The 131043-nt window shown below is 35.5% G+C and overlaps 7 protein-coding genes and 1 long non-coding RNA gene across 13 annotated transcripts; 2 read left to right on the top strand and 6 right to left on the bottom strand.

The window, feature by feature from the left end:
- Positions 1-4555: 4555 nt before the first annotated feature.
- Positions 4556-14105, bottom strand: LOC133860835 (protein STRUBBELIG-RECEPTOR FAMILY 3-like). Of its 4 annotated transcripts, none has more exons than XM_062296460.1 (17): positions 13920-14100; positions 13022-13205; positions 12214-12343; positions 12050-12121; positions 10804-10869; positions 10603-10674; positions 10426-10497; positions 10259-10330; positions 10113-10178; positions 9911-9976; positions 8591-8988; positions 8043-8476; positions 6735-7006; positions 5974-6112; positions 5665-5801; positions 5428-5584; positions 4556-5120 (listed from the first exon to the last, which is right to left on the bottom strand). In XM_062296460.1, the coding sequence occupies exons 2-17, from the start codon at positions 13161-13163 to the stop codon at positions 5022-5024; spliced, it is 2394 nt and encodes a 797-aa protein (XP_062152444.1). In that variant the 5' UTR covers positions 13164-13205; positions 13920-14100; the 3' UTR covers positions 4556-5021. The 4 variants fall into 4 exon arrangements, with proteins under 4 accessions (XP_062152444.1, XP_062152447.1, XP_062152446.1 ...); XM_062296463.1 differs by lacking the exon at positions 13920-14100 and adding an exon at positions 13707-13859; XM_062296462.1 differs by lacking the exon at positions 13920-14100 and adding an exon at positions 13483-13617.
- A 21537-nt stretch (positions 14106-35642) lies between these two features.
- LOC133861106 (lipoyl synthase, mitochondrial) lies at positions 35643-40537 on the top strand. Its single transcript, XM_062296815.1, has 4 exons — positions 35643-36204; positions 36335-36546; positions 37086-37465; positions 40154-40537. The coding sequence occupies exons 1-4, from the start codon at positions 35822-35824 to the stop codon at positions 40271-40273; spliced, it is 1095 nt and encodes a 364-aa protein (XP_062152799.1). The 5' UTR covers positions 35643-35821; the 3' UTR covers positions 40274-40537.
- A 1833-nt stretch (positions 40538-42370) lies between these two features.
- Positions 42371-43174, top strand: LOC133860244 (uncharacterized). Its single transcript, XM_062295884.1, has one exon. It carries the CDS (start codon positions 42371-42373, stop codon positions 43172-43174), a length of 804 nt encoding a protein of 267 aa, XP_062151868.1.
- A 4827-nt stretch (positions 43175-48001) lies between these two features.
- LOC133861954 (uncharacterized) lies at positions 48002-60049 on the bottom strand. 2 transcript variants are annotated; one of them, XM_062297785.1, is made up of 3 exons: positions 59901-60049; positions 48450-48549; positions 48002-48360 (listed from the first exon to the last, which is right to left on the bottom strand). In XM_062297785.1, exons 2-3 carry the CDS (start codon positions 48541-48543, stop codon positions 48215-48217), a joined length of 240 nt encoding a protein of 79 aa, XP_062153769.1. In that variant the 5' UTR covers positions 48544-48549; positions 59901-60049; the 3' UTR covers positions 48002-48214. The 2 variants fall into 2 exon arrangements, with proteins under 2 accessions (XP_062153769.1, XP_062153770.1); XM_062297786.1 differs by lacking the exon at positions 59901-60049 and adding an exon at positions 59844-59862.
- Positions 60050-68586: 8537 nt separating this feature from the next.
- Positions 68587-73649, bottom strand: LOC133861241 (uncharacterized). Its single transcript, XM_062296979.1, has 2 exons — positions 73084-73649; positions 68587-69034 (listed from the first exon to the last, which is right to left on the bottom strand). The coding sequence occupies exons 1-2, from the start codon at positions 73357-73359 to the stop codon at positions 68891-68893; spliced, it is 420 nt and encodes a 139-aa protein (XP_062152963.1). The 5' UTR covers positions 73360-73649; the 3' UTR covers positions 68587-68890.
- Positions 73650-85372: 11723 nt separating this feature from the next.
- Positions 85373-86417, bottom strand: LOC133860245 (F-box/kelch-repeat protein At1g16250-like). Its single transcript, XM_062295885.1, has 2 exons — positions 85775-86417; positions 85373-85689 (listed from the first exon to the last, which is right to left on the bottom strand). Exons 1-2 carry the CDS (start codon positions 86415-86417, stop codon positions 85373-85375), a joined length of 960 nt encoding a protein of 319 aa, XP_062151869.1.
- Positions 86418-112911: 26494 nt separating this feature from the next.
- Positions 112912-118243, bottom strand: LOC133859616 (indole-3-acetic acid-amido synthetase GH3.10). Of its 2 annotated transcripts, XR_009898782.1 has the most exons (5): positions 117396-118243; positions 116956-117057; positions 116033-116853; positions 113890-114478; positions 112912-113266 (listed from the first exon to the last, which is right to left on the bottom strand). XR_009898782.1 is itself a non-coding variant. In XM_062295081.1 (4 exons), the coding sequence occupies exons 1-4, from the start codon at positions 117686-117688 to the stop codon at positions 113943-113945; spliced, it is 1752 nt and encodes a 583-aa protein (XP_062151065.1). In that variant the 5' UTR covers positions 117689-118243; the 3' UTR covers positions 113828-113942. The 2 variants fall into 2 exon arrangements, 1 of the variants encoding a protein (XP_062151065.1); XM_062295081.1 differs by lacking the exon at positions 112912-113266 and having other exon boundaries at positions 113828-114478.
- Positions 118244-122966: 4723 nt separating this feature from the next.
- Positions 122967-125895, bottom strand: LOC133860799 (uncharacterized). Its single transcript, XR_009898933.1, has 4 exons — positions 123810-125895; positions 123632-123701; positions 123425-123539; positions 122967-123263 (listed from the first exon to the last, which is right to left on the bottom strand). It is a non-coding gene; the product is annotated as an uncharacterized LOC133860799 (long non-coding RNA).
- Positions 125896-131043: the final 5148 nt, after the last annotated feature.

Raw genomic sequence — 131043 nt, forward strand, 5'->3', positions numbered from 1 at the left:
GATGTACCAAGTTTACTAAATAATACGTGAAAATACAATTTACTCCTTCAAAGTTTGATTACTTTTTCACTTTTGCTTCTCATGTTTAAAAACTTGCAATGTGCCTTAACATAGTTTTCAAAATTCACAATGAAACCAATCTTTTAGTGATATTCGTCTTTTTTTAACAGGAAGTATTGAAAAGACATAAATGCCCTAAAAAAAAGAAATAAGAAAAGAATGAATGATTAAAAAAAAAATTTGTGGTTGTAGCCACCCTCATAAGTGAAAAGGGGTGGTTCGGCCACTTCCATTTGACCGGAATAAGGGTAGTCGAGTATTTTGGAGGTGGCTCAATCACCCCCATTTGGCCAAGGGGGTAGTCAATCCACCCCCATTTGGCAGGAATGGGGGTGGTGCATAGCCTATGGGGGTAATTCGGCCACCCCAAGAGGCCAAATGGGGTTGGCCATTTTTCTTTTTCTTTTTCTTATTCTTTTTTTTTTTTTTTTTTTTTGTTAAAAAAAATGACATTTTGGAAATTAACACGTATGTATGAGACAATTTTGAAATTTTTGTACCAAAAATGCATGTGCGGCGCACGTGAGCCATTTTCAGTCAAAGAAGACAGAAATGGCTAACTGCATGCATTAAGAATTTTGAAAACTTTGTGAGGGCACATTGCAACTTTTTAAACATTAGAAACAAAAGTAAAAAAGTAGTCAAACTTTAAGGGGAATAAATTGTATTTTTCCCATAAAAAATTTTACTCTTAGGGTCCGTTTGGGTTTGCGATTTAAAATCACGATTTTAAAATGTGCAATTTGAAAAAAAAAATAGATTTTTAAAAACGCAGTTAAGCATTTGGCAAAATAGTTTAGTATTTAAAATCGCAAATTAGCCTTTAAAATTATGCGTTTTCAAAAAAGCACAATCTTACTTGCGATTTGAAAAAGCAGATTTTCTGCGTTTTCAAATCTCAATTTTTAAAAACGCAATTTTCAAACGATTTATGTTCTGCGATTTAGTTTAAAATCGCACTTATTGTCTACGAAATCGCAACCTCAAATGCATCCTTAAACGTGATATCAAGGTGAAAATTGCTACTTCTTTCTTTTCTTTTTAAGATGTATATTTGAAAATATTTTATATTTTGAAAGGTATTTTTAAAAAAGAAAAAAAAAAAAAAAAGAAAAAAAAGAAATTAACATTAAAAGAGTATTTTGTGTTTTAAATTATGGTCATATTGTCAATAAAGAAATATTATTTAGTAGAATACTATACGACTACTATATAACTGAAATGGCGTAGTATTAAAAATCAACCTTTGATTTTTTTTTCTTTACTATCCCTTTGCTAATTCAAAGATTAATTTTCAATGACACATCATTCTAGTGGTATAAAAGTCATATAACAGCATATTAAATAGCATTAATGCTTTTAATTATTTTAACATTTATGTCACATTAAAATAAATTTTTTTCAAATCAAAAACAAAAAATACTCCCCAAAAGCATTAACAAACATATTTTATTTTTAAAATTGTCGTCAAACATGCCATTGTACATTTTTCTGTAGTTTCGAAAAGTCGCGCCAGTCACAATTCATCCTGGAGGGAAGGCTACGCATATAAATTATATTGTAATTTAAATTATATAAAAAAAAATAGGGGATAAATAAATAATTGTAATTCTATAATTCTAGAAAGGAAGTTTGCATGGCACGCTAAGTCATTATAAATTCTTAAAATATGATGACTGATGCCTGATGGGATATTGTAGGTGCTACTGGTGTAGATGTTATCCAAATTTTTATTATTCTAACTAAAACAAAAAAAAAAAAAAAAAGGAACAAATTCAACGGTGATGAGAGCGTGCACAAGTCCACGAGAGTTGTTAAAGAGCACTTGCTAGGACTCAAAGAATGGGGTAACTCATGAGGGTTGTCAGCGGGACGCTGGGTTCCAAGAGGAGGTGATTATGACAATATTATATCATTTGGGGTGGGTCGTTACAATACGACTCTTTATGTTTCTAAAATAATGAAAAAATGTCATTAAGAATGTAAATTATATTTGTATTATAAATTTATAAGGGTGTTTTAGGAAATTTGATTATAATATGATTCTATTCACCAGCGTATTGCATTGTACCAAACAAAGAAATACATATTCAGTGTTATATTCCAGTATTATAACCAAACAAAAGAATAGGAATAACTATTCCATTTCACATTCTTCTATTTTCAGGAATAGCTATTCCTTTTCCAAGCAGAATAGACATTTCGCAAACAAAATGAGGCCTATATCTAACTATGGGTTAGGGATATCCAATTAACTGTCACAATAATAGTTGGTAAATGATAACACTAAGAACAGATTTGTCTTCTTTCCACTACTTCTTCACGAAATGAAGGGTGCTATGTTCTCCTTTCCTTATTTTCCTTTGGTCTCTTTTGGACATAGCAACTAGCAAGTGCTTTTTTCATGGTTGGAGAAGGGTTAGCGGATGGGCAAATGAAACAAATGGGGGTGCATGTGTTTGGATCGAAATTCCTTATAATTGGGGATCCAGTCCAATCCTCCTACCCTTTGTAATTGGGCAAGGGAATGTGAGGGGGCATGGTAGTGGTTGGGCTACTTGCTCGGGTAGAGGGCTTTTTGTTCGAGCAGGGAGTCCTATCTCGTATATTTTCTACAATATTCCTACCCCAATTTTCTTTGGACAGTGAATTGCAGGAAATTTCCATTTATGTGTGTTTAGTTTACCTTTTTTTTCTCTCTTTTGTTTAGCTCCTTTACTTTTTTATTATTATATACGTATTTTACTCTTCTGCGTACGTTTTATTTTTAATGATGTGACATTTTTAACATTTATGGTCTTTTTTAATGATGTGTCATTGACGTGACAATCCACCGTGATATGAGTCTAACGTAGTGAAGTTTATTTGAGTTGTTTTGTGCAATGTATGCACATGTCGCAAAACTAATGAATATGATAAGACATTCAGCTTATATGTCCGATAATGTATTATACCCTAAGGATCAATTTGATTGGTTTTGAACCCTAGAAAATAATTTGGAAAATTATGTTTGGATGATTTAGAGAATATAAAACAAAATTGAAAAAAAAATGTTTAGAAAGATGAATTTAACTTAATATAGTTGTAAAAAGTAAATGACTTTTTTTTTTTTACAAAAAAAAAACAAAAAAACTAAATATATTGACCACCCCAAAAACCGCTCAGGAGTGGCTTAGCCACCCCCAAAGACCTAGGGGTGGTCCGACCATCCTTGGATAATTTTTTTTATTACTTTTTATTTTTTTTGTTTAAGAAAGTTGAGTTGGGACAAAATAACACCCAAACGGGCCAGTTATAAACTCAAAAAATAGTAAAAAAATAAATTGACACCCAAACATGCCCTTAGTATTTCAATTGTGGAAATTTGTGTAGGCTTGAAAAATGAAATTCTGGACAGTTCAAATCCTTTTTGTTCATCTAGGCAATGGCCCATATATTGTTCAAATCCTGTGGTTCATAATCATTTGTTGTTACAATCTTAGTATCCCACATGAGTTAAATCTAATCTTAACAATGTCTATATAAGCTCTTTAACACCCTTTCATTGCAAGCTAGTTTCCAAGAATGAGTTTTATTCAAAATTTGTATCATTTGGTTTCAAAGCTAGCCACTACTTCGAGTATGAGATCAAACCCAGATCGTCAAGTATGAGATCGAATGGATTGCGGCTAGCTTTGTGGTCGAATCACAAAAGAGACGACTTATAAGCCGAATTAAAATGTTTTTGGTACCATATATGAGCATAGTATTAAATCATTAAATACTGTAGATAAGTGGAGAGCAAAAAGAGAAAGGGCTACCATAGTGTCAGTGTCGATAGAGTGAGCCACCGTGAATATCGGCTGCATAACGTGATGATATGTTACGATGATAGTGTCCCACACGGTTACCCACATAGGTTAAGTGTAATCTTAACCATGTGTGTATAAGCTCTTTGATACCCTCCCCTTATAAGTCGATTTTCAAGGATGAGTTCTACTTAAAATTTGTATCATTTGCATCAACCTAATATAAACTTTACCATATGTTCGGAATTGGCCACATGACAAAATTCATAAGCAAAGCCACAAAATCGATCCATACGTTCAAAACCAATCCAAGGCCCAATTCCATCATGTCATGCGTAGCAAGAAATCCATCCCAACAATAGTGAATTGCACCCCAAGACAGACAACCATGCTCAACCCCACTATGCCAGATACACTCCTGATTGAGGGGACGTGGGATGCTTAAACCTAGGCCATCGTGGGGAATAACCTTCCATTAGGCTGAAACGTAACGCTATAAAAGGTAAATCTCAGCAAGGTAAACTTAGTACACTAGATCTCTCTCAAACAATACTGACTTAAGCATAGTAGCTATCTATCGCCAGCACCCACCTACCTAAAGGCTCTAGTGCTCACATTCTTTCTTTTTTGCAGGTGTGAATTGATTCAGCAGTTGACACTAGAAACTGTTCTAACACCTAAAACCTAATATGCAGTGTATGCCACGGTTCACCAGTAATACCATCCAGATCCTTTAGCATATAAAGTCCAGGTCTTGGGGAATTTCTAAATATGCATATCTGACAAAAAAAAAAAAAAAGAATTGAACTCACATCAATCAGCAGAGTCCAGATCCATACAGTAAAAAAAAATACAACACCAATTTTTTTTTTTTTTTTCCCATTATCAATAGTTATGAATCAATTGGTTAGCAAATGTGCCAGGTGCATACATCCTTGTAGTTTAATGGACAATAGAGTGATCACGAATAACGAACCATAAGAATTTCTGAAGCTGATGGGAAGACCCTCTTTGGTAAGAGTTTTGGTTGTGAATGCTGGGTGTGTTAGTAGGGGCATTCGTCGGCAGCTTGTTCAGAATAGATTTCTCTTCTTCGGTTGTTATCCTGCAGATTAATATTCATCACCTTCATCATTCATAAGCCGAAATCACTGATCCATTTCCTAATCTCAGTCAGTCTTCATTGGATCCGCTGCCGTTGGGCTCCCTCCTTATCATGTCTATTAAGTCTTGGACAACTTCAGACATTGATGGCCTAAATTCCGGCTCAGACTGCAAATTATGCTTGAGGTTAGGAAATCAATTGGATTGGAGAGCATATCAATTTTACTAGGAGAGAAAAAATGTCACATATAATATAAGTTTAGCACTACAAGCTTATTCTATTTGAGCTTTTGAAGCATTCTATCTTGACCTGAGTGCACCTATAAATTATACTCAGGACCAGTGGTACCCCACTAGTAGAATATTCCATAACAGGTCTTAATAAGCATCTTATAGAAGTCAACATCGACTCAATAAGACTAAATTTACTTATTTAAAAAAAAAAGAGGAAGAAGTTAACATCAACTGTGCTCACCAAAACACACCGAGCAATAACGTCTGCAAAGTGTGACAAAGATTTGGTTGGGTATTTTCCATTGAGAGCAGGATCAACCATCCTTGACAATGCATCGATGTCATGAAGTTGGGTGATTGCCCATCTCGCTAGATATTGCTCCCCACGAATCCGTCTCCTGTACAAAAAGTTCAGGCCGTTGTAATTTACCGCAAAAAAGAAAGGTATCTTAAATACAATTTGGTTTTGCATATTTACCCGTCATAGGACATTCGACCTGTTAAAAGTTCTAACATAACCACTCCAAAGCTGTAAACATCACTCTTTTGAGTATAAATTCCTGACTCAAATTCTGGAGCTCCATAACTATAAGTAGCTAACAGACTTCCTGACAGCTGAAAATAAAGTAATTTAGACAGTTGTAGCGGCAATGACGATAATAATCCAGTAACTGTACCAAAATCAAACCAGAAGATAAGTTCCTAACAATATTTAAAACTAATGTTGGTTACTGTCCAATATATATACGTAGAAGCAACAAACTTCATACATCAGCATATGACTTACCTGACTTACAGAGCCTGATGCTATCAATGGAGCCAGACCAGAATCAGAGACACGAACCAAACGATCATCGTCAAGGAGAATATTGGAAGACTTAAAATTCCTGTGTATGACTGGTGGCTGGCAGACCTCATGCAAATACCTTCTCAAACAAAACGACAAAATCAGTACTAGAAATGGTGCATGCTTCCTTTAAAATATTCGTGCCAGAATAGAAATAGGATAACTCTCCCCCTCTCACCTCCTCTTATTCATTTCTATGCAGAATATAAATCAGTGTGCAATCTGAGAACAGCACTATCGAAGTTCCTTATTCTGTCAAATGTAAGACCAATATATCGCATCACACTTAATCCTACCTCTTTGACAAGAGGTGAACTGAATTTCTTACAGCTTATAATAAAGTGATTGGGTCACACATCTCAAATGGCCTTTTGTCCTTGATGATACCTCATATTCATTTATCATATTATATTTTTTATTTACCAAAATATTTTTGTTCAACCTTCTAGAAAAATTAGCTATAATTTTTTTAACTAATATAGAGTGTTTAAGGTTAATTTCTTAACTCATCTCCCAGTTGAGAGTATCATGTTTCAACATGTATGGAAGGCACTACCTGGATCCAATCTTGAAGGTGGACAAATTCCTAAATTATGGTACACAGTGACCACAGTTTTAAGATGCATATTGTAAACCCATTATAAGCTGCAAAGTTAACAAGTTGGACCGAAAATTTCCATCTGAATGGTTGCTTGACTTACTCTAAGGCCCTTGCAGCTCCAAGAGCCATCCGAATGCGGGCATTCCATGAAAGATTCCTTTTAAGCTCATCATTTGAGTGCAGTGCATCATGCAGCGTCCCATTACTGCAATACTCATATATCAGAAGCCTTTGACCATGCTCTGCACAGTAACCGTTAAGCTCAACAATATTGGCATGTCGGATTCCATCGATGTTGTTTACCAGTTCAAGAAACTCATCATCTTTCTGCCGACTGGAAGTTCTCTCGTGTAGTTTCTTGACTGCAAGTAGCTATAACAGCATCCAAAAGATCAAACGTCAATATCTGAAGCCATTCTATGCATAAAGCAACTGAAGAGAGAGAGAGAGAGAGAGAGAGGATCACTTATGCATAACTTAAGTTCATAACAATTTCATAGTTAATCTTTGCACAATCAATTTTACAGAGTTCCATAGAACTATGAACAGCAGAATTCACACTAACACGGAATAACACTCTTTGAAGAGGATGTCAAATTAGGCATCAGCCATGGTGAGGAATTTAGTTTTGATGACAATAAACATCGCAAACCTAATAAAAAAAAAAGGACTCAACAATCTTTCATCACCTTTGCCCTATATTGATAGCTGTTTTTACACAATTTAGAAAAGATGTAAGCAACTTTGTTGCTCACAGAATGTGAATGTTACTCAAAGAGTGAAATCCTTTTATTATAAGAAAAGGAATGCATCCTGAAATAAGACCAGTAAAAGCATCAAAGTTACCAAGAAAAACACACCCCCAACATCATTATGCAACTACAAGTCTACAATGCCAGAGGCAACTAAAAATTTATGTTTCCAAATGAGTTTCAAACTTTTTATACTGTCTATAATCTCAACAAGTACAGAAATCATCAAAGAGAAAAACTGATGAGATGGTAAGTTGAGTGAATCAAATGATTTTCTCACTGCTCCAGGGAAAGCTTATTTGAGATGATGACTAAAGAAGAGAAGTAACACAGATATTACCAAATAAATGCACCCATGCCTCCTATATTTTTGCCATTCTGATACAAGCTCAGTCATATCTTTCATTTATTATTTGGTTGATAGTAAGATTAATTGAAGGCTTAAAAGATTAAATTCTATATTCTGCCTAGTAAACTTATAAAAGGAAAAGTGCATACAAGAAGAATGCCAAAAACAATAAAATAGTTGAGAGAAACATAAACAAAGAAGATGAACACGGCACAACAATACTCCAAGGTAATGAGAACCCAAGAAAGGTTAATCCACCACAAAGTAGTTGCTATACATGGATTAAGTTCATAGTCATGAATGGTACCTTCCCATCAGGAAGCTGTGCCTTATACACATTCCCCAACATGCCTTCTCCTATAAGGTTTTCTGGAGAGAAGCTGTTTGTATATTGCTGAAGGGATGCAATGGTGAAAGACTTTGCATTAGTTGGGGGGTATAGAGTTCTGGTGGAAGGCTTCACTGTAGTTACTTCAGCAGGCAACTTTGGCTCTACAATGACCTTCTCAACAGGAGGTGGAGGAGGAGGTGGAGGAGGAGGGGGAGGGGGAGGGGGAGGGGGAGGAGGAATTGTATACGTATTAAATGTACTCATATCAATCTCATGATCCTCCCTCTTTGGTATTGTGCCCAGTTTTTGCACATTTCTCTCTTTCTCATCTTGTAGTTTTCGAACTGCTCCTACTCTTCTAGTCTCCATCTGATGATCCTCCTTTGGCCTCACAATTGCCCCTTTTTGTACTGCTCAAAGAACCTCAAGTCATTGATAAAAAGATTGAAATAAAATAAACAATATTGTAAGACATCATATGACTTGTAGTGAATTGATTTATAAACTAATAATAATATTTGTACCTTTCTCATTGTTTGGTTGAAATAAGGATCCATTGTCCCTAGGATTCTGTCTGTCGCCTTCATATGCACCTATTTGATACCGCTTGGAAAATCTGTCCTCATTTTCCCTTCGTCTGCTAAACTTTGGAATCAGGAGTACAAGTCCCAGTGCCAGAACAATAACTACAAAAAAACCTGCAACTGATATTCCAACCACCTGTTTAGTGGATAAAGATTTTTTCGATTTTCCAGAGTTTGATTCCTCTGTTGAAGATGGACCATCAGCCTGTTTTCCAGGTGTCTTTTGAGAATCTGGTGTCTTAAAAAATGGTGGTGCTGGACCCGCTGGTGGTGGTTTTAATGGGAATGTAGGCGGAGGAAGTGGGGCAGTGGTAGTATTGAATGGGTTTCCATCTTTTCTGCACAGCAAATTATCAATATTAGGAAACAGATGTGCAAACTGACAAATATAAACTACTTTGAATGCATTTCCTTTTTTGATAAGTACTTCAAATGTCTTTCCTCTTTTGTTAATAACAAAATATTGCAGAATTCAATCAACAATGAAGCCAGACATGATAAACTGCTAGCAAATATAATGCTCCAATGAAGGTAGCTATTTAATCTTTACACTCTTGATTGTCCTGAATGCTGCTCAGAAACCTGAATAGGAGATATGTTGGCATTGCTGACTTGCTGCATGGAAACCCATGCAAAATGCAAATTCGCAAGTCACTAGGAAATGACAGTTTGTGTCATTATCACCGACTCTCATACCTAGAAAAAATTCCTGCAGTCTACTGGCAGGCTCTGCCACTGTGATCTATGATATCAACATCAGGTATAGTTTTAAGCGGCATGAAAGAAATTAGTTCAGCTTTCATTTTGAGATGTCAAAAACTAAATAATGCTAACCCAATGTATTCATCACCTCATGACTTAACATGTATATTTTTTTAGGTTATTCGAGATTTACAGGCCATCTTTTTTAAAGGAAGCTCACACTGGTTGGTTTCTTTGCCAGTGACCGCACAATTCAGAAAAACATAGTATGCCCTACATCATTTTTCTCTTTTTCTTTTCCACTATCCTTACCTATTCCCCAGTGGTTGAGTCTCAAGGAACTTTGTCTATAAAGATAAGATAAAATTTTAAAGAGTTTCTGAAAATTCCTAAATTGGTGGAATGAGAAACATTCTTTGACATAAATCTTCTTTCCAACACAGGTCATATTTGATACCATAACCTCCATGAGAAGTGCATCATTTCAAATTTAAAATGAGAAAAGTAATCTATTTCAAATGGAAACAAACCAAATCATTCAAGGTTTCAGCCTCTTACCGGAAGTTTGCAATGCTTAGCAACTTCTCAGGTATTGGTCCAGAGAACTGGTTATTCTCTATATTCCTGTTAAACAAGAGGGGAAATAGACACAAGAAAATAAAAACATATAAGCCAATGAAATTCCACATGATTCTCAAATTATAAAACAGGAGAAAATAAGTTTTTCTTCTAAAAATTAAAACATGGTTGAGAACAGTACAAATCTCTGAGAGGCAGATCTTGTAAAACATCAAGGGTCCCGGACAGCTGATTGTTCTGCAAGCGTCTGACAACTATGAAGTTAGCATTCAATGCAAAGATAAAGGAAGCAAATGAATAACGGCATTACCAAGACAAAATACTCACAGGGTGGTCAGAGAAGACAAATTTTCTACAGAAGGAGGTAGTTTCCCACTCAAATTGTTACTGGACAAATCTCTGCACAAAGGTAAGTGGCAGTCAAAATGAGATGTGTAGTCTATAAAAGTTAATCTGGACATGAAGGATTGCAAAATACAAAAATGAGATCCTACAGATTGATCAACCCAATCAGGGATTGAAAGGCATCCGGTATTTCTCCAGATAAATGATTTTCATTGAGAGACCTGAAAGGCAAAAACAAATAGACCTTACAGGATAGTTACATGAAAATTGGGATGGCTCCAAGGAGGAACCAGTCAAACATAAAATTCGAGAAGGGAAAAGCTTACATGGCTGACAGTTGAGTTAAAGAGGATAAAGATGTCGGGATACTTCCAGTGAACTGGTTAGCTGAAAGGAAACTACCAAAGGTAAAGACTATTATATCCTTTGCACAAAATGACAGAACAGGTATATACACTCAAGTTTCATAGGCTAATATTATATAGGCAGAGTATAATACTGTAAATCTGATAAAGAGTAATACATACAAGTTTTGCATGGTAGCAGGCAAATTGGATGGAATACTCCCTCCAATGCGGTTGTTGCTTAGATCTCTGCCAACAAAACAATTGGACCAACGTTAATGACATTACCCCCACAAATGCAAGAGAAAGATGACTACCTAATGTCTATAACATCCCATATAATATGAACATAAAGTAAGAATTCTTTCCTTCCCTGTTTATGTCTAATATCCTGTGCATGGTGTTAGAATATTACATAAATGAGTAAATTCACCATTTTCATATCAGCTTAAACTTTAGGGATATGTGGTGATTTAACATGGTATCAAAGCTCTTGAGTTTGAACCCGGACTCCACAATTTTTAAGCCTCATTTCAATTAAATATTCTACATGTTGGACTTTACTTGTTGAGGAGGACATTGAGTCGAGAAGCAGCATTGGAAATATTGATTAAATTTATTATTTCCTATTAGCTTAAGTTTTTACAATAAGTGGTGATTTAACATATGGAACGAATCAACAAGTTTGTTGATTGCAAATGATGGAAAATTCAAAATCAGACATCATGATGTTCCAACAGTTCAATGAAGAATAGGAAACAAGAACACATGACATCCCAACATAGCAATTATAGATGATATGTTACAAGTTAATTATCTTTGGCAAGATGTCTAAACTATCTATTTATGTCAAACTATTTAGAGACTTCAAAGATTGGATTCATTTTCTTTTACTTCCCAAAAACCCTATGTATCCAACCCAATCCCTCATGTAGTCCCCCTGTTGTCTCTTGTTGTCGGTAAGCTCCCAATCACAAGCATTATGTGGTCGCTCTGCTTGTTATCACCTAAAACAAGACATGGCAAGGGACTCTAATGATGAGAAGAAGAAATGAAATCTAGCACATATTGAGACAACTTCTGATCAGTCCAACCAACATAACATTTCAAAGAAGGAAGACGTTGCAGATAAGAGATCAACAACTCAAACACAAGATAACGATTGCAGAGTTTTAGATAAAGATAAGATTATGTAAATCTACATTTGAATCTTGTAAATGATGTCATACTGTACAGCTTCAGTTATATATACGAGTAGCAGCTCCCATTGATGAGTATGGGAAGCATATTCAACAATCCTAATCTTAAACTCTTTAGCACGCATCCACAAGTATAATACATTATTAACAGAACGTGTGTGCTTGTCTGGGGACACACGAACAGAGAGAGAGAGAGAGAGAGAGAGAGAAAGAGAGAGAGTACCACTTACATTACTTCTATAGAAGCAAACATTCGCAAGGTATCACCAAGTTCTCCTCCCAAATTGCCGGCATTAAGAACACTGTAAACCCACATATCCATATGAGAGCCTGACATTTAACCATGTTTAGAGGACCTATGGATGTACATAGTCAGGAAAAAGGGTTACCGTACATTCTTATTATCTCTGTATTGTTACACACCACACCTTGCCATGCTTCACCACACGGGTCTCCTCCAGCAGCAACCCAACCAGGAAGAACAGGGTTGCCCAGTGCAACATATAGGTTATTAATTGCAGCAACTGGTTCAACAGAATAAACACATAATAATGTTGGTTCGCATTGACAGACACAATTATAAAGTATAAACACAAAACACAGAGTCGCAGACAATTCTTCTTCATCATCTTTCTTTTTCTTTTCTTTTTTTGGTCCAGAAGCTGGGCTACACATTTTGGGTGGCCCCCCCACCCTAAACGTCCCAACACTAATGAAGGCGGGATTTGACCTTCTGACACCAAGAAAAAATACCAGCAGCTGAAAACTTCGACTGCCAAACACTTGAGCATTACTATTATTGAAAATAGACAACAAAAAGAAAGATTTCCTACTGAAGGGTTTTCCAGATAGGTAGATCATCTCCAGAAAACAGAAATAAAAATGAAATAAATTAATGGGTATTGTTTGGTTGTCATTTAAGTATGGGAAAGAGATAAGTAAAATATAATTCTAAATCATAGACTCAATAATTGCCATCCCAGAAAACAAAAACCTTGACTCAGGTGAGCTAAATAGAGGTATTTGCAAAACTCTCGGTGAACTTATACAATCAAAGAACTTAAAAGTCAGCATAAAACATAATATTTATGACTTTGGTTTCTATTTAATTTCCCACATTTTCTCAGCAACCAAACAGACAAAAGAATCATAATGCTGAAGCATACCCAGAAAACACAAGCTAAAGAGCCCTTAGTCCTTACCATCACTTGGATTAGTCACTGCACGCGAAACCCGCACGGCACAGATCAACAAGAACCACAACAAAAACTGTGCATAGATCTTCAAATTCTTGGACTTCATAGCAGATCTCTTCCCACCCATTGATCCCACACTGAACCTCATTCCTCAATTCACTCGTTTCCCACAAAACATATATCCTCCAATCTGCAAACCAACCGACAAGCAAAAATAAAACTCCAGTCACTATTAATCTTAAAAAAAGAAAGAAAGAAAAAAAAAAAAAAAAAAAAAAAAGAAGAAGAAAAAAACTCCACAGTCACTGATCTTATCACAGCCCAGCAACCCAGAACAGCCACAACCCAAATTGCAAAAACCGAAAACAAAAAACACCCATAATTCTGTAGAAACACACCCACATGCCACATACAAACATAAATTCACGTACACACAGAACCCAAAAATACAAACGAACCAAACTTACAAAAAAGCAGGAATTTTGGCAAATGCTGAAGAAAATGAAGTGAGTGAAGCGACAAAAGTGGAACAAAACTCACAAACCAAAAAGAGTGAAGAATTTTTAATGTGACTTGGGAAAGACTTCGTTGCTAAGATTCAGTGACTATGATGACAAAGTGGGCTACGTAAGCAAACATTACGTTACCAATCAGAAAACATGAAAATTGTATTAATTCGGAGAAACCTAACCTTTGGAAAGAGCTGAACCAAAAAAAAAAAAAAAAAAAAAGGGAAAAGGAGACGTAGAAAGGTACAGCGGGAGGTTTCTGTGAAACTCTCTCTCACTCTTTTCTCTTTGTTTCTTTGCTTCTTTATCTCTCTCTCTCTCTCTCTGAACTGTTTCTCTCTCTACTAAACTAAGTTAAGAACAGTGTGTGTGTGCGCGCGTGTAATAAGTCTTACATGGATCCGGCTACTATGCTCTGCGGTACTTTTTTTCTACCGCTGAGATTGATATGGGAAAGTAAGAGTCTAACTATGGTAGAAAATGCCACGGCTACTCTTTAATCCTCCTTTATTCATGGCGATCTCCGGCCGAGCGGTCAGGCGAAGGACTTTGGGGTTTGGTTCGAGCTTGGGAAAGATGTGGGTCGAGGGCATTTTGGTCTTTTTTCTACCGCATAGTTGCCGAATCGGTCTTACATATCCTCTCCTTGGACATCCTGTCAGAAAACTGAAATGCCTGTTACGCGCTCTGTTTAGGCGCGTGTAATAGAATCCTGTCTTATCCTTCTATTTTTAATTATCTTTTCTACGACATAAAAAGTCTTCATCTTTAATTATGTTGGGTAGAGAAGGGGTAATTTTTTTTCAGAAATGGTTCATTGTATTCTCTTATGAATCTTCACTTGACCTAAAAATGAGAAGGATTATATTCGATGAATATGTTGCCACGTCATTATACGAAACAAAACAAATTACGGACCATATACTTCCTCTCAATTTCACTGTTTTAAGGCATATCAAATCAGATCAATAAATATAGATCTCTGCATACATTGGTTGACATTACGTGTTTTAAATGATTTTTTATGTCAGTCATCTAAAAAAAAATATAAAAAAAAATCACTTAAAACACTACAGATGCAAAATAAGGTGCAGAGTAACATTATTATGTACGGAAACAAGGATATTTTTTTAAAAAAAAATGAGATATGCTACACTTCATTATCTTATACATCTCTTGTTTATGTACAAGAAAATGTAACCAAGCCCTTCTCTAATTATTTTTTTTAATTAGAAAATTTTTGTACATTCAGGCATGGGTATTTTTGTAAATTTTGTTAAATTCTGACTAATACCTAAATCTTGACAATTTTTTTCTCAAAAAAAAAAAAAAAAAAAGGTATTTATGAATTTTTTGACAGGATTTAAAGGAAAATTTGAACGGATGATTGAAATTGAAAAAAATTGAAACATCAAGGGTCATAAAGTTTGAGTACCTTTTTACAAAAGTTATGAAAAATCAATAGTTATAAATGAAATTCTCTCTTAAAATTTTAATTGACATGCCATCATATACACCTCTAATTAATAGATGCAATAAAATAAAATCTAGACCGTAAAAAGGAGAAGATCTTAATCTCATAGTTGCCATAAAGCAAAATATATATCATTAAATCTGTAAAATTTAGTACAAACCATTAAGTGAATACTTTTTATTTCATTTGAAATTGAAAGAATATAATAAGATTTGTTTCTATGAATAGTATTACTCTTTTATTTTATAATTAGTAAACAAGATTTATCTTGGTTACTATCAAATTTAATCAATTAGTATACAGTTAGGACTGATGCTATTTAAATGGTGAAGCATACATTTATAAGAAGGTAAAAATTCATAAATACTTTTTATTTTTATAAATTTTAATTTATTTCTAAACAGTCCAAAAATTTAATCACATTATCTATTATGGTACATAGGGAATATACCATATTAAATCAAGTACTTATCCTATATTGAGTTTTACTACAAATTACAAATATATCTCATATTTATTATGGGAAATTGGGAATCTCACTTTTACGAGTGGGGGACACCAATTGAGATTACTTATAAATAAAAATGACATAAATTTTTTATAAATTGATTTGTATGAAATTTCATACAATTCATCTATGAGATTGATATGCGTTCTTTTGACATAAATTTCCTATAAACAGGTTTGTAGGAAATTTCATACAAATAATATTAATAAAAAAAAATGTGTTTCTCACATGTTTAAAGAACACATATCATTCTTATATGTAGGTTGTATGGAATTTCCTCCAAACCAGTTTGTAATAAATTTATGTCCGTGTCCCTTAGCAAGTGAGAAGCACATGTTGTTTTAATAGCTTCCGCTTTTTGCATGCTTTTTTAATAGCATTAATAAAAAAAAAATGTGATTCTCACATGTTTAAATGACGCATGTCACTTTTATATGTGGGTTGTATGAAATTTCCTACAAATCGGTTTGTTGAAAATTTCTGTCCAAATAAAAATTAAGAAGAAATTCAATTAAGGGTATCGAACTTTCACCATTTTTTAAAGAAGGTACTTGAACTTCAAAACATTCCAATTTATGGTATCTATTTTTCGAAAAGTTTTAGTTAGAGGTTATCCGTTAGGATTTTCCGTTAAATCCTATTAAAATTTTCAAAATACCCTTGTATTTTTTTTTTTTTTTAAAAAAGAAAATTATATTTTTAAAGATTCAGATATGGGTATTTTTACAAATTCTATTAAATTCTCCAACACCTAAATCCTATAAAAAAATTTTCCTAAAAAAAAATAAGGGTATTTTGGAAATTTTAATAAGATTTAACGAAAAATCCTAATTAATGACCCCTAATTGAGATTTTTCAAAAAATTAAGATATTTTGAAATTCAAGTATCTTCTTTTCAAAATAGGGAAAATTCGATACCTTTAAGTGGAGTTCTCTCTAAAAATTATAATTTTGGCCTTTTAAAGTTACAGTAAAAATTAGTATTATTTAGTAGATTGCTATACGACTGTCATATAATTAGAATGAGTAATGAAAATCAGTCAATTTAGATTTCAAATTTACTCCATTTATATTATCATGTAATGTAATATAGTAGCATAATAGCATTGTTTTGTCAAGAAAAAAAAAAAGAAAAAAGAAAAAAGAAAGAGGATATTTGGGTGGAAAGTGTTGTCCACGTGCGTCTAATGCGCCTAATAATGTAACTGCATAAAAAAGAAATTCAATTTATTGTAAGTTGTAACCAACTGTAACTCCGTCAATAATAGCCGCCAGTTTGTCTATGGGCTTCACGTGGTCAGTCGAATTGTCGTTAACGTATTGCCGGGTTTTTTTTTCTTTTTTTTTTTTTTTGTCTCAGCCCTTTTTTTCTTCACGAATGCTAGAACATCTTTGTGTTGTCTTAATATTATTTTTAGAATGGCATAAATGTAATTAAAAAATTATATCTATATTCTTTTGGATGGTATAATTATAATTTTTTAATTAAAAAAATTACATTTATGCCATTCTAGGAGAACACCATAAGAACACAAGAAGATACTCTAGTATTCATTTTTTTTTTTCTTTTTGATAATAAGTCTGAGCTTAATGAAATGCAAAGAAATTATTTATTTTGTTTACTTATTTATTTATTTATTTTTAACCGGATTAATATGCTTTATGTTTTTCTATTAAATAAAAACCATACTATGTCATTAATTAATTGTTATTTGTGAGATAAATAGTTTTTTTTTTTCTTTTTTTTTTCTTTTTTTCTCTAGCGTAGTTCTTTGTTATTAGATAGTCTATAGTAGATATCTATAGACTATCTAATAATCACTGTTGAGCTCTTATCTTACCACCTCCAGGTTCCCTCATCATCGTTTCATTATGCGGGTGGCCAAAAAAGGTGGTTCGCCCACCCTTAAAGGTAGTTCACCCACCGTACATGAGAAGACAATGATGAAGGAGGTTACGGGATGGGAGCTCAATGGTAGTAGGGGAGGTAGCAAAGGAGCGAAGAGAGGGGCAGTGGTGGGAGGAGAGGTGACTCAAAAGCATATTTTTTCTTTTTTACATGATAGATGATGTGATAATTTTTTTGCCATTTATTTTAAATAAACAACCATATTAGAGTTATTGCATCTCTTACAATAACATAGGGGTATTGCATCTTGTGAATTTGAGGGGATGTTATAATATAAGATTTTTTTAAATTAATTTGATATATTTTTCGTGAATTTGAGGGGATGTTAGAATATAATATTTTCTATATTAATTTGACATATTCTCTTTAATTGAACATTTTACCCTTTAGGTTTGATATTATAATTGTATTTTCTTCGCTTACTACAGTTTTCTTTTAAATAAAGATTTTTGTATAATAAACAAACCAATGAATAAGAGTGAAAGAGTAATATATAACCCCAAAGGCTCTTACTCCTTCCCTAATGGTGGGATATTAATTTCCTATGGATTGGGTTATATGAATTTTTTGTTTTTTCAATTTAGTCTCTAAAAATAACACGTGTCTTTTGAGCATATATATGAGAAACACATTTATTATTATTATTATTATTATTAATGCTATTAAAAAGCATGTGAAAAACACACACTACTAAAAAAAAAGATGTATTTCGACTACTTATAAGATCTACCTGACTGGATAAGTGGTCGGACAGCCAAATTTTTATTTATTCAAATGAGTTCTATAAATAGTCTCTCAAAATCATCTGTTTGATTTCTTTTAAATTCTAACAAATAATTGTAAATTTATAAAATTTTGGAATTATAAAAGAAATTAAAAATTCAAAAAAAAAAGGCGAAAAATAAGTGGAGCCTGATTTTTAAGGTGAGAAAGAATGGATAAGAATAAACCCTCCAAGTGCTCGTTTGGGTAAGGACCGCCGAGCGAATTTTGTCACCAGGTGGAGATGGAGACCGAGGAAAAATATCCGGGAGAGAAAAAGCTGCTTTTGAAAAAGCTAGAAATTTATTTCTCTCTTTCAACGGACAGGAAGAAAGTCATTTTCTTTTTTCTAAGCAAAGAAGAAAGTCATATAAAAATACGAAAAATTGTCTTGAAAGGGTAGCGGTCTTTATCGGTCATTCCCATCCATCAGGGAATCTATCTGATGGTTACCGACCAAATCTACCCCTAGTTACTACTTTTTTTTCTTTTTTTTTTTGTTTTTTTAAGTAGAATTTCATTAAAAGAACAAAGCAAAAATACAACCAAAGTTCAAATAAAAAAAAAAGGAATGTTGATCTTTGCCACTACAAATGGGAAAAGAGGGAGAGGGTGAGAAATAAGTGGAAATGCAGCCAGAGTGAACATTAGCCGCGGCCCAATAAGCCACATTATGGGCGCAGAAGTTTGCACTTCTGTGAACTTTCCGAACTTTCCAAATTGAAGAGGACGGAATGATTGAAAATGAGTCAGAAATTAAATCAGCAATTTTCCAATCAAGGATCTGTGAGGGGTCTTGTAAAGCTAAGATTACTGTAATAGAATCATCTTCCAAAGAAAAATTTCGAAGATCGAGAGAGACCGCCAAGGAGGCTGCAAGTCTAGCAGCAAGGGCTTCACCATAAACTGGATCACATAGAGGGCTGATCTGAGATAAAGCCTTAACAATACGTCCATGGGAGTTACGACAAACTGCTGCTTGAGCAGAAAATGTTCTCCTAATCGCTGTATCAAAATTTACATATAATCATGCTATTTTAATTACATATAATCATGCTATTTTTATTTTTATTTTTTTCTTTTTTCTTTGGGCTGAATTTATTAAAGTTCAACCCATCTGTCTTAAAATGAATCCAATTTTTTTTTTTTTTTTTTAAAAAAAAGTCTTAAAATAGTTTCGACATGAAAAACTGTTTCCGAGTAGGTAAATGATGTTTTAGGGTGCGTTTGTGATTACGATCTCATAAAGAAAAAGTATAATTTTAAATCAAATTGCAAAAAATGAACCGTTTGAAAACTGCGTTTTTAAAAAATTGCTATTTGAAAAACGCAGAAAAATGTTTATTCAAATCACAGTCAATGTGGTGCTTTTTGAAAACGCAATATTTTAAAAGGCTAACCTGCAATTTTAAAGGTCAAACTGCGATTTTTAAAAACGCAGTTAGATTTTGCCAAACGCTTAACTGCGTTTTTAAAAATCACTTTTTTTAAATCGCACATTTTAAAATCGCAAACTCAAACAGACCCTTAACATGACGGCCAGTGGCCCACAATTTGCTTTTGTAATAATAATACGTACTACTTACAAATAATAATAATAATAGTAGGTACTATTCTAAGTCTATGAATTCTAATATTTTAAAAAACTAAGACGTGCCAAAACGAAAAGCTTAAAAGTGGCACAAAAAAGTTTGAAAAACACTAAAAGAGACCCATTACTTAAAAAGCGGTTAGTGATTTATAACTGGCATCCAATACGGTATAATAGCCGGTTCCTGTTACTTAAAAAAAATAATTATCTAAAGCAGGTGCGGTTAAGAAAAAATAACCGCAACAACAACTGCTTATATATCTCTAATCATGGGTACACACTCAGCAAAAAGCCACTAGTGATAGCTCACACCCTCACATTTGCTCTCTTGATATGGGTAGCTGTCGCGAGATGGACTCTATCAATTCCACTAGAAAATTGAAATGAAGAGGGTAGTTGTAGGCATGATCCACCATTTATAGCCAAAAATATATATATATATATATATATAATAATAATAAATTATTGAGGGATCAAAGTATAAGTGGAAATATAATTAATTTGAGAGGGTATTTGTGGCAATGAAAGAAAACACAGACAGCAACCTCCTAATTAAGCTTAGTCATGATATCGTAGGTTATGTCACTCTCATGAAAAACTTTGGACATTTAAATAACAAGCCTAAACTAAATAAATCTTCTTTCATTTTCTCAAAACGTGACCCAACCGAAAATCAAACTGGTTTTCTCCAAATCATGTTTTAAGGGATATATATATATATAAATGGTGGAGTCCCACACTACCTTGGATTCTTAATTTCTTTTTGTTGGCTGTGACGCAGAAGCTAAGTTGCTTCGCCTGTAAAAAGAAACCGAGAAAGACCCAATAATCAAGTGCCACGTACTAACGTATAGCTTTGCCAAAGAAAGGGTTACTGATAAAACACTCACTTTTCCTTTTCTAAAGGCAGGCTATAAGGCGAAAGATATAAAGTTATGCATATAAGGGCATGTTAATCTTCGAGTCGTAGCTCAATCGGTTGGGACTACGTCTTATGAAACAGAGGTCACTAGTTTCAATCCCCCTCTTGTGTGGACATGTCAAAAAAAAAAAAGCCATGTTAACTGATGTTTTATTTATTTATTATTATATTTTATTATTTTTGAAAAATATGTTTGAGTTGATTTTTGAAATTAAAATTCTATTCAAGTTTTATAAAAAAAAAAAAATTCAATTTTGTCTCAAGTTTTTTAAACTATTCAAACATAATTTTAAAAAACAAATTTTATCGGTATTCGAAATTATGAATATAGTAAAAAATAATACAGTACAAAAAAAATTGCACACCCAAACCAGCCATAAGTTTCTTTTCATTCCGTTTTTAAAAGTGTTTTTTTTTTTTTTTTTTTTTTCATTTGCAAAGTGTTATTGGTTATGTATCTTTTAAGCAAGTAAAAATATATATTTTTTTTATTAATACCGTTAAAAAATGACAAAAATTTCTTAGAAATTGGGTTGTAAGAACATTTTTTCAATTCAATTTCTAAAAGTATCATGTGTCCCTTACTATGTGAGAAGAACATATTTTTTTAATAACATTAATAAAAAACTTCACTAAAATATATATATATATATATATATATATACACATATGACACTTTTAGAGTTTGGGTTTGAAGAATTTCTACAACCCAATTCATAATAAATTTATATCGTTAAAAGAATATGCGAGTAGCAAGTGTTATTAAAAAAAATGTGTTAAGAAACACATTATACTTTTATAGACAGTAACTTCAAATCAATTCGAGATAAATTTTTATCCTTAAGTTATAAAAAAAAAAAAAAAAAAAAAAAAAAAAAAAAATGATAAACCCAATGAACTCTAGGATTCTCTCCCCTAGAATATGGATAGGAACTCCTTGATGTCACGTCAAATATAAAGAATTCATATTGCTTAGCCAATCGATTGGGATGGAGTCCAAGTAAATATAAGGTTCTGACGTAAAGTAAAGCTCAGGGGAAAGTACATAGATGTTGATCAAACTATTATTCAGATGTTAACGTGTCTTTCAAATTATTGGTTGTGTAAATGCCTTTTTTTAATTATTAAACAATATCAATATTTTTTTTTAATGATAAAAATATCATTCTTAAAATTATATAAAAATAAAACAAAAAACAAGAATTATTTAAAAAATAAATAAAATTTAGAAGAAAAAAACTAAAAACTAAAAATAAACAAGCAAATTTAAAAAAAGAAAAAAGAAAAAAAAACCAAGGTTTTTCATTTTTTTTTTTAAAGATTTTGTTTTATATAATTTTCGGTTTGGATAGCCCCTTCAATTTTTATTTTTCTCGTTTTTTTTTTTTTAAGTGCTAAGATATGTGAATATTTCATTATATTGGACTCGTTTGACAATGTTTTTTAAATAATATTTTTTATTGAAAAAGCGTTCTCATGTGACATAAATGTGAAATTAATTTTGAATGTTTTTGTGAGTATTTTGTGATTGAAATTGTTTGTTAATATTTTTATTTATTTTTTGCTTAAAAGCAAAAAAGCTCCCCAAAATACGTTGTCAAACGAGGCAGCAACTATCTCAAATCGATGCGTATTCAAATAAGTCTAAAGGCCCGAAGCCCAAAACCTAATCAAATTATAGGCCCACTATCATAATAGCCCAAAAAAGGGTTGTAGAGCCTCAAATACCTTCCTCTCCAAACTAAGGTAGGTATCCCTTATATCTTCTCGAAGCAACAAAATTACTGATTTAACCGTTGAAGGCTCTCTCGCTCGCCTCATGCCAGCGCCACTTAAGTGATTCTCTCTTTATTTTGTAGGTGACCAGCATGCCAATTCAGGCGTGCAAAATTTGATATCATTGTTAATAAAATATAGGAGTTATTTTAATATTTATATTTATATTTTATTTTTATAGGATTTTTTAAGAGACACTGTATTTCTAGAGAGAGAATCTAAGACAGGTTTAGATTTTAGAGCAAAGGAAGAGGCACATGAAAAGGCTGTTTGGTATTTAATATTAGAGAGCCACATATATGAATCCGGTTGGTGTAATCCTGAGGAATCCATGCTTTTTGTCTCCAACTATAAAAATCCTGAGTTCTGGACCAAACATGCCGGGACCGCAGTGTTCCATTGACTTATAGATATTGGTCAGTAGGTATAGCCATTGGTTTTTTTCATTCATATCAAACCTAACCAACTCTTAATTAGTCTCTGTCATATTTTTCAAGGTTATATAAATGGGATCCAAGTAACTCCGGTCCGAACAGAATGTCTCACAGAACTCGACTCGTTAGAATTGGAACACGTGTCTCTCGTGTCATGTTATAATACATGTATTTCAATCAAACTAAACCTGAATCCAAGCCAATTCTAGGCTATGGCTCAAGAGCTCTCGTGGTTTTTCGCCGTCTAGGCTTCTCTTGTAATTGGTAATCAGCGGGTAGGTGTTATTACGGAGCACAAAGAGAGCTACCTTTGAGTGTGAACTCAAATGGGTTTTTCCGCTTTGCAAATTGAATCAAAACACCAATGAGGGGAGGGTAGAGCCATTCTTTTTAGACGGATACAATGGAGTGGTTGATTTTTGGTCTTTCCAAGAGAGTCCCACATCGTGTAAAACAGTAAAAAGGAAAGCTTTTGTTTGAGCTTTCCCTCAACAAATTTTTGAAATTGAGAAAGTGCTGTTCAATATTCACATGTAGCGGCCGATGGTGGCTGGTCTTGGTGGACTTATAATTATTATTCTTCTCTTTTACATAAGATATTAGTATATGTGTATCCTTTGGAGAAACATGAATTGTATAATTAAGTCTGATATTTGATGAAAGGGGTTTCCCTATGATGTTAATGTGTTATATCCCAATCAAATCAACAGTATGCATCATTATTGGCACATCAGATTCTTCCTCCTTTTGGGGTGGGGTGTGGGGGTTGATTATGACATACCAAAATGCATCCAATTGATGCATATGTAGTCAATTCTAATTGCCGACCCGGGTTTTTGCATGGTCGAACTGGACTACAGGTGTATACAAAACAAGCAGAAAACTATCGGAATGACGGCGATCAAAAGCCAACATGAGAAAATCTGGTGCTTAACTCAGTAAAAAATTCTATATAAGGTTGAATGGAGAGAAAGGTTATGAATACCATGTGAATAATTTTAAATAATCAACTCTCATCCCACTTTCATTTTACTATTGATGTGGTAATATTTATAAATCTTTGATTTTTTTTTTTTTTTTAATAAAGATTGATCCAATGGCTGATAGATACTGTCATATCATTCCAATAAAATTGGAGTTGACTATGTAACATTACTCATTTTCGTGTACACCACATTTTCTTAGGCAAGGCTCCTTATGAGATGACCCTTAGACTTTTATGGGCCCTTTTATGAAGTGGGCCTCTTTGTAGATTAGGCTTTAGACTTTGGGCCTTAGGCATACAAAATCGCTAATAATATTCAAACTTGAAAAGCCCTTCTAGGCCCAAAAGGAGTGAACGTGGAAACCAATATTTCTCATCCCGAGTTCCGGGTAGAATTCACCATATACACGTTTACCAGTATAAATAAACAAAGTTTTTTATTTTTATTTTTATTCAAGTCATTTTATTAAATAAATGAAAAAAATATCAAAAAGCTTTCTAAACTAACAACCGATTTTAGAATAGTCTCTTGAATTTTTAAGTGCACTAATGTGACCATCAAACTACCAAAGTGTACCAAAAAGAGTACTTTCGTCGAAATATTCTTATAATATCTTTATTATCTTAAAAACTAAAATAATAAAATAATAAAAAACTATTTCTTAAAAAAAAAATTTAAAAATGTTATTAATATAAAACTAAAAAGTTAAAGAAATTAAAAATTAAAAAAAAAAATTTACTTAAAAAAAAAAAAAAAGAGAAAACAAGAAGAAAATGGGTGGCCCCGGTAGCCGCCCCAATTAAAAAAATTTAATTTTTTAAAATTTTAATTTCTTAAACTTTTTAGTTATATATATATATAACAGTAACATATGTCGTCATTTAATTGATGCTAATGTGGCACACTAATGGAATCCGTCAAGTGTTTTGATGAAATTTGACTAGTGGGAATAATTTAGTTTTATAAATGTATATTTATAATATATTGATATTTTTTTTAGTCAGAGTGACACATGTTATAATTTTATTGATATTGACGTTGACACTAAATGAATCTGTCAAATATTTTGATGGAATTTGACTACAATAATTATATTGTTATTTTTTGACTACCTTGAAGACCTTTGAATTGTTTCTTATCCCGCAATGAGCAATTTGTAATTTTGGCCAATCATATGGATTGATTTTACATGTATATTTTTTTGTTAGCTTTTAAGAGAATATGGATATTATAGGAATATTTCAACAAATGCGGTCTTTTTGGCATACTTTGGTAGTTTGATGGTTACTTATAAAATCGGTTGTTAGTTCAGTGGGCTTTTTTATATTTTTTCCTTAAATTAATATATTTTTTAGAGGTTGTAATTTTGACCAATCATATGGATTGATTTTACATGTATCTTTTTTTTTTTTCTTTTTTTTTTTCTTTTTTTTTTAGCTTTTAAGAGAATATGGGTACTATAGGAATATTTCAACAAATGCAGTCTTTTTGGCATACTTTGGTAGTTTGATGGTTACTTATAAAATCGGTTGTTAGTTCAGTGGGCTTTTTTATATTTTTTCCTTAAATTAATATATGTTTTTAGAGTATGTGATTGTCATATGTATTTTTAACATAATCAATAGAGAATGTGATTCTCACATGCATTGTTCACGTGCTTTAAAAACATATGTCAATTTCATATATTGCATTTGAAGAATTTTCTTATGCCTGAAAGAAAATAAATTTATTAGTCGAAAAACATGGAATGACCAAAAAGTGTGTTCAACTTTGAGACCATGATTATTTTTATTTATTGCATTCTATAACTATAAATTCCAACAAGTAATAAAAATTTCACACAAAATTTTAAGGCAAAAACAAAAAAAAAAACAAAATGTTGACCGTCAACTACATATTTCGAGTTAAGAGTATGAAATTAAACCATCAGAAAATTTTAAAAAATTCACATTACCCATTTTGATATAAAAAAAAGGTTACTATAAAATGGAATAAATATTACATCTAATTTTTTGGTTCTAAAAAGTGATTTTTATTTTATTTTATTACCAAACATCAGTAACACTTAAAAAGCACTCAATACATGTAATTACCAATTACCAAACATTTAAACAGCTTTTTAGTACTTGAATTTTTGACAAAGCTTATTTTTCAATGCAATTCCATGCTGGCTTTAAAGAGTGAATTGATCAATGCAATTCAGGAAAGTACACTTTACCCCCCTGATGTATCCACCCATTGGCAATTTGACGCCCAATGTTTAATTTTTGGTAGATGACCCCCCTGAAGTTGTGTCTGTGTGCCACCGTGGACCTTCCGTCCACATGCCCGTCATTGTAAACGGAAACCGTGTCACGTGCAGTGCATGGTCACGTTTAACACAGTTTCCATCCCCAAATTACCCCCGACATCATCTAACCCACTCAACCCAAATATCACTTATATTGTCGGACCATTGTGGGGACCTGTTGGCTTATTTCTTGTCTTCTCCCACACCAAAACAGACCGTAGGAGCTGGAGAATTTAGGTTTCGAAGTCCTGCTATTGCCGATAATGCAACCGTCTGGACCGTCGGGGACTGCTACCTCAGAGTCGGATTCTTCAATGAGTTGGGCAACATCTGCAGTGAAGCCACTCTGTTATTGCGAGTGTCCGACTTGTGTGTTAAACCTTGTACACCGAAAAAAAAAATCGGTAGAAGGTTTCGAAAATGCGAGAATTACAAGGTATAAGTCTAACTAAAATTCTCATTAACTGTAAATTTATATGATGGGGATGTTGCAGATTTTCATTATTTTGAAAATTAGGGTTTAGGTTGTGCCCATTGTTAAAGTGGGAAGTGTTCATGACTTTTGGATTTGGAAAATTAATTCGCATTTATGAGTTTGCTTGATTTTGGAACAATGAAAAGCAATTCTTTCATGAGTTTTTGTTTAAAGGAAACAAAAATTAAAATACGCACACAACCAATCTGCCGAATTATGGGAGACTTGATGGAGATTCTTGGGAAATACTGAGTTGTTAATGAACTGTCCGAATCCACTGTTTTGTTAATGTAGGTATGAGTTTTTGCATGAAATTGTGATCGTTAATGCATAAGAATAGAGATGATTGAAAATGTAGTTTATTAAAATGGTCCTAACATTTTAAGTGCAGTTTTGTTTAACATTTTAAGTGCAATTTTATTCTAATTTATAGATACATTTGGTGTTGTGGTTTGTTTTTAGGGTTGAAGGAATGTTCATTTTATTTTATTTTATTTTTTTGTGGGGAGTTTTGTAGATAAATCGGGCATGTGGTTTTTGGGAATGGATTGATCCTAAAATGTGTCAATATGGAGAGAGGGTAGTAGGCCGTTTGCGGGAATGACATGTAAGTTTGATTCAAGAAGCCAACCGCTGTGGTACAATGGTTGAAACCGAAGTTGCAAAGTTTAAGGAGAAGATGGAGGGTGAAGCAGTTGAACAATGTCGTATAATGGTTGAAACTGAAGTTGCAAAGGCGGAGGCAAAGATGGAGATTGAAAATGCCGCCCTTTGTAAAGAAATCGAGATTGGGCAGATCAAGTATCAAGCAATGAAGAAAAATTATAGGACAATAATTCTATGTACATGGATATTGATCGTGGTGTATCTTTTAATGGCAGGATCAACTTCAAAGGGTGCGTTTGAAGTTGGACGTGATCGTATATTGTTACCTTAAAGACAATGGCCTTTTGTTTTGTAATGTAGACCTTTTCGATGTAATGTATGCCATGTTATGTTGTAATGTAGGCCCCATTTTTATGTTGTAATGTAGGCCATTTTTTGTATGTGTATAGGTTTGATCTTTTGGACACAAATTTGTAACCTAAACATGAAGGGATGTATGTGATTTGGTAGTTGGTTATTTTTTGTATGTACCCTAGAATTGTTGATCTTTTGGACACAAGTTTGTAACCTAAACATGAAGGGATGTATGTGATTTGGTAGTGGGTTATTTTTTGTATGTGGAAATAGATAGATAGATTGGACTTGAAAAGCTTTAAAAAATGGGCTTCACTTGTTACTATTTTACACATCACTTACCAAATGACAACGTTTATTAGCTATGGTTTGTTATCAACTTATCATACTTTTCCATTCTCAGGACACAAGCCAGGTTTAGTCTCATGCCCAATGGCCATTGCATAAATATGTGTGTTACAAGTAGGGCAGCGTTAAGGAGCCAGGCCATAGTCCCTTTTCATTTTTCTTGAACAAAATAAATCCTGCATTATTGCAAGCAGTCACATGGAGGTAAATCATAGAATTAAGTAGAAGAATATCCGTCTCCTAGTCTCAACATAGAGTTTCTTAGCCTCATCTAATCTTCCATATTTGTCATACCAGTCTGATAACAAAACTGTTGGTATCAAACGCAATTGCATCACGCTTTTCACACAAATCAACAATGCACTACTCAAAAACAAATTGTACCTCTAAACACATAATTACATCGCACATAGAAATGATAAAAAGATGCAACCCTACCTCCAAACATATAATTACATTGCACATTTCATTGTCTAAAAAACCCTGCAGTTTTTACCATGCAACCCTACCTCCAAACACATATTTCATTGTCTAAAATAAAACATTACACAAAAAAAGAAAAATAAATAGAGATAATCAATGCTTCCACTATGGCCTTTTCTTCTTCATCTTTGAGTCTATGATCTGTGTCCCTTTCTCAATCGAATGCACCATTCTTTTACTGTTCCCTTTCTCCTTGGCAACCGTTGACGATATCACAGCAGGGGTTGCTGGGTTTTTACCATACACTTTCCTTCCGCATCCATCTGTTGTTCTTTTAGTAAGGTCAATCCAAACTAGTGGTTTGGGATATATTGGAACTTTCAGTTTGCCTGACATCCTCCTGGGTGGTGGAGGTGGTCTAGGTGCAGGTGCAGAAGGTTGCCTATTCCAGCTTGGCAGTGTTAATTCCATAGTATTTTCCTGCCATCAGTTTAATGCCAGTTAGAATGTTAAATAAATAGTCAAAAGACTGATACATGTGAAGTTATAGAAAAACAAAAATAAAATAAAGTAGCAGATAAATACCACATCTCTTTGCACAGATGAAGAAGGTGGTGCAGTGGGTTGTTGTGTATTCCTACTACAACCAGGTGTTGAAACACCTTTACTTACACCTTTCCTTGCACTTGTCTAATAAACACAAACAAATAGGATTAATCAATATCATGCAAGCGTGCAATATATTACTCAAAAGTGGGACCCTATGCTTACTCTTTTGTTATGTGGCTGTGCACCTCCCCTTTTACTGTTCTTCGCTGGATTTGTGCATACTACTGCTGCATCCTTCACTCTGGATCTGAGCCCCACCATGATGAAGAAAAAAAAATGCCAAAGGTAAGTAATCCAAACCATGTAAGCATCAACAACAACAACAATACAATTGGGTAGTAAACTCACACTGGCTGGGGGTGGAGTAGGCAACTCAACCTCTGTCTCGGGCTGCTTCTTCATTGGACAAGTCCTGCTATTGTGGCCCAACATTTTGTAATAACCACATTTACCCCTCAATCCAAACTTCCTCATCCTGTGAGGATTCTTGGGATCTCTTGACTCATCAGGAGCTCTTGTCCTAGCCTTTTGAGGTCTGCCTGGGGTCACTCGTAATCTAGGCGGTTCCAAAACACCGTGGTTGGTCCAAATCCACTGTTCCTCACTAGGAACTGTATATATAATGGGAACATACGCCTTCTTGTACATCTCAATGCTATAGCAGTGATCCACATAATCCTCTGGTTTGTGTCCATGGAAGGTAATTGCAGAATGTGCATGTGCACATGGGATCCCAGCCATCTCCCACTTCCTGCACCCACATGTCTTCTTTCCCAAATCCACGACATACGTTCTACGTTCCTGCTCTACTTCAACGAGGTCATCACCAGCATAACGGGAAAGACAGTTTGCTGCCTTTTCCCTAATCGCCTCAAGCTTGTCAACAATTCTAGGGCACAACTTACCCTTCAAAGTTTTAATGCCATCTCTTTTTAGTTGGTACCTTATTTGAAGTTGCTTCCTAATCATCTCCAACATTGTCAAAATCGGCTTCTCATGAGCCTTGAGGATATATGAGTTGAAACACTCAGAGATGTTGTTGAAAAGAAGGTCGCACTTTGGATAGTCATTGAACCATGATCTTGACCATCTACTGGGGTCAATCTTCTCTAGATACTCGAAGGCCACAAGATTCAACTTCTTAATCTCTTCCATGTGATATCTAAACTCAATATCAGTGTAAGCCGATGCTGCAGCCCACAATAATTCCTTCAGTGCCACCCTTCTAAACCCTTTATCCCGAAAATTGGCATATAAATGCCTTACACATATCCGGTGGTTTGCCGTAGGTATAACAACATCAAAGCTTGGAATAAGACCCTGCATCATTCCAATGTAAAATTATGTAAAATTATTTAAAATTCTAAAAAAAAAAGTTATGTAAGTAATAAAGCTAACCTTCTGCCGATCAGAAATGAAAGTAGGCTTAACGTGCCTCGCATGGGACCCAAGGTCTGAAACAATGCACTCCAAGAACCAAGTCCAGCTCTTTTTTATCTCAGCTTTCACAACAGCAATTGCAATAGGGTACATGTTGTTGTTGGCATCTCTGCTAACTGCAGCTAGTAGTGTTCCCTTGTAGGGACCCTTCAGAAAGCACCCGTCTAGGCCGATAACAAGCCTACAACCCTCTAGGAACCCTTGCTTCATGGCTGCAAGGGACATATAAAGTCTTTGGAACATAGGTTCCGAGGTAGAGGTAGGTCTCTCAACCTTCATCATAACACAACTGCCCTTGTTTGTTTGCCTCAAAGTTTCACAGTAATTCCACAACATGCCGTACTGTTCACCCAGATTACCAAAAATCTGCTTTCCTGCCCTTCATCGACCCCTATACATTTGGCTCTTGGTCACTTCTACATTCCATTTTCTCTTCACTTCATCTTGTATCACCTCAAGTGGCATGTCTGGTTGAGTCTTAAACTTGTCAAACAACTTATCTGATATCCATTTAGAATTTACAATTGAGCTCTTGTATACACGAGTACAAGAGTGTTTAGGTCTTAATGACCTTACTTCGAAAGACTGCTCATCACTCATCTGTCTACCATAGACTCTGTAGTCATAAGATGGATCTCTACAAACCGCAACACATCTAGCTCTTTCATTTTTTACAAACTGTATGTCTTTGCCCCTTTGTACATTGTATTGCTTAACAGCTTCTCTGAACAGCTGTAAACTAGAAAATTTCATCTTCAGCTTTAAGGTTGGATTGACAAGGTCCATCGCATGGAACTCTGAACCAAGATTAGATGAAATCCCACCAGAATCTTCATCACTAATAGGTGGTGACAACATGATGTCACTTCTACCCATTTCAGAAACATTGTCAACCACCTTAACATCTTCAAATGACTGCATGCCGTGGTCAGATGTAGATGGCCCACTCCTACCCTCAACTCTAGCACCACCCTCAAACCCATCCCCATCCCCACTCCCATTCCCATTCCCATTCTCCCCATCACCCTCCACACACTCATAAGTTGAGGGGCCAGCCCTATTGACATCATAATTAACTTCAAAAACATCTTCATCATCGTTAATTTTATCATCCCACCATGGATCATTAAGAGCAACCCTACCTCGAACATCTTCCTCTTCATCATCTCCCCTACCTTCCCCACTTTCCCCATCCCCATCATCTTGGAAAGAAACAATATACAGTTCAACAACATTGTTCTCCACATGTACCGATGACATATAATGCACATCATAATCCGAGGATACTAGATGTAAACCCACAACTAGATCTTTATTGGGGTCTCTAAAGTAAATTAAGTCACCCGGATTGTACCCATATTGTTCCACAATAGACTCAAGCATAGAAAAAGTAAAACTATCCGGATCAACACTTTGAGGATGAACAATCATTTCACCCCCCGAATAGATGACTCCATATGCTCTGTCGAACCTACCCCCATAATTTATCTCAAACACCAATTACATTATCAATTTGACTAGGGGACCACTAGTATTCAATTTTAATTTTACATTACATTACATTTACAATATAATTCATCCAAGGAAAAATAATCTATGAACCCACTGCCCTCAATATGCCCCTAGGGAATTAATATGTTATGCACCAAGAGAGAACATGGGGCCACTATATGCTTTGGATGCTTGGACTACGTCATTGGTTAGTTTTAGAATGTTTTGAGTTATTTCTTCCTTGGTTAGTTTATGATTGGACTGACTTTAACCTACTACTGAAAGTTAGCTAATTAGTTTGTTAATTAGTTGGATTTGGATGAGAGTTATACCTACTATTTACTGCTAGCTTTCCATAATCTTTTCTTTTTATATAAATTGTGCCTTTTTTTTTTTTTTTTTGGCTTGTGTGTGCTGTGATTTATTTATTTGTGAAAAGGTAAATGACTTATTTGATAAATTTTTTATTGAAGTGACTGAGTTGTCTATGTATCTTCATGCATATAGGTATGTCTCAAGTGTTTGCAAAGGTTAAATTTTGTTGTGATTTTTGAATTATAGAAACTGGAGAGGAGGTTTATGGACTTTGAGCTTTTAGATCCTATAACCAATTGATGCTTTCCTTTTTGATGTTGAAGTAAATTTTACTCTCAAACAAAGACAGGAAATACTTACTATGATTTAAAACAACTGTTGTTGTAAATTTGGTATATGTAGTCATATTTTCCTCGCGGTACGGCTTGAATGTTTCTCAATATGCTTGAAAGATATGCTAGATTGTGTTGCTATTTTTGCAGATGAAAAAACTCTGGGTTACCTATTTTGGCTTAGTTCCTCACATTAGATTTCAGTTTCTACTCAGACTTCCATTGCCATTCTGCCAAATTGTTGTCGTCTTAATATGCTATTTTGATATCATAAAGACGTAATAACTATGGAAGTACTATGTGATTGGTGTTCCTTCTTAATCCGTTTTCTCAATTTGCTTAACATATCAAAGATGTAATTAATTACTTTTCAAGCTCTACAGTGGCAATGTTTAATTATTTTTCACCTTGTCTGAGAGGGATTTTAGATTGTATATTTACCCAATTGGGGAGAACAGGTTTGATATTTTATATATCTAATTTCTTAAGTTTTTGTGCATTTTTCAGGCTGAAGAAGCATTCCAGCTATTTAGTGAGAAAAATGGTCTGAAGTATGAATTAAATTTTATTGTTCTTATTTATCTATTTTTGTATTCCATTCCTTCTTTGTTAATGGATGTTTATATTAACAAAGTCCACTGTATTTTCTATTTGACCTATGTCATTAAAACATAATTAAACTAAGCAAACAAAATACAAACTCTCAACTCAAATCAGTGTCAACCGAAACCCCCAAATTCCCGACAGTTGTAATGATTTTATCCCAAATCCCCAACAACCCCAAAACCCTATAAATTGGTAAACAGTTTTATTATAATCACAATTAAACTAAGCAAACAAAATACAAACCCTCAACTTAAATCAGTGTCAACCGAAACCTCCAAATTCCTGACAGTTGTAATGTTTTTATCCCAAATCCCCAACAACCCCAAAACCCTAGAAATTAGTAAACAAATCTCATACAATCGAAACCCCCAAAAACTCGACAGTTACTGTGCACCCACCCACTCTTCAAAACCCAAATGCCGACAAACCCTAAACTATATAGAAATCACAAAAAAATGAATGAAAAAGACTTGCACCTGCTTTTTCGGTTTGGTTGAGAGAATATCGGTGTTGAGTGGGGACCAAAATTGGGAAATTGATGTCCCCTTCTTCGTCGCCTTCTTCCTTTTGAGTGGAGAGTGAAGTCGAGTGGGGAATAAATTTTGAAAGTGATGTTTTGGAGGGGCACGAGACAGTGATATTTGTGGGTTAGATGATGTCGGGGGTAATTTGGGGATGAAAACTGTGTTAAACGTGACCGTGCACTGCACGTGACACGGTTTCCGTCTAAAATGACGGGCATGTGGACGGAAGGTCCATGGTGGCACACAGATACAACTTCAGGGGGGTCATCTACCAAAAATTAAACATTGGGCGTCAAATTGCCAATGAGTGGATACATCAGGGGGTAAAGTGTACTTTCCCCTTTATTTTATTACCAAACATCAGTAACACTTAAAAAACACTTAATACATACCAATTACCAAACATTTAAACAGCTTTTTAGTACATGAATTTTTGACAAAGCTTATTTTTCAATGCAATTCCATGCAGGCTTTAAAGAGTGAATTGATCAATTTTAATCCTTTCAAGTGATTAAACTTATGGCCTGTTTGAATTTGTGATTTCAAAAAGTGTGATTTGAAAAATGATTTTTATAAACGCAGTTTTTGAACAAAATAGCATGTGCTATCATTAATAATGCAAACAGCCCATAGGCTTACAACTTGAAAGTAAGAGACATGACCCCAAACTCTCTAAGCCAGAAGGATCTGGCTTAATAAAACAGCTGCATAAGCAGAAATACAAACTTTACAAGAACTACACTTAAGCCTCTTTGACAATAACGCTCATTCTCTAAAGAAAGAGGGCAGATCTAGCACTTTGCCAACAAATAATCCCATAAAATTTGAACCAACCACTAGCAGGCTGAGACTGGAGAAACAAAAGAAAAAACACCAAAACACAAAGGCAAAAAACGCCCAAAACAAACTGCTGCCAGTGGGGGAAGAGCCGACATACCGGACGGCGGCGCGTGAAGGACACGCACCGTCACCGGGGCCACCCAGGCAGAGATCCGATGCCGTAAAACCCGATGCCCCCGAGAAATGGCCAGAAAAAGGCGGAGCGTGGCCCTCACGCGCACCACAGAGCAGAGAGCGTCCAGGCGCGTGGGAGCCACGCGCCGATCACCAACGACTGAAACGATCGGATCTTGCAGCGTCAGGGGCGGAAGACGCCGGGGAACGTGGCTGGGGGGCGCGTGGTAGACAGAAGGCGACGGAGAAGTGTAGATTTGGCTTTCAAAATCAAAGAAAAAAATGAAAAAAAAAAAAACCGGCCAAAAAAAAAACTCCCCGCCGACAACACAATCGCACGGCCACTCCTCCAAAGAAGACATATTGATATGAAAATTCTTGCCAAAACGAAAGAAATAACAAAAAAACAAAAAACAAGCTACCATAGTCCAAAAAGGCTAGGGGAAAAACAGCCACCACTGGATCTAGCCGAGTGGAACAAAGCTCCATAACCTTAGAGGTTAGGAGAAAAAACTAACCCCACTGGACCAACCTAGGGGAACAAAAAACACCCTAACTCACGAGGAGCTAGAGAGAAAAACACCACCGGGAGGGGGAGGCATGAAACCACTCCCTCCTGGTGAAAACTATGCTCACAGGGGAGGGGCTCTAGAGAGAAAAGCAGTTTTTTTCTCTCACAGGGGAGGCGTCCCCTTATAAACGTAGTTTAATATTTGGTAAAATCGTATGTTAGTCTTTAAAATTTAACGTTTTAAAAAAATCATTCATTGCATGCGCTTTGAAAAAGCAGTTTTCTGCGTTTTCATATTGTAATTTTTTAAAAACGCAATTTTCAAACGATTTATATTTTACAATTTAGTTTAAAATTAATTTTTTATTTACAAAATCGCAATGTCAAACGCAATCTCAAAATACTCGTATAGGAATATTTTGTTTTTGGTTAATGATATTTTGGATTTTATATAACAGAAAACTGTCGCACTTAACAGAACCAAACAGGGCCCAAAGAACAGCCACCAACAATCGGAGAATCGGAGATGACCCGAATCCATCTACAACCACCCAAACCAAATCTACCAACCCCATCTCCATATCTCTCTCTCTAGCCTTCCATTCTTACGCATACACTGAAAGAGAGAGAGAGACACACACAGAGCACGAGGAAAGCATGCAGTCCCGGCTGAAATCGCTGGCGGCAATCGTCAGGCCCTTCTCCACCTCCACCGCCACCTCGGCCGCCGAGTTCCCAAAAACCCTAGAGGGCCTCCGGGCGCGCCTGGCGCTCGAGTCTCCGAGCCTCTCGGACTTCAACTACTCCGTGGAGGTGGGCACCAAGAAGAAGCCCCTCCCCAAGCCCAAGTGGATGAGGGAGTCCGTCCCTGGCGGCGAGAAGTACGTGCAGATCAAGAAGAAGCTCCGCGATCTCAAACTCCACACAGTCTGTGAGGAGGCCCGATGCCCCAATCTCGGCGAGTGCTGGTCTGGCGGCGAAACCGGCACCGCCACGGCCACCATTATGATCCTCGGCGATACCTGCACTCGCGGTTGCCGGTGATAAATAAAATTCATTTTTTTTAGTAAATTGAAAAAACGAAGGAAAAGAAAATGTTATGTATTTAATATTAGAATTGATTTAGATGGATTGGGTGAAGTCCTTGTTGATTTTTTTTTCTCTTTCAAGGTTTTGCAATGTGAAGACGTCACGTACGCCTCCTCCGCCGGACCCGGAGGAACCGGGCAATGTGGCGGAGGCGATTGCGTCATGGGGTTTGGATTATGTGGTGATTACAAGTGTGGACCGGGACGATATGGCCGATCAAGGGAGTGGGCATTTTGCTGAGACGGTGCAGAAGTTGAAGACACTCAAGCCGAACATACTGATAGAGGCTTTGGGTATGAGCTATTGAATTTTTCATAGTGCGAGAATTACTGAATGTGTGAAAGGTTGTGAAAGTATAGCTAATTGTTATTAAGAAAAGCTATGGCTGTTCTGAATTTAATCATATATATATATATATATAGGGTATTAGACATCACGGGCAATTGTCTGTACGTGAATGAAAATGTGGGTCCCAAGCCGGGGCAAACCATTTAATTGGCTGTTTTTGCCATCACTTTTTGTGGTTCTGGAGCTTCTACTAGTTTAGCTGCCGGATTTTTATGTTAGAATTTGTATATAGAGCAGCTCATTTACTCTACTGGCAGTTTTAGAGAGAGACGATTGAATACTTGTTGTGGAACTTACTACAAACTTATATTTCGCTGTGGAATGCAACGTTGAGTTTGGATGTCTTCATGATTCGATTCTGCTTATTTAGAGAAAGTTGGATTATTTTATCAAGGACTCCTTAGCCTTATTTTATGTCTCTACCTGTTTTAAATGGGGCTTTATTTTTTCTGTAATGTTGCTTGAACTAATTTTGATCGTGCAGTTCCTGATTTTCGAGGAGACCCTGGCTGTGTAGAGAAAGTTGCAAAATCTGGTCTAGATGTCTTTGCTCATAACATTGAGACAGTTGAAGAGCTTCAGAGTGTTGTGCGGGATCACCGTGCTAATTTTAAACAATCTTTGGATGTCCTGGTTATGGCCAAGGACCATGCTCCTGCTGGAACACTCACCAAGACCTCAATAATGTTAGGCTGTGGAGAGACACCCGATCAAGTTGTGAGAACTATGGAGAAGGTGAGAGCAGCAGGTGTTGATGTCATGACATTTGGTCAATATATGAGACCGTCAAAGCGGCATATGCCAGTGGCTGAATACATTACACCTGAGGCTTTTGATAAGTATCAAACTCTAGGCATGGAAATGGTATGCTTCCATTATTTATTTATTTTTTTCTCTAGAAAAATCTGAGTATGGTAAATTTATTTATTCCATTTTTATATGCATGACTTGTTTGGTCAACTTCATTGTAGTTTGGGCAGATAATCTGTTTCAGGATTTTGGTAATCAGCATATATCGTTTTGTAATACTCTCCGTGCTAGTGGCTATGATTAGTAGAATTGGTATCTGCACCCCCTCCCTTCCTCTCACAGCTCCCTTCCTTCAACATGATGGTAATAATAGTAGTTTGTTAGGACTTTTTGAATCTTTCCAATTTCAACTTTTGTGATCTTCACTAAGAATGGGGGGCGGAAATAGAATTTTAGGTTTTTTTTTTGGTGGGGGGGGGGGGGGGGGGGGTTGGAGGGGAACTATTGGGGTACAGAGCTGAAGCCCTCAAGCCTCAACATAGTTCCGCCCCTGCTAAGGATTACTTGATTGTAATGCTCTTCGTTGTGATGGTGTGTTCTCCTCTTTATTATTATTTCTTTTTCTTAATGATGTGGAACCTCACCACTTTCCCATGGGGAGTAAACCCTGGATACACGACCCTTGAGGAACTATTTGGAACTGTAAACCATTCTATCCTGGAATATATATGATTTAGAGGAAAATACAATTTACCCCCCCCCAAAAAAAGTTTGACCACTTTTTTATTTTTGCCTCCGATGTTTAAAAAGTTTCAATGTGCCCAACAAAGTTTCCAAAATTCTCAATGAAAGCACTCCGTTAGCCATTTCCGTCTTCTTTGACAGAAAATGACCCACGTGCGTCGCACATGGATTTTTTGGTACAAAATTTCAAAATTGCCCCATATATACTTGTTAATTCCCAAAATGCCCTTGTTTTAAATAAAAAAAGAAAAGAAAAAGAAAAACAGGAAAAAATGAGGTGGCCGTCGGTAACCCCCTTGGGCCAGATGGGGGTGGCTACCCCCCCCCCCCCTTTTTTTTTTCCTTTCCTTTTTTTTAAAGGGCATTTAGGTCTTTTCAATCATTTCAGTTAAAAAAGAAGAAAATCACTAATGGTTTGGTCATATTGAGAATTTTGGAAACTTTGTTGGGGCACATTGCAACTTTTTAAACATTGGAGGCAAAAATGAAAAAGTGGCCAAACTTTGGGGGGCAAATTGTATTTTCCCCTATGACTTATATTATCTGTGGTCCCTCTTACGGAGAATAGTGATTGTAGTGGACCAATCTTTTCTTCTTCCCAACTTTTTTGGTTCTTGTTTATGCTTGTGGATTAATAAGAAATCTGGAATTTAGGGTACAAGTTTAACTATGCAGCAGGTTGTTGCTCTAATCCTCTCTCTAATTGGGTTAGTTTAATTGAAAATAAATGGTTTTAGGTTCTTAGTCAGTGTGTTTTATTGAGAATATCATGTTGTGACTTTGCTATCTATCTTATACTCTGATTGATGGATCACGTCACATGTACAAATGGAAAAAATCTACAAATGGGGGATGGATACCAATCATCAAGGAACTTTTCATTTACATCTTAGATGCTGACTCTAAACGCAACCTAGTTTCCTTGAAGATTGCTTTAAGCCTCCATGTGATTCTAGTGATTGAATGGCAGAATGATGTTTGAAACACTACAATTTTCAAAGCATTGCTTCATGTTTGTTGAACTTTATTTCGTATACCTCATTCTAGATATTAGTTTTGCCAATATGTCTTAAAAAATTGTATAGAAGGGTTACTTTCTCCATCCTAACTATAATTTGGGTTGGCTGCAGAATTCGTACCACCCATTTCTTCGTCACCATTGGCTTTTCGTTGTAATGAGCCAATGAGCTCTCTTATGTCTTTTTCTTCACTACTTCCAAGAGTTTTTCTTACTCTTAGCTGATTCTCTGTCAACTTGTTGCATAATTTTGCTAGCTTCAGCTTCACATAGAAGTGCTATGTTTTCAACATAGTCAACTGTTTGGGAAAATCTTTTGTTTTGACTTGGTAAATGACCACCTCCCGTGTGTCTGTGCGCTCGCCAATTTTAATCAGATCCAAATTCACCCCTGCACATTGGGAATCACCTTATGCCACCATAGTGTCTTTGCACCAACCCAAATAAAACCTTTTGTTACCATGCAATGGAGCAGGCAATATAGGAACTTCTGTGGTGGCCATAACTATTATCTGCAGCTTTTTCTAGATAGTTTCACTGTGTTTGTGCAATCCCAATAATTTATTTACTGTTCAGTAGTTGCTCCAAATGAGCAGGATGTAAAACATTTGATGTCTTGCTGGAACCTGATTAAAGTAATCCATTGTTTCTACTTTCATGTTGGCTTGTCTGCCTTTTACAGTGTCATGGGAACTTGCATCATTGTTTAATGTGATTTGACAACATTATTTACGCATAAGTAATGACTATGGGTATTACTTTAGGACATGCATCCTTTTATCTCTCTAACTATCCTTTTTAATATGCTCATGGAACTATTAGGCCATGTTACACCATATTGATCTAGGAACATATAGAAAAACTGTAATGATACCATTTGATAGTATTAAACATGTTGATTGTTGCTTGATTATGTCATATGTTTATCAATCATTATCTTTCTCTCAACATGCCTAAAAGTTGAGACTGAGTATTTCTTTTACCTTTTATAATGCAATTGCTTGTGTAATTATTATCCATTGTGTGCTTTGGATGGACAGGGATTTCGATATGTTGCGTCTGGTCCGATGGTCAGATCTTCATACAAAGCAGGGGAATTCTACATCAAATCCATGATTGAATCCGATCGTTCTGCTTCTTCACAGCTTTCTGTTTCTTGATAAGTGTTTTCCCCCATAAATATAATTTCATAAATTCATCACTTCCTATATTTACTTGGGCTTAAAGCTCAATCAGCTTTAGTACTGGTCTAAAGCAAAATGGTTAGGATTAAATTAGAATAGAAGGCTGGGTGCCAAATTCTTTGTGGTATAAGCTTTGGGATTGTGTGGACACCTATCTCATTGTAACCCTAACCTGTTCTTGTTGTACATCCATTCGCTGTAATTAATAAATTTTTCTGTGTTGCTGCTTTGATGATTTCATTTTTTTGTAGTTGAGCTGTATCTAGTTAGTACTAGCACCAACTATTCACCTACTAAATAAATGTGTCAGTAGATAATTTTCCCTTTCCCATCTTTTCTGCATACTCTCTCAACTTAAATTATTTGGGTATACTTGATGGTAGTGGCATGCCAAAAGCGCAAAGCTCTGCTGGCAAGATGTACTTGAAGCTATATCTAATTTTTCTGTTGAGGTGATGACTGTGTTATTGGTAGCTCTAAGGTCTTGCCAGACTGGTTGGGGTGCTTCTTCCCTCAACCACCAATGAGTCTGTGGGGGCAAATATGCCTTGAGCATTTAATCGTGAAAATCAGGTGGTCCATGTCCAGGCAGACATGTGGGACGATGATAGATAGTCCATGAATATCCAGGATTTCCCTGCTTTTGCAGTGGGTTTGCTTGAATGTCTGAGTTCGTTTTTAATTTTGAGTTGTTTGCTTGAATGGGTCCCCTTCCCACCTCTTTTCATGAGTTGTGTTGGCTGTACTTTCAGGTTGCTCTAAAAAAGAGAAAAAGAAAAAGAGCATGCTCAAAGTCTAGTTCACTGTCCCCCCACAATGCATATTTCCAATGCTTTTCTTAGGCTTCGCGTGCCTGCCATTTTGCTGTAGCCCAATCTCAACACCGGGAATATCACCAACATCCCAACTTTTACTTTGGTAAAACAGTAATCCATTCGACTTGGGATAGCATTCAAAATGTGTTATTTTGGTTAGTTTTGGAGCAAAAAATAGTAAAAAACCTTCCTATCTGCCTAGCCACTTCGGCCAAGGAATTGGCTAGCTTTACCGTGCTCAACAAAAAATTTGCTGAGCACTAAAGAAATTAAAAAAAAGAAGAAAAGAAAGCAATATGATTCACTCTTCTCTCTAGAAATAGTGGAAGTAGATAAATAAATAATATTTAAAATGGAATGGTAAAAGTGAATTGATAAATACTGAGCTGGATGTAAGTGTTTTGAAAAAGTTTGTAGCTAAAACAGAAAAAGACGTTCTTTAGCTAAATTTTAGCTAAACATTTGTCAAGTCGAATGTGAACGCCGAGTGCAAACTAAAATATGATTTTCCCATTACTTTAGAACATTTAACAAGTCCAAGATGTCTAATTTATTAAACTAAAACCAGTCTTTAGAACTTGTGAAGACTCCGTATATTTTTAAAAGAAGATAAAAACTATATTTATCATCCTCGAACTACTACTCTATTTATAATGGTAGATTGAGTGACAATGCAAAAGTTGAAACATTAAGGAATATTGCAAATATGATGGTAATTAGAGAGAGTAAATGTAGTTTTTTCTGTTTAAAAATACATGTAAAAATTGCGTTCATTTTAAACCGATAGTGTGTTTAATAAATTGAATTAGAGAAATTTTGTTCGATCCAAATTAAAATGAAAAACTTTTTGTTATCCAAACGGTAAATCTAGAAGGTTTGGCCGATCACATTAACACCAAAGGTACAATTGCTATATAAAATTTGAGGCAACAATTAAAGTTTATTTGGCACCAAAAAAAAAAAAAAAAGAAAGAAAAAGAAAAAGTGACCAATATCATATGTAGAAACTCCCACTATATAAGCAGCCGCGGCTCAGTGGTTGTCGCCGGCCAATCCGCTCCAAACTTCTCTCTCGCTATCATCCACCCACCCTTTCAACCCTATCACATCCCCCGTCCGAGCCAACGTACAGTTTTATTACCGTTGAGAATTCAAAAATTGTGCACAAATGTTAAGAGTAACTTATTTTAGTACGTAATTCCCTCCCAAGCACAAGCACTCTATCCAAAGTTCAAACCTTTCATCCACTCACAAACAAATGGGATGCTGTGTGAGCACCACCGAGAGCCGCCCGGAACACAGGACGGGGTCGACCCACCAGCAATTTCCGACCAAGTCTCCGTTTGAGAAACCCGACCCGACTCATGTCAGAGACCACAGAGCTCCACCACCGGTACCGGTAGAAGAAGAATCCGTGAAAGAGGTACTCTCTGAAACACCCATTGTTCCCAAACCACAAAACCCAATTCCAGCAGACGAAAAGAAGACCGTCGAAACGAAGGGTTTGAATCTGGTTCACAAGACAGAAAAGGAGCTCTCCGAAGCTTCTCAGCTAGCGGAGAGCTTCTCATATTCAACAGCAACTACGACTACCACTACTATTACAGAGAAGAAAGACGAAGAAGACGAAGCAATGAGTAAGCGAAGCAGAGAAGCGGGTCACAGCGCGCTTAACAGAACTGAGGCAAGAAGACCCAGAAAGCGTCCCTACACCGGCGAGCTCTCCGCCCGGAGAAATATCCCAGCGAGGGGACCGAGTGAGGCGAGGGCCCGGAGGCTTAACGCTGGCACCCCCGGAGCCCGGAGAGATTCCGGGGAGGGCTCCGGCCGGCGGTCGAGATCACCGGCTACCAGGATAGCCGGTGGAGCGAGTAGGGCTGGAGTGGGGAGGAGCCCCGGGAAGGCCACGGGAACAGCCGGAAGCCGGTCACTGGATTCGGGGGTGCAGAGCAAGCAGCACGCTGGGGTTGAAGAGGAGAAGTCCAACGACGACGTTGTGCAGCAGGGAAATGAGTCCCTTGAAAACCCACTTGTTTCGTTAGAGTGCTTCATCTTTCTGTAGCTTGTCTGGTTTTGATTTTGGTATTACTTTTCTTGCTTCCTTCATAAAACTTGTTATGATTTTGGTCTCTCATCTCATCCTTGCTCCCAAAAAATTGTCTCTGTAAATTATAATGTAAATTCTGTTTCCTTGAGAGTTCAAAAAAAGAAGAAGGGAGCTGAATAGGAACTATTTTTACCTCCCTTTTTTTTTTTTTTTTTACCAAATCTTGAGATTGTAAAAATTGTCATGGGGATATGGAATTGCCTATTGACATGGTCCTCCAAATTGGATATCTTTCTTTTACTTTTGTTTTTGGGGATGGGGATCTCAGAGACTTCTTTCCATTTTCTTGGTCTTGGTGTGAATTGTGTATGCATACAAGACTCTTGTCTTGTTGGTGGGGGACTAGGATTTAGAAAAATGGGTTAAAATTAGACAATGTGATTGTACATATTTTTGTAATAAGCTTTCTTTCTTCCTATAGTCCTTTTGTTCTTTTACTTTTCAAAATACCTTTCAAAATATTATTGGATCTTTGAGTTATCTGTATTCCACACATAACTTCACAATTTTAAAAATGGGAAGATGAGAGAAAGACCATAAGAGACTATTAAATATATATAACATGTTTCTTAAAAAATAGGTTGAAGCCTTGAAATAACCATAAATAGTAGCAAATAACTTTTCACATTGGCTTGCTGTTCAAAAAATAAGGGAGCTAATTGTAAATGAGTGCAACAACATTGAATGATTTTGCATTTTTTTGAAAAATAAAAACTGAGCCGAATGCATTTACTTCAATCTAATATATCAAATTGACATATATTTGATATGTATGTGATTCTTACATTCATTTTTTTCATCCGCATTCCATTAATTTTTTTTTTTTTTAACAGTTTTGTCATTTCATACCCAATTAAAAGAGGACACGTGGTTGGTTTAATAAAAAATTTAAACAAAAATTAAAGGAAAAAACCAATTTTTCTGGGTCCCATAAAATCTCTTACTCCTGGTGAATTTTTTGTTTTTGGCAAAATGCATTGTTTTAGCTTTGTTAAAGAGTTTGCAATCGCGTCGTTTCACTTATTTGCTGGATGCCTCGACGTTTGTTTATTCTTAAGAGAATAAAGGCTAAAGCGACGAGACTGAGAGTCGTGAGAGGCCAATTGACATTTGACACCCACTTTAATGAGCTATTAATAGGGGCTTGTTTGACAAGTGAGGGAAAATTCTCACTTTTTTAAAAAATAATCAACTTTAAAACATTCTAACTTTATATCACATCAATAATTTTTTATCACTATTTAAATAAAAAAAATTCAGCACAATATAAAACTTTTTTGTTTTTCCATACAAATTATTTTTACGTTATATCACATTTATCACTTCTTATTACTATCCTAAAAAAATCCAACTTACATGCGCTTGCCAAACATATCCAGAGAATTTTTATTGTGCAACAAGCCAACTTTGCCTTTTGCCCACTCACCATTTCTTCTTCTTCTTCTTCTTCTTCCTTATTATTATTTATTTAAATATTCAGCAAAAACGCCCAGTTTAATGAAATTGAAAGAGGCCTTTACTTCTTTTTTAAGGAACAACCAACTTTAAACAAAGAGTCAGAGACCTTCAAAAGAAGAAAACATATTTGGATAAAAAGTCAAGACGATGGCAATAAATAATAATGTAGTGATTTCAAGGTATGAAGACTCATATAGATAAAACATAACTTCATTACAAAGCACCTGTAACCAAATCTTGCTCAAACTCTTCGTTCTCTCTCCTGGCCTCCTGAATAAGCCTTTCCTTATACCGCCATGGGAGGGAAGCTCCAAGCTTCCCTTCCCTCCTTTTTGCATCCTTTTTTCTTCTATCCTTCTTCCTTTTTCTTTTATTTTTGCCTCTATTGAGGTAATTATCCCGCTAGATTTTCTTCTAGCTTCCTCTTTGGAGGACTATCCACTTCTGGGTTTTCAACTTATGAAGATATGTTTCCTGCTTTCTTCCTACGAATTATGGCCATCTGCTCTCCTCTCTGTGCTGTTAGCCGGAGTTGTGAAGGTTTGTAGATCTACTTTTTTGAAGTTAGATTTGCTCTCCTTTGCCAGTTTTTGCTCAACACGGACATTCCAGCCAAGCTCCCCGGTGTCTTCCGCCTCCGCCATCGTCACTGGTGTCTCCATCTGCCGCCTGCTCACTGGCGCGTGGCTTGCACGTGCCAGTGAGTGGATCTCTCTCACTGGCGCGTGTGGCTCATGCCCCGCCGCTACCTGTGTTCCTCCTCCACCTCGGCAATTTCCATTGTTTTGCAGTGTTTTTTTTCTGTATTTTTGTGTCTGTTTTGTTGTTATTATTTTCTGTTTTGGGCTTTAGACTCTCAGTTCTTGTTAAGTTAGATCTAGTTGTTGAGTCTTTTGCTGTTGGGTTTCCTGCTGTAACTGTTCTACTCCGGCATCTGGCAGTCTTTGTGAAACAACAACCATCTTCTGGTGGTTGTTGTTTTTACTGGTTGGGGCTCTTTGAGCTCTTTTGCCATTTGAAACCGCTTCGTGCGACCCCTGGAGAGGCCCGGCTCATTTGTGATTTTTCTGGAGTCATAGATGATAACCATTGTCTACTGTTACTTTGTGCTTATGATTTGTGTTATGTTTGTTGTGGTTTAGTTGGTGTGGGGAGCCCACCCTCTTTTTATTTTTAGGATCAGTCACTTCCTTTTCCTTTCGGATCAGAAGTGGTAAAGATCCCCCTATGTAACATTTTCCTTAATCAATTAAAAAAAAGAAAAGAAAAAGGTATGAAGACTCGTTGAGCACGATTGAATAAATTAACATTAGGTGTGACAAAATATATTGTAAGTTAAATTTATATGTTTTGAGCGATTATAAAATTTTATTGCATTATTTATATTTTTTTAATATTTTTAACTAACTTTTTATGAAATGTTATGTTTGGTACGCAAAATTAATGAGGATTCCATTAAATGAAGATTTTTTATTTTTATTTTTTATTATTGAAAAATAGAAAAATGTTGAATACAAGTATATAATGTTATAGTGCAAATTAAATGATTAAATTAACAATTTCTTATCAGTTTAAGCTTTTGTGATAAATGATGACTTAACATAATATTAAAACCAAACTAAAGATCTTGAGTTCGAACATTATTTTCGTCATTCATCTCCTATTTTCAATTAAATATTTTACTTGTTAGACCTTACTAATTAATGGAGAGTTCGGTCCCGCGTGTAAGAGGGATTGTTAGAATATAAATTAAATGATTAAATTATCAATTTTTTTATTAGTTTAACCTTTTAAGATATGTGGTGATGTAACATGGAACATGCTTTTTTGAAAGATAAATTTTGTAAATAAATAGACGCATGTTTATATATTACTACTGTTTTACAAATGTGTTACAAAGCCCATACATTTCAGCAGGGGTAGGCGTGTTGACTGAGAACTCTAGACATTCAGCTAGAGATAATAAAATAATTAAATATTATAAACTTAATTTGTTCTCTAGGACTCCACTGGTTTTTCAGCCCTGGGAGGAAAAGCTTCCAGCTTCCCTCCCCCATCTTTTTGTACCAACAGCCTCTTTGGAGGCTCCTCTTCCCTTCCCAACAATGAGCTCTCCGGTAGTCCCTTTTTTCCATCGTGTTTTTGTGCGATTTTTGAGAGGGTTGTTAAGTCAAAATCTTTGGATCTAGATCTACGCTTCCTTCTCCATTATCTCACAACACGGGCCTCACCATTGGGTTCACCAGACTCCTCCGAGCGGAAGAGTCTTCCGCTGGCCAGCGTGCCCCCAACCGACCCCGGCTCACTAGCGCGTGGCTTGCACGCGCCAGAATCTGTTCTGGCGCGTGACGGTCACGTGCCACCTTCCCGTCTTCCCCCCACCTCGGCTGATGGCTTCTTTTGGTGGATCCGACGTTTTCTTGATGGCGGCACCCCCTCCCTTCCCCTGACCGGACCTCTGTTGTTGGGTTTTATTATTATCTTGTTTTTTGTTTTTTTAGGTTAGATCTTGCAGTTTGCCTATTGCAATGTTCAAGGATTGCTAGTTTTTATGGCTTTTTAGCTTAGATCTCCCCTGTCTTAGATTTTTAGGGAGCTTCATTGTAAAGAGAGGTTCTTTATTGTTGTACTTGTTTTGGTAGCTGCTTCCAAGTCAGTTTTCTGCTTTGTGTGTAGGGAGTCTTTTTAGGAAGTCTTTCTGTTCACCATAAGGTTTCTGTATGAATGAAAGATAGAATTTATGTTAAAAAAAAAAATAAAAAAAATTTATTAATATCTTGCATCTATAGAAGCTTTCTGTATATCATTATTCTTACTCGTCATAAAGTGTCAACTGTAAAGTATTTAACGATTTTAGTTTTTATTTTTTTATTTTTTTTTTGTTTCTAATTTTTGTTAACATCAGACATACATACAAACAATATGGAGAAAAGAAAAGGAACGATACCATCATGCTAGAAGGCTATTAGATCTGACAAGCAGGTTAAAAATACATAAACGCCATTATTGGGTTTAAGAAGTCACTAGTGTTCTACAAAGGAAAACCTCCAAACGGTTATAAGACCAATTGGATTATGCAAGAATATAGGATCAACTATCCTCCTCCTTTAAGCAGAAGGGCTGAAAATGACATGAGAGTATGCACTTTTCTTTATTTATCCAAAAAAATATTTTCTTTAAGCTTTGTAACTTCTTTTTCTAACAGTATTGTATTAATCTTTTGGTTTGATGTTCTTTTCATTCTCAAACTGACCATCACTAAAATTTGTATTATTCATTTAGATGACTGGGTCCTTATGCAGAATTTATAAGAAAGGATACATATAAACCTAAAATCCATATCATATGGTAAAAACCCATTGTATGCAAGAACAATATATCCTCATTCTGAAGCCCAAAGACAAGATTTGAAACAGTGTCCACCTTGCTAGATTCAAGGGTGCATCATCTAATGGAATACAGAAGAATTTATGAGCATGTCTTTGCAAGGCAAGAAAAACAAAATCAGCAAGTGATGTGCCAAAGATGTAAGCTTCACTATTCCGGCCGGGCCTTGACGATGAAATTCTGGCGCCTGATAGGGTTCATCACGACAGGAGGCCCTGCAGTGCGAGGCCAAGCCTGAAACTTCTTATCAGTTTCTTCAGACCATTCCTTTCTTGAAACAGTTGAAGGGGTGGTACCTGGTTACCAAAGTAATAACTCTGTCAAACTCCACAAAGATTGATTATTATAAAATAATTAATCAAAAAGTTCTGTCACCCAAACGGACCACCAAATATCTTCTTGTCAGAGATAATATGGTCACAAGTATAAGCAACTGCAAAGGATCCCAAAATAGCTCCTATGATGTACTTCCCTGCCATTTTAACCTGTAACAATTAAGAATAAAAATCGTCACACAATGCAAAAAGAAAGACAATCCCCAAAATAAATAACCAGCAGGCCATTACAGCCCAGCATAAAAAGTGCATGCTTCTAATCATACACAAGATTGAAATTCTTAAATGACTGAACACAATAGAACATCAGCATGAAGATAGAAATTAATGCATACAGAGATAAAGAAAATGCTAATGCAAATGTGGGGGGTTTTCTTTTTCATCTCTTTTAATATCATAACCCATATTTCAAGAGAAATAAAACATGTGTATTGTATTTATTGTACTGGAAAAAAATGATTTTTGAAGTAAAACAATTGAAAACTACAAATATTAACTCAACCAACTTCAAAGCCAATATTTTTGTACAAGTCAAGAGAAAAATATTGAACAGCCGAAATACCAAAATATAGGAGTACAGTGGTTCAAGTTCAAGTAGGTAGATGAGAAAGTCAGATAAAAGAAACATATGTCATAGTAATGGCAAACGATGTTGTACCTTTAACTAAAGAAGAAAGTGTTCCACAAAGATGAAACCGCAAATGATTGGATAAAATTATGGTTATGAGAAGTGCAAAATGGGATTTAAATAACCAAGTAACCAGATAGTCAACATAATGCCTTGTATACCTAGGTCTCTATCACCATCCATAATCAAAAGCAGTACTGAACAAGTCCGTTATATACAAGAATTAAGATCTACCTTAACAAAGAAAGAAAAACAAATCTCTTTTTGATAAGTAATAAACCGGTCTTATTCTTATAGAATGTGAAAAGACAACTACACCCTCACTTCTACACTAAATGGAGAGGATCCAAATTCCCCTTCTACAACACGTGAACCTTGCCTTTCCTATGCTAAGAGGACGCGCTTGTATCACCATAATTAATGGAGCTTACCAAATTCAAAATCTCCCTCCTACCTTTGGTCTTCGGCCGCGCAACCTTAACTTTCCGAAGAGAATCCTCTTCAAAGGCATCCATAATCGCCAAGGACGGATCCTCGTCCTCAACACGATCCATCTCCCAATCCAAAGGCAAGTTGGGAGGAAGAACACCCAAAGGGTAAGGGGACTCTCCATCCTCCCCATCCCATATCTTATCACCTTGTTCCCACATAACCACCTCCACAGAAGGACCAAAACCTATTGGCCACATTTGGGATTGGGACAAACCATTCACCTTGGAATCATCACCCTTTCCAACAAATCTCTTTCGCTCCCGAACGTGATATAGTTCAAATATATTTATGAGCTCGAAGATTTTGAATAGGGTCAATTGAAAACTAACTAATCCAACATGATGGCCACAATTCGATTAGATAACCATACGTAGGTTATGAATATAATATTTATAATCAATCTAATGTCAATTAAACCAGGGGCTGACATATTCATGAGTTGCCCCAAATTTATTTACATCTACCACTAACCCTGAATTCATGACATAGAAACAAATAAAAAATATTGATCCCCATAGACCATCTTATAAATCAAATTTTCAGCCTCATTTTAGTAGCTCACGGGGTCTTCGACAAGGGGATCCTTTGTCTCTGCTTTTGTATGTGTTGGTGATAGAGGCCTTCAGCCGGATGATATTTGCAACGGTGGATAGTGGGCAACTATCTGGGTTCTCAGTGGGATCGAGTACGCAAGATGCTATGATGATATCTCATCTATTATATGCAGATGATACATTGATCTTTTGTGATCCTTTTGTTGACTAGTTTTGAGAATTGAGATGTTTGCTGCTATGTTTTGAAGCAATCTCGGGTCTTAGAATTAATTTGTCTAAATCTGAAATTGTTCCAATTGGTGAGGTAAGGTATGTGGAGGAGTTGGCTAGCATTCTTGGGTGTAGTGTGGCCTCACTTCCTTTAAAGTATTTGGGTTTTCCGTTGGGTGCTAAGTATAAAGACTCTCATATGTGGAATAGCATTATTGAGAAGATGAAAAATAGATTATCGGGGTGGAAGAGATTGTATTTATCTAAGGGTGGGAGGTTAACTTTAATTAATAGTACCCTTTCTAGTTTACCTACATATTTTCTGTCTCTCTTCCCTATTCCAGTGGGCGTGGCTAATCGTTTGGAAAAACTTCAGAGAGACTTCCTTTGAGGTGGTATTGGAGATGAATTTAAATTTTATTTGGTTAATTGGCATATGATTTGTTTGTCGAAGGTTTCGGGGGGATTAGGAGTGAGAAATATGATTAAGTTTAATAGAGCTTTGATGGGTAAATGGTTATGGAGGTTTGCTTTGAAAATGGATGCTCTTTGGAGAAAGGTGGTGGATATCAAATATAGAAGTATGAGAGGTGGTTGGTGCACTAAGGAGGTTGGGGGTTCTTTTGGAGTAGGAGTTTGGAAGTGTATTAGGAGGGGATGTGGCGCTTTTGCAGCTCATGTGAGATATGAGGTCGGCAATGGTTCGAAAGTCTTGTTTTGGCATAATGTGTGGTGTGGGGAGGTACCTCTGAAGACTCTTTTTCCAAATCTGTTTTTTATTGCTAGTGGCAAGGATGAATGGGTGGAGGGAGAGCATGCAGAAACAAAATGGTACAATTCTGTGGAGTATTTTGTTTACTTGGCCTGTTCATGATTGGGAGGTGAAAGATGTTAGTAGATTTTTTGAGATGTTGTACTCTCTTAAAGTTAGAAGTGAGGGAGAGAATAAAATGTGTTGGATTCTAGCACGAAAGAAATCCTTTGAGGTAAAATCTTACTATAAGGTTTTACTTAGTCCTATACAGTCTTCATTTCCATGGAAAAGTATTTGGAAAGTTAAGGTTCCCCCAAGAGTGGCTTTCTTTGTGTGGACGACGACTTTATAGGAAATCCTAACTTTGAACAATTTACGAAAGAGAAACATTATTGTGATGGAGTGGTGCTATATGTGTAAGACTTCTGGAGAGTCTATTGATCATTTGTTTCTGCATTGTATGGTTGCTACAGAGTTATGGAGTATGATCTTGCAATTGTTTGGGGGTGGTGTGGGTAATGCCGGGATCGGTAAAAGATATGTTGGGGGAGTTGGAGAGGGCAAAAGGGCAATTGGATGTTGATACCGATTTGGCGAATGATTCCATTGTGTTTGATGTGGTGTGTATGGAGGGAACAGAATGCATGCTGTTTTGAAGATTGTGAGACGGGTTTGATGAACTTGAAGAAGTTAGTGGCGCAAACGTTGTTTTTGTGGAGAGAGAAACTACAATCTATGTCTGAGTGTTCTTATTTTGAATTTCTTGATAGGTGTTCTCTTTTTTCTTTAAATTAGGGGTTTCATTTATACTTCCTGTGTATTGTGGGTGGCGCCCCTCTGCGCTTTTTTAATATACATTACTTAAAAAAAAAAAAGACTAATGCAGGAAAGAAAAGCAGAGGATTCTAAAAAGGGAAGGACATATTCTAAAACTATTGACCAAAGCAAAAACATGGGGAAAAAAAAAAAAACCCTCAAAAAGGTCTGCAAACTGTCACGTGTCTAGTAGGAGGAATTTTAGGATTAGAATTGAATGACTTAGAAGTAATAAGTTACCATTACTAATAATATTAAAATTAGGATTTGAATGTTAGAGATAATGTGTTATCGTTATTGATAACATTAGAAGTGGTTTATTCTAGTTAGTATTTTATTTCCACTATGCATTGTAATCAAGGAGTTAATTGTTATTAAATATTTATGCTTCTTGTTGGAAGGCTCAGGGTTCTTCGAGCTACCTTAAAACAAGGAGGCTTAAGATTCTTCAAATTATCCTACCAAAATTCTATTCACGTTACGTAGGCAAGTAATAATTGGTATCAAAGCCAAGTTTGCCCATCACCACAAAGCCAACCATGTCTGCTAGAATCTCCTTGAATGCATAGCAACAAGCTTTATTAGAAGAGTTTTTGGCAGAGTTCCACACGTTGAAGGATCAATTAATCAAGCAAATGAGGGAAAGCATTTCAGAACATCACAAGCAGGTAATAACAGTGTCATCTTCACCAAACACCCCCAACGACCACAACCACTCCATCAAACCACATGGTCCAACCCACTACAGATCAGCCCACACCACCACCACGGCGAAGTACAACCACCATGTTTGGGCGAGTCTGCACGTGATGTCACACCAATGAAGTAGCGAGCGGCACCACCAGTAACCCAAAACCAGATCCCTCGCCCAGCCACCACCTTTTACCATCGAGCACAGGGAAGCCTAGTGCACGAAGATGATGGCTGTTGAGCGGGCTGAAGGTTCACCGGGTGTGGAACATGGCTGGTGCACAGTGGAGGCTCGTTGAGGAGGAAGAGTACCCACTTTCAGATCGGCCACCACAAAAGCGATAGAAAAGCACAGAAACGATTTTCGCTGGTGTCTATGAAGAAAGAGTCAAATCTGGCATCTAAGAACATTTTTCTTGCCTGGTGTCTACAAAGAATGAGTTTTCACTTTCTGTCTTTGTTTCTCTTTCTCTAAAAACAACGTCGTGGAAGATGTGCAAATAAGGAGCTATTAGGAAAAAAAAAAAAACTAAAAAACGAGAAGGTAAACTTTGAAAGCTTGATCAATTTGACACTCCATATACTGTTGATCTGCGTGATCATTGTTCTTCCCAATGGTGCTGCAACTTTACTTTGTCTCTCATGCTAGCCTTGGAACATAAGTTAGCTTCTCTATGGCTTATTTTGAAAAAGGAGCTGACGTGTGAAAGAGCAGAGACGTGAAGACCCAAAAAATAAAAAAGAAGAACAATAACGTATTCAAGACATCAAGTTTAAGTCAAGTATCCAAGTTCAAGTCCACTTCCAAAGAGTCACCAAGATACTAGTTTTCTTTATCATCCGTTATCAATTGTTCTTTGAATGGTTAGTTCTAGGATTTTTTGGACCTTGAGGACAAGGTCCATTTAAAGAGGGGTGGAGTGTTATTTGTCTGGTGGGAGAAATTTTAGGATTAGAATTAAATGACTTAGAAATAATAAGTTACCATTATTGATAACATTGATTTGAATGTTAGAGAAGTTATCATTATTGATAACATTAGAAGTGGTTTATTCCAGTTAGTCTTTTATTTCTACTGTACATTGTGATTGTCTATTTAAAGACACCAGAAACTAATAAAAGAATCAAGGAGTTAATTGATATCAAATATTTATGTTTGTTGTTGGGAGGCTTAGGGTTATTTGAACTACCCTAAAACGAGGAGGCATAAGATACCTCAAATTATCCTACCAAAATTATATTCACATTACGTAGGCATGTAACAAAAACATTCTAGAAACAAATATGGTTGATCATAAGTTGAGACATCAACAATCAAAACTAGGGTTAATTCATTAACAATTATAAACAAATGACCTTATTTATTTCTTTCTAGTATCCTGCGACTGAAACTTATATAGATGGCACATCCAAGAAAGAACTACCACAAGATAAACATTTAGTACTAATCATCAAAATAAAGAGGCTGCTCATTTCTTCTAACCATCTACCAGTCACAATCACAGTAATGTTACCTCCAATATATATTAGATTGGTAATATAACTGAATATCAGATGATAAACCACGAACCAACATGACAGATTAAAAAAGAAAAGAAAAGAAAAAGAAGATAACTATAAACATGAAAATAAAAGTAAACAATCAAAAGTCAAAACCAATGAATCAGAATGAAAGGAACCACATCTTCAAGCATATAGTTGGCCAAACAAAACATAGACTACGAACTGTATATTCTTATATGTGCACCATGGTGGTCATTAAATCGTGTTTAATATGGAAAGCAATATAATTTTCATTCTTGTTTCACACACACATACATATTTGAGTGAATGAATTATTTATATTAACCAAGCAAAGAATACTACACACTCCAGCAATCTAGCTGGAACTCTACAAGCCAACAGGCTACGAACTGGCAATAAGTCAAGAACAAAATATGAACGACCAAGAGTAAAGCAACAGAGGAGCACCTATCTATACAATTATTGCCTCTAGTTAAACAACTATGCAATTCACAATGAAAACCAACAACAACAGACAAGATGCAGCATCAGCAGAAACCACCAAAACCTCCATCAAACAAGCAAAACAGCAACAGCAAGCACCCAGAACAGCTCCACAGACCAGCAACACAAAAACTGGACCAGCAACCATTTTTTTTTTTTGGATAAGTAATAAAACTTTTATTAAAACTAAGCATAAGACGCCCCTAAGTACACAAGAACTACCAAACCAGCCCCCCCCAAAAAAAAGAAAAAAGAAACCCACAAACCAACTAGACCCTAAAACCTCAAGACCCACAAAAGGCGCACAACACTACGTCATGTGAGCCTTGCCTTTCCAACGCCTAGAGGGTGAGCTTGCATCGCCATAGTTAATGGAGCTTTTCAAGTTCAACAGCTCCCTCTTGCCTTTGGTCTTTTGGCGCGCTATCATTTTTTCCTGATGAAACTCATCATCAATGGCATTCAGGATTGCCAAGGACGGATCCTCGCCATGAACACTATCCATCACCCAATCCAAGGGCATGTCGGGATATAAAATACCCAAAGGGAAAGGGGATTCTCCATCCTCCCTATTCCAAATCTTGTCACCATGATCCCACACTATGATCTCACTATCCGGGCCGACGCCTACCGGCCACTTCTAAGACAGTATCAAGTCATTAATCTTGGAATCATCACCCTTTTCATTGTTTGGAGTGCTGCAACCACCCAAAAGGGTTGGAATCCCTTCCACCCCAAACTTCCTTAGGAACAAGAGAAGATGACAACGAGGCCGACACTTTAGGCGAGAGAAGGGGTTGCACAGACAGACTTGAATTAAGGAACCCCCTCTAAAGGATATGATTGCTTAACAATCTTCAAGGAAGCTGCCACTCCACTAGAATCCCGCAATGGCTGCTCGACAAGAAGAGGATCCACCCCCTTCGAGCATTGCAGAGATTTAGTCTCACCGTCAATATCTATCTTCATTGCCGCCACAAACTCTGCAACTAAACTCTCATCCAAACACACTGCTATGCCTTCTCCAGCCTTCCTATAATAACTCTGGAAAGGCTTAGATACTGACGACGCTGGAATAGAGAGACGCATCCTTTCTCCCAACTCTGTCACCCTTGAGTATGAGTCACCGAATAAAAGCAAGTTCTGCCTGGTGGAGGGGCTGAATTCGGAGCTCAACAAACCCAACACCATTGCTAACCAATGCCGGAGATGGCCCCTCAGACTTGAGAGTACCTTCCAGTGACCCCTTTTCCGTAGCAAAGAACCCAGTAGCAGCTAACAAAGGATTAGGAGAGGATGTCGGCAAGGGAGGAAAGACAAACCCTAGAGCAGCAGGGTTCTTGAACACCTGAGAAGATTGAGCTACGTCCTCCATCACCGAGACCATGAAGGTATCTTTTGCGACCACTGGAGTAGAATCACACCTATCAGCGAAAGCATACCTCACCTGAGAAGACCCACTTTGGCGGACTTCCAGATCCCCGGTTGCAAGTGAAGTCAATGCCATTACCATCGATGACGAAGAAACAACAACTTCAGGCAACGGTGCGGACCCAGGATCTAAAGAGAGCCTAGGACCCGCAACAAGTCTCGAACCCACACCAACATTCGTACTCGTATCGCCCTCAACAAAGCCAGCGCCCATCGTCTCACAAACTAGTTTGGGCTTAGATAAGAACCGGCCTAAACGAACACCTCTAAAATCTGTAGAGGGTAATTGGTCCAGCCCAAAACCAACCACCCACTTCGGCCTTTATCTGATCGCACATCTTTCTCCACGCATACCCTAGAATCTTCTACTGCGAGCGATTGATTCTTCTTTTTCGCCTTCTTCACTGACCCAACAATCCCCACTAGCCTATGCCCTCTTCAGATTCTACTCCAACTCAAAGCAATCCACCGCCAATCTTGGATTCTCACCTCCATTAGTCCACTCAAAACAATCCGTTACTTGAAACAAAACAAGATGACCCAAAGGCAGCGTCTTTAGCTCACCAGAGACTGCGGCAGAACTGGCTGTTGCACGCACCACTTCTGCGAAGGAGCACCTAGACGAAGAAGCCTTTGCGCCTACTCCCATTTGCTTTCCCTCAGTTGAAATCTCAACAGAACCTGGCAACCGAGATTTGCTTCAAAAGGCACCAATAACTGACACGGCTCTCCCACAAACCGTCGCCATCCCCACCCTCCACGACCCTCGGGAAGCCAGATGATACATTTTCGACCAACCTTTGCATAAATGACAACCTCCAGATAATGGCAGGCCTTATTACCACGCCCAAAGACCATCATCACCTTCTCATCCTCACTGTAAGACTTGATGAAATCTTCTTTACTCGGAGACTTCAGCACCTTGTATCCACCAGCCAAATGGAGCATTGGACACCCACAAAAACATACCCTACAAAATCCTTCCTCCTTTCCTCCAAATGAAAGTCTGCCTTATCAACTCACTGAAAGGTAGATTTTTTTTGATTCCGCGTAGAAATGCTTCTCCATATCAACACCGCATGTTATCTCCGTGCGCAACCCCGCTCCACCACCAAACGGAGACTAGCACCAGCCTAGCTCAGAACTGATGAGCCAAAACCAAACCAAAACACAACCAAAAATAGAGCGCTATGTGAAAACGCACCACCCAAGAAACTATCCCGATCTAATACGTTGCCAGAGATTCAAAGTGGCGAGAGAGAACGGAACCCTAGTGGGACACGCCTACACGTGCCACTACTGGGGTGAAAGAGTCAAGAAAGATAGAGAGAGGCGAGAGCGTTTTTTCAACCCCCTATTAATTATGTTATAGGGTTTGCATGTTGACCCTAGTGGGACGCGCCTACATGCGCCACCGCTGGACCAGCAACCATTCTGACAACAACATGCAAGCAGCCAACAATCCTGCAACTAGCTGAACAGCAAGCAACAAAAACAAACTGAAGTGTAGCATATCAGCAGCAGCCACACAAACAGAGAACCAGCAATCATTTCTACAATAGATTTGCTACAACCAAGCAAACCATAGAACTGTAGAAACAGCAAAACCAGAAAAAACAGCAACCCAACCAGCCAGCCACCGTCAACAAACCAACCAACCAACAAACTAGTTTTTTGATAAGTAATTAGAGTAATTTTATAAAAAGCGTAGGTGCCCCTGAGCATACATGAAGTATATAAAAGGACACAAAAACAAAAGAGGCAAAGAAACTAGAAAAAAAAAACCCGTTAACACCCAACCACAACAGAAATCCCAAAACACCCCAACAAAAACCAGCCCCAAAACCCTCAGCAACAATACATCACATCAAAGCCCTCTTGCTTTTGCCCCGAGTAGAACCAAGACTCCTAGCATCATAATTGATATCGCACTCAAGGTTATGTAGTTCTCTATTCCCTTTAATCGTAGGAGTGGAAACTTGGACCTCCAGACGTTGCCCCTCAACCACTTGAGCCATAATATCCAAAAAAACCCTTCTCGTTCCCCTCAAAGGAAATCACCACAGCTTGGAAGGCACAACGTAGCGTCGAACACTGCCCCGGGAGATCCAACAACCTCTTCAGAATCACCTCCCCTTGAAACCAGAAGATTGCATCCAGCATAGAGAGCTTCATTTTCTCTACTATCCTTGAAATTCCCCTTCCAAACCACTCGGGATCTAACCTCCCAGCATATCTGCCGAAGCATTCTATCCTCAGAAATCAGCTGAGTGCCACATTTGATATCATTCCTCATCTTCCACAAGTAATAAACAGCAGCACCCAAGCTAATTTGCAAAGCACAACTCTAAGACTATTACCTTTCCATTCCTTCACTACCTTATACAAAATATCATCCCACTCAAAAGGAATATGAGACTGATTACACTTGTCCATAATAGTTTTGCAAAGATTTTACTATGCCCAAAACCAAAGAATAGGTGATTCCAGCTGTCAATACAACTTCTGCGAAAGAGACTATCCCTTATAGCTAAACAAAGAAAAAAAGAGTGCTTTGGAATAGCCAAAGTGAACCAAGTCAAGTTCCACCAATCAACTTCAGATTTTTTCACTCTAATTGTTTCCCAACTGTCCTTAGTAGAAAATTTATTTGAATTAGAGGCCAACCAGATTGGGGTATCCCTACCCCCCAAATTCAGCAAGCTCAACTTACTTTGAATATCCACCAAGGCATCCGACCTTGCAGGATGTCAAAACCAGTCTTGATCTCGGATGACACTTGACAATTTAGCTTCAATTTTACTTCTATAACTCTACATCCATATTTCGTATTTATTTCGTTAAAAAAAGTGTAGTAATACAAACAAATGTAACAAGATTTATGGTTCAAGTAAATATAAGTTGCATGAATTGCAGGTTAATTGCTTGATTTACTAAAGCCAAAGAGAAATGCTACATACACTCCTACTCCCATACTCCAAAGTGCACACTCTCTGATGTGACGGTGAAAATCACCATTGGATCTGAAATTCACTAGTGATCCATCCAAAATCTAATGGTGATTTTTACTGCCACGCCAGAGAGTGCATTTGGGAGTAGAAGTGTGTGTAGCATTTCTCAAAGCCAAAACTAATTTTTCTGAACTAACGTAACTAAGATGGGAAACATCCCCTCCCCTTGGAGCCAATTACTTTTTTTTAAAAAAAGAAAAGAAAAGAAAAGAAATGGTTGGAAACATAAGCAAATTGGAAAGTCAAAGATGACACTTTAGAAACCTTTTCATATTCAACAAAAAAAGTAACAAAAAAAAAAAAATGCTTGATTATAAACGAGAAAAGTGAAATTAATTTTAAACAGAAAGCGTAACTAGGCTTCGAAAATCCTTAAGTAAACAAAATTGAAAACAAATTTTAAGTATCAAGGATTCAAGCTTAAATTGATGGTGCGAATGCAATGTCGAAAAAGAAGCCTCATTCTGAGCCTCTGAGGTTATATTAGTGATGCGTTGTATATTTAAGAACAAAATAGTTTCTAATGGCAACGTGAGAGATGATGAATTACAAGGCACAATGAAAATTTCAAAAGAAAGGCTCAAAGAGGAAACTGGAATATACATGCACAAAGATTCAATAACAGACAACAAAAAACGTAAAACCCAGTATTCCATTTCCTCTATTTTCCCAATTTTTCTCAGCAACCAAGCAGATAATTGGTTACCCAAATAAAAGAACAAGACAAGAAATTCGAATAAACCCATTTCAGATCATACAAGAAGCACTTGAATGCACCGAGCAATCAAACAAGAAGTGATGGCAAGCTATAAAATTAATAAGTCCAATGAATACTGAAGCGCAAATCAAACCTAGACCAAATTTACATCCACCCGCATAGATTTAGAGAGAGATGAAAAGGAACTCACCAGTCACCGAGAGTTTTTGTTCCGAAACCGTGAAGAAAAATGTCGAAGATGCGCTTGAATTTGGGCTCCGTCTCGTAGGTTTTTAAGCGGAGGACCAACCCTGATCGTCCACGTTTTAGAATTTGATTGGATGATCCGTTTATATTGACCGCCTATAAATGGGTTTCTGAATCCGGTTAAGTGCATTTTTTTTTTTTAAAAGAAATTTATTTTAAGGAAAATGATAAATTTACAATACCACCACAATAACTGCATAACACCCCCTCACATGGGGGTGGGGCCCAGTGTATGGGGCCCACCTCCATGTGAGAGAGTGTTGTGCAATTATTGTGGTGATGTTGTATAGGAATCAAATCCTTTATTTTAAGTGCCATTAATAAAAGAGAAAGAGAAATGATCCCTACACTCATTTCTCGCAACAACCCCACAACAAGCTGATGTGGCTGGTAATATTTTATTATTTTTTTACAAAAAGAAAAGAAAAGAAAACAAAAAAATAATAAAATATTACCAGCCACGTCAGCTTGTTGTGGGGCTGTTGTGAGAAATGAGTGTAGGGATTATTTCTCAAAGAGAAATGATTAAAACACTCACACTACACAACAATGACACAACACCAAGGCACAATGGAGTGGGGTCCACACATGGACCCCACTCCATTGTGCCTTCGTGTTGTGCCATTGTTGTGTAGTGTAAGTATAATGATCACTTCTCTAAATAAAACAAGTCCTTTCACTTTTATATCATATTCATAAATTTTTTTTTTATTAAAAAAAAAAAAAAAAAACAACAACTTTTTTCGCTTTCCTTTTACAAAAAAATTCAAAACTCTTTTACCACTATACTACATTAATAAATTTTTATTACTATTCCAAAAATGAGAATAGTTTGACAAACACACCCTCATTATTGATTCTTCTTTGTTACTATTTTTTATTTCTTTCTATTTAATGAGTAAAATTAGAATTACAACAGTAAAGTAAAGCAAAGTAAAATTACAAATAACCAAAATAAAGACAAATAATAATAATAATAACATTAACATGATCTATTGCAGCAATTCATTCCATATCCACCAAGAGAAACTTCAAGATGGAAGAAGTAAGAATGAAAGCTGCAAGCAATGTTGGTGATAGCTGCCCATCTTCTCCTCACTACACAATTTTTTGTAATGTCAATTTGGTTCGAACTGCTATTTTTCTTGCAACCAATCATGTAAAGACAAAAGATTAATCTGCATTACCAAATTTTTAAACATAATAATGCTAGGAGTGTAGCTACAACAACGAAAGTAAATTAGAGACTTTCCAAACTTTTGACTATAGTATTGTTTTTCGTAATACTCACAACATTGATGTAGTGTTGAGTGTATCGATAATAAAATAATCACTCACAATAGGATAGGTCTATGTAAGGGTGTCAAATCTCAATGACTGTTGGTTTGGTTTTTAAGTTACTGAAATTAATTCTAATATAATTTATAAAATATTCTTGATTTGCAATTGGAACTAAATAAAAACGTAAAAGTAAAAATAAGATAGTATGAAAAAGTTATAGGGAATTGATTTCACTGCTAACTGCATAATAATGGTAAATTGCATTTAACATGAGAATTTCACTTACATGAATGATATGACTCGTATGTGTTTGTCAAGCACCCAACGATGTCGTCAAGAAATTTTTTTTATTAAGAGATAAGAATAACCTATTATTGGTTAGTATGAATCGTCCACCTAACCACTAAAATGTGGTACATCCGTATTCCTTAGGTATGAACTATCAAATCTCTTAATTAGCATACACATAATCAAGGGATAAACATAACTTATCTTTCGGCAATGCATGAATTGTTTTACCTAAATTAAACTAACTAGGATGTAGAACAATTCATCATTCATAGGGATGTCCTATCAAATCCTCTTGATTTTGTGTCCATTAAAACCATTGTAAAACCATTATTCACACAATCACAGAAAATACGAAGGTTGAGTTTATAGAAATAAACAACTTTTTAAGACAATATAAGAGGTTTATTAAAATTGAATATAAACTTTAAAGCATAATTTGAAGATTAAACAACCATCATTCATATTCATAGAATTCTCAAAGAAAAACATAATTACACCATTATTACTTGGAAATGGCTATATCAATACCCTATGGATGAATTAACTGCTCATGGAGATGCTGAAAATCATCTTCGTCGAGGAGAACTCCATCCCAAAAAGCTGCTGGAATTTCTACACTTTTTTCCCAAAACTTAGCCACTAATCCTATTAATTTCTATTTTGTAATGTGTCATGCCTCTAATGCACGAATTTAAGGTGTATTTATAGAATACAAGAGAAACCCTAGTTGATTTCGTGGCCTTCTAGGACTTTTAGTCCAGGTGGGAGAAGTAAAACTTATTTCATTTTCTGATTTTGCTTTACTGTTAGTTTCTGCTGCATGATTACGCTTGAACTCAGCATGCCAGTGGGCTCGAGCTCACCATGTTGTGGGTTCCTGTTGGTGGCTTAATGGTGTGCTGAGCTCAAGCTCATCATGCTAGTGGGCTTGAGCTTACAATTTCGTGACAGAATTTCAGAATTTTGCTTTGAAGCTTTAAACTGGCAAATTTAATCATGTTTTTCCTTAGGTACCTAAAAATGCTAAAAATACAAAAATCACACAAAATATTATATTACAATGAAACTAAGTAACTAAGATATGTGAGTTAAGGGACTCGAATATGCAATATTCGACGTTTCTCAAACATTACAACCCAACACATTGTTGATATAAAAAAACATAGCCATCATTACTGTGACACAAGCAAATAACAAATTTGTTGCAATCCATTCCTCTACTTTGTAACCACAAAATGTATGCTTTAATATTTTTGCCATTCCAGCTTCTTCCTCTTTTTCTTATTAGACTCCATTACTTCAATTGCCCTTTTCACTGTTGGTACAATATTTCTGCTTCCAGTAACAGGCTTTGATGAACACACATCTATACCTCATTTTCCTAGATCTAGATCAACAAAAGCTGTTTGATTATTCCACCCCTTAAATTGTTTTATTCATGGGTATACATGAGGCTCTTGCTGAGAAGATCCATGTGAATGAAAAATAGTTTATGGGGTACGATGGTGAGTTAAGATCTAACTAAGCAGATTTGAACCATTAGTAACACTTTCAAATTGCAAAATGTTGCAGAGTTTGAAAATTAGTATTTGGAATAAGTTAAGTGTGAGACTATTGACAAATTGAAAAATGCAGAATTTGAATGAAAATGAAAATCAATTTCAATGGAAGAATTTGAAACTTACTATTTCAACATCAGTTGTAGGCTGGAGAGTTGATGTATGACCATGACCACCACCACCTTGTACCTATAACGGTAAAATTGTCAATATAAGGCAGTTGAGCTACTTTTAAGCACTTGTCAATTCATGTGGCTATTTTAAAATCAACTGTACCCTGTGGTGTATATATATATATATATATATATATATATATATATATATATATATATATATATATGGAGGTTTTATCTATATCGGAATAAAATATAGCGAAAAGTGAAATATTGAGATGAGTTGAAAGGCTAAATACCTCAGTGTCATTTCTATTGGATCGAGCCTTTGACCATCTCATTTGACAATTGATAAGCGTCGAATGTTGCACATTCAAGCCCCATAACTTATATATGTTAATTCCTTAGCATTTTTATTTGTTTGATTTTGTGTTGTTTTAATGTTTTCAGGTTTTAAATAAAGATGCAATTAATTTCATTAATTTTGGGCTTAAAGCACACTTTGACAAGGCCTAGAAGATATGTTTAAGCTTAACCAATCATAATGGAAGACTTATATGATATGGTTAAGTTTAATCAAATCAAGTGAATGATTAAATTGGAATTTCTCCATTAAGAGTCAAAATCGGATTGAGTTCAAATTTGGATTTTATACATGTCTCAGTGTTTTGATCATAACTTTTGGCTAAGATATTAGATTGCAATACAATTAGTGGCGTTGGAAAGCTAATAAAAAATGAAACAAATATGTCAGAAATATCTTTTCCCTAATTCTAACGTTTACTATGCCAAAATTGCTCCGCAATAAAAGACTGCAATTCTGGACGAATTTATGATCCTTTTCCTACTTGGATTGAAGTTTCAATCCCCAACTTGGACAAGTAGACTCAAGAGACGATTTTCCTAGAATTTCAAGAACTTCTAGGCCTCTTCTGATCCCTATAAATAGACCCCTAAGTTTCAAGAGAAAGTGTGCTTGTGCTTAGCTTTAGACAAAATTCTTCTTGCAGGCTTGACAAGTTGAAGAGGAGAATAACATGGCAGGAGGCCATCCCAGCACCACGATGAGCGGCTAAATTCTTACAAGGGTGTTGATGTAGCCATTTCCAAGTAACAATGGTTTGATTGTATTTTAATTTGGGATTTTCTATATGCATGCTGGTTATATAACTGTGAGAATTGATCTTAATGTTTATATTCAATCATTATGAATTTCTTATCTTATCTTAGAAAGTCTTTTATATTGATTAAACTCAATCCTTCATATTTTCTGTGATTATGTGAATGATTGTTATACAATGATTTTAATTGACATATGATCAAGAGGGTTAGATAGGCAATGCCGAGGGAAGACGGATTGTACTATACTATAGTTTAGTGTAATTTAGGTAGACAGTTCATACCAACCGAAGATGTGTTATACTTTTCCATTGATTGTGTGTATCCTATTAAAGACGTAGCTAATCCATGCCTAGGGAAGACGGGTCGTACCGCATCTTAGTGGTTAGGTGGATGGTCCGTGCCAACCGAAGATGGATTATACTTATTCTTTAGAGGTAATTTCTTGACTACTAGAGTGAGACGAGCCATATATCATGCATAGTATGAATTTTCCTTATTAATTTATGATTAACCATTGTTATTCGGTGAGTGGTGAAATCAATCTCCTATTCTTTATCTCATCTCTACTCTATTTATTTTTATGTCTTTTACTTTCATGTATTTAAAACAAAATCAAATCAAACTTCTTCTAAATTAAGTTATATTTAATTTCGAAAAGCTTGATAATAATTCCTACACAGTCCTTGATGTTCGACACCCTCAATATAGCCCTATCCTATAAGGATTCGTACTATTGTGAGTGGTAATTTTATTATTGATATATTTTGATAAACAAAATACCACATCAACAACCAGTTGGTGTCCAGTGAGGGAAGCCAAATCGTTTTATGGCATTCTAAATTGCGCATCGCAAGGTATGTTTTAAGAACCGTCCACTTGAGCAGAGGGGCACTGTTGCACCACAACAATCCCTCCTCAACACGATGCTCCCGTGACTTGAACCCATGACCTGACTCTGATACCAATTGTTGTATCGGGCCTTTGACCATCTCATTTGAAAACTAATTGGTGTTCAGTGAGGGAAGCAAAAACCTTTTATGACATTAGAAATCGGACCTCGAAAAACATGTTCTAAGAGTTGTCCACGTGAGCATAACGTCACTGTTACACCTCAACAATTTTAATCATCAATACAAATAAGAACCTCCAAATACAGACAGTTACAAGTATACAATACCATCTCAAATATAACTATACACACATGATTTACATAAATATTCTTTTAGAAGCCTTAGCTCAGTGTCTCAAGCTTTGCTAGTAGCTCTAATCCTCTCTTCTAGGGTAACCTTGCTAAACTGTAAAACAAAAATGTTTTACAGGTGAAAAAGTAACTGTGTAAATCCACAACTTAGTAAGTAAATCACCAATGGAACTTAGCCTATGCAGTGAGCTGGGTTTGTTGGAAATAATAACAAGATCGAGCATTTTAGAAATGTCATGAAGTTTGAGTAACTTGTGAGTGTTATCTTCGTTATTAGGCCACTAGAAATAACACATTTTGTAAAGCAATTAATGCATAATTCCGGGGACGACGTGTTGTGGAAATGATATTGTGAGTTGGTTGAAAGAAATTGAAGGTTTTATAATGAGTTTGATCCAATATGTAATGGATAAACCTTCAAATCTCAAAGTGTCCACGAGCCAAGGAGAAAGTCTCTAGATTACACGGGCAAAGTGGCAAGTGAGGAAGAGATATTCGTACGTTTTTGGGGAGGAGAAGCAGAGAAGACAAAAAGGGTTTTGTTCATTCCCAAGGTTGAAAAAAGAGGCTAATGTGGAAAGAATATGGATACATCTCCAAATGATTTTCCACATAATTAAACAGCTTGAGCCTTTGATGAAGAGGAAAGGTTGTAGAATACATGAACATTCCATCTATTAGGGTTGGAGAGGAATATATCCTTGACTTTGAGAGAAGGATCCTTAACAATATAGAGGTATTATGAAGAGGGTTGGCACAGAGGTAGGTTTGGAACCTACTAGTAACATAGGTTTTTTTTTTGATAAGATATTGTGATTGGAGAATGCTTTTCCAATCATTGGAAACATTTGGAGGGGAGGTGGCTTGGAGAAATGAGGTATGATTGAGATATTTTGATTTGAGAGCCTCTGCCAGAAGAGAGGTGTGGTTGATGTGGATTTTGTTGGAAATAAGGATGTGGGAACTATAGAAATTAATGAAATCAAAATAAAAATTGTATGAAAAATCATTGAACTCTTAGACAGTATTGAGAAATATTAATTTGTCTCTTAGAAAAATATTGCCTCCCATGCACTTATACAATAGGTTTTGCAATAGGGAATACAACAATTATGTCTTCAAGATATAATATTGCTCGAATGTAGTGTGCAGATTGCAAATTCTGAACACTACTCTATGAAAATAAATAATGACTTCTAAACAACCAAGTGTGTGTTCGTGTGCAACAAAATATCTTAAATGCTAAACATAAAGGAGACAAGATATTTGTTGACGAAATGGAAACTCTATGAAGAGAAAAACCACTTCGGGCAGCCAAACCCAAGAAATTCACTATCTAAAGACAAAGCAAGTTATAAAGCATTCATACTTACAAAACCCATTGCAGTAATCATACCTTTAACTATAACACGAAGCCCATCATGAACGCTTCTCAACCAAGTCTCTTACTTGAATGGATATTTGATGGATTCTTTTACCTTAGGGCCGACCCTTAAGATAGACTTTACACGAACAAAGAGCACACATCGGCAACAGATAGAGATCTAGCGGATCTTCAATTCTCCCTAAACACTATCTCTAAGCATTATGAAATTCTATATTGAATTTTTACAAATAACAAGCCTAGAGCCATCTATTTATATGCTTACAGAAAACCTAATTCTGCTAAAAAATGAACTCTAGCGAGTTGGCGTCCAGACTGAAGTTAGCCTCGTCCGAACGGTCTTCTGCAACCGTCTTTCTAGAATAGCGCGATTCTTCCCAGAATAGGACTAAGTTTGGACGGCTTGGCCGTCCGAATGGTCTTCACTGTCACTCTTTTCCGCGACCGTAAAGGAAACTCGGAATATTCTGGAACGCTGGGTAGTGTCTGGATGTGTTGCCATGTCGTCTGGACGTCTTGTAGAAACTTCCTAAACAATGTCGAGCTAAATCCAACTCCGTGTAGAACTTGGAGTAGCTTGACTTAGCGTTCGGACGGTGTTGCTCGGTCGTCCGGATGTCTTCAACACTGAAGCTTCTAAACACTGTAGGGCATTCGAATGCCTTCAGAGGCTTGTCCGGATGGTTGCATAGGAACCGGTTGATCTGACTTGAAAATTGCATGGAATCTTCATGGACATCTTCTAAAAACTTGTGACCAATCACATGGCTTGAAATGAGCACTCTCCATATAACTTGAAGACTCTGAATAAAACCGATAATCCTGTTAAAAAGCAACCGTTACATAAAGTGTTAGTATTTTATGTTGGCAACATAAAATACTAACACTTTGAATAAAAAATTTTGTAACAGTCGAGAAGAAAAAAGATTCAATAAAATATGCTAGAAAAAATATGTTTTATAAATTACAGAAGCAGTTTATTACAGTTTCTGATGGTTGAAAAAACAGTTTGAAATAGAAATTTCTATTGGTTGAAAAAATAGTTAAATATTTAAAAAATATAGCTGTTAGAATAACAGTTGTACACATCAAAAAAAATGCACATGTAAATAATAACCTCGTGGCTTGTGCGCGACGACCAGTGTTTCGCACTGAGTAACACAAGTAGTATGCGTGTACTCAAAATCTAATCTATTATAAGAGTAAGATAAATGCTTAAAAAGCACACGAAAAACTCATAACTTTTCAATGTGGGACAAAGTGTAATTGAAAAAATAGAAGAAAAGTTGAAATATTGAAATTTGAGGGAAACTTAAATTTTAATGAAATAATTTTGAACAGATTTTCCATCCCAATTTGGGAAAGGTCAAAGGATAGAAAGCTTTGGTTGTGTTGTTTGTGTGGGGGAAAAGTAAAGTTCGAGGAAAGAGGGGGTATTGATCATGCATATTTGCGTCTGAATACTTTTATAGAGAATATTTGTGCTAACAAAATGCAGTGAGACTGTGAGAGTAATAGCATTTTCCAAATTCACTATATTTGTAGCTTCTTCGTTTTGTTCTTTTGGTCCATTACTTAAGTATGTAGGTTGGCCGTTGGTGCACAAACTTTCTTCCTCCGGGCTGGCAGCTGAAGATCTATCTATTTGTTCACTTCCTCTATAGCATCATTTTGTGTACTTGCAGCAAACAACACCAAGTTAACTTGATATATTAATCTTTATGCGAAATTAGTTCTCCATCTAGAAGGCTATGATTACAAACCGAATATATATCTATATATGGAGATATGGTTTGGAAGTCAGGCTTTGTCTATATAATCATCGCTTAGAGAAGCAAATTAAAGCATGCTTTCCATGATCTAAATGGTCACATTTGTGATGAATTAAACCCATTTTAGTCTTCCATTTGACTGAGCCGGCCAAGAGGTTCAGAATTTGCATGGGGAAAGCGAGCTTGGTGTACGTGAGATTGGTAATGATCCTTAGGAGGGACTGATGGATGGGTTTTGTTGATGAAGAACTGAGATGTGCTCAGGAGGACATGCTGCAGGAGCAAGGTGTGCAATGAAAGTAGGATTTTCCTCGCCAGGCATCAAAACTGATACCCCTTTGGCATACACTGTCATCTGCCCAAAAAAGTTAACAGATAATTAATTAAACGCAAATTTGGAGACAGTGCATGCACAATTAATTAAACCACAAAACAGACAACCTAAGAACACATAATGATGTGGAATTAAAGGAGCTATAGCTTCTCCTTTACTCATCCACGAATAAACCAAAGCAAAATGTGTTGAGGGTCGATTAAGATGCCACATCATTAGCCAGAGATTCGAGGATTTTGTGGAAAGTAAGGAGAAAAAATCATGTGAAAAGAGTTCACAGCCATCCCATGTCATACAACTACGACTGCAAATTCTACAAGTACTGCAAATAAATGCAGGTGAATGCATAGCTGATTAACTAAAGTGCAAGAATGAAAACAGCTATAAAATATTTTAGGTATATGCATGATTGGAGTCTTGGAGTATGCGTTCAACAGGACGGGACAAAGTTTTTCCTCCAAATTGGATTGGGAGAAATTCCTGTAACCCAATTTATTAAATTAACATCTGTAGCACACGTGATTTAAAAATGCATACTGGGTTGGAGGAAAACTTTATCTCAATGGAAAAGCCATTACATATATCTCTATGAAGTGATCAGCGATAGTTGGTCAACACTATTTGTATAATAAAATGTTTGATCTGAATATGACCATCACTTGAAGCAAAAGGGTCACATATATGAAAGTTCTGTGACATTTTATTGAGCTAACTCTTGCTGATTGCTTATCTGAATTTTCTTATTTTAACAGAGCAGTTACGAATAGATGCCTTACAAAGGGAACATATAAAAGATACAAATACTTTATCTTTCTTAAGATAGAAGAATTGGACATATAATAGTGGAGGTAGATATGAGAATAATTTCTTTACAAGTATCATATACCTCTTGTACTAATACCATGTCTGCCGATTTGGTAACATTTTCCATAAACCATGGGATTCTTGCAACCAAATCTCATCGTGGACATTGATATAGAACAAATTGAACCAGGACAAATGAGTTGGCAGGCCTTTCCTAGTTTCCTAGATATTATAACTTTTTTGCACATTGGGGGATCCTAGCATGTGATGATGTTTGTAAAAAGCTAAGAAGTCTAGAGCAAAACCTTGATCATTGTGTCTAGACATGTAGGATAGGCTTCTAATTAGTAGCATTTATAGGACGAATCTGAGATGAAACTGTTAGTAGATTGTCTATGTTTATGATGTTGGATCCTCTAAGTCAAAACATCCTCCAATGACAATGACAGCCAATAATTAAAGAGTGTTACGAGAATTTCTACGACTTTTATTATAAGTCTTTTAACAAACTAATATGGCAATTTATAATTAATAAAATAGTAAAACAAAAAATTTGACTTGTCAATATAATTAATTAGCGGCTGACTAGTCAATATACATACTCTTAATTATTTCACCAAATATGTTCTATCAGGCTATCACATCAGTTTTTATGAGGATTATAGTAAAAATTGTAATACCCTACTAAAGCTATATTAATACGGATTTGGCTTAAATACCGTAAAGAAACCTATAAGCAATATCTTATAGTTTTTCTCTCTCTTTGTCACCGTTGAAAAAACCATAAAAATTTTCATATAGTCCAAATCCGATTAATATAATCTCTAGGTCTTATAAAATAAAAAACCTCTAGGTTGAGCATAAGAACAAACCAAAAGAGCACGTAATTTAAGGAGAATGGTTTGGAATTACAAAAAATAATATAAAGTGTACGATATCCTACGATTCTGCGATCTTCAGAATCAAATAAAGTTATGTTGTTAGAGCGCCGTTGTAATAAAATATTATAAGAGTGCAGTATTAATACATGCACCCCACTACAGGAACTCCAAACAATTCTTAATTATCTTCCACGGAAATTAATGAGAAATTCTTAATTAGATTAGTGTGACATGTCCGTACGTAATTAAGTGAGCCACCAATGCAACCTCAATTAGCTAAAGCCTATATATAGATGTTGCAACAATAAACTAATTAGAGCATTTTTCGTCCGGTTAGTCAAATGTTAATTTGGTTAGTCGGGATGTTAAAATGGAAGGAAAAAGAGTTGCATCCGATGGAGCAATTTGGAGAAATATTTGGCGAGTAAGTACGTACAGTGCTTAATTACCAAAACTCACCAAATAGTGTACAAACAAATCATTTTTTATTCTCTAATATTCTCTCTCTTTTCAATATTGAATAAAGAAATTATTGTAAAAAAAATATTTAAATAGAATAATGAAACCGAATAGCACTAGCTAAAATAAAAAGCTAGATGGAAGTTCTTTGAAAAAGTGATTAGTTAAAATATAAAAAATATGATTTTTTTTTTAAAATAAAATTTATAGTAAATGAAAGTTGATAGTTAAAATAGACGGCTAAATGGAAGTGCTTTGAAAAAGAAATTAGTTAAAATATAAAAAATGTGATTTTTTTTTAAAAATAAAAATAACAATTTGTAGTAAATTTGCAGAATTGGAGGTGAATGCTCAAATAATAAGAGCATATGGATTACACCATAAATGGCCATAGTATTTGGTTTTAATAGTAACCAGCTAGAGCTAGGAGAATGAACTAGAAAATAATTTGCAGCCACATTAAATATGTGAAGTACACATGCGCGAGTGTAAAAAGAATAAGTCTAACATTAAGAAGATGTCACAAGGATGAGTAGTTAATAGAATATAGTTGAGAACAAATCCATAAGCTTAAGTTCTAAGGTTGAGTGGCATCATAATGTGTCTCACTAAAAGACTCTCTAAGATGTCAATTTCTTTAACAAATAGTATCAAAGCCAATAGAAATACGTTGTATGGTGGAGTGAAACATATATAGACAACTGAGATAAGGGTCCCTACAATATGGCCAAAGGTACAAGGTGCGACTATGATCGGAATCTACGAAATAAGGTGCAAAGGTTTATGATGCGCAAGCTAGTGATTCTAGAAAAATATCCATAAGATTAATAAAAACTTTTGTTTGATGGAATATAGCATTAATATGGTGATTTGACACACCCATGAGGGGGAGACTGTTGAGAAAAAGATTCTTACACCTAATTTCTATAAAAGCTGTTTTGAAAATTCAACATTTGCTGCTGTTTCAATAAGTCTAAGAGCTGTCGATTCGATGGGAACAAGATTGAACAGGAAATGACTGATTTAAAGCTAATGTTTGAGGTTGAATGTGCAAAGGAAAATGATAATACATCGGTTGTACCTTAAACATCATCTGGTAGGCAAGAAGTTTGCCACATGCTGGACAGTGCAATACAACTCTTGACATAATATTTGTCTAATATATATATATATATATTTTTTTTTTTTTAAACAAAAAAAATGATGAAATCACTGTGGAGGAAAATACTAGGTCATTATCTTGAAAAAAAAAAAAAATTGCCACGTAAATAAAATTAGATAAAAATTATGTCAAAAATTATCAAACAATCATTATTTCTCATACAATATAAGGGTCTTCTACCATTTGACAACTTGATGGTAAATCAACAAGCGTAAATCAAGGAACAAAAAATGGAAACTGTATTCAACTTTGCCCGAACAGTTGCAATTATTTACAGAAGATATATATATATATATATATATATAGTGTTAAATTTGATCCAAAGAAAAAGTGTAGAACTTCTGAATGCTTTAACATAGACAAATAATTAAGTAAAAAACTCAGAAGAAAAAGAAAGACGACAAAATTTTTTTACAGTTTCTGTAAGATGACAGGTCAAATTGCATAAATGAGGCATAATTGCACACTATAAGAAAGTATAGGTACCATGATCCATCAACATCATGTTAGCATACGTACCCACGTTGGGTTTGTAGTCGAACAAGCAAGAAATTATATAAATATATTTTTTACGTGTTTTATTTTTAAATTTATGATTTAATTTATGAGATTTATATTAAATCTTATAAATTTAATGATAAATTTAAAATCTAATTGTATAAAGATATGTGAGATATATGTATATCATTTAGAGAGCATGGATTGCAGAATTCATAAAATAATAATAAATAAACAAAAAAAAAAAAGAGAGAGAGAGGGCGTACTTTTGGAGATGGGTAATCAAGTTTTCCATTGAAATCCATGCGAGCCTCGAGATCCGAACGTGGCCTTTCACCGGAAGGAGCTGACGTGGCCCTCTGAAACCTCTCAAAGATCGCCATGACGAGGAACATTGATACGAGAATGGCGGTGGCCACGAGCCCAAACGACACCGCATTGACTGAGTTGTAGAAGTGCCTCCACTCCTCTCTCTCTCCGTTTAACGGAGCCACTACTGGTGGTACTACCTCCGGCCACCTGTCTTCACCACCACCACCCATTAATTAGAACCTCAACTTTAGCAAAACCTCTCTCTCACTCTCGTTAGCATTAAGCCGGTGAAGCAGAAACTGATCAGAGGGAAGGAATAGAGTGAAACCCAGATGTTTGTTTACTTCATGACGATGATTTATCAAGTTTGTTGGGACAGAACTGTTATAAAAGAAACTACAACAGACGAGAAAGAAAGCGATACAGATGGGGTTTTCAAGGCTTTATGGTAACACCAAGATTGTTGCTTTCAAAGAAGATGAAAAAAATATGAGAGAGAGAGAGAGAGAGAGAGAGAGAGAGAGAGAGAGAGAGAGATCACTAGAGATTGGAGAGAGAGCTCTGGGTTACTTTGGTTTCGAAACAGAAAATGATATATAAATATGTAAAGCTTATCCTTATTATTAATTTTATACATTTTACCTTATTTATCGCATTAATTTTATATTGATTGACATGATGTATTTTAAATAACGAATTCAACTTTCATACTGTTATAAAAATAACAGCAAATGTGCAGTTAAAAAGTGAGCGGCCAAGATTTAGTTTGACAAAATTTACTCAAACAACACAAACGATGTTTGTGTCCTTACTATCTGGCTATGTTAATCGGCAAAATAGACATCTTTAAGAAAAAATATCACACGTTACGTCAATTAGTGTGAAATGAGTGTGATAAATAAGTTTGAAGAGTAGTATTACTCAAAATGATAATATAAATATAAGTAATGCTATTTAGTATACTGTTATACAATTTGAAGATGTAGCAGTGAAAATCAGCTATGGGATTAGCATTTGTAAAAACAAATTAAGGATTTGTCTATTATATAGCATTGATCTATAAATATATAAGAAGCATCTACGGAGAGCTGGCATGAAATATATACAAATAACAATTTTTTTTGTCCTATTAACTTGGTTTATTGTGATCGAACTCTTTCGGGCCGAAGTGTGTCAAAGTATAGCAAATTGTTGGCCTAAGTGTAAGCTTATGCCATTCAAGTCCCACTATGTTAGTGTTGTTGGGAAAATTATCATTCTTGAATCTAAGTGGGCCCATGGTTGAATCGGGAGCCCAGCTGGTTCGACTTAGCCGGCTCGACCCGCTCGGTCACCTGGGTCTCGGATACTTACTACAGAATCTTATGGCTGAATTGTCTTGAACTATCGGCGTCTCGAAGCCATATCACCTCAGATATGCTAAAAGAGTATGTCCGAGGATCGTATCTGGGTGGTCTCGGGAACAACTTTCTAGGATTACCATGAGTTGTTTAAATACTACTTGAAGGCTATAACCGGGATTTATGAGATTAGATTTAATCTCATAAATCTAATCTCATAAATCCCCTCCAAGCGGCAAAAGAGATCTATCTTGAGTTTTCTGGGATAGACTTTTATCCCATAAAACATGGGATAAGACACCTTGTATTTGCATGGTACCAATTGACAAGGAGTGTTCTATTCGAACTGAACTTCCAAGAAGATAAGTCTGATCTTATGCGATATAGTAATTAGACTCCTAACAGAATTACATCATAGCAATCCAGTAATTCTAGAACTATGTGCCTATAAATAGGCTACTACCTCAGGTATAAATTTACGCTCTAATCTTTGAGTTTACTCTACTCTCAGTGTTCCTAAATTTGTCTATTAAAACTAACTTAAGTATCGAAGTGGGGACAATCGACACCCCTAACGCTTTGTTATTACAAAGCAACACGTCACCATACCAAAAACTGTACCAACAAGTATTATTTACATTTTTTTTCTATATGATTATTATTTATTAAGACATAGATCTATCATTATGGCTATAACATAAGGTTGATGTCATTGCCATAATTTTATGGCATATATTCAATCTAAAATGTGTTTTTTTTTTTTTCAACATGTATTATATATGTGGATTGAGTAGATGTACGCCCATTCTAAATGCCAAAGGAATTAACCAAATAGGGCCATCTCATTTTCAATAGTTTAACATAGTGTAACATTTGTGGGTTCATAAACTCATTATCCAAAGTTAGTTTCTTTTTCCAATTTTCTTAAAAATAATAATAAAATAAGTTTAACCTATGAGTTTTACAATCACCATCTTTATCCCCACAATTGATCATATATTACTTAAAATTCTTTCACAAATTCTTGTAGTAGTCTACATTTTCTGAAGTGGGCTGACATATAAATTTTAGTGATTAACGTGATAAATATGGTAAATATAATCTAAACTGTCATATAACAATCCACTTTTTTTTGATTAATCTAACTTTTGCTACACCGAACAACAATCTATTGAAGCATGAACATAAGCTTTTGCAAATCCAACTTAATTTCTCTATCTATTTCCAATCTAACTCATTTCATTTTTTTTCCCCCATTTTCTCTTTAACCAACCAAATTTTCTACCCAATAAAACAAACTTATATAACTCACAATTGCAAAAAGAGGTGTGGCTGGGAAAAGTAACCAGAGAGAGAGAGAGGGAGAGAGAGAAAAAGAAAAAGAAGAGCTTTTTTGTGACTCTTCACGAGCCACGGCACGTGCAAGAGAGCTCAACCCTTCACATGCTCCCTGTGTAAGATAGCTCTGCTCTCACGGGATGGTCCCGCAGAGGAACCACGTTGGGGCACGTGTGAAGGCGAGGAAAAAAATTTGATCAGATTACGCCACGTGGATTGGCGAGGACTTTTCGTTTCAATGCGTAACAGGTAGGGGTCCACAGCCCACAGGTCAGATGTGGGCCAGATGTGGGCCAGATGAGGATCAGAGGTGGGCCTCCACGTTTGGGCTCACGTGACTGATCTTTTTGCTCCTTTATTGCCGACTTGTACTCTCACGAGTCTCACCATCTTTCTCTGCTTTTGATGGTAATTACGGATGTTGCAGCCTGGGCTCTGAAATCACTCATACTCCAGTCCACGATTTCTTGGAAGGCCCAAAGTGGGGCCCATTTGTGGGGCCAGGTTATTACTAGGAAAAATCAATTCAAATTTTAGGTCAGTTTTTGTACGGATTAAACTCTTTTTTGAAAAATTATATATAATTCTCTCAAACTACTAATTTATAGTCAATGCCTTCTAAATTATCAATTATGTCAATATTTTTCTTAAACTACCAAAAACTGTTAATGTTACTCCTAATAACAAAAATATCTTTCAAAAAATTATTAAAAAAAATATAAAATAACAAAAAGTTATAAAAATAAAACAAAAAAACAAAAAACTGGTTTTCTTTTCTTTCTTCTTTTTCGTTTGTTTTTTTTTTTTCAATGTTTTTTTCGTTTTATTTTTTATTTAAAAAAAAGTCGTTCTTTTTCATTTTTTTTTATTTTTTTTATTTTTTTAAAAAAACCTTTTCTAGTTTTTTGTTTTTTGTTTTCAAATTTATTAGGACATTTTTGTCTTATTTAAAAAAATTTAAGATCATTTTTGTCTTTTTGTTGGCCTTAAAGGAGCCATTGACATTTTTTGGTAGTTTGAGAGAGGACATTAACACAATTGGTAGTTTGTGGGAAGGGGGTACATTGACAATTAAGTGATAGTTTGAAGGGATATATGTACTTTTCCTTTTCTTTTTTTTTTTTTTTTTTTTTTTTTCTTTTTTTAATTTAATTTATGATGTTTACAATATTAATGATCTCTATTTATAGAGAAAATGTGGTAGGTGAATACAATATAAATAAGGTAATCCAATCACAACAATCACAATTATATTGAAATATATTCTAACATCCTTTTCAAATTCAAAATAGAAGATTTTGGAAGCTTGAGTTTAAAATGAAATGATTTTTTTTTTTTAGATGGCAGCGATGTGTGGCGGAGGCCAGAAATGGTGGCCAGAAACTTGTTGGAGTTGGTAGTGGCCGACAATGATGACTAGAGTTGGTCGTAGTTGGCAACGGTGACTGGAGATGAGCATTTAACAACAATAGGCCGAAAATGAACCGATCAATAAGCCAAAATATGACAAACTATGGGCCAAATATGAAGGCTAACAATGGGCCGAAAATAGGGCTTGGGTCATCAAACAAGGCCAACAAAGGCCAATATATTGGGCCAACGGATGGCCAAATATAGGCCACTTGGCTTTTTTTTTGGATCAATTTTTTCCCTATTTCTCTCTCTTCTTCTTCTTTTTTTTTTTTTTTTATAAAAAAAAACAAATATATAAATACTAAAAACACCACCATGTCCATCCAAGACTACAAATCCAGGTTCAATAAAATTACAAGGTTCTTATCACTTAACACTTCAATTACCAAATTGAAGACAAGACAATAAAAAAATTAAAAAAAAAAAAAAAGAAAGAAAGAAAGAAAGAAGAAGAAGAAGAAAAGAAATCTAAAGACACAGAGAGTGTAAAGATACTTGGAGCAGCAAACTTTAAACGACTTCACCACATCCTTGCCCTCTTGATTTTGGCAGTGCGTGCATCCTTTCTTCTTGTAGTAACAAGGAAAGCAAGGAAAGCCTTGATCCCGGAAGACATGATCGATCCCAGCCCCTCATGATCGATTTTTGGTCCCTTATGATCGATCCTAATCCTATAGGATTGATTCTTAGTCCCCTATGATCGATCCCAAATAGTCAGGATTGATTATAGAACCCTTAGAATCGAGCCCAACTGCCTTGGAAGCATGTTTTAGAGTTTTCAACATGTCTTAGGTTTCTAAGTGTGTTTTAGGTTTGTGATTAGTGTTTGGCTAATTGTAGGTTGCTTTGTAGTGCAGGAAGTTACAATGTTTGAGGAATCATCCAAGTCGTTAGGGTAAGTAAATACTTTCGAAACTGGAAAAAGCAAACCATTTTGAGCATGTTATGTTGATATTAACTGTCATAACTTTTATATCATATTCTCTATTATTATGTTGTGAGCTTACAGATTTTTCAACGCACTATTTATTGTTCTTTTTGTTAATTATTATTGAAGATTATTATTGCAACTGTTTTGAGTTTTTTATAGTTGATAAGAGTGAGAATTTATATTAAATGAACAATACTTGCATCATATGATATGACCATGGGTCATGAGCTACTATTATATGGGCTTGACCCTATGGTCCAGCGCGACCATGTATGAATGGTGATCATGGCCGGCCATATTAAATTGTTAGAAGTGTGGGCTACCTGGAGTCAGATCCTATCTGTGACGACCTTTTTTTTTCTTCTTCTTTTTTCTTTTTTTTTTTTTTTTTTTTTTTTTTCATTTTTTTGTACAAAATGGAATCGCACAGTGGCACGGCGATTAGTCACAAAGCCAACTCATAGTACACATCCTATAATATGTACCTGATATATCAGAGTATAATATCTATGCAACGGAAAACATATATCTTATAAAACATAAATCTTACAGCAAAAGAGTCAGTACATCATCCATCTGTTTAAGGCTTAAATTATAATGTTAATTACATATCCAAAAGAATGGCTTTACAAAAGAATATGTCTCATAAGCGATACAAGCCAATACAAAAGTTTGCAAAATATGGACTATCCTCGAGTCCATAACATATAACCGTCGAGATGTGCTTCAGTCATAATATCCCAAATACAATGCTATTAGGTCATCATCTACATCCGCTATACCTGCAGCCAAATGATCAGCATCTACGCGGTCGTGGTGTTAGCCATGTTCGCATAGGTGAAAGTGTGAGTTCACCAACTCAGTAGTATAAGACTCACTAAGTTTTCGTATTGAACCGACATTTCTTTCTTTTATCATGCATTTACAGTTTTAGCTACCTTTCATAAAATCCTTCCCTTTTAAAGAATTATGCAGTTGTGTTAATGTAAACATAAGCATGTAAACATCATACTACGTAGTTGTGAATATATATACGTGTTCCAATCTCCCGCTTTGAAGTACATATATACAAGCCTATCTACATGTAATATCTTTTTATACATACTAGGTTACTCAACTATACTCGTATACAAGCCTTTTGAACTTTGGGAAATACTAGTATACAAGTACATCTAAGTAGGAAACAAGTGGCATCATGCCTAGCTATACAGAGATATGAACATTTTCAAACCTTTGGAAAATACAAGTATCTAAGCACAATTAAGCTTAGTGCCTTCAAAATATCATATGCACTATTGTTGTAACCATATACATATGCTCTATTCCATTCAAACTCATAGGCATATCAATACGTCTAGCATAAAAATCCATCATAAAACATTCTATGAAATCTAATTGTAATTGTATACATATGTTCTGTTCCATTCAAACTTATAGGCATACTGATACATCTAGCATGAAAACTTCTTTAAAACTTCATATAAAACTATGGCTTGTATGCTTTCTTTCTTATCATTCTGGGACTTGTCCCGATGACTTCTAGGATATCATTTCGTTTACATACATAACATTGTGGGACTGGCCCCTAGGTAGTGAGATCTTGCAACTCACTTCTTTCAAGGACTTGTCCTTCGTAACATCATTCATCATTCCATTAACAGCATCGAGGGCTTGCCCCCATGGACTTGTCCATTAATGTGATTCTGGAGACTTGTCCCGATACTTTAATCTTTTATGCATTTTCTCACTCACATCCATGTTCATGCTTCATGCTATAAAATCATATTCTTTTGCTTTCATGATGATGCTTTCAACACATATCACTTTCATAAATCATAAACATCTCATAAAATCATTTACTCATCACAAATCACATAAATCATCTCATGAAATCATTTACTCATCACAAATCACATCGATCATAAACATCTCGTGAAATCATTTACTCATCACAAATCACATCAATCATAAACATCTCGTTATATCATTTACTCAGCATAAATCAAATAAAGCATATATCTCTGTATCAACACATTGCATGACATATTAGTATTTATAACTCTAAACTTTCAAATAGTTCTTGAATCGCTCAAAGGCTATACTCATGGAAAACTCATGGAATTTTTAGGGTTCCATTTAACAACCCATTAACATAAAACACTAACCCATAAGTTAACATTAGGGTTAGATACTTAAAACTACAATTTAAACATTAAACCAAAAGTTAGAGTTTTGGGACCTTTACCATAAATCTTCACCAAATGAGACCCAACTCTTGGAGATCACTTAGGAAGCTTCAAAATACATAAAACCTAAAGAAAAATGGAAGATCAAACTCAATCTCTCAAGATTCAACCCAAAACTAGAGAGATAAGAAATTTCAGATTTTACCTCAAATCGAACGGTGAAAACGTAAATCCCGCTTCAAGAATCATGTTTCCGAAGTTGATTGAGATTGGAGGCTTAAATCTTCAAGAATCAAGGATTTTAGTTGAAAACCCTACAAGAATGGCGTGAGCGAGTGAGAGAGATTGGGAAAAATTGACTGAAAAGAGCACATTTTCAGTTTAAAACGCGTCCTGTCCTGACACATAAGAGCCCTATCCGGACATGCGCCTTTGACATCGCAGAATTGATTTTTTTTCAAGGTGCGTCCGGGCACAGTGTTGGTCCTGTTCGGACACAACATACAGAAAGTCTATATCGACTTTCTGCCAAGCCTGTCCAAACACGAACCACAGAAAATTTTATTCTAAGTGTTTTCTAAGCATTTTCTCCCTATTTTCTCTTAACCCATTACTTATTTGGTCTAATTCTTGTTCTTAATGTCTAATTAATTTCTTGGACATTACAAGATCATGTTGTGTAAAGAAGGCTGCTAATTGTGTGCATCGGGGGCACTAGTATTGTACTAGAGGTTCTCAGATTTTATTTTTTTTAAAAAAAAAAAAAAAATTTAGGAGCCACCCCCATTTTGGTTAAAGGGTGGTCGAACCACCCCCATGGCCTTTGGGGTGATTCGGCCACCCCCAAGGGCTAAAATGAAGGCACCTCCATTTGGCCTGGGGGTGGTTCGGCTACCCTTATGGGCGAAAACCTAATTTTTATTTTTTATTTTTATCACTTTGTCTTCGGACCCCCAAGCCAAATTGGGGTGGCCGAGCCACCCCCAAGCCAAATGGCGAAACCACCCCCATTTTGGCCTTTGCCACCCCCAAAACTAGCCTTCAGCCACCCTTACATTTTTTTTTTAAATGAAAATAAAAAAATTAAAAAAAATAAGGGGCCACGTGTCGCAATTTTAATGGTGCCATGTGTTGCTGACGTGGAAATCTGTCAGTTTTGGATGGAAAAATGGATGGAGGTACCATTTTCGTCTTTTCCCATAGCATAGGTACTACTTATGAAAAAAATGAAAAATTGATGGGGCAAAAAATAAAGTTTTTAAACCACAGGGGGCAAAAATGTATTTAACACTTATAATGTAGAAAAGTAAATTGAATTGATTTTTTGACAAAAAAGTGGAACAATGGAGAGATGGTAAACTAAAATTTAATTAACTAAGCTAAACTAATAAAAAGGGAATTAGAGAAAATTAATGGGAAACACTAAAGTTTTAGAGATCCACCAAACATTATATTACGTATTCTTGATACATATATTTTTAACTCAACTAGGTAGAGAATCAACTCTCATAATCGAAAAATAAAACAATTATGCGTAATGTAAATATAAAATAAATTAAACATGGATTGATTGAAAATTCGATTTTAATAACACATTTCAATAAATTAAGCATTCAATATATTTTCGAATCATAACAAGTCAAACAAACTAAGCATTTGATATAAACAAAAATCATAATGAATCAAAATAAACTTGTAACATGAAACTGTCAAATAAAAATCATACCCAAAATTTATTTCTTAATCTATGAAGAACAAATAAAATAGTCTAAAAAACACATAATAAAAATACTAGGACGTTTCACCCCTAGCTTTTGCTAGAGATTTAGTCACTCATAAGTATGAAAATAAATTCCATAACTAAATTACTAAACATCAAACTTAAACAACTAAAATAAAAATTATAAAATAAATTGAAAATAACAAATCACTAGAACTAGTCAAAAATATCCAGAAGCTTTCTAAATAATACACTTCATCACTGAGTTAAAGAGAAAAAAACTGCAGAAAAAGTCATCCCTTTTGTGTTGTGCCGTGCAATTGCTTTTATAGACAAGAAAAATCCTATTGCTATTGGGTATGTACAACACATCCTATTTCTTCTCTTATTTGTCTTACTTTTCCTTTCACATTAGATCTATCTTGTTTTTCCTTAAATAAGATACTATCTGCTATACAAATTAAAACCTAAGTGGAAAAAACTAAAGTTGTTAAACCATAGGGGGTCAAAGGTATTTAATCATTTTTAATATATATATAAAGAAAAGAAAAAGAAAGAAAATTGAAATTTTTATTGTAAGTGACTCACGTTACACCATGATTGGTGTTGATATGACACATTAACATATTTTGTTAACTTTTTAAAACTCATAGCACTATTTGTCAAAATTTCAAATCACATAGAGAGATAAGGAATTTTAGATTTTACCTCAAATCGAATAGTGAAAACATAGATCCCGCTTCAAGAATCACGTTTCCAGAGTCGATTTGAGATTAGAGGCTTAAATCTTCAAGAATCAAGGGTTTTAGATAAAAACCCTAAGAGAATGGTGTGAGAGAGAGAGAGAGAGATTTAGAAAAATGAGCTAAAAAGAGCTCATTTTCGGTTCAAAACGCGGCCTGTCCGGACTCGCGCCTTTAAAATTGCAAAACTGATTTTTCTGCAGGATGTGTCCGGACACAGTGTTGGTCCTGTCTGGACACATCATACAGAAAGTCTATATCAACTTTCTGCCAAGCCCTTCCAGAAACGAACCACAAAAAATCTATTGTAAGTGTTTTCTCCCTATTTTCTCTTAACCTATTACTTATTTGAACTAATTCTTGTTCTTAATATCTAATTAACTTCTTGGACATTACATGATCAGGTTGTGTAATGATGGCTGCTTGTTATGTACATTGGGGCCCTAGTAATGTACTAGAGGTTCTTTTGAGAACGCACACACTCGAGCGAAAACCAAACTTAACAGTTTGCCTCCCAGTCCTATTTCACTAGGAATAAGATTCAGGGATCTATACTCTTAAAAAAAAAGAATACTACGCAGTGAAAACATGAATAGTATATCAACATTAATAATTATAACGAGAGCATCTACTAACAGTTATCACATTAACTGAAATCACACTATACATATCATTGATAAAAAGATATAAATTAATCCTTAATATACAACTAAGCCTCAAATATTTAGCCTAGTACATCACCCAAAAGTACTAATTACCATCTGCAGCCTTCAAAATTCTGGATTTAGCCCTCAAGCATTAACTAGATCGATATTACTACGCTAAATGACCACATCAGCCTTGAGGTCCATCTTAAGTCCGAAGCAACCGAAAAGGGTAAAAAGCAACACTAACAACAGACTCTATCTAACGAAAGGTTCGCGAAGCACACATTACGAAGGGTCAGATTTTCGCTACTCGGCCTCTATTTACAGAGAGGACCAGATTCTTCTAAATACTATTTATAGAGAGGGCCTACAGCTGTGTCAAAAAGAGTGCAAACCCAAGTGCATACGTTCGCAAGTAATAAATTATTGATAAGTACAAGATCAATCCAGAGGGAATGGTAGATATTAAATAAAATTTCTATCCTATTATTATGTAGAAACGTAAATTGAATTGATTTTTTTCACTAAAAAGTGGGGCAATGGAGAGATGGTAAATTAAAATTTAATTAACTAAACTAAATTAATAAAAAGTGAATTAGAGAAAATTAATGGGAAACACTTAAGTTTCAGAGATCTACCTACCATTATATTAAGTATTCTTGAGACATATATTTTTAATTCAAATCGGTAAAGAATTAACTCTTATAATCGGAAAATAAAACAATTAAGTGCAAAGTAAATATAAAGTAAATTAAATATGGATTAATTGAGAATTTGATTTTAATAACATGTTACAATAAATTAAGCATTCAATATATTTTCAAATTATAACAAATCAAACAAAGTAAGTATTTAATATAAACAAAAATCATAATGGATCAAAATAAACTTGTAACATGAAACTACCAAATAAAAATCATACCCAAAATTTATTCATTAATCTATGAAGAACAAATAAAATAGTCTCAAGAATAAATGATAAAAGTACTAGGTTTCACCCCTAGCCTTTGCTAGAGATTTAGTCACTCATAACTATGAAAATAAATTTCACAACTAAAGTACTAAACATCAAACTTAAACAACTAAAATAAAATAAATTGAAAATAACAAATTACTAGAACCAGTCGAAAATCTCCAGAAGCTTTCTAAATAATTCACTTCGTCACTGAGTTGAAGAGAAAAAGACTGCAGAAAAATTCATCCCTTTTGTGTTGTGCCGTACAGCTGCTTTTATAGACAAGAAAAATCCTATTGCAAAAATCCTATTGCTATTGGGTATGTACAACACATCCTATTTCTTCTCTTATTTGTCTTGCTTTTCCTTTCACATTAGATCTGTCTTGTTTTTACGCTTAAATAAGGTACTATCTATTATACAAATTGAAACCTAAGTGGAAAAAACTATAGTTGTTAAACCATAGGGGGTCAAAGGTATTTAATCATTTTTAATATATATATTTATAAAAAAAATATTTTTTTTAAAAATTTTTATTGTAAGTGACTTGCGTTACAGATTTTTTTAACTTTTTAAAACTTATAGAGCTATTTGTCAAAACTTCAAATCATAGAGACAAAAAATGCATTTATATATTATCCCTTGATTTATACCAAAGCAAGATCCAAAAGCTCTGGTGCAATCACAATTTTCTAACGAGTAATGATAGGGACCATATTTTTATCCTTCTTTTTTTTATCCTTCAAAGTTGATGTAACTTTTAAAATTATTGTCGGATTTGGGATTAATCTTTATTGGATTTAGAGTCGATGATGATTTTAAAAGCCACATCAACTTTGAAAATAGTCTCTACCAACACTCTTTTGTAACATCCTACTTCTCACATAAATCCTTTTTTATTTTATTATTTTAATATAGTATTAGTGTTATTTTAATTTTCTGTGACCGCATTAGGAAGCCGTACGTGATTCTAACAAGCAACACAACCGTGGCTACAAAGCTCTTTTTCCTCTTCCTCTTCTATTGGCTTAAAGCTCCTCCAATATTTATCCCCATTTGAGGTCGTGTTGAAAACGTGGACAACCGACTTCATTCTCGATATCTCCCCCGCCGGGGCCGGCATACGATAGCCTGCCAAGAAGTAAAGGTCGGTCCCAATTGGTGCCATTGTAAGGTAAAGCCGCCGATTTGTGGGCGTGGAAATTGGAAATGATATGGTTGTTGATCCTTCCACAACTTTCCATATATTAAGCTCCTCATCGTACGCCTCAATATGACCCTTCCAAGCTAGCATTCAGGCAATCTCCCGAGCTAAAAAGCTTCCCACCAACGCCTACGATTTGATTGGGTGGCACATCAAATTGCCACATACCCACAATCACTTTCCACCTGGAACCATCTGGGTCGTACAGCTCAGCTGAGCTTCGTTCCATCGTATCCCATGAATCTCCTCTCGCCGCGAACCCTCCTACCACGTGGACTTTCCCTTGCCAAGTCACCCCAACACATTTGTACCTCAAAGTGCTCATGTTCGGCAAAGCTTCCCACATGTCACGCCCTAGGTCATACACCTCCGCTGACGACACTCCCTTGGCGCTAGCTAACGCGCATTGTCCACCGGCCACGTAAATTTTGTCTTCACACACAGTGCATGCAAAATCAAACCGCGGCGTGCCGAGAGGCGCGCATTTGAACCACGCATCGTCGCCAATATCGTATCGTAGCACAGACGAGAGGACTTCAAGATCAACTTCAACAATATCGTTGGGGTTATCGTTGTCGCCTACCTCCATTTTATGGCAAAGCCGGCCGCCGATGACAAAGATTGAGCCCCCCATGACCGCCATTGAAAACCCTTTTAGAATATGGTTTTCGATTAGCCCCGGAACTCTGCTAACGTGGTGCCATGCATTGTTTGAGGGATTGTAACACTCTATCCAGTTAGACATGTTTGTGGTTGGTGATGGATGCCTAGAGCAAAATGACGCATAGATTCGACGGGAAAGGGAAGCCATTGGAGCCAGCTTTGAAGTGAAGGCGAGGGAATTTTGGTAGTGGGGAGGTGGGTGAAGATATAGTGGGAGGCAAGCGGGGAATACTAAGGGAGAATAGTGTTGGTTTATGGAGCTAAAATCTAAGGATTTTCTTGTTCATCATCTCTGCATACTTAGTATGTCTGTCACCATATTATTGTCCTTTTTCATTGACAGATAGATTAAAGTATGATTAATATATACAAGGAAGAACGCTAAGCAGAATCCGATTTCATTTTCTTTCCCATTCTGAATTGAGTAATGCTTCAAATCACATTTTCATTTTACAATTATTTTATTGGCAATTCCAACAAATAATTATTTGATCAGTCACTACTAAACAAAAAAAATAAAAAAAAAAAAAAAATCTAAGTACATATTGAAACTTTCAAATTAGCGTTGTAAGATAATTGTATAATAAAAAAGTTGTATTAAGTGTTAAAGTATTGATTGCATGATTAAATTTATATTTTCCTATTAGTTTAAACGTTTGGGATAAATACTGATTTAACATGGTATTAGAGTAGAGGTCCTGAGTTCGAACTGTGTCTCTTTCATTTAACTATTATTTGAATTAAATATTTCACGTCCAGGCCTCACTTATTAAAAGACAGTTTGATAGTTTGAGCTTATACGTGATGGTGAGTATTAAAATATTGATTAAATAATTAAATTTACCTCTTTCTATCCATGCATTTAATTAAACTTTTAAAACAAGTGAAGAGAGTTTGAACTCATACGTGATGGTGATTTGAGCCCATAAATAATGGTAAGTATTAAAGTATTGATTAAATTAAATGACTAAATTTATCTTTTTTTTATTTGTTTAAATTTTTAAAACAAGTGGGAATTTAACGTTAACCATTATTCTTCTGAATTTATTTATTTATTTTTTTTTTCTCTCGTTTTTGTGATTATCTTTGCAATGATTGGCAAATGTTAACTAGCAAAGAAAGGCCCAAGACATATTCTTGTTTTCTGGGTCGTGGAATCTGAAGAATGGAAATGGTCCAAGAAAAAGAATGGAAATGGTCCAAGATCGAAAAGAAGAGAAATTGGTCTTGAAAAGTCATGATAACGTTATAATTAACGGCCCTTTGGGTTGCACATTGAAAATGAAACAACATTGATGTGGATAGAATATGTTAAATGCATATATAATACATGTTATTTAAAATTTTAAATAATGTAATAATATTATATACACTATTAAATTTATAAAATTTAATAAATTTAATTTAAAATATAAAATAAATTTGTCAATTTCACTTCCGTTATAGACTCTCACTCCATTCTCAAGTTAAGAAAGAAAAAAAATGTTCAGTCTAAATTTCTTGAAATACGATCGATTCTCTCCATTTTTAGTGAAATAGAAAGGATAAATAATGTAATAATATATAAAAACCACGTGACATCATGTATGTAAACCATTAGAAAACAAAATAAACCTTAAAGGTAAAATGACACATCTTGTACAAATTCCCCGTTAACATTCTAAAAATTAATTATATTAACATAACACTATTTAATTTGTTTTGAATCAAACGATTAAATATGGCAAAATAATTGAAACGGCCAAAAGATAAATTAAACAATAAAAAGGGGGAAAAGTTCACTTACTCTTCTTCAAATTATCACCCAATTGATAATGCCCTCCCAAACTTTCAATTGAAACAATGTTCGTCAAACTACTAAAAATTGTCAATATTCTCTAAATGACAAAAATACACTTAACAAAATAAAAAATAGAGAAAGAATAGAGAAATCCATAACCACTACTGTTTATTACCAATCTGTGCGCAGCGTTGCAATCCCTCGCCGAAATGGAAGTATCGGAGCAAAAAATTAATTGGTGGAAGAACACTCTTGGTCTCAGTCTCGGTCTCGGTCCCGATCCCAAACAAAACCAAATTTAGTACTGTTTAGTTTTTCAATTATTTTTGGTTTTTTGTTTTATTTTATCCTTTTGAAAAAAATTTAAAATTATTTTTGTCATTTTGCTTGTCATAATTAAGTGGGACATTGTCAATTTGTTAATAACTTTTTTTTAAAAAAATTGTTTAAATTATTTTTGTCATTTTGCTTGTCATAATTAAGTGGGACATTGACAATTTGTTAATAACTTTTTTTAAAAAAAATTGTTTAAATTATTTTTGTCATTTTGCTTGTCATAATTAAGTGGGACATTGACAATTTGTTAATAATTTTTTTTTTTTAAAATTGTTCCAATTAAAAATTTATAAAAAATACTGTCCATTATGTGATAATTTGTGAGGTAGGTGAACCTTTCCAAAAGAAATAAATGGAGCAGAGGCTAAGATGGAAGAAACATTAATAGCCACAAATTTACAAGTGGAGAGGAGGAAGCACGCATGCGCATCTATTCTGTCCTCTGTTGAAATGAATTCATTGCAATAATTCGCTCTGCTACGAAGAGGCACAAAAATTTATTTGTCAGCATTGGGGTTTGCATATAGACTATATAGTGTAGTCGCTTTCAATTTTAGTTTACAGTACATACTATTATTAATGCTATATATATATATATATATACACATTAAGAAAAGAAAAATATAATTATTCCTTTTAAATTACCATTCAATTGTACTTTAGGTGATAGTTTAAAGTGGTTATGTGTATTTTTTTTTTTTTTTTTTTATATATTATATAAATATCTTACAAATGTCTCATAAAGTTAATATAACAAAGTTTAATATATATATTTTTTTAAATGATAATTTAATGGTTAGTAGACCTTAGATAATCTCCGGTAAGAGAAGGTTATCGAAGAAGTACAAAATTTTTACTTTTACGCTACTAATTTTTTTCTAAATACAATTCAATAGATTCTATACTCTTATTAGACACAAGTTTTTTACAAACTGGTTTATATGAAGCTCATGCAAACCAGCCTCTAAAAAAGCGTTTTAAATGTACATGCAATTGAAAAAACATTTAGAAGTTGGTTTGTATGAAATTTCCTACAAACCAGTTTGAAGAAAATTTCTATCGTTATATTAGTTCGAGTTGTTACAAATTAACTTTCATATATGAAAGTTTACTCTAACAGATTGAATGAGAAGCCTTCATTTTAGAAGATCTATTGAAGGGATAAATTAGCTAATAATTAATAGTTAAATATAGCTATTATAACTTATATAAAAGGTCTGTTAGAGATATTCTTATTACGACATTTGTTTGTGTGGTATATAACATTATTTTAATACATATCATACTTCCATCTCATTTTTATTTTATTCAACTTATCATCTCTTGATGTTTCTTTATTTAACATGGGCTGATATATGAGTCGATGGATACTAACACACATCAATCCAATTATAAGAGGAAATTAATAGTCTGTACCATTACTCGTTTAATTTAACATGTACTTAATATTTAGTTATGACGTATGGTAACTAGTGGCTGCAAAGGTTTTGTAGATAGTCCCTTTGTTCAGAATAAACATCTTGCCCTAACCACCTAAAGAGTAAAGAGAGACAAAAATAAAATAAAATAAAATAAAATAAAAATAAAATAAAATAAAAATAAAATAAAAATAAAATAAAATAAAATAAAATAAAATAAAATCTTCGTTTTAGATCTAATTTTGACAAATCAATTGCCGACGCGGATGCACAGAGAATCTACAAGATCATCGAAAGCAGAGCAACAAGACAGCAATGATATTGATGATATATCTTGTTGCTTCCTTGGTCCCAGGATTCAGGAAGGGCAGAATCAAATGTACCGCACTGGCTTGTTTGCCAACCCCACTACAACTTTTTTTTTTTTTTTTTTTTAAGTTGGTGTACATAAACAACCACCGTATAGATATACACCCAACATGACTTCAGAAAGACTCAGATTATTATAAATAGCTGCTAACAAAGAAACTCAGCTAGCAGAATGGTGTCTTTACGTTGACATAAACCTTTTTAAACAGAGAGTATGAGTGAGCAAATACCCCCATGGTGCGGGTTTAGGGGCGTTTTTTGGGCCCCCCGTGCGGTGCGAGGCGGGTTGCGGGGGGGCCCTTGAAATTTTGCAAGTCCCCGTCCCGCCCCGCAGATTTTTTAAAAAAAAAAAAAAAAAAAGGCTAAAGGCCTAAAGCAGAAAAGGCTCCATGCTCAGCCCTACGCTGGCCCGCTGCAGGCTTCAACCCACCTTCTAAGTTTCTAACTTCTCTAAGTCTCTAACCTAGCTGCAGCACACGTCACAGACTCACACACCGGCAGGCCACAAAACGGCATAAGAGGAAGGGGAAGGCCCCTGCAGGTCAGTCCGTACATGCTCTCTCTCTCTCTCTCTCTCTCTCTCTCTCTCTCTCTCTCTCTCTCTCTCTCTCTCTCTCTCTCTCTCAGAGTTTGTTATTTTTAGAGTCTGAGTTACTGCCAATTTTTGCTCATAGCTGATATTTGTTATCTAGTTTCATCTCCAGGCTAGGTCACAGCTGAGATAGGGCTTTTGCTCTGGTCGAATTTACCAGTTTTGCGCATACCCCTTTGTACTCTTAAGGAATTGAAAGAACTCTGTGCCCTTGGCGGTCGAGCGCTTGGTTTCGGTTCAAAGAGTTGGTAAGCTCTGCGTTAATTGGAGTGTTGTTATATGCATTTACAACTTTTTTGTTTGTTGGTTTCTGAGATGAATCATAACCCGCGGGGATCCCTGCATACCCGCAGGGATCCCCGCCCCGCAACCCCGCCCCATGCTCAGTCCTAACAGAGAGTCAGTCACGCATTCTGGGCGAAAACCAAAGACCAGGTTAATTTAACCACAGAGCAACCTGTCAAAAACACAAACAACACAGGAAAAACCAATCGAAGCTACCATCCAGAGAACAGATTGTCACCTAAAGACGGGGTGTGTAATTCATACGCTGCCGGAAACGGCAAAAATATCAACAAATAATTAATTATATTATAAAACGTTTAAAATTAGTTTCACTCTTATATTATACTGCAACAATTTTTTTTTTAAAAAAAAAAAATCTAAATTTTTTGTCAAACCAACCAAAATCAATATTTTATTTATTTTTTTAACCTTCAGGACACTTAAAAATACAATAATCATGATTATTATGATTGATTCGAAAGTACAACCATTGTCATTTTAGGGTTAAATACCTATTTGCACTCTGTGCTTTACGACCTTTATTTTTTGCCCCCTCAGTTTCACTTTTTATCAAATTTGGTACCGGTGCTATATGAAAAGACGAAAATGGTACCTCTGTCTGATTTCCCGTCTAAAACTAACGTCCAGCCACGTCATCCTACAGGTGTCGGCGTGCATGCGCGACACCTGTCCTCGTGATACACTTCAGCGCTGACGTGGCTATCATTTTTCTTTATTATTATTTTAATGATTTCTTTTATATATATATATATATATATATATAAATTATGGGGGCGGCTCAGCCACCCTCAAGGCCAATTGATATAACCCAAAAAATGACGAAATATTTGTTACTTAAACACAATTTTTTTTTCCCAATGTATACCCCTGTGGTTTTATATATTTCATGATGTGCATCCTGTAGTTTAAATAATTACTAGAAATGGTACCTTAGTTTTATAAATATATAATACATGGTACTTTGTACACAATTAATATATAGCTCAATTGCCTGAAGACCACGCCACATGAAATTGAAGTTACTAATTTGAACCTCCCTCTTCTTCTTATGCGGATATGTCAAAAAATAAAATAAAATAAAATAAAATAAATATATATTATTTTAAAGATTTTTTTTTTTTTTTTTTGTAAAAAAAAAAAAAAAAGAAAAAGAAAAAGAAAAATTGTTGGGGTGGCCGAGCCACCCCTTTAGGCCACATGGGGCGGTCGGCCACCCCTATTTGGCCTGGGGGTGGGTCGGCCACCTCCGGACCGGCCACCCCCATGGGCCAAAGTGAGAAAAACCTTGGCCCTGGGGGTGGCCAAACCACCCCCAAGCCAAATGAGGGTGGTTTCGGCCACCCCCATTTTGGCCCTTGGGGGTGGCTGAACCACCCCCATGGGCCACGGGGGTGGTTCGGCCACCCCCAGACCAGCCGGTATGGGGGTAGCCGACCCACCCCCAGGCCTAATGGGGGTGGCCGAACCATCCCCTTAGCCAAAATGGGGGTGGCTGAATATATATATATATGTAAAAGAAATCATTAAAATAATAATAAAGAAAAATGATAGCCACGTCAGCGCTGAAGTGTATTACGGGGACAGGTGTCGCGCATGCACGCCGACACCTGTAGGATGACGTTGCTGGACGTTAGTTTTGGACGGAAAATCAGACGGAGGTACCATTTCTGTCTTTTCATATACCACCGGTACCAAATTTGATAAAAAGTGAAACTGATGGGGCAAAAAATAAAAGTCGTAAAGCACAGGGGTGTATATGCTATTTAACCCGTCATTTTACTAAAAACCACTCTTTTGGTATATATTATTATGATTATTAAGAAGTTATATGGACATTAATTTGCATTGGTTGATCTGTGTACTTCCCTTGTTGTCCAGACAGGGGTGGACCTACATGGCCCTGGCCCCTCAAGCCCCAAAATTTTCTCCTATTTTTTTTTTTTTTTTTTTTCATTTCAATTTGGCTCCCCATATTTAGAAGGCTGGGTCTACCATTGTGTCCAGAGTTGGATGCTTGATGATAATCTATTCATGTCTACCATGCTGGCCGGATTTGGTTTTGGATGACTTGAATGTGGATTAAAAAATTCTTCAAAACGATGATGTTTTGTACAACCATGGTGCAGGCTTTTGATTGATCATATGATCATGAATGCTACCCTTATTTCATCGACTGTAAGGTCCATGATATGATCACAATTATTTAATATTTTTTGTGTTGTGCTAGAGTTAAATAAATAGTATATATCGATCTGTAGATTTTATAGTGAATAAAGAGTTAGATTCTTTCTTTATTAGTTTTTTCATAGTTCTAAAAGTCAAGACCTAATTAGTTTATTATGTAAACCGTAATATATTGTTTCTCTATTTAAATGGGAACTATCAATAACAAAAGTATGAGTTGATTATTATTTTGGAATATAATTTACTGTGTTTTGAATGTCAATGCCTTCTCGAAAATAGCCATTGAAGATCACGGCTCTTTCGAAGTAACTAGACGATTTATCATTTACTGTGTTTCATTATTAGTAGGTTCGCATCAAGTGGTTTCAGAGCAAGGCTATTTGTTTTCTACAGCAATCACCGATCCATGCCATCACCATGTCTTTCCAAATCTTATTGAGTGTAGAGCAACAAGCAATGATAGAAAATATGCGGTCATAATTCATCGCGTGGAATGAAAAATTCATAAAAAAGATAGAGGAGCATATGAGAAAAATTAAAAGTTTGTCTCCATCACGCCACTTTCCAGCAAGCCAATTCTTGCCCATAACACCTACCCCACCGATTGCCACTGTCACAAAAAAGAGGAAGAAAATAGTTGTTGAAGCAACAAAAATCCATCCACGTTGGCATCCTACCAAACCACAGTCGACCAGCCACAGATTAGCCTACCCAAGCCGCAAATTTAGGAAGCACCGGACCCAAACTTCCAAATGTGTCGTCATCAACCCACGCTCCTTGCCTCTAGGAGTCACTTGTGGTCATTGTAGTGTGAGACAGATAAAGATGAGAGGTTTTGTTTGGCTTTGGTTTGAAAATATAAATATTGATGAGAAAAGAAGATCATGTGATCCCAAAAACTACAAGAAAGGTCTTTGACATGCACCAGGATAGAGTTGAGGCTTTGTTTACTGTAGTATTTCTTTTTTAGTATTTATTATTGTTATTAGATTTTTCATTATCTAGTAGTTTAGTTTTAGAATTTTTCCTTGGAGATAGGGTTGTATTCGAGTCGAGCCCAGCCGAGCTGAGCTTGGGGCTGCCAGACTCGGCTCGAATACATTACAAGGGAGCTCGAACTCGGCTAGGTTCACAAGCCGAGACTTCAATCGAGCTCGAGCGGATCGAGCTCGATTGGAGTGTTGTAAATTTTTAACTTAAAAAGAATAGTAACATAAGACTTCTCCCACACCTAACCTGCACAAAGCTGTGACCGTATGGGATGGCTACCTCGACATGCTCCGTGGTCGGAGACCGCCTAGCGGTGGTCGCGCCACCAAAGCCAATACCGAAGACCCACCAAAAACTTCACTCAGATGTGCTCATCCTGTCGATCCATCACATGCCGATACTCCCCTAGGCCAAAGACAATGGCCCACTGTCACCATGTGGTGCGGTGGCCACCGACACACCAGGACTACCACCCACAGTGTAGAGCGCTCTCCCTCTCTCTCTCTCTCTCCTATCTTCTCTTGTTTTTCTTCTTTTTGTTTTTTTGTTTTTTTGTTTTGTTTTGGTGTCCTTGTCTTTCCTTTGAATGAGGGGGGAGAGGAAATATCTTCTCCCTCATTCAACCAGAGCCACGTGTGTGGCTGTGGTATTATCTGATTCTAGATGTTTTTACAAGATGAAAGTAAAAATAATTTATATAATTCAATTCCAAACTTTTCCAAGTAAATTAAAATTTTAGATAAATTAAGAATTTAAATGAAAAATTTAGAACTAAAAAAAAAAACTATGTAGGTTAGTTGATTTTTTTTTTTTTTTTTAATATTCTAATTTAGTAATTTAGACACTATATTTTTGTAAAATATTGCCAAAAAGCAATTATTATAAAATACTAATTAAATAGTTTAGTTTATTGGCATATATTTCTATAATTATTGGGCTAAGTCTATTAACTAATAACTATTAATATATTAAGTAATAAGTTATAATTATAAACTATAGTATGTCTTACATGACTATGTAAGCAACTAATACTCATGATATATTATATATAATTATAGTATAAATATATAGGGAAAAATACACTTTACTCATTCAATGTTTCACCCCGTTTTCAATCTTACATTCAAAGTGAAAAAATTTACAACGGGTAAAATGTATTTTTCTCAAATATATAATATGTAACTATATAAGGCATATTATATATTATTGTATATAACTAGTCTTGTCTATAGGTAACAATATGTTATTATACAGAACTAAAGGGTAGAGACATAGTATATGTATAATGTGAATAAGTAGTAAGTATATTATACTATATGTAACTAATTAACTATAGTGTAAGTATAGTATTGTAACGCCCCGCTTTTATAAAAAGCGTAAATGAAATTTTTTGAATTTTTCCCCGTAACGTTACAAACTCATCAGAGTTAAATGTTGGCAACGGAATATATATAAATGTAATATAGACTTGGGAATTAAGTAACACTTCAGAGCTTTTACTGAAATACTTCAAGATAGATATAATAAGTAAGTCATCATAGTCATACAAAGCTAGTAGTCATGCCTCACAAGGCACATATAGTAATACACACCAAGATAACTGGAGCACAAATAACAGCATAAATATAAATATTGTCAATAGGACTAAGTTAGCGAACTACATCATGGTAGTTCCAAAAAAGGAGGCAGTCTTGCCTCAAAAACTAGTATCAGGAATCATCTAAGAGTCTGGATAGTCCTGATATTCTTCTTCTTCATATCCTGTATTATCACACAATACGGAGAGGAAAACAACAACACAAAATACTAAAGTGAGTCCGCTGTTTTCAATAATAATATGAGTGCTGATTTATTTAAGTAAATGCAACACAATGCAATAATATAAAGTAATGACAGTTTTATATGTACAGTTTTATTATAAAATGAATCATGAGCTTCTTGCATTTGATCTTATAGAGACGTAACTCTAACGCATAGATTTAAGGAAACGTAATCCCATTTAATAGAGTCTAAGAGACGTAACTTCTGTCTAACGAGTTGTAGGAGACGTAACTCCAGTTTATCGAGTTATAGGAGACGTAACTCCCGTTTAGCGAGTTCTAAGGAGACGTCACTCCTCTAACAATTTATTATCTTTTTGGCACAGGCAGACGTCACTCCCTGTTCCGTAGGCAGACGTAACTCCCTACTCTGTTGTTTATTAATATTTTTGGCTCAGGCAGACGTCACTCCCAACTTTGTTATAATTAAATTCATTAATTAAAATAACAAAATATGCAAAATCCACATGCGCAAACAATTAAATAAAACAGAAGCCATAACATTATGGAAATTCAACATCACCCTCAGTAAGTAATAAATACTTACAGTTCTTTCTTTGCTTCAGAAAAGTGTTCACATAAATATTAGCTGCTGTATAATTTAATACCAATAATAGTGAATTAGTATAATTCACTAATATACTCATATTAACACTATTTTTATTCTTAACCTTTTAAACCTTAACATAATTGCTAATATCATTTAAACATAATAACGGCATACAAAATGGTTTAATTATAATGCCACATATTCCATATGGGCATTATAACAACATTTATAAATAATGACCAAAATACCCTTTTGCATTTTAAATACTTATTAACATAAGAATCGTTTTACCAACACTTTTAATCATAAAAGCTATATAATTATATAACATAACCAATTCCAATTGAGCTGAGTAACAACATTAGTATTAGTAATGTCTAAAAATACTTTTAGAATATTGGGCGGCATAATGGCATAATTATGAATAATTCCCTTTATAAAATTTGGTAGAACAATGACGCTTTTATAACTAATGCTTAAAAACCTTTCAAAACTTTTGACAGCATAACTGCACATTTAAGGAATACCCAATTGAATTAGGGCATCATAATGACATATTTGGTAAAGAAGTGATCAATTTTGAACATAAACACATAATGAACATAATCAAGCTTAAACTAATGAAATCAAAACTTAAAGCATAAAATCAATGAAATTAATGATTGGAAGCTTACCAAAAGACTTCCTAGAACACACTCCAAGCCTTGGACCACACAAAAGCACACAAAAGCACACTTTTCTCTCTCTTTGCCGTGGGTGTGTGTGTGAAGCTTGATGGGTTTTTGCATCCTTCCCCTTTAGTTCTATTTAAATGGCTAGGATCAAGTAGACACTTTTTGATCTAATGGATGGGAGTTAGCCTTATCCTCCAAGGCACATGGGTGTCATCATTACTTAGATAAATATCTACATGCATTTGCATTTCATATGAATTTGCATTTCATGTGTATTTTGACACATGGGTTTCATCATTACTTAAATCAAATAAAATCAAATAATATCTAATCTAATAAATTCTGTTCTAAATAAATTTGACACCCCACAAAATATCTTAAAATCTCAATCATCACAAATCAAATAAAATCAAATCTAATTATAGCAAATATTTCTATCGTAACTAGATTTGGCACATGGGTTTACTGAGAAATGAAACTAAGTTATAAATAGGACTAATTTGTTACAAAATAATGAAAATATCACAAAATCAATAGGGTGACGCGGCGATGACGTGGCAGAATCTACACATGCATGCTGCCCAGTCCAGAGGCAGTAGATTCACGGACACTTTTGACAAATCTAGAAAACTCTGATTTTTATGAAATTTTATATGTAAATAGAGGACTCCGAGACGAGCGTTTTGGCTTTTGAATCCACCAAAACGGAGTTCGTTTGACCCTATTTTCGTTATTCCAAAGTTTAAGGTCTGTTTGAGTTTTTATCAAACTAAAACTATAAATGCTTCTAAATGAATATTTATTTTTATAAATATTCATATTTATTCTTTTACCTTATTATTAGGTCATAAATCATATTTTAAGATATTTTATTTAATATCTTAAAATATGGGGTGTTACAAGTATATAACTATAATTTATTTATTTATTTATTTTTTTAAGCTAAACTATAGTTAACCATGTGTAATATGTCATATATTATATTTATGTATATAACTATATATTAATTATATACTACTATTCAATATAGTTATTTAGTATAATATACTAACTACTAAATATGTTAGTTAACAACTTAACCATATGTCATAGTATTTTATAACATAGTTACAACTATAGTTAATATACACTAACACATTAATTATTAGCATATAATTATATTTTAAATATGTTATAACTAGTTGTATCATAATATATTGTATAGTATATAACTAGTCTATAGGTAACAATATGTAAGTCGATAAAGCTCGTGAGTTCGGCTTGTATATTCATACGTTTGACGAAGAGGGATCATTGGTTGGTTCATTGGGGGTAGAACATGCAGATGTGGTTATAGGCACGTTTATTGCCTATAACTGCATCCACAACCACATTATGCAGTTGTTGTATTTGAATAATCGCATCCGCAAGTCTAGGCATGTGGTTACTAGCCGCTATCAGCACGGTTATTGAAGGCAAAACTGTACTACTAACCGTCTATCAGGTAATGGGTTTTTTGGGCCTATCTTACTGTTTTAAACCTTCTTTGAGCTTCTTTCTATGACCTGTTTTAAATGATTTTGAAACTGTTTTGGGCCTGAATTTTTGAAATTTTTTATAAATTTTTTTACGAGAAAAATGCAGGGGTATTTTTGAAAATTTTGACAGGATTTAACGAAAAAATTGTAACGGAAGGTTGAAATTGAAAAAAAAATTTAAAGAAGGATGCCCTAAATTAAAATATTAAATTGAAATTAGAGGTAAATGAAAGAGACAATCAATGACGGAGAGAGGGGGGGCCGGTGGGGGCCATGGCCCCCCCTCAACTCTCAAGAAAAAAAATAATAATTCAGGTAAAAAAAAAAATAATTAAGGTTTTTTTGCTTATTGGCCCCTAACAAGAAATTTTTTTGCCCCTTGGCCCTTTCCTTTTTATTATCCTTTCAACTGATTTCATCTCATTTAGAACGATAGCTTTATTGTCAAAACTTTTTCCTTTAATATTTCACGGTAGCAACAGACACGTCTGAGAAGGTAACGATAGAATAAGCTTTACAAATTTGTAAAAGCTTTGTTCAAAATAAATTAAAAGGGTTAGGTAAAGCAGTGCATTGGAAGAAGACATATATGGATTTGAGGAGTCACACGCCTAACAAAGCTCAATTTCCTAAGGATGTGTGGCAAAAATAACGTAAAATGGATAAAAATAGCAAGATGACATTAGAAAAGTCTAAAAGATATGCGTTTCATTTGTTTTGTATTGTGTTTAGCAAAATGTGTTTTAAATAATAGTTAGTGGGCTATTGCGTTAGTTAGAGTGGATTGTTCTAACAAAAGGAGCAAGAGAATATTAGCTTCAAGAGCCATGTCATTTAGGTAAAGCTTTGCGAGAAGGCCGAAAAGCACACAATTCAACCAACTGAAAATTTTCAATTTCAATATAGAAATTGAGACATTTTTTATTTTTTATTTTCTGAATCTTTGGACAACGGTTTTCTTCACTTTTTTTTTTTTTTTTTTTTCCAAAAAACTCTTTTCACTTTTGCTTATTGATTTTCAATTTGAAGGGAATAATAAAATATCAAAATTGGGTTATGTTTAATTTACTTAAAATTTGCCTTTATATATATATATATATATATATACTTTAACCTATACTTAAGAAAAAAATTTATTTGGCCCGGCCCCCTCCCATTAAAATGTCTGGCTCCGTCCCTGGAGACAATGTTTAAATTCAAAACCTTTGCTACGATACAATTTTAAAAATTAAAAATGAAATAAATAAATAACAAAATAAAGAAAATAAACATAAAAATTTTACGTATTGTGACCCTATTGCACCGCTTGAACCCTCCAATTGTTTTGCACAAAATGTCATCGTATCTTCTTGGAGTTGTATGTGATCTTAAGCTACGTACGGCAGCCTCCCCTGAATATTGCAACAACTTCGTACCGCTTGAATAAAGCCTGCAAAGTCCCGATTGCTGTGGACGGAAGGAGTCGGCGCCGGAGAGGAGAATAGAATAATAAAAAATAAAAAATAAAAAATTTCACAAGATCGAAAATTGATAGTTATATTCATGGAACCAGTGGGCATCACTCAGAGTCTCAGAGCAAGTGGGGCAGATAAAGACAGTAGAAAAAACACAGAGGTTTCTCGCATTTTTAAAACGCGGGGAATGAGATAGCCACAAGATAATATTGCTGCAGATTCAGCATCTCCCTTGCCTGCCATGAATATGAATACGTGATGTTTAGAGTTTGAAGGATGCCATATTATCTAAATTATGGTCCCAACCTCCTCCGATCCTTTCCAAGTGTGTATAAATCATCTTTTAAAGGAAAGCCATATTTCGTCTTTATGAAGAAAGATATCTTCTTCTCTTTTACTCCCTCTGACAATCCGAATAGTCCTCTTTGATTAACCGTTGGTCTGTAGATAAAAAACAGTTTCCAACTTTAATTGCATACAACCTTCTACTGCAAACTTCACCAAAATCTTAATAGTAAATCTATAATCACGTTCCGACATAATGGTAATTGGTGCTTCGACAGCTGCCTCGGCCACACCCAAAACATACAATCATACCAGATTATCCTTCATTGGAATGGAGTTGGCAGTCCTTGTCAATCTATTACTACGAGAGGTGATACACATGGGACGGGAAACAATCCCCTTGCAGTCCATTTTTAATAAAAAAAAAAAAATGAAATATAATTAAAAAGTGTCCTTTAATGTCACATCAGATGGCACTTTTTGATTATATTTCATTTTTTTTAATTAAAAAGAGACTGTCAGGGGACAGTTTTCCATCTCCTGAAAATCATTTTTCCTATCACTACTACTCAAATAGTATCCTCTACAGATGAGACCCTGAATAATCCCATTACAAAATCCATAGTTATCTTATTCTATTTGAGTGGCGGTCAAAGCGCTCATACCGGCCTTTGATGCTCCATCTTCTTTGCAATGACACTATATATTCACCAATATGTCTATTCACTTAATCATTTATGCCATCATGATCCATTCTCATCCTACGAATCAAGTACTTAACGAACAATATCTTTACCTTAGAGCTCTTCAGTCCATTCATTTAAATATACCCACAAAATTATCTATAATACCTTACCTCATCCATATCAATAATCCGAGGCTTAAATGATATAAAAAAAAAAAGAAAAAGAAGAGGAATACCTGAACCCGCATGAACCCGTCCCAATCCGCACTACCCAAGGCTCATTGGGTTGACCATTCACTATGCCGGTTGCGGATCTCGATTTTCAAACCCGTTCACTGCAGGGTGGATTGTGAAAAACATGCAAATCCGGCCCAATCCGGCCCGCTCCCACCCCTACAAAATATCACAAAATCAATAGGGTGACGCGGCGATGACGTGACAGAATCTACACATGCATGCTGCCCAGTCCAGGGGCAGTAGATTCACGGACACTTTTGGCAAATCTAGAAAACTCTGATTTTTATGAAATTTTATATGTAGATAGAGGACTCCGAGACGAGCGTTCTGGCTTTTGAATCGACCAAAACGGAGTTCGTTTGACCCTATTTTCGTTATTCCAAAGTTTAAGGTCTGTTTGAGTTTTTATCAAACTAAAACTATAAATACTTCTAAATGAATATTTATTTTCATAAATATTCATATTTATTCTTTTACCTTATTATTAGGTCATAAATCATATTTTAAGATATTTTATTTAATATCTTAAAATATGGGGTGTTACAAGTATATAACTATAATTTATTTATTTATTTATTTATTTAAGCTAAACTATAGTTAACCATGTGTAATATGTCATATATTATGTTTATGTATATAACTATATATTTATATACTACTATTCAATATAGTTATTTAGTATAATATACTAACTACTAAATATGTTAGTTAACAACTTAACCATATGTCATAGTGTTTTATAACATAGTTACAACTATAGTTAATATACACTAACACATTAATTATTAGCATATAATTATATTTTAAATATGTTATAACTAGTTATATCATAATATATTGTATAGTATATAACTAGTCTATAGGTAACAATATGTAAGTCGATAAAGCTCGTGAGTTCGGCTTGTATATTCATACGTTTGACGAAGAGGGATCATTGGTTGGTTCATTGGGGGTAGAACATGCAGATGTGGTTATAGGCACGTTTATTGCCTATAACTGCATCCACAACCACATTATGCAGTTGTTGTATTTGGATAATCGCATCCGCAAGTCTAGGCATGTGGTTACTAGCCGCTATCAGCACGGTTATTGAAGGCAAAACCGTACCACTAACCGTCTATCAGGTAATGGGCTTTTTGGGCCTATCTTACTGTTTTAAACCTTCTTTGAGCTTCTTTCTATGACCTGTTTTAAATAATTTTGAAACTGTTTTGGGCCTGAATCTTTGAAATTTTTTATAAATTTTTTTATGAGAAAAACACAGGGGTATTTTTGAAAATTTTGACAGAATTTAATGAAAAAATTGTAACGGAAGGTTGAAATTGAAAAAAAATTTAAAGATGGATGCCCTAAATTAAAATATTTAATTGAAATTAAAGGTAAATGAAAGAGACAATCAATGACGGAGAGAGGGGGGGCCGGTGGGGGCCATGGCCCCCCCCCTCAACTCTCAAGAAAAAAAAAATAATTAAGGTAAAAAAAAAAAAAATTAAGGTTTTTTTGCCTATTGGCCCCTAACAAGAAATTTTTTTGCCCCTTGGCCCTTTCCTTAATTTTTATTATCCTTTCAACTGATTTCATCTCATTTAGAACGATAGCTTTATTGTCAAAACTTTTTCCTTTAATATTTCACGGTAGCAACAGACACGTCTGAGAAGGTAACGATAGAATAAGCTTTACAAAGTTGTAAAGGCTTTGTTCAAAATAAATTAAAAGGGTTAGGTAAAGCAGTGCATTGGAAGAAGACATATGTGGATTTGAGGAGTCACACGCCTAACAAAGCTCGATTTCCTAAGGATGTGTGGCAAAAATAACGTAAAATAGATAAAAATAGCAAGATGACATTAGAAAAGTCTAGAAGATATGCGTTTTCATTTGTTTTGTGTTGTGTTTAGCAAAATGTGTTTTAAATAACAGTTAGTGGGCTATTGCGTTAGTTAGAGTGGATTGTTCTAATAAAAAGAGCAAGAGAATATTAGCTTCAAGAGCCATGTCATTCAGGTAAAGCCTTGCGAGAAGGCCAAAAAGCACACAATTTAACCAACTGAAATTTTTCAATTTCAATACAGAAATTGAGACATTTTTTATTTTTTATTTTCTGAATCTTTGGACAACGGTTTTCTTTACTTTTTTTTTTTTTTTTTTTTTTCCCAAAAAACTCTTTTCACTTTTGCTTATTGATTTTCAATTTGAAGGGAATAATAAAATATCAAAATTGGGTTATGTTTAATTTACTTAAAATTTGCCTTTATATATATATATATATACTTTAACCTATACTTAAGAAAAAAATTTATTTGGCCCGGCCCGGCCCCCTCCCATTAAAATGTCTGGCTCCGTCCTTGGAGACAATGTTTAAATTCAAAACCTTTGCTACGATACAATTTTAAAAATTAAAAATGAAATAAATAAATAACAAAATAAAGAAAATAAACATAAAAATTTTACGTATTGTGACCCTATTGCACCGCTTGAACCCTCCAATTGTTTTGCACAAAATGTCATCGTGTCTTCTTGGAGTTGTATGTGATCTTAAGCTACGTACGGCAGCCTCCCCTGAATATTGCAACAACTTCGTACCGCTTGAATAAAGCCTGCAAAGTCCCGATCGCTGTGGACGGAAGGAGTCGGCGCCGGAGAGGAGAATAGAATAATAAAAAATAATAAAAAAAAAATTTCACAAGATCGAAAATTGATAGTTATATTCATGGAACCAGTGGGCATCACTCAGAGTCTCAGAGCAAGTGGGGCAGATAAAGACAGTAGAAAAAACACACAGGTTTCTCGCATTTTTAAAACGCGGGGAATGAGATAGCCACAAGATAATATTGTTGCAGATCCAGCATCTCCCTTGCCTGCCATGAATATGAATACGTGATGTTTAGAGTTTGAAGGATGCCATATTATCTAAATTATGGTCCCAACCTGGACCAGCTTTGACCGCTTCATTTGCCGCATCGATCACAACTATTCATGAACCATTGGACCACATCTTTCTGGGTTCAGGGCTGCACCTATATATGACCTATTCTCTAGAACAACGACCCATTTGGCTTTTACTCTTTTGTTTGTGTCACAAATGCCATTCGATGCCGTCTACTACACCGTGTATATATATATCCTATTTTTAATAAATTTAAACTTTTGAGGTAATTTGTAAGGACTAGGAGAAAACGATAGCTTTATAAAAAACTAGTCAATTTAAAACTTCATAAAATTTAATTTCACAAAATAACTAAACAATATGAGATTTAATACTCATGACTATATTTTTATAAGCTAAACACTCTAGGAGTGTACAAGCCGGACGATTATTAACCTAACAACCATTAATCGAATAACCGAAAATAACTGTAATTGGATAACCATTCTTCTCATAATCACAAAAAATAAGAACGATTTGAATTCAATCAAGATAAAAAGCTTTCTAATTAAGACAATATAAGTATTTCATCAAAATTGAATATAAACTTTTAAAACCAATTACATGAATTTGCAACTCTCAAGATTATACAACCATCATACATATGCAGAAAATCTCAAAGAGAAAATACAATTAAGCCATTGTTACTTGAGGAGAGTTACATCAATACCCTATAAAGAGATTGGCTACTCACAGAGGTATTGTAAATCACTTTTGTTTAAGAGAAATCTATCCAATAGCTGTTGTGTATGTTCTTCCTGTTGAGAGACGAACTGAAAAACTAAAAAAATCTCTGAACTCTCTAAAAAAAACTCTCCTCCGATCCTTTCCAAGTGTGTATAAATCATCTTTTAAAGGAAAGCCATTTTTCGTCTATATGAAGAAAGATATCTTCTTCTCTTTTACTCCCTCTGACAATCCGAATAGTCCTCTTTGATTAACCGTTGGTCTGTAGATAAAAAACAGTTTCCAACTTTAATTGCATACAACCTTCTACTGCAAACTTCACCAAAATCTTAATAGTAAATCTATAATCACGTTCCGACATAATGGTAATTGGTGCTTCGACAGCTGCCTCGGCCACACCCAAAACATACAATCATACCAGATTATCCTTCATTGGAATGGAGTTGGCAGTCCTTGTCAATCTATCACTACGAGAGGTAATACACATGGGACGAGAAATAATCCCCTTGCAGTCCATTTTTTTTTTTTAAAAAAAATGAAATATAATCAAAAAGTGTCCTCTAATGTCACATCAGATGGCACTTTTTGATTATATTTCATTTTTTTTAATTAAAAAGAGACTGTCATGGGACAGTTTTCCATCTCCTGAAAATCATTTTCCCTATCACTACTACTCAAATAGTATCCTCTCCAGATGAGACCCTGAATAATCCCATTACAAAATCCATAGTTATCTTATTCTATTTGAGTGGCGGTCAAAGCGCTCATACCGGCCTTTGATGCTCCATCTTCTTTGCAATGACACTATATATTCACCAATATGTCTATTCACTTAATCATTTATGCCATCATGATCCATTCTCATCCTACAAATCAAGTACTTAACGAACAATATCTTTACCTTAGAGCTCTTCAGTCCATTCATTTAAATATACCCACAAAATTATCTATAATACCTTACCTCATCCATATCAATAATCCGAGGCTTAAATGATATAAAAAAAAAAAGAAAAAGAAGAGGAATACCTGAACCCGCATGAACCCGTCCCAATCCGCACTACCCAAGGCTCATTGGGTTGACCATTCACTATGCCGGTTGCGGATCTCGATTTTCAAACCCGTTCACTGCAGGGTGGATTGTGAAAAACATGCAAATCCGGCCCAATCCGGCCCGCTCCCACCCCTACAAAATATCACAAAATCAATAGGGTGACGCGGCGATGACGTGACAGAATCTACACATGCATGCTGCCCAGTCCAGGGGCAGTAGATTCACGGACACTTTTGGCAAATCTAGAAAACTCTGATTTTTATGAAATTTTATATGTAGATAGAGGACTCCGAGACGAGCGTTCTGGCTTTTGAATCGACCAAAACGGAGTTCGTTTGACCCTATTTTCGTTATTCCAAAGTTTAAGGTCTGTTTGAGTTTTTATCAAACTAAAACTATAAATACTTCTAAATGAATATTTATTTTCATAAATATTCATATTTATTCTTTTACCTTATTATTAGGTCATAAATCATATTTTAAGATAAATCATATTAGGTCATAAATCATATTCAAATGTCATTCTCAAAATTCTATGTCCAATATTACCACATTTAGCATTAACAACCTCACGCCATAACATTCTTATAATATACAACTAACAAAATCGTGAATCTTATCATTAATACATTTACCTTAATATATCTGGCATGATGCATTAAAAAAAATCATTGGCTAACATTACACTATCAAGTCAAAGTCAAACACACGTTCATAACAAATTAAACTAGTTGCAAACTGAGCGTACATAATGTAACCCATCCTTATACTCCAAAACAAAGCGAAAACCACATGCCTTAAGTAATTCTAATGGTCACACTTTTCTTGTGTTATTCCATTATTTCCATCCAGGTAAACTATTACCATTTCCTGTTTAGCTAGTTACAGTTCCGCACGAAGTGTTTTATCTTGCCACATCGATAGCACCAATTAATCCCCAATTTGCATTTGCAAAAATGTAGTTTGGCACACCTATAGCACAAACGTTCTTCTTCTTTCTGAACTGTGATTCTTGAGCTATCATCATCGATCCTCAAGCTCAGGGAGTACTTCTGGCAAAATTCTTCCTCAAATCGAGTCCACGTAATACCCTTATCACTCCCTAATTCTTTTACTAGCGAGTCTTTCTTGGAGCACCACCACTGCCTTGCTTCTCCAGAATAGTTGTAGGCCGTGTACTTAACTTTTCGCTCCTTAATGCTGTCCATAGCTTGTAGTAGCTCCTCCAAGTTCATAAGCCAATTCTTTGCACCTTTGAGGTTCAGGTTCCCAATAAACACAGGGGATGAATGGTCATTAAACCTTTTTAAATATCAACCTTTCTTTCCACTCAGAGTCATTTATCCTCAAACATTGACCAATGCCTCCATAGAAGACTAGCCACTTTCTCCAATGCCTAGGCTGGGTAGCGTCCAAGACATTCGTTGTATTTTCATCGGGTTGGGAGTGTCCCTTGCCATACTTGTTCCCTACACCATATCATCTTGATTGCGTCGACATCTCTGCAGTTACGACGATCATTAGTTCTTGCTTCACAACACTACATCGAGTTTTTTTTTAAGAAGTTAAACCTTATTATGAAACTTACCTTACTAAACTTCTATCCTAATACCAACTTATGCTATATCTTAGTGTAAATCTATACCTAGCACTTGGATCAAACTATCCTAGTTCAGATTATTCATAATCCCTATAGTTACATCAACATAGCGATCTCAATGTTGACTTTAATACCATATTTCATCCTAAAATCTTCAAGTCAAGTATCTTCAAAATCTTTCTTATCAAGACTCTACATTCCTTGTACACTTATTCTATCCTATGCTCTAGTAGATCATCTCATAACACCTAACGGATCACTTCCTATAGTCTTTAGAGCATAAAGCTGTGATACCATCTGTAATGCCTTGAAAAATTAATTAATTGGTAATTAACTTCACGGTTCACCTTAGAGTCTCATTCCACAACGAATAAGACTCAGGGATCCCTACTTCTCCAAAAGACAATACTACGTAACAGAAACATAAGATAGTTCTATCAACATTAATAATTAAACCAGAGCATCTACTAAGAGTCATCATATTAGCTGAAATCACACTATACATATCATCGAAATAAAAGATCCAAACTACGCCTTAATATATAATCGAGCCTCAAATGCTAAGCTACGACATTAATTACCCAAAAGTACTAATTATCATGAGCGGGCTTCAAAATCCAGCAATCAGTTATCAAGCAATAACCAGATGGATATCACTATGATAAACGACCACATAAGCCTAGCCTCAATGTTCATCTCAAATCCGATACCTAGAGGTAATCCAATTATAAAGCAACACATGCTTCATAGATAGAAAAGATGCAAGTGTAAGTCCATGACACAGTGAATAATAATATGCACGGTGCATAGGTTATCATATGGTGAACTCATATGTTTAAGATATAAAACACTTACAACAAATGTAAATTTATAGCTCCTTATTTGAGAAAATGATCATGAATGTAATATAGATATACAATATGTTGTAATAAGCTATCATGTCATAGTTCAATTTCATATGGTATACCCAGCATATTAACCCCTTTTCGGTAGGGTTAGCGTTGTCATAAGGGACATGTAGCACAACACCAATGCCCCGGATGTTGCAGCATTCCATCCATCACTATCAGCCCAATCGAGTCCGACCTCGAATGGCACACGCTGCTAATGACATCCATTTGTAGTGACCACATATCAAACATGGTTGTGTCGGTCACAAAGAGCTATTGGATCAAATGCCAAATATAAAAAGTAATCTCTTTAATCATAGGGTTAACCTGTATAATAATAAGTCTATGGCCGTTATCCCGTACGTATTAATGTTCCATGTTATACGATGCAATTTAATATTTACTTTCTTTTATATGCATGCTTTATAAACTCATCATTTTCATTATCTTTTTATTCATCACTCATTTTCACAAAATAGAGTCCACAGTAATCAAATGTGTATTTTGTGTGAGTTGTAAACTTGCATGTTTAGTATACAAAATAATGGTGCTATGCGGAAAAAATAATAACAAGTATCCATGTGAGTTTTTACTCACTTGCGTCGTAAGGCTCATCTACAAAATCCTCTAGAGACTCCTCAACCTCAAAATTTGGAGAGAAAAAAAAAAAGAAATAAAAGAAATAAAAAAGACCTACCATTAGTTCTAAACCTGAGCTGAACAAGTTTTAAACCTTAAATAAGTTCCAAAATAGGTTCACTTCTTGACTGTCGAGCGTTCGGACAAAATAGTAGAACTTTTGGTCTCGACATCAAACGTTTGTACGTCCAGTGAAGGGTCGAACGCTTGGTACTGGACATAAACTCATTTCCAAACCAAAAAGCCACAAAACTCCATCTTGGTCTTAACATGATCCCTAATAAGGTCCTAAACCTCAATAATGAGCCCATGTAGAAAAAGATACGTCCAACGTCATTAAATTGTTAAAACAACACTAACCTTGAATTAAAATCGAAAACTATTTAGAGATAGAAATCCTTAAGGTAGGACACGAAAATATAAACTAAACTGTAGAATAATATATAACTAAAGAAACGAGTTGGGCTAAGAAATGAAACGACTTAAACTTGACCAAATTTATAATCTCTTTTAAACGTAACGACGATAAAGGCCTCTTTTCTCGTCGTGTTCTAGTCATGAAAGACAATAATACTAAATTTTTACTGTCGTTTAAGTTGATTTTGAATAAAAATGACATAAAACGTCATCCTTAAATGTACGCTGTTTGAACCGAATGGCATAAAGGAAAAAAAAAAAAAAAAAAATCGGCATATTAGTCAACTCTTTCAATTTCTCATCCATTGATTTTTATTTTATTTATTTCCTTTCCTAATAATTCATGTCATGGCACGTTGTAAAGTTGGTGAATTTGAAATCGAATTGAAAGAGCAATGACAAGGAAGAAGATACAAGCTAGAAAAAAATCGGGCGCCGCTGTTGCAGCCATTGTGGCCTGCATGATATCTGGAAGTTGGGCGACAAAGTAAGGAAAAGGCTATAGAAAGATGGATGGTGATATATATATCTTGTTCCTTCTATGGGACCTCAGAATGAAAACAATGGTATATCTTTCCCCACGCAGGCAGTGGAACCTACTTCTCCTGTTCTTTGACAAAATGGCTTATTTAATCAGTCGACAAAAGTAGGGTTAGGGTTGTCTACTTGTCTTTTTTTTTTTTCTTCAAGGAGTAGTTGAAAAAGTACGACATTCATTAACTTTAACAAGTATGTTCTTAACTTGTTGTGATCGATTTATAAATATAAACATTGTCGTTATGTGGATTAATAAAGTTGCTCTCCTTAATTAAGTAGGTGTGAAGTACTTTAAATTATTGTTTTGAAACAAATACTGCGGACGTAGCTTGGTTTTAGACTTAATTAATTGAGGAGAATGAGATTGATGAATGTTTTTTTTTTTAATTTTTTAATTTTTATCTATTATTTTCTTTAACTATTATCTTTCAATGTATTTTTGATCGTGGAAGTTGAGGGAGAGAGAGAGAGAGAGAGAGAGAGAGAGAGAGAGAGAGAGAGAGAGAGAGAGAGAGAGAGAGAGAGAGAGAGAGAGAGAGAGGGGGGGGGGGAAGAGAGCAGAAAAAAGAATAATAAAAAAAAAATACTTAAAGATGCTACAACCAACTTTCATTTATGAAAGTATACTGTAGCAAAATGGATTGAGATATTTTATTATTTTATTTTGAAGTATCTGTTGGAGTGATAAAGTGGCCCATAATAGTTATATTTAACTATTATAAGCCATATGAAAGGTAAGTTGGAAATACTTTATTCTCTCCCTCCTCTCACCAATGTATAGGTCCCCTTCTTCTTTGTCTTTATTTGAATATATATATTCTAAATATTAATCTGAATATAATATTATTGTTTTATATTTCCTAGTCTTGTGATTCTTAGTATATATAAGTCGATTTAGGTTTACTTGTATAAATGATCTATGTATTGTAAAATATCAAATTATTAAGCACAATGTAATTCTTTGGGCTTTATCCTATGACGTAAGTCATAGATCGAACCACGTAAATTTTCTATCTTTTTTCTCTCTCTTGCTTCTGCTATTATTCTACTTTTATTCTATTTTAGATTAATACACAAATCTCAACAGTCACTACAAAAAAAAAAAAATAGCATTTCGCCACGTGTACGGACACAGTACACGTGGCGAACAGTTTGCCACGTGTGCGACTCGTGTTAGATCCGAATGTTACTAAATGCACATTTTACCGCGTGTACCATAATACACGTGGCACAGTTGCCACGTGTATTATGGTACACGCGGCTAACTGCTTCATTTTTTTTTTATATAAAAAAAAAAAAAGAAAAAAAAAGGAGAGAAGAAGAACAGAATAATTTTCGGTTCTTCATCTCTTTTCTTTTCTTCTTCTTCTTCTTCTTCTTTTTTTTTTTTTTTTTTTTTTTTTTTTTTTTTGGCTTGCCGGAAACTTCTTCAAGGCCAGCGTTATCTTCCCCTTCCTTCCCCATGAAATCCAATCCAAAAAATCCCCCAAAAATCCTCCGTCGACCGCATTACCAAGAAATTACCAACAAAAACACCAAACAAATAACCAACAAAATCCAAGAATCACCAAAACTACAACAATCCAGTCGCCGGAAATCAAACCAGAAAAAGAAAAAAAAAAAACCAATTGCCGGCCATTAAACCTAAATAACAAAAACCTAGAATCAGATTCAAAATCCGGCCAGCGAGCTTGAGTCGGCCGGATCTCCTCCCTCTTCCATCTCCCTCTGTGTGAAGAAAAGAAAAAAAAAGGAGAAGAAGGAACGGTGAGCGTGAGTCGGCCGGATCTCCTCCATCTCTGAGAGTCGGTCGACCACAAGCTCAACCTCTCGGGCCGTGACTCTCCGGACTCCAGCTCCATCGTCATTCGCCAGATCTATCTCAGAATCTCTCTCTCCAGCTCTCTCGGTCTCCCTCTTCCATCTCCCTCTCTGTGACTGTGTAAAGAAAATGAAGAAAAAAAGGAGAAGGATAGTGAAAAAAGGGGAAGAAAAAAAGGGAAAGAAGGAAGAAAGAAGAAGAAAAAAGAAGAGGAAACTTAAAAGAAAAGTCAAAGGGGCGTGGGGAATGAAAAAGAGAGAGCCGGCAAAGAAAAGGTAATGGGGCGTGGAAATGAAAAAAAAAAAGGGTGGAAAATTAAAAGTTAAAGGCGAAGGGGGGAAATTAGAAACAGTTGGCCGCGTGTAAAAAATACACGTGGCCACTTGTTTCTCATATGCAACCTGCCACGTTGTCATCAAGACACGTGGCTAGTTGGCCGCGTAGCTACAATAACCGCTACTGTAGACACGCGACAAATTACAGCATTTTTTGTAGTGAGTCTTCTTCTCTTTTTTTCATTTTTATTTTTACTTTTTTGGTTCTCTTCTTCTTCTCTCTGACTCACGATTTTTTTTTCCTGAAATTTCCTACTCTCAAACTCACTCTCTTCCACTCAGCTCATTTCTCTCTCTTAACCCCTTTTCTCACGCTCTTAAGATTTTCTTCCACAAATCACCACCAAATTACCCAGACCAATTCAAAGAAGCAGTGGTCTCCAAGGGGTAGCTCAATCGGCTGGGGACCACGCCTCATGAAGCGGAGGTCACTAGTTCGAATCCCTCCTCCCTCCTCTTGTGTGGACATGTCAAAAAAAATTCAAAGAAGCAGTGATCATGTAGAGCCTTAGGTGAGGGGGAGAGGGGGGAGAGAGAGAGAAGGGAGAAAAATAATAAATAAATAAATAAACTTAAAATGTATTACAATAAATTTAAAAAATTTTCACCTATAAAAGTTTTACTGTGTAACAAATAGATGAAAACCTCCAACACAAAATAGTAATTAAACTTTAATGTCATGTATGTGCCCGTCAGATCCTCCTTTGAGCGGCTGACATTAGAATTTTAGAGCGGCCAACGATTGATCGACTGGGGTTGGAAGGGCCTCGATCGTACACGACAACCCTACCAGCGCCACGTGGATAATTGTTTTACACTCGATCTTGATTCTTGTCAAGTGGGCAGTTTGTGTTTCCACTTTCCAGCAACTTCACTCAAAAATATTCTCTCTCGTTCCCCTACAAATGAAAAATTAGTGAAATAATTACACAAAGCACTCTATTCTTAGAATTTAAAATTTACATTTTTATCTTACAACTATTTCATAATATTGACATGTCAGTCATAAATAATCTTTGAATTCCTTTTAAGAAAAAATACATTTAAACTCCTTGAACGGCTACCCTGTTTTCATTTGCACATCCAACGCTATCAACCGTGACGGCCGGAAGCGTACAACTATCAACTTTTAATAAAAAAGCTCTTACGTACGTCATTGTCGAACACTAAAAGTTAATAATAATAATAAAACAACAAAAAAGAAGAGAAAAGAAAAGAAAGACACATGATGAATATCCAAATAACCCCACACGTACTTTTGACTCGTAAATTACCGTTGAACCACCGCCTTTTTTTCTTATCAACCATACGTACTCTTAATTAATGATCATTTTGTTAATTATGGGATTGATTGTAGTAAAAATTGTAGTACTTTATGAACCAATATATAGTCAATTTAATTAGTTTCCTCATATTCAAGCACTCAACCAAATGAAGTACTAGCTAGTCATAAGCCATGGTGAAGGAATAGTAAAAACAAACTAATTGCAAAATGATTCTTGAACGTACGTACGGTCATTACATTTTATGCATGGAAGATTAATATGTTGATGATCGATCATGTGATTAATTGCTTCAAGCATAGGCTGTGCTTTGGAACCTCTTAATGGTGCACATGTTGAGAATCTTGAGGAGGACCTGGTTGCCGGTGCACCTGGGGGTCTTGAACTGGCTCATCGCCGCCCCGTTGGCGATGAAGTAATCCAAAATCTTCCTGAAAGTCCCTCTCTCCACAATGCAAAGCTCAAGCGGCCCGATCGAATTTGTTCTCCGGGAAACAACATAGCCATGATCGACGAAAGCTGCATCCATTTCACTGCAACACTCCCCCAGAACTCTCTCCTCCACCTCTCCCTTAATCTCCCAGTAAATCACGTAGTTTCCCGGTTGGTTGGCCACATTTGCATGGCTAGTGAAATCAACCAGCTCGGTTCCAGCCTCACTCAGCAGCTGTGACCCCCTCTCCACCACTAACTGAAGGTCCTTTTCTGTGTTTTTGTCAATATTTACTGTTAAAATTAGTTTTCTCCTGCATATAAAATTCAATTTTGGGGTGCCTTTGTGAAAACCAGCCACTTCCACCACATCACCTAACCTGTACCTATATAGCCCTGCACGTACGTACAATATATAATTGGAGTTAGAATTTGTGAATCACTACTAATAATAATAGTAATAGTAATAGTAATAGATAGTGTAATATTGTTTTGTCACCATAAAAATCATTTTTTAGTCCCCCAATTAACTTTCCTATGTTGTACTTGTGATTCAATAAATATCGAAAGGGTATCAGATTTTTCCAAAGATTATTGGTCTGCGGATTGTCGGCATTCCTTATCTATGTCAAAATCTGGGCTTAGCTTTGTCGTAGCTAGGGTAATATAGCAATGGTACACAAAGTATCTAATCACAGTACTGCCCAGACTGGTCCTACTTGAGGTAATAAAGTGGAAAATAGGATGATAGAACCTTTTATCATTAGATGACCTCAAAATAATAAAAAAAAAAAACAAAACAAAACACTTCACATAATCTTCTTGAGTTGTGCTTTTATAATTATTATCTCACTAAACTATTAAATTTTTTAATTTAATGTGTTCATCTTTCTTTTCTTTTTTAATTTTACCAATTCGTTAAAATTTTATGTTAAATCTCATCAAAATTTTTAAAATTTCCAAAATATCTATATTTTTAAAAAATATATATAAACAATTTTTTAAAGATTCGGGCTTAGATATTTTACAAATTTTGTTAAATCTTGACCAACGTCTAAATTCTTACAATTTTTTTTCTCATAAAAAGATTGAGGGGTACTATTTTGGAAATTTTGACTCCCCTCCATGATTGAACGGAAAATCCTAATGGATGGGTGAGATTGAAACAAATTAAAAAATTGATATATAATACATTAAATTTAGAGTTTTTAAAGTTTAGAAGAATAATTGTAAATGTGATTGGAAATTCATGGGGTTAACTAAAATTTCTAAGAGAAAACATAATGTTATTTAATAGAGTGTATAGATTATGTGACAATGATTTTATATAAGTCTACTAAATAATATTATTAATTAAGGATAACTTCACAAAAATGTATCGAATTATATGCTATTTTGAGATAAGGGTATTGAACTATTAAACGTCTTAAACTGGGGTATTCACGTTTTCAAACGTCTCACTTAAGTGTACTCCGTTAGGATTTGCTGTTAAATCCTAACAAAGTAGCCAAAATACCCCTTTTTTATTAGAAAAAAAAAATGCTAGGATTTAGGTATTGGTAAGAATTTAACGAAATTTACAAAAATACCCATGCCTGAATCTTTGAAAAAAAATTTATATATTTTTTTTAAAAAAATACAAAGGTATTTTAGAAATTTTGGCAGGATTTAACAACAAATCTTAACGGAGTACCCTTAAGTGAGACATTTGAAAACGTAAATATTTCAGTTTAATTAAGACGTTTGCTAGTTCAGTATTCTTATTTCAAAATGACGTATAATTCGATACTTTTTTATAAAATTATCTCATATTATTATTATTATTATTATTATTATTATTATTATTATTATTATTATTATTATTATTATTATTATTATTATCATCGTCACGATGGTAATGATGATCATCGAAGAAAAAAAAAATGATGCAGAAGATTAAAAATGGCTTACCAGTAAAAGTAGTAAGGACAATCTCGTACTCTTGTCCAACCTTGACTTGGGAGAGTGGGATTGGTTCATCTTCTGCCAAGTCATCAATGGGGGAAAAGCGACCTTGTTTCTGTCTACAAAGTGGAATGAACTCGAAGTAAGAAAAGGAGGGTATTACCGCGAAGGTGACTTTCTCTGGCGGTAAAGACGGATCCACATTCACCCCAATCCAGCTCTCAGTTGATCCATAGTCAGCACTCACTAGCGGCAACTCTCCAGCATAATGCCTTAGCTTTTTCAAGTACGGTTGCATTGACCCTGTCAATATAGAACACACATATTTTGCATTTGGCCACAGCTTTGGGATCAAACTAGCCCAATTCCGATTCTGTAACTCCTCGCAGAACCCTTCGATTTTTGATGCCAAACATGGGTCTGGGGAGATTATTTTCAAGACAGCTTTTCTCATTTTTGGAAGATTGATTCTTGGGCTGAGATTGCCTTCTCTGAGGTCATTGCATATCTCTTCCCAGTTCTCTTCGAACGCGCAGAAAGCCTGGACTATGCTGTAGGCAAAGGTGGAGGTTATGAACTCTACTTCCTTGGAAAAGAAGAGGCCGAGGAGGAGATGGCAGTAGGTGGATTGCTTGTAATCTCCACTTGAGATTACTTCTTCTGGGCTGCAAGTGAATGAATTTGTTATTTCCTGCCTGATCTTGAACTCCTCGCTTGCATAGTAGTGTGTTGTGGCTGTTCCTACTGCTAATCCTCCCTTTGTTTTGAACTGTTTGCTGCTGTAAATCAACTCAAGGATCCTTCCTCCATCTCTTATTGGATAAACCCTATAACAGCAACACCAAAAAGAGACGGGTTTAATTATGACAAATTAAACAAAAGACATAGAAATGTTAAAAAAAGAAAGAAAAAAGGGTAAGAATCTGAACCTTGATCTGTAAGCTGCTGCCAACCTAAGAATCTGAAGAGTGGTCTGGGCGCTATGGCGTGTAAAGGGTACGTACTTTTGTCTTCCTTCTGTTGTTCCGGAGCTGCAAGAACAGTAATTTTCGCAGGAAGGTGGGAATATATAGATATGGTAGTGGGTTTAATTTCTTTCAAATCTATGTGATAGGACATAAAAAAAAAAATATTTAGAGCACCCCATAAAAATAAAAGAGATAAGAACATAAAGAAAGAGCCAATCAGAGCTCCATATTCTGATTCCTTTCCTCTCATGATAAAATATAAAAAACGTAACAGCATATTTATAGACTTCAACGGTAGGTGGGTGATAGTTTTCAACAGTAGATTAGAACACATGTTAACGAAGCTCAAACCAAATTAATGAATGAATGAATGAATGAATAATATAATGGCATGTAATTACCTTAAGGAGAGAGTAGCCATAGGCTGTTGAGTGAGTAAAGGACCAGTATCCCCATCTGCTATTCTCTGAATATAAGGCTCAAAATCTGCATGTGAGGCCAGGGGCACCATGGATGTGAAAAGAGATTCCAGTGAACATGCATCCATCTCTTGGATGTTGATGTCCCGGAGCCATTTTTGGAGATACTGCACACCATGGTTGAGCTCAAGAATCCGGCGAAGTGTCTGGGTTTGAACTTTTCCAGCGTTCTCGGACAGGTTCTCGAACCAGTCGATGATGTCATATGGTTCCATGAATGTTTTTGCTCCTGCAGTGTGTCAGAAATGCCAAAATAGAAAAGAACCAGGAGCCCACAAGTAGTTGATATGCTTCGATCTCTTGGGTTATGCTTATGTATATATGTATTTTGCTGTAGAGCTAGCTAGTAGCCAATGTCGTCGCCCATCCAAAAGCTTAAAAAGCCAGCCTCTTCATTTCATTTCAGAAACCCCACATCGTTAATGGTACGATTGTTTATAGGCCGCAAGAATATATACCGTTAGATTGCCAAATCCAATAACCAAAAGGTACAGATAAAAAGTGAACTATTAACCTTTTATACAAAAATCAAGAAAAGAAGTAATTGATACAAATTTGAAATAATTTCTTTCAGTTTTTGGACAGAGCTAGATATTTTTTTGTTTGTTGTTCTTGAAAAGACATGGGCATTGGGTACAAGTATGGACCAAAACCCACTGGCCACCGTCCTTGACAGCTTAGCATCAGCCTATTTTCCCTCCGAGCCACCGTTTGAAAACGATACGCATTAATTTCATGTCGTTCTGTTTCATTCCAACTCAATTGCCAGTTTCATTTGGATGGGATGAGTATTGGTTGGTTTGGCAGATAATTAGTACGACGATATTCGTATATGATACGTTCAATTTTTATGATAAGATTTGTTGGGGATCCCGCCGACAAAGGTCACATGGCCCATGGGATTTAAACGTAAAGGCCAAAAAACCCACCCGAATGAGCCCACAATGGATTCTATGTCCGGTCTTAGCTTACTCACATAGTAGTGAATCCGATCCCAAACCAAGAAGCGCATTCCAAGAAAAGTAACTGCGTACTGATCCACAACGTCGAACACATTTCTAGTTTAACGGATAATTGACACTTCAAAATTAGGCCATCGACGGGGGTGCTCACACGTAACGTACTATTGAAGGCACGAAAACGATTAGATTGGAGTCTCTATAAAAGGAAGATTTGAACCGAGTAATGGAAACTTTTGGCCTTAAAGCTCAAAACACTAACTTGGTGCATTTCAATTTCCTTCTCAACCATAATACTAACTTAAGTATCGGGACTATTTCCCACCGACACCCATTGGCATGCTCTTGTAGTTACTCTCTTTCTATTTTGTAGGTGTGAATTGATCCGATGTCTGATATTAGAAACTTGTTCTAACAGTTTAGCGCCATCAAGAAGTATCAAGAACAACAGAGGTGAAACCACTCGTCTCGAAGGAGGAACCACTCATCTTAGAGGAGTGGACCCAAGAGCTAAAACCTCCAATAATCCAAGTCCTCAAGACTATTGTCTAGCTGCTCTTAAAGTGGATATAAATTTCCTACAAACTGGGTTGTAAGAATTCTTCTAACTAAATATCTTTCATGTGTCCCTTGAGTATGCAAGAAGTACATGTTTCTTTATAAGATATAAATTTTCTACAAACTAGTCTCTAAAAGTAACTTGTGTACCTTAGAATGTGAAACTTTTTTTTTTTTTAATAGCATATGCTTCTCATATGCCTTTTTAATAGCCTTAATAAAAAAATATATACTTTTCACATGCTTAAAGGACACATGTCACTTTTAAAAGTTAGTTTGTAAGAAACTTCTACAACTGAATTTGTAGGAAATTTTTGTCATTTTTTTTTTTATTAATCCAATTAAAAAGCATGTGAAAAACACATGCTATTAAAAAAGAGTAATGCTACATACTTATCTCCTATCTTACTCCCACTTTATTAACAAAACCAAAAATTCAAGAGTTAATGGGCACTGCCACATCAGCACAATGATATAGGAGTGGGATGGAAGATGAATATTTATAATAGCTCATTAAATAAATATGTTTAGATGTTAAGGGACACATGTTACTTTCAAATTTTTCTATAACCCGATTTGTAGAAAATTTTAGTCTTTTTTTTTTTTTTCAAAGACATCAAAGAATTCGTTACTAGTTTAGTTGTTTGTCAAAGAAAAAATTATGACATCTAAGTTTGTATTTTTTTTTTTTTGGCTTAACTTGTCGATAGAATTCTGTCAACTTATTAAAGAAAAAATATGGGAAAAATACAAATCTAATCCCTATGGTTACATCGATTTGTAATAAGCTTCATGTGATTTAAAAATGTTATGAAAGCTCCGTGTGGTATACCAAAATAACAAATAGGTCATTGCACTCAACTTTCATCTAATTTTTTTATGAAACCGTAAAATACCACGTGCTGACCAATCAGTTCTAACATATTTAACCCATAATAAAAACTTATAAATATATAATTATATTAAATATATAAAAATAATAAATAAAAACTAGAACAGAGGGTGGTCGAGCAACCCTTGTAGGCCAAATGGACAGTGGCCGAACCACCCCCAAATGACCAGCTATCTTTGTCTCATAAGGGATCTTGGTATCAAAAGGGATCTTTGTATCAAAGGGAATCTTCGTATCAAAAGGAATTACCCCTTTATTTGAATTTTCTACTGTAACGAACCACCCCCAACAACATAATATTGTTCACTTTTGGCTCATCCGAACCAGAGTTGTCAGGAGGTCACTCATCTTGGTACCACTCTCGCACAAGCACGCTTAACTGCGGAATTTTGATAGGCTTATGGCCATCAAGGTTTTAAAAAACGTTGTGTCAAGAAGAGTGCAAATATAAATATAAACACATCTACATTCCCAAGCGATGTGAGACGTCACAATTACTCCATCTTGGGACCAGCGTCCCTGTTGGTGACTCTCATGGAATCACTAAATTCTTGGCGTCTCAGCGAGTGCCCACTGGCAACTCTTATGGGCTTGTGCACGCTCCCCTCATCTCAGGCTGAACAATTGCTTTGATGCCATTTGTAACGACCCACCTCTAATGATATAATATTGTTCGCTTTTGACTCCCCCAAACCAGACGTCCCATCTCCCGTGCCAGACTTTTCAGGAGGTTTCTTATCTTGGTACTATTCTCGCAGAAACATGCTTAACTGTAGAGTTCTGATAGGTTCATGGTCATCACGGCTTTAAAACGTATTGTGTCAAGAAGAATGCAAATATACATATAAGCACATCCCCATTCCCATACCCAGGCAATGTGGGACGTCACAACCACCCCCTCTTAGAACCAAGTGTCACTGCTGGTGACCCTCATGGAATCACCCCATTCTTGGCCACCCAGCGAGTGCCCACTAGCGACTCTTCTGGACTTGTGCAAGCTTCCCCCATCTCAAGTTGGGCAATGACTCTGATACCATTTGTAACGACACACTCCTAATGACATAATATTGTCTACTTTTAGCTCACCCAAACCAAACTTCACATCCCCTGAACCAGACTTCCCAAAAGGTCACCCATCTTGGTACTACTCTCGTAAAAGCACGCTTAACTGTGAAGTTCTAATAAGTTCATGGTCATTACCGCTTTAAAACGCGTTGTGTTAAGAAGTACGTGAATATACATATAAACACATCCACATTCCCACACCCAAGCGATGTGGGACGTCACACCTACTGCTAAAAATTGAGAAGGATTTGAAGTCTTAGGTTACATTTGGTACGCGGAATGTCTATTCCATTAGAAAAAATGAATAACTTCTATTATAATATAAGAATGTGGAATAAAATAGCTTTGGTGTTATAGTATATAATAATGATCGAACAATTGGAATAGTCATTCCTCAAGGGGCATGAGACTGGCTATTCCAAGGCTATTTAATTCAATATTTTTCTATTTTCAATAAAAACTATTCTATTTCCTAATGAAATAGTTATTCCGCATGTCAAATGTAACCTAAATTAGAAGTCTGTCAGCTAGCTTATGGTTGAAAATGGAGATGTTACCTCTGTCCCTCTTCCGCCCAAAATGTTAAGTGAGTCCACATCAATCCACTAAGCCTATTTAAAACGGCGACACATGTCACAAATGCCACTAGACACATCCCATGTGGCTACATCAATGTCATCATTTAATCCATGTAAACCCTATATTTACCTTCAATTTTCTCTTCCTTCTCGATTGCCCCTAATTTCCCCAAAACACATGAACCCTAACCTGCTTCAGTTTTGCCATTTCTCGAACTAAGAAGCTAAAGCTGAAGAAGTCGAAGTAGCTTCGTTTAGGGTTTCTCTTCCTAAAAGTCCCACAACTGAAGGAACAAAAGGAATAAATGGCATCAAGTCGCCTACAGGGTTACAAAGGAAAGAAAGCTTCTTATGGCATAGATAAGGAATGTTCTCCATATGAAAGGTAATTCTTTGATTTTCTTTAGGGAGATAAGGTCAAATAATGTACTTTTTTTTTTTTTTTTTTTAAAGCAGACGAAGTCATCATCTGGATCTTCGTCAGTGGGTCATAGTGAGATAACCTAGGTATGTTATTGCGATTTATCGGAACCATTGAAGACTTCTTGGTCTAAGGAAAACTCTGGCAGACGATTTTGAAGTTGCACCACCTATGATTCAAGATTAAGTAATTTTATGATTGAAGTTCTTTGACAAAATATATACATAAAGCCTTCATCCACTTTGAATAAGTTGTTACAGAATGTTACTTGATCTGAGTAACTGGTATGCTATCATCTAACATGCAGAGAAAAGAAGCATACCGATTTTTCAAATGGCTTGATAAACTAACTTGTGAAAGGGGAATGGAGGTCTTACTTGAGCTATTGAAGAAGGTTAAAGACCTAGATAATAAAAATGGCAGCTACTTGGTAAGAATTAAAGACCTAGAGAATGAAAATGACAATTGTATGACAAGAGTTAAGCACCTACAGAAGGGAGATGATAAACATATGGAAATGATTAATTATCTAGAGAAGGAAAATGTCATCTATAGGGCAAAAGAGAAGTTTTTTATGTATGCTTTGTTGTTTTCATGGTTTTAATGTTGTTGATTGTTTGTGTTACACTTTCTAAATGACTGTTGTGTAATGAAGTACTTTTACATTTGCAATTGAATTATGTACTTAGACATATGTAATGAAATTATATAATTTGACTATGTACTTTGATTTTTTGGTATGAAAAACAATCATATACATTGATGTGTTGATATGAGAAACTGTCATATACAACCAAAATGGAGACCTATAAATTGGGTATATAAATTGAGATTTTGGTATACCATAATGGCATACACAACAAGTTAATAAATTAGGTACCGGCCAAAATGTGTACATAATCAAAATTTGTATACGTATGTGGTGTATACCATTATGGTATACCATGGTATCTAAACAACATGTTTATAGCTTAACCAACTTAAAGACAAAAATCAAATAAGTCACACATTCTCATTGAAGACAAATAAAATATTGACAACACTAATCCATTCAATTTAGGTTCAGGTATCCATTGCAACACTTACATCTATCTTAACTTTTCAAAAACAAAAAACTTCAACACTACTTCAACAGGCTAGGGAAGTTAACCCTTACATCTAATCAATAATGACTCAAAAGTTAATGTCTCAAATACATTACAAAAGTTAAGAGCTAGTTCAATTTGTTAAAGCTTTGTCATATCCCTAATGAGTTGCATTAGACTGGACTGGCTGTGATCCTGTTTGAATTTGCCCCATTGGTCGTGATCCTCCAAACTGCAACACCATCACAAAATGAAAAAAAAAAAAAAAAAAAAAAAAAAAAAAAAAAAAAAAAAAAAAAAAGAAGAAGAAGAAGAAGAAGAAGAAGAAGAAAGAAAGCATTAAAATACAATAGGATGAAACCAAATCCATTACAATCAAATTGAGAAACTCACCCCTAATTGTTGCCTAGTGCAATTTATAGTCTTTCGCCTTTATCTTTGTCAACTCAGTTGTCTTGAAGTTTGTGGGATGTTCAATAAGCTTAATGATGTCTGTGTGAGGCACACACTAATGGAACAAAGACATTAATTTTTTTGTAGAATTTATAATATAAACAAAAATACAATTAAGTTAATAGAGGGAATTAATGAAATATTCACCCCTAATTGTTGCCCAATTGTGTGTGTTTTTGACTGTGGTAGTGAGTTGCATTGTCTGTAAGGATCTTCCCTGCACACCATATAAACCAACACTTTCATAAGATAATTATAATTGCCATATAAAACAAATGAAGTATTTCATAAAATAGAATAAAATAAAATAAAATAAAAAACTCACTGCATTTTCATTGTTTGAATTTGGCTTCCTAACCCCTTTGGCCCGCTTCTTCATATTCAAATTGTCTGGTAGGCGGTAACTCATAGCATTGTGGTCCTTTTGACCACATTTTTCACAACTTACATCATACTCTTTACAAGTGAACTTAACACTTTCATTAAGTCCTCTTCTTCTCACATTTTTTGGCCTACCATGTTGTTTCTTAGGCATAAGAGTCAGTATAGGCTCCACATCATGCTTAACAGGCCGCACATTAGGTCTAGGCATCGGATTAATATCTTGGGCATATGATGTCGTATATGTATCCATTAAGTACCACTTACTAATATAACTCTTAGGGATTTGCCTATTTGCATATATAGCACAACATGCATAAGGGCATGAAATACCATTTAGTTGCCACTTACCACATCCACATGTTTTTGTTCCCAGATCTACAACCCTCCTAGGTTTATGACTATATAAATTTCAAACTACAAATTATTACTCCATTGAGAAATGTAGTTCCTAGCATCTGTCTTGCTTCTATCTAATTTTTTTCACAATCTGGACGAATTACACTAGTTGAAGTTGTTGTTCCAGAACTTTTTTGATTGAAGCTATACATCAATTGCCGCCTTATCATCTTCATGTAAGTCAGAATAGGCTTTTCTCTTGCTTCCAAGATCCACTCATTGAAACACTCAGTAGTATTTTTTAACAATATGTAACTGCAACTACTCGCTCTAAAAGCATGCCTTGACCACATCCTTGGGTCTACTTTCTCAATGTACTTGAATGCATCTTCATCCATACCTCTAATCACAGACAGGTAGTGCTTGAATTATAATTCATTAACTGCCCGCGCTTCACCCCACAAATTATCTTTGAAGGCCTTGCCCTTGTATTCTTTACTCTTGAAGTTTGCGTGTAAATGTTTGACACAAAATTTGTGCTCTAAACCAGGCATCAAATCCTCCAAGACATTAAGCAAACCCTGTTTAGCCAAAAAGTTATGTTAAAATAGTGTTGCCAATATTTAAATGATCATACAATTGCATTAATTTATACTTTTTGTCTGTCATACATGAATGACCACATTTTCTCTCGTGGATACCCAATATTCTCCAACAAATATACTCAAAACCATGTCCATGTGTCTCTAGATTCAATGTCGCATATAGCATATGTTATCAGGAAGATGTCGTCATTCACATCCTGAGCAATGCCTGCATGCAGCTGCCCACCAAAGTGGCCCTTCAAAAAACAAGTATCCACACAAATCGTGGGCCTACATCCATCCAAAAAGCCTCGCTTACAAGCTGTCAGCGAAACGTAAATTGGTTGGAAGAATCTTTTATCTCTTTGTACATAAGCTGAGCCACCGGGATTCCATTTCAATATTGCATTGGTGTACTCCTTTGTGTGTTTTTAATGTTCACCTTGTCTCTGAAACAATATATCCAATGCCATTCTTTTGGCACGGTGGCAACTCAGCAAAGTTAGCTCAACATTAAAATCTCTTTTGATTATTTCCTTCAATGCACTAGCTTTCTAATCTGGTTTGTCCCAAAAGCTGTCCAAGCATAGGTGTGCAGCACACTTGATTGTTGCCCTCTTGTTGTAATAATGACTACCACAATTATGCTCTTCAATGAAAGTCTTGTTCAGAAAAATAATTTTTGTCATTCGTCCAGGATGCATGTATTCTCTAACCACATTTTTTCTTAGAAAATGCGGATACCAGCTTTTTCTCATCTTGTAAATAGGTGTCCAGTTTAAGTGCATCCTTAAACTGGGGGTGGGGGGGGCTTCAACCCCACTATTAACTCAACTTTCTCTTTGAAGTCACTCAATTCCTTCGACTTTGGATACCTCCTCTTAACACGACTTGGTGACCTTTCACCGTCATCTTCACTATCTACGCTTATCAGGCTATCACTTTTAGCAAACTCCTTATCTAGATCTTTCATTTTATTCTTCCCCTTCTTAAATGACAATACTTCACCCCACGGCTGAAACCATTTGGATGCATCCTCCCTAACATCGCATAAAGCTTCATCACATCTATGTAAAAAAAATGTCCTTGCCGTCCGTTATTTCAAAGTCACTCAAAGCACTCCTCCCTAACTGTGGGGGGGGGGGGGGGGGCTTCAACCCCACTATTAACTCAACTTTCTCTTTGAAGTCACTCAATTCCTTCCACTTTGGATACCTCCTCTTAACACGTCTTGGTGACCTTTCACCGTCATCTTCACTATCTACGCTTATCAGGCTATCACTTTTAGCAAACTCCTTATCTAGATCTTTCATTTTATTCTTCCCCTTCTTAAATGACAATACTTCACCCCACGGCTGAAACCATTTGGATGCATCCTCCCTAACATCGCATAAAGCTTCATCACATCTATGTAAAAAAAATGTCCTCCTTGCCGTCCGTTATTTCAAAGTCACTCAAAGCACTCCTCCTTCTCATTGTCAAATGTTGTGGAAGCTGCTGCTCGGGCACTTCCTTCTCATCCCCATCAACCATATGTGTATTTCTTGCATCGTAATCATTAATTTCCACCTTTGTAGTAGATTGAGAAACAAGCAACATTGGATGCAACACTTCAATCAGAACTAGTTCAACTATAACATGGTCTACAAATAAGTGCAATCTGTTTCTTCTATCATTTGTCAACCCTTTGATCTTTTTGCACTATGACAGTAAACATGTAGTTAAGACAAATGCATATATAGACTACAAAAACACATGCAGTCACATTCGCAGACTACACATGCACAAAATAAGCACTGCCAAAAGTGGAATAAAGTTCTCAAATGTAATGGTACATGGAATTAAAACGAACTGAAGTTTTCAAAGTTTAACCCTAAAAAAAAATTTTCAATATAAAACCTACAAAAAATTTACTGGCAAAACACAACAAAAGTTCTCAATGCTGCTAACACATGGAATAAATTACTCATAAAAATACAATCTCAGGCAAAGTGGACAACCAACCAACAAACTATCGAAGGCATGTGGACAACAAACCTAACAGCAATCCAATTAAGTATTCTATGTGAAAAGTTTGCACATTATACTCTTCCTAACAACCAACAAAAACATGTGCATTGGAGGCCCTACTACAAAATTATCTCCCCACCAACGACATTAATGTGAAAGTCACGTGTGAAAGCCATTTTTTTTTTCTTAATTTCTACTTTAGATAACATCAGTTTATAAAAGCTAACATTGGCTCGAGATCAGTAAAAGCAACCAACCAAAAAACTTTTGCTTCTCTAAAAATTGTGCAAAATGAAAAGTGAGCTCCAGACATTCCTTTGATTTGAGTTCGAGAATTTGTGTTGAGATTGGGCGAATGGGCTCCGGCTATACAACCCTCAACAAAATAGGCTCCAATGAACACAAAGTGGCCTTCGACGTGCACAAATCCGACCAAAATGTTGATTATTTGGAGAAAAATTAAAAGAATCCAATGATAGTTGTGGGAAGGTTTGTTCAAAATCGTAATGTTTGGATGATTCTAAAAAACCTAGGACTCCAATGTTTTTTAGATGGAGGGAAATCGATAGGGAATGTGAATCAATTAGGTTGAAAATCCCCTCGTAATTGTCAAAGTGATCTAGCAATGACATGAATTAAAAATATGACATGTAAGCTACACGTCATACCTGCAACTGAGAGAGACAACTAACGTGGCATATCAAACAAGTGTCGCCTTTTTAGCAACAATGTGTAGACTTTTGTTAACTTTTTGGACGAAAGATAGACATACCAGAGGTAGCATCTCCGTTTTTAACCATAAATGTGGTACCATGTATGATACAAATTGAAACCTAAGTAAAAATAAAAAATAAAGTTGCTATACCACAAGTGTAAAAAGGTTTTTTTTTTTTTTTTTTTTTTTTTTAACCCTTTTACAAACTCAACTCCTAAAAAAAATCCTGACATTGGCTAGGATATATATATATAATATTTCCGTTCCCTCACATCAGCTTGCTTTAAGTGTTTTCTACAGACTGTGTCTAGTGTTGTTTGTTTTTGTGTGGTACTTTTGACCCAATCTGTATGGATACAGAGAAGAAAACTTATTCTATTCTGAATCCAATTCTACCTTCAATGATGACTGGGACCCACGCACAGTGCGTGGGTCCCGCATTTACTTAATAAAATAATAATAAATTATTTTTTTTTAATTTTTTTAAAAAAATAATAACTTTTTTTTTTTGTAAAAAAAAAAAAAGGCAGGGTGGCTGCCGGTTGGCAACCACCCCTCAAAGGGGGTGGCGCACTGCCACCACCATAGGTGGCCGGGGGCGCCACCCCCGACCACTGGGGGTGGCCGCGCGGCCTCCCCTGACCTCGGGGGTGGCCGCGCGGCCACCTTTAAATCTAGGGGTTGGCCTCACGCCACCCCCTGAGGTTGCCGGGGGTGGCAGCGCGCCACCCCCAACCACTTGGGGAAGGCCGCGCGGCCTCCCCCGACCACTGGGGGTGGCCGCGCAGCCTCCCCCGACAACTGGGGGTGGCCGCGCGGCCATCCCCGACCACTGGGGGGTGGCCGCGCGGCCACCTTTAAATCTAGGAGTTGGCCTAGCGCCACCCCCTGAGGTTGCCGGGGGTGGCAGCGCGCCTTCCCCAACCACTTGAGGAAGGCCGCGCGGCCTCTCCCGACCACTGGGGGTGGCCGCGCAGCCACCTTTAAATCTAGGGTTGGCCTCGCGCCACCCCCTGAGGTTGCTGGGGGTGGCAGCGCGCCTTCCCCAACCACTTGGGGAAGGCCACGTGGCCTCCCCCGACCACTGGGGGTGGCCACGCGGCCATCCCCGACCACTGGGGGTGGCTGCCGGTTGCTTCTATTTTTATTTTTTTTTTTAATTTTAATTTTAATTTTGTTTTTTCTTTTAAAAAGAAAAATTATTTATTTTTTAATTAAATAATTATTATTTAAATCATTATTTCACATAACTTTTCACAATACCAATCATTATACACAACTTTTCAAACTTCCAATCATTTCTTACCATTAAAAATAATATTTTCTAATCTAAATATTCAACACCTAAACACAACTTTTTGCCTCGAAATTCGCAATTAGAATAAGAATTCAATTCTAATTCTAAAAATTCAATACCCAAACGAACCATTAAGAATCCTATTCCACTTCCTTCGTTAACGTTTAATTCTGAACTGATCCAGTATGAGTCTTTGAAGTTGTCAAAGGTTTACACTAAAGACATTCGCTTTATTGGATAGGGCTTCAGTATTTTCACAACATTGGGCTCGAAAATACAAGGACAATGTAATTATTGAAAGGCTAAAGATACACCATCATAAAATTGCCAAAAAGGCTGCCTAAAAATCCCTAGAGAGACTTCCCACATAAAGTTACTTGTTCTAACCGTATATGGAGGACCGGCACGTGCGCATCAAGCTCGTCTCAGTCGGGAAGCTGCCGACGCAGATTGAGGCGCCACTACTGCAGGGAAAGGTCCTTGGAGGAGGGGCAAAGTGTTCACATATTCTCTCAAGAGTCTCAATTTCATGTTATATCAACAGAAACATAGATATACTTGTGAGAATGGCATACCAAAAGGGTTTAATGGACGGAAAAAGGCAACGGCTAATCACGACACTCTTGCCGCAACACATTCAAGTGATTATCGTTGAAGCTCAAGATGTCAAACACTTATAAACCAAGGCAACCGCGCCTTACCTTGGGACAAAATTGCCGGGTGTGTGGGAGTTTACACTATTAGATTAGATATATCTTTGTCTTCTGATAAAGATAAATCTGTCCAGATTTAAAAGGATTTGTTTTATCCTATTATCTAGGCTAGAAGCTGTATAGCTTATCCTATTATCTAGACTAGAAGTTGTATAGCATTAGGTTTATAATTCTTTGCTATTGATAAGCTTAAGTGATAAAGCTTAATCTCAAATCTTGTACAGTCCTACTAAAGGACTAACACTATTGTTATTATATAAAGAACTCACAGCTCTACGATTGAAGTAGGCAGTCAATCAAAACTACTCTAAATCCTTTATGGTATTAGAGCCAACCAAGACTAACGTCTATGGCTATTCCAACTCCTAAAATCGACGACTCCACCCTAACCTCATCCCCTCTTTCTATCCTTACCCCTTCCGCACCAACACAACTTCAAAATGTGCATCACCATATCTCCAAGAAGCTTACCCAAGAAAATTACATCTTGTGGCAATTCCTCATGGTCCCCTTCCTAGAAGGCCAAAATCTATTCGGGCATGTCGATGGTTCAACTCCACGACCCCCTCAGCTCGTCCCAGACAAAAGCTTTGGTCTCTTTATTGCCAATCCCGGTTATCAAACCCGATTTCATCAAGATCAAATGATATTCAGCCCCATCATCTCTACGCTATCCATAGAAGCTTTACCTCATGTCATTGGTCTCTCTACTTCCCGTGAAGTCAAGCTCACTTTGGAGGCACTATTATTCACTCAATCCCAATCACGTATCCTGCAGCTCAAGCAGCAGTTAGCCACCTTGAAGAAATGTGCTAAATCAATCTCTGCTTACTTCCAAAAAGCGCAGGGATTTTCTCACCTATTAGCTGCCATTGGCAAGCCTGTCGACGCCTCGAAACTCATCTCCAACATCCTTGCTAGCCTTGGACCAGAATATGATCCCCTTGTCGTATCTGTGACTACAAGGCAAGACTCCATCTCTCTTAATGATCTTTATGACTATATGTTATCTTATGAGTTACGGTTGGAACAACACAAATCTGCAATTGATTTGAACATTTCTACTGCCAACATTGCCCAACGCCAAAGTCCCTCCTATCCACGAAACAACGGTGGCTCCAATCTAGGATATCGCAACAATTTTTCATGTGGCAGGGGTCGTGGTAGTGGTACAGGGCCACCTCAACAGTTCCCTTCATCTGGTCCTAGTTCCTTCCACACAGCAGCCACCTGTTGGTTCCAACTTGAGCAGGTCTATCAGGCTAACTCCCCTCCACTACATGCCAACATGGCTTTTGCCTCTCCTGCCACTAACACTTCATGGTACCCGGACACCAGTGCCAATGTTCATCTGACAAATGATCTATCCAACCTCAACTTGCATGCTGAGGACTACACTGGCATGGACAAAATCCGAGTAGGAAATGGCCAAGGTTTGAAAATCTTACACTCTGGTCGTGGTATCTTATCTACACCCTTACATAACTTTCAATTATTCTCCCTCTTAAATGTTCTTGAAA

The sequence above is a fragment of the Alnus glutinosa genome, chromosome 2 (genome assembly GCF_958979055.1).
Source record: "Alnus glutinosa chromosome 2, dhAlnGlut1.1, whole genome shotgun sequence".
In the NCBI taxonomy this organism is placed as follows: domain Eukaryota; kingdom Viridiplantae; phylum Streptophyta; class Magnoliopsida; order Fagales; family Betulaceae; genus Alnus; species Alnus glutinosa.

Coding starts and splice junctions, on each gene's coding strand:
- LOC133859616 (XM_062295081.1), bottom strand. CDS start 117,688: ATGGAACCATATGACATCATCGACTGGTTCGAGAACCTGTCCGAGAAC. Junction 117,058..117,395: donor ATGGCTACTCTCTCCTTAAG/GTAATTACATGC, acceptor CTGTTCTTGCAG/CTCCGGAACAACAGAAGGAA. Junction 116,854..116,955: donor GCAGCAGCTTACAGATCAAG/GTTCAGATTCTT, acceptor TTGCTGTTATAG/GGTTTATCCAATAAGAGATG.
- LOC133860835 (XM_062296460.1), bottom strand. CDS start 13,163: ATGAGGTTCAGTGTGGGATCAATGGGTGGGAAGAGATCTGCTATGAAG. Junction 10,675..10,803: donor CCTGCTACCATGCAAAACTT/GTATGTATTACT, acceptor TACCTTTGGTAG/TTTCCTTTCAGCTAACCAGT. Junction 10,179..10,258: donor TTGTCTTCTCTGACCACCCT/GTGAGTATTTTG, acceptor CATAGTTGTCAG/ACGCTTGCAGAACAATCAGC.
- LOC133861106 (XM_062296815.1), top strand. CDS start 35,822: ATGCAGTCCCGGCTGAAATCGCTGGCGGCAATCGTCAGGCCCTTCTCC. Junction 36,547..37,085: donor CATACTGATAGAGGCTTTGG/GTATGAGCTATT, acceptor TTGATCGTGCAG/TTCCTGATTTTCGAGGAGAC. Junction 37,466..40,153: donor AAACTCTAGGCATGGAAATG/GTATGCTTCCAT, acceptor TTGGATGGACAG/GGATTTCGATATGTTGCGTC.
- LOC133861241 (XM_062296979.1), bottom strand. CDS start 73,359: ATGGGTGGTGGTGGTGAAGACAGGTGGCCGGAGGTAGTACCACCAGTA. Junction 69,035..73,083: donor TTGATTACCCATCTCCAAAA/GTACGCCCTCTC, acceptor TTTTTTGGGCAG/ATGACAGTGTATGCCAAAGG.
- LOC133861954 (XM_062297785.1), bottom strand. CDS start 48,543: ATGGCAGGGAAGTACATCATAGGAGCTATTTTGGGATCCTTTGCAGTT. Junction 48,361..48,449: donor TGACAAGAAGATATTTGGTG/GTCCGTTTGGGT, acceptor TTTGGTAACCAG/GTACCACCCCTTCAACTGTT.
- LOC133860244 (XM_062295884.1), top strand. CDS start 42,371: ATGGGATGCTGTGTGAGCACCACCGAGAGCCGCCCGGAACACAGGACG.
- LOC133860245 (XM_062295885.1), bottom strand. CDS start 86,417: ATGGCTTCCCTTTCCCGTCGAATCTATGCGTCATTTTGCTCTAGGCAT. Junction 85,690..85,774: donor CAGGTGGAAAGTGATTGTGG/GTATGTGGCAAT, acceptor CCTGAATGCTAG/CTTGGAAGGGTCATATTGAG.